The sequence below is a fragment of the Emydura macquarii genome, unplaced genomic scaffold, assembly GCF_026122565.2.
Source record: "Emydura macquarii macquarii isolate MOO-44397 ecotype Brisbane River unplaced genomic scaffold, CSIRO-AGI_Emac_v2 contig_2676, whole genome shotgun sequence".
Taxonomy (NCBI): Eukaryota; Metazoa; Chordata; order Testudines; family Chelidae; genus Emydura; species Emydura macquarii.
The window spans coordinates 8,627,994-8,772,172 of NW_027132813.1; the positions used below are offsets into that span (position 1 = coordinate 8,627,994).

General features: G+C 42.8%; 2 protein-coding genes across 8 annotated transcripts; one reads left to right on the forward strand and one right to left on the reverse strand.

Moving 5' to 3' along the window:
- The first annotated feature begins 2,426 nt into the window (after positions 1–2,426).
- LOC137164147 (carbohydrate sulfotransferase 9-like) lies at positions 2,427–3,221 on the forward strand. The gene has a single exon (XM_067564761.1). The coding sequence runs from the start codon at positions 2,427–2,429 to the stop codon at positions 3,219–3,221; it is 795 nt and encodes a 264-aa protein (XP_067420862.1).
- Positions 3,222–9,539: 6,318 nt separating this feature from the next.
- XDH (xanthine dehydrogenase) lies at positions 9,540–81,908 on the reverse strand. 7 transcript variants are annotated; one of them, XM_067564825.1, is made up of 37 exons: positions 81,790–81,908; positions 77,250–77,347; positions 68,809–68,866; positions 64,479–64,575; positions 62,796–62,904; positions 60,697–60,823; positions 59,700–59,761; positions 58,511–58,633; positions 57,689–57,775; positions 56,593–56,734; positions 55,656–55,748; positions 53,672–53,823; positions 52,214–52,307; positions 50,685–50,794; positions 45,373–45,557; positions 44,216–44,390; positions 43,405–43,494; positions 42,185–42,354; positions 37,934–38,057; positions 37,294–37,413; positions 34,451–34,547; positions 32,350–32,474; positions 30,700–30,833; positions 29,347–29,434; positions 27,444–27,530; positions 25,604–25,795; positions 24,926–25,071; positions 22,458–22,539; positions 21,678–21,773; positions 20,661–20,789; positions 19,521–19,595; positions 18,660–18,712; positions 17,201–17,315; positions 16,444–16,509; positions 13,991–14,179; positions 12,770–12,937; positions 9,540–11,028 (listed from the first exon to the last, which is right to left on the reverse strand). In XM_067564825.1, the coding sequence occupies exons 2-37, from the start codon at positions 77,301–77,303 to the stop codon at positions 10,978–10,980; spliced, it is 4,065 nt and encodes a 1,354-aa protein (XP_067420926.1). In that variant the 5' UTR covers positions 77,304–77,347; positions 81,790–81,908; the 3' UTR covers positions 9,540–10,977. The 7 variants fall into 7 exon arrangements, 6 of the variants coding, with proteins under 6 accessions (XP_067420926.1, XP_067420924.1, XP_067420927.1 ...); XM_067564823.1 differs by lacking the exon at positions 81,790–81,908 and adding an exon at positions 78,149–78,741; XM_067564826.1 differs by lacking the exon at positions 81,790–81,908 and adding an exon at positions 77,923–77,993.
- Between the last annotated feature and the right edge of the window lie 62,271 nt (positions 81,909–144,179).

Sequence of the window (144,179 nt, forward strand, 5' to 3'; positions counted from 1 at the left end):
TTCATGCTATTACTTGGTGTAGATAAGCCCTTAGACACAAGTAACAATTTCTGGTGTTTTTCCAGTGTTTATTGGATTAAACACCAATTTCTTTCTTTCTTTCTTTTTATAAATTGGGTGTGTTTGATTGATGCTTATCAGTTCAGACCTTCCCTGTCAGCCATCCGTATGAGTTACCTTTATCAATAGTGCGGAAAACATACCTAGCACTCCAAAGCTAGTGTGAGTTTTAAACTGACACAGTCCCCTTCATTTTAGAAATCAAATTAGAAAAAGTAAGGAGTGAAATTGAAATTTGCCAAATTAAAAGCCATCAACACCAGAAGGACTGGGCATTGGTGTTTTTATTTTTTTAAATGATCATGGTAAAATGTTCAATCGTGCCTAAGTGACTTAGGAGCTTAAGTCTTTTTTGAATAAAATGCAAAAAGTTTTTTCTTTAAAATGACAAACTCCTAAATCACTTTCAGAAACATCGTCTCTAGTCTTTAATTCATTGCTCATGATTTATCATTTCATGATTTAACATACCTTTGATAGCTTCTGAGTCCATAGAGTGTTCTGATGTTACCAATCATCAACTCAAAAGGAGGCTTTTAGGGGGGTATGTTCTTATTCACAAATCACTTTACCCTTCCTTTGACTTTTATAATGTTTCTTACTATTTTTGCTAGTTATTAAATGCATCTCAACTAAAACCTGGAATCCTTACTCAGGTAAAACTCCAGCTGAAGTCAATAAGCCAAATCCAGATTGTTACTCATGTTGACACTTAAGATTGGCCAAGAAATATTTTAAGCCTTGCTGAGGAGCAAGGCACGCATGATGCTTTGCAGTTAAGGTAAAGATGTCTAATGAAGAATGGAATTTTCCTCTTTGAGTGATGGTCCGTATTGTATTCCACTGAGGGTTATGCGCATGCGCCATGGGCCTAAAGCTTTTCAAAGTCGTAGTGTCTGTTGGTCCGCACATGTGCCCCTGCATTGCTTTGTGGTTTCGCCCAAGGCCACTGAAAGTTGTTTTAAGTTATATTTTTCCAATGTATTAACTGCTCTATTTGGACCCCCAGTGAAGGAGATAGACACAGGTGGGGTTCATTTAAACACAGCTATCTGCTGTGGTAACTTTATTGTCAACAAACGGGAAAAATGGAAGTAGGCTTCTGCTCTGAGTTTAGAGAGCCCAACCATTTAAAGGGGCAGGATATCACACTAACTGTGAAATGCATAACGGCATAAACACTAACTAACCATCTGGTGCTAAGACATTTGGAAAGTTGCCGTGGAGCAGAGAACTGGGGACATAGCTTAAGAGAAGGAGACATTTGCACGCAAAAGAGGAAAGAGATAAGTACCAGAATGATACACAAAAAGGGTAGTAAGGGTTCCGAACTCACAGGGAAAGTAAAAACATCAGTAATCTGGACGCAGACTGTATGAAACTACAGAGAAGGTCTTCCTTAGCTTTATTAACTGTTTGGTTCATAGAGCCAATCAAAGCTGACCTATCCATGGTCTGTTGTTATTAAACTAATCAGAACTGGAGAAAACACCTCTCAGTCAACATATAATCACAGTTAAAATTCCTACAAATTATTGGCTATTGATTATTAAAAAAATATTGAAAATTGATAACTCTCATTCACATCAGTGGGAGTCAGGTGCTCAAAAAAGATGGTCAGCACCTCTCAGGATTTGACCCAGTGGCAATTTTTCCTGAGGTTTCCTCAGGTTTTGATCTTTCGTGTTTATTAAACTAGGGGTTTGCTCCCTTCCATCCATCAATCCCTCTCCCTGTCCTGGACAGCAGTGGAATCATATTGCTGGATTTTTATTGCTCCACAGCCATTTCTGTGGTAAAAGAGTATGGTGGGGGCACATGGGCATGGATTCAAAGGATTCCAGTGAAGGAGAAACAAGCAGGACAGGGAGTTGAGTTGAGAGAGATTCTTTATTAAAAGAGGTAATGGACCCAAGCTTCAAAATTCAGATCCAGATCAGCATCCAAACCTCCTCAAAGTTCAGATCTGGAGTTCCATTCAAAATCAGCACACACATTTCTTCTATAAATGCAAAGGGAAGTCAGAAAACCATAAACTGATAGTTTTACTTTTCCAGTCATGCTCTAGTGTGACTCTTTCTCAATGGAACAGTCTCCTCTCTGACCTACACTGCTGGGCTCCTCCCCATTACCCACCCTGTTAGTTTATTTTGCATTCTTGCTGAGCTCAGACCTTCCATTGACACCCATGGAAGCTCCTTGCATGGAACAAGTGAAAATTACGCAACTAAGTTGCACACCATAACGGAGAATCCTGCAGTGCTGGGTTGAGTGGAGAATGTTGCCCTAGGTTTCCTTCTGTAGCTGGCTTGTGGGAATAACACCCCGTGTTCAAACGCTGTTTTGCAGATGATCTGAAAGCTGAGATGAAGGATGATTTACCTTTGACATTTGACACCCTCCTCTATGTTCAACAGCTCAGGAAAAAGACACTGAGATCCTTCTGCAACAAAACTGCTAAAGTCACCAAGCTTCCGTCCAACCAGCAACAAGCAGCCCAGGTGCTATCAAGGATTGTGGTGAGCACCAAGCTGGATTTCCTGTACTGCCAGGTACCAGCAATTGGGCTGGAAAGCTGGGAATGGCTTTTGGAGGTGCTAGAGGAGAAAGCAGATGTGACACTGCAGGTGCCAGTTCTCCATCCCCGGCAGCACGGTCCACAGAAGCAACTAAGTGAGTACAACCTGAGAGCAATGGAGGATATGCTGAGATCATATACCAAAGTGCTGTTTGTCAGAGACCCTTTCCAGAGACTCATCTCTGCTTACATGCAGGGACTGGCAGGTGGCCTAACTTTCAAAGAGTTCATTCAGAGAATTTTAAACACAGGACCCCAGAATGCCAGCGTGGAGTGGAAGCCACTGGTTAGCCTGTGCCGGCCATGTCTCATCCAGTATGACTACGTGATGATGTTTGGCTTCTTCAACAGGGAGGTGCTTCACCTAATGCACCGCATGGGGCTGCCCATGGATGTCCACTGGCTTAAGTTCACAGACTCTCAGATCCAGAGCACCTACAGCTGGCTATCAGAGCAGTTACTCAGCGAGCTGTCACTCAAAGAAAGGAGGCAGCTGGCCCACTTCTTTCGCTGGGACTTTGCTGCCTTCCGGTTTTCTAGCAGTTTGCTTTGGGATGTCCCCAGTACTCAAGGAAGCAGGTAATTACCCTGGCTAGGAGAACAATTACAGAGAGTAGCCATCCAATAATAGACCTCAAATATGTTAAGGGATGTTATAAAGAGGCTGGTGACCAGTTGTTCTCCATGTCCACTGAAGGTAGGACAAGAAAAAATGAGTTTACTGTTCATCAAAGGAAATTTAGGTTACATATTAGGAAAAGCTTTCTAACTATAAGGGTAGTGAAGCTCTGGACCAAGCATCCAAGGGAGGTCTTGGAATCCCCATCACTAGAGGTTTTTAAAAACAGGTTGGACAAACACTTGTCAGGGATGGGCTAGGTTTACTTGGTCCTGCCTCAGCACAGAGAGTTGGACTAGATGACCTCTCAAGGTCCCTTCCAGCCCTACGTTTCTGTGAGTCTATTATTCTAAATGCAAATGCTTCAGAATACGAACTAATCACCAGCTGAGGTCAGGAAAAACCCTCCCTCCATGGTAAAATACTGTACAATTGTGCAAGTGCACCATGTAGGGTCACACCTTCCAAAGATGAGTCAGAGACAGGATACTGAACTAGATTGAGAATTGCTCTGTGTTTAAATACTGTAATGATGGGGGCTCTAGAAATACAGAAGACAAATAAATAGGTGTGTGATCCTGGAGACCCTCTTTCATGAGAAAGCCCATTCAAGCCAAGACAGTTATGAGAAAACATAGCATTTCAAAGAGCAAGTTTGCTTAGAGACCATTGCAAATCACAGGGAATATCATCTCCATCAACATCATTCTTTCAGCAATCCTCTATGCCCCAATGCAGGCCTGAATACTCCCCCATTTCATTCTCCCAACTCTACCCACCTTTGGGTGGGAAATGTCTCCTATTACAGCCTTTAAATAGATGCGAACCGTATGCACATGCCCCAACAAGAGGGGAGCCTGCCAAATAAGCAAAAAAAACTCATTCTACAAGAGAAAAAATAGAGGCAGCATTTGAACTGTGAGACCCTCTATGGGACAAATGCTGACTATGTTTCCATTCCCTGCATATCCTAAAGAAGTCCCTGCACCAACCCTCACTTTACTACATCTACTCTACCATTACCAGTTTCCATTTGCATGAGCTGAGATCCCTGCTGAATTGGCCCACGGAGCTGCTTGTCCCAGAGAGACATGCTCCCTAAGTTGACACAGTGGCTGCTCTCCCTAGGAACTCTAGGAAGCATTATGCATCCTACAATGGGGCTGTGCTTAATGGGCAAAATCTGGCCCATAATAGAATGCCCACAGTAAGTCAGTGAGCTGTGTCTATAAGCTCTCACCATTTCACTGTGCTAGGTAACAAAGATGTTGTGTGGATGGACTACAATTATTGTCTTGCCTCAGATAACTTGACGTGACATGTTGAGATGAATAAAGCATCAGTGCTTACCTTAATAAATGCTTTCATAGCAACACTGCTAATGGGCTACTGTAAACTCCCTCTGTGTAACATGCATTTCTTGATTTAACATGAAAACCAATGGCTCTTAGGGAGAGCCTTTAAAGCAGTGCAACTTCGCTCCAACAGTTTATTTACTGTATGGTGCTGGAGATACACTTGCCATGGATATTTATGCTCATTAGTGGCTTTAAACAGAAGAACTTGTAACAAGTGTGTAGCTGCACATGTGAGATCATGATCATCAACTAAACCAGGGGTTCTCAAACTTTTTTCCCTGAGGTCCATCTGTGTAGTGGCAGTAGGCACTGCAACCCACTATTAACACTTCTTGAGGAAATTTTATTATTAATTTGAATTATTACATACATATAAACTATACCTCTGTAAACAAACAATGTACACATTTCCTTTTCATTTTAATGTAAACAATTGTAATGATAGACATCCCTAGCAATATGCACTCAAAGAAATGCTCCAATGTCTTTGAAACCAACCAGTTTTAGTAAAACCACACTTTAAAAAAATGTTGAGAGCAAAATGTGTTGTTCAGACAGGGAAAACACAATGCAGCAATGTACAAAACTGCGCAATAAGCAACACAATAATGTTAACAAAATTGTTAAAATAACATTATTTGTTGATTTTTTAAAAAAAATTATAGTTGTCCAACTTTGAATGCTATATTTTGTTTTCAATTTATTTTTTAGGGTAAAAATCTGAATTTCTTGTCTGTGTAAGTAAAGACCCAACACTATTCTCTACTAATTAGAAAACTGTAAATACAAATACAAAATAACGGTTATATTATAGCACACAGAGGCAAGAGGTACTCAGCCAATCCAGTAACGGAGAATCAAAACTTCAAGTATATGACATCATGATTTCTTACCACTTTCATTATTTTTTTGGCTGGCTCATTTTGTGTAGCTGTAGATGGTCTGGGACGTTCATTAAGTTCTCCACCAGTGCACCCTTCTTGTTTACAAAAAATAAATCAATCCATGTGAGGCTGAACTACTGTTTGCCATTTTTTACAGTTGTAAATGGTGGACTGTGTGTACGTTGCTAGGTTACTTTGCAGTGAAATGCACCTTTGTACTTGCAAGAATTAAACTTAACATATTGTGGCTTGGGGTTTTTAAAATAAATAAATATATTAAAAGTTTTTTCTATACTCTATCCAACATATACAGTTCAAAACGTTATATTTAAATAGCTTTTACCTAGATTACACAAGTCATGTGGAGTTACAGATTTACTAAGAGTTTGGCTAGAGAATGCAGGTGCATGTACCAGCGGACCCCCAGGATCTGTGTCACGGCCCCCTTTTGGGCCACAGCCCACAGTTTGACAACCCCTGAGCTAAACTACAGCAGTGTAACATGGGGAACTTTTTCTCCTTGTGAGGTACTGGGTGCCTTCAACTTCTTCTGAAGTCAATGGGATATTGTGTAATTTAATTAATAAATGTATGTTTACCACTGAGCTTTAGAAATGGAAGGTGTAATAGAAGCACAAAACAGTGAGGGCAGTGTTGTCTAATGAATAGGGCACAGACCTGGTACTTAGTAGACTTGATTTCTATTTTTAGCTCTGCTACAGACCCACTGGATGACTGTGCTTCAGTTTTCCATCTGTAAAATATGGATGATGATACTGACCATCTTCGTAGGGTGCTTTGAGATCTGGTGTTGAAAAGTGCTATATATGAGCTAGGTATTACTAAGATGTCATTACAAATCTAGAAAAATGTCCGTTATTAATGCACTAACATCTGGAAGAATATTTATAAATGTTTTTTATTTTGCAATAATGTCCAGTTAATGCAGAATTTCATACACATTAATGTGACAAAGCATGTATGCAGTGTTGTTGTAGCTGTGTCAGTCCCAGAATATTAAGGGGAGAAGATGGGTGAAGTAATATCTTTTATTGGACACTGAAGTTGGTCCAATTAAAAGAATGTTAGTCAAAACAATCAAAGATGACCTTAGCAGTTACTAGAAACTTCTCTCTCTCTCCAGCCTCCTCCTCCCCTCCCCCACCCCCAGGGGTCTGTTAATTAACACAGGACCTTATATCACAGAATCTAATATCACTCCCGTACAGACCATCACGCTACAGAGTTTGCCATTAGTGTGCATCATACTTTACAGTTCAGAAAGGTCCCTATTCTGAGGATGCAGTTTTGGATGGGAAACAATTAAGAGAGTCAGGATATGTTCCCAGACCTTCTTGCATAATATTAGATCATGCATCAATATTCAGTCTTATTGAAAATGATTGGGAAAGGTAACATTTTGGCATTTTATATGCAGACTCTTATTTTGCTGCAGCAATATTAGGTCTTATCTGATAATACACATGAATAGGTCTGAGCTTCCATCCAGCAGTGGGCTATAGTGCACAAGCACACTAGAAGAGTGGTTCTCAAATATTTGAGTACAATGGACCAATTTTTAAGGTTGGGAGGTCACATGGTAGGATCACCTTCCTTCCCTGTTTCCCACATCTTCTATGGGGAATCTGTAGTGCTTGATTTCATGGAAGAGTAATTCATGAAATGTTAAGATAGTATCTAAGAGACGAGATGAATATAAACTCACTTTAATGTGTTGGTTGTGTTCCCTGTCTTTCCCCTACCCTCACTCCCATTTGGTATCTTTGCTACTTTTTTCTCTTCCCTGAAAGTAGACCTATATGGTGATTTGTATCAACTCTCCTCTTTTTCCCCTTTAGACCCCTGTGGTACGGTGTGTTGGCCACCGGTGTTTATCAGTGTAGGCTGCGTGCGTTTATCCCTGTGCAGATGCTGTCCCAGCTCTGATCAGGAAACTGAGACGGCTTTCACAATCAAATGAATTGACATGACCACGGATTAGCTGAGCAACGAAGGCACCCAGGCCAGGTTTATTCCGTGCGGCACAATGAGGCGGCATTACAATGGCGACAGCCCAACGGCGGGACTTTCCATTATCCCATAGACCAGACAGCTTTGTTTCCTCTGACACCCTCTTTTATACTTTGTTACCTACAATTTTGTTCTGCCCCCTTTGACGTAGTAGTTGCCACCCTCTTGACGTAGTCTAATACCACCTTTTTCCGTTAATTGGCTGATTTGGGCCAAACAACTTCATTTATCACCTTTTAGTCATTTCTATTCATCAAAGTGTCATTTTAGGGAGTTAGTTTTCTTTAGTATCTTGGTGCCTTCTGCACCCGCTACAGAATTTGCATTTTAGTAATATTTTGGCAATACATATGCTTGCAGTATCAGCACTTTCCTGTGCCAATTTCAGTTAACTTGTTTTTTTCCACTTCTGTTTACTCATTTTTTTCCACTTAGGCCTTAGCCTGTTTTACAGGCCTTATGACAGGCCATGTGGTTTCATCCTCACTCCTGGGTGTTTGCTATCCTACTGGGTTGGGTATCATCCAAATTTTGTTCACGGTTGAATTTATACCAAATTAAACTCCCAAGAAGGAAAGACATGGAATGGCTCTGCAAGAGACAGATTGCTGGTTGTTGTTTTAATTGCTCTGGAAAGCTCAAAGAGCTCTCAATTGGAGAACAACTAACAGCAATCATCAGTGTTGAGGAGCAATGGATCATAAATTCTTTCCATTGTGACAGAAGCAGCTCGATGGACCTGCAGACTACAGTTTGAGAACTGCTCTGAGTAGCCAGTAGTGAGCATGGCAGATACACATTATTACCAAATATACATCACACTAATCCACATAAACAAATCATAAAAACTGTGTCAGACTCATGATAAATCCACTATTCCTTTTTATTGATCTCTGTCATGTACTGCATCCAAATCCAAAGGATGAAAGAAGGTGCAACAGTGGCCACTGGAATCAGCTGACACTGCTTCACTATTATTAGCATCACACTAGCACCCCAAGGCCCTAACCAGGATTAAGGCTGCATTCTGCCAAGCATTGTGGATGTACCCTAAGAAGATGCTCTCCCTGCTTCAAAGAGCATACAATCTAATGCATATTACATGGGTGTAGTATAACACACAGGGGTCTGAGTAACAGAGGTTATACCCATATGACAGAATATTGGTCAGCATCCAGTGGCTACTGCTAAATATTCCCTTTGTTTTCCTTTTCTGTTTAGTTCAAACACACCTGTGCCATCCTAGCCTAACCCCAGAACCAAGAGCAACCAGGAATCCCATGAAACTGTAGTGGCTCTTCTCATTCCGTTACCTGTAGTCATTACAGATGTTGCATTTTGTATTCATGCCTGGCTGGGAAAGGACTCCAGTGGCTGTCAGCACTGCAGAAAACTGGTATAAATATTTTCTGTCAATGAGAGGTTCTTAGATTTTGCCATTTTTGGAAGAAGAAAAGATTTCCATAGACCCCCCCAGAGTTTAAAACAGAAGAAGAAGAAAAAGAAAAGAGAAAACCTCACATTTTAATTAAGAAAACAGCCAAGGTAGTAAGCACAGCAGACACAAGATACTTATCTGACGTTTGCATGTGCAATTTCCCTTTATTTCAGACAGTCTATATGACAGCTGTGACATACCAGCGTACAAGCCAGACTAATGAGTGGCTGTGTCACCCTTGCCCTGCAACTTGGGGCTCCTTACGATGACTTGCTGAAGTAGCTCCCACTTGGGCTGCTCACAAACAGCTTTCCAGTATGCAAGCCACAGCCTGAGTATCTGTGTGCAACTGCTGCCTGGCAGCCATAGTGTCACCGGACTTGGTTATACTAAAGGGTAAGCCCAGACACCCGCAGTCTTAGATTTTCCCCCAGAACTGTATGTCCTGTACTGCCCAGCTCTTTCCTGGACAATGCAAGTTATATTTAGCCCATTATTTCTTTGAAAGGAATAATATGACAACTTATTATTTCAAATAGTTATTCAGACACTTAAATTTAAACACACTTGATTCGATAAAACAATAAAGCAGGTTTATTACCTATAAAGAGAGATTTTAAGTGAGTACAAGAAATGAGGCATAAAAGTCAGAAATGGTTACAAGAAAAATAAAGATAAAACACAACTGGTGCATCACTTAACTTAGTTTGTTTTCTCACCACATGCCTTCAGTAGTTTTACTGGCCAAACTTCTTAGGCCAGCACCCCTCTTCCCAAAATCCAATGTTTGCAGTGAATGCAATTACAGGGAGAGAGATAGGGGTGACTTGGAATGTTTGTCCTTTCTTTTTATAGTTTCAGTCCCCCTCTTGAAAAACATTTCTAGCTGGATACCATGAGACAAAAAAAATCTATGTGAAAGGATGTTCCTGCTGCTTTTTCCTCACCTATTTAAGCTTCCTTTGTTTCCATTACTGCTTACTCTGTTTACTGCTTAAATGCAAATTAAGTAGAGTACACATTCCTTTGTTTAGGACAGACCTGTTTACCAACCTCAGGCACCCACAATTCAAGAAGGTTGTCAATAAATTTGAGAGGGTTCAGAGAAGAGCCACGAGAATGATTAGCAAACATATGCTCAATGAGCTCAGTCTATTTAGTTTAACAAAGAGAAGTTAAGGGGTGACTTAATTAATAATGGGGTCTTCGATCTAGCAGAAAAAGGTAAAACACAATCCAATGTCTGGAAGTTGAAGCTAGACAAATTCAGACTAGAAATCAGATGTACATTTTTGGCAGAAAGGGTAATTAACCACTGGAACAATTTACCCAGGGTTGGGGTGGATTCTCCATCACTGACCATTTTTAAAACAAAATTGAATGTTTTGCTAAAAGCTCTGGTCTAGAAAATTTGGGGACGTTCTATGGCCTATGTTATGCAGGAAGTCAGACTAGATGATCACAATGGTTGTTTCTGGCCTGGGAATCCACTAATCAATCAGTGCAGCTATTTAAATGTCATAAAACAGTGGCCAAATCCAAACCAGATGTAAGTGAACACCACCTCATTTAAGTCAACGAAGTTACATCTTCTTACATCAACTCTAGTTAGCAACCTCAAAGTGTAAAAAGGGGGAAAAAAGCCATTTTGACCGGAGTTTTATAATCATATTTAAAAAAAAAAAAAAAAAAAGGAATGCCTTTACAAACTTGTTGAAAACATTTCTTTGATCCTTTCAGCAAACTTAAACGAACTTTGTAAGATTTTCAATTACACAGACAGCAAAGTCATCAATTTACTCTTCATTTACATTTTCATCCCAGCAGTAACCTGCCAGCAATATCCTTTTCTCAAAGAAATGATGATTCAAAAATTGGATTATAGAGCTTCATGAATCAATGAATGAGACAGATGAATACAGATTTGTTTTCTGCTACAGGGCTTCTTTCTTTTGGTCCCCTGAGGTAAAACCAGCTTCATGAGTGGACCTTGTTCCTAAATTTCCTTTTTATACCCTGACAGACCATGGTGTAAAGGTCCCTGGTTCAGCAGATGGACACTGTAAATAAATAAATAAATAATGTTATATTGACTGATGGTAGCAACAAATTGGAGGCATACACTGAATTCTTAGTGCCGCCAGACTGACCAAATCATTACCATTTGTCATAGGTGGACATTATACTGTTGACTGTCTAAGCTTAAAATCCCTATCTGTCAAAATGAGAGAACTGCAACAGTTCTGGTTCAGAGGCCAGATGACAAATATACTGCCCATAATCCTGATGTCTTTACACAGAGCTAGATGCCGCTCATCTCATTCACAAGACAAGTAGTAAGGCATGAGCAAGGCAAGAAAGTCTTTGCCCTTTACTACAGTAGAGTTTATATCTGAATAATGACCCCAATCCCACAACTGACTGCATGCAGACAGATGCCTGCACAGAGCCACATTAAAGTCAACAAGGCTGCACTGGGGTGCAAAGGTCCACCTGCACACACTTCTATTGACTGTAACCGGGCACTGCAAGGAAACAGGGTTAGCCCAGGCAGAGTCAGACGCAGGATCAGAATAGGCCCATAGATAATCAGATGACTGGAGAGGTCATAATATTCAGCGATGGCCATCAAAGCAGAAAGCACAAAGGCAGTCCTCAGCAACACTCCTCCATTCCAGTATGGAGTTCAGCAATGGCAATGGCAGACTTGCTAGTTGCATTCATGTTTGGGAGGCCTTCAGAAATAAGGGTGAGGAGCACCATGGAGATGCCAGTAAATAAATCATTCTATGCCTTTGCATCACAGTAAACTGGAGTCCCTGGGAGTTGCCCTGTTCGTATTGGTTAGTGGAGCCTGGGAGCAAGCTGAAGTTGAGACACTGTTTCAATTTATTCTAACCTGAACCTGTGTTTTATTAATTAGATTGGAGAGAGAGCTGTGCAGAGAACTGGCTTCTAAGTTTGTTAAAGCTCAAAACTGCAATGTATTACTCTGAGGAAACTTTCTCTCTGTTTAATAAAAACAGTGTATTCTTCTGAGAAGGAAATCCAAGTGGCTGCTTCGTGATTCTTCAGTACACGGTAAGAATTTACTCTCAACCATATAAATCAGATAAATAGAAGTAAGAGATTATGGGAGGCTTTCACTCTCTTTTCAGGTTCAGCACATGCAATATGGTCTAATTACAAGATTCGTCAATTAGAGCTGAGGGAGAGCTCTGTGTGTCTCGAAAGTTTATTTCTCTCACCAACAGATGTTGGTCCAATAAAGGGCATTAACCAACCCACCTTGTCTCTCAGGATAGGCTGGTCAGTTCACTTCCCGCTTAAAGCTAGGGTCAATTCTGGGCTCTCTTAGACTAACAGAATGAGGTAGGGGTTGGGCTTCCAGCACCGCATAGAAATGTGCAAATTAAGGAAATAACACCTGCTTTCATTGACAATCTTCTGTCCATACTAAGTTTTGCAATGTCTGTTCTCTGTCATGATATATTTTTATGGGGAGGGGTTTCCTGAATTATGTTGATAGTAACCCTTTAATGTACTGAAGTCACAATACCACATCGTATGGAGGCCCTTCTTGTAATGGAAGCTCTCTACAAACGGCTGATGTTTGGATTTGCATTTCTCTTTCAACAGCATCAAACTGTTAGACAAAATAGAAAACTGCAATCTACATTAAATGTCCTCATCTGATCATATGCTCTGCCCCACAATGACTAATATACAGCCTGGGGTGGAATGGTGGTGTTGAATTGGGTCATGGAACATTACAAGGCTGAGAGAGCCTAAATACTGTACCAATTTGGTGAAGGTGTCGACGCAGGCATTGCAGATCCTCTCCGGGGTGGCGGGGCTGTCTAATCTGAATGGCTCCGTCAGGCCAGATTCTGTCCTTGCAGCGAAGATGGCATCTTTAATGGCATAAAACACAGAAGCAGACAGGAACAGGGGAGGCTCACCCACAGCCTGGACAGATAGAACACAAAAGAATCAGACTGACTCCAAACAGATTCATCATAGTATTGATTGAGGGCCATTGGGGGTGGGGGCAGAAGCTATGAGACATCATCAGCTGTTCAGCTTACTCTTGATTTCATTCTTTTGTAGGGTCTTGACCTCCCTTCCTTCTAACAGCAAGAATCCATGATCATGATTAACATTAATATATAAAAAGAAGCCTTACTGATTTGCAAGCAAGATTCTCTGGAGCTGGGGGGTGGGGCAGGGGAAGGAGACGAGTGGAGAGACAGACAAGGCATAAACAAATATTTAGATAGTGTCGTTCTGAGTTCTCTGTGTGCCCTCTTGAACTGACAGTAAACTGGACACTCTTTGAACCTGTGGTAGGGTCATATGTCAAGCTGCATACTGCTCAGTCCCAACAATATGACCAGCTATGACAGAGACGATCTGCAAGGACAACAACTGAAGAACATTTACAATACATTACTAACTCCTTATGGTCAGGGACCCTGCAGCCCTGAAGAAAATATCGTGCTCTGCAACCAATGGGGAAAAAGCTAACGGTATTACAACAAATCTGTGCAAATAACACTTTTGTAAGTCTGTAGTTTCACAGGGGTTCCTATGCTGCACACCACAGCTGCTCAGAGCTTTCAGAGAAACAGCAGAAATAGAATTCAGAACACCTGCTCCAGAAGCACAGGCTATTTGAGCTAAAGAAGAATCTCCATTAGTGTTAGCAGTATAGAGTCTAGGACGCAGGTGAGCAGTTCAGATTCTCTCCAGTACAGGGCAGATGTGACAATGTATTAGCCATTTCATCATGTTAAATCTTTTAATACATTCATATTAACAACTACTGGTAGAAGGAATGCAAACAAACTGATTATAAGATGAAGAGCTAATAAATATGCTCTGATCGCTTCAAAACCACATAGAGTATATTATTAACCTCCTCATTACTGTAAATGTGGTTTCTTTGTACAACGCTGCTATCAAATACAGCTTCCATGGAAATAAGGATTAGTAGAAGGCATGTGAATGCCAGGAGGATACCTTGGATGAATAAATCGCTTTGCTGTTTGGACAGTCCCGGAGAAGAGAGACATGGAATTCTGTTGGGATGTCTCCAAATGCAGGGATCTTGTACATTCCAGGCCCTCGAGTATATAACTCTCCTTCAGGGGAATAGCGTAACTCCTCCATGGTAAAGAGCCCAAGGCCTTGGACAAATGCTCCCTCTATCTACAAAACCAACAAAGACTAGGAGGTCATATTCTTCTTTACACTCCTTCACACAAAAAATAATGATCATTCCAAATGCGACTGTCCTGGCCAGATTCCCACATGGATAATTACATTCTGTGTCTTTAAATTCCCCTTGCATTTTTATTTGGATATGTATTCTCTTTCTGTTCCTGTCCTATACTTGCTGTGGCTGTGTCTCACCGAAAAGTGGCTGCATTTCAGTGGTGGATGGAGCAATTCTGCTATATCTCAAATTGATATATATTAAAGTGATTTGGAATCCTTTGGAATAAAAAATACTATATGCAGTAAATGTAAGATACGTTTCTTATGCAGTAAATAAAAATCAAGGCCCATAAATGGCAAGCTAGTGATTTCTTCACAGACATTCTTATTGTACAGCTACATCAGAATTTAACCTTTTACTGTATCCAATGGTAATTCAAAGTTTTAGTGCAAGCAAAGACATCTTAGAAGCTGAAGGTGACAAAAGATTTCTTTGAAAACAAAATGATTTTATTTATTTTATGTATTTCAAAATAAAACCTTCTGGTACTGTACTCTGCTACACACTGAATATTCCTGCAGAGATACTTGTACATATCTGCCCATTTTTCTGGGTATCATGTGGTGGTTTGCACACAGTAGGTATCAGGAAGGGTTGAAGTTCCCTCGGACAGAGCTTAGACACCATAATGATGGGAGCTATAGAAAAAATTAAAGTAGATTGGGTCGATAGAGGGCAAATTTTTCACAAGCACCTAAATCTCATTGAAAGTCAATGGGACTTAATCTTCTAAATCCCTTAGGTGCTTTTGAAAAATTTGCCCAGAGAGACTAGAGAGATGAGATAGAATATTCCTAAATAAGCTCTGAATGCAAAAGGAGAATCATAATTTCACAATAACTCATTCTGAAGAAAAGGTTAGAAGAAGGGAGAACAAAAGAGCTGTTTGTAGATGCAATCGATGTCTTTTAGGGGCAAATCCCATTGTCTGTGCCAACCCTAAATACCAGTATCTGGATATTTGATGCAAGGGTCCTGCCCAAGGGCTGTAATAATTTCTACATGTCTTGTGCTCTCTTCTTCCCATAGGCTGCATATATTTGTGGATCTACCACAAATGTGGCATCTGTCCCCTGGCCTGTGCTACCTCCAAATCCTCCTTGTGTAGCAATACAGAAGGAGACCCTTTGGAATAGAACCCTTTCATAGGCTTCAGGTATCATAGAATCATAGAAGATTAGGGTTGGAAGGGACCTCAGGAGGTCATCTAGCCCAACCCCCTGCTCAAAGCAGGACCAGGGCCCAGTGTGACTGTGGAGACAGTAAGCAGGATTTTCTTCTTTGGGATTTTTGTTCCACAGACAGACTTCACTCTAAGTAGAGGTGTCACTCTAACTGGGACGGGAACCTGCACTTTGTGATACACTGGGATCACTTCAGACTTTCATCCTACTTCATTATAAATGGAGTTTCATTCTATCCCAGTCCACTCTTAGTGAGAGAATACCACTGCATTCAGTCATGCAGTGTGTTCAAACTTCCAGTCATTCAGCCTCCCAAATAAGGAAAAATCCTGAACTCATTACTACTAGTTACTGAAAAGTGTTACTGTGTGCTTGATACTGTACAGAAGATGGAGGAAAACACAGCCCCTGCCCAGGGATCTTACAAGCTAAACTATTAGTCTAGGTTTTAATACAGCACCCAGCACCATAGTATCTGTGCACCTTGAGCACTGATCCAGCAATCCTTACAGATGCAAGTACTCTTTACTCACACAAACACTCCTATTGACTTTGACTGGATGACACACTGGGGTAAAAGCTGCAGGATTGAGTCTTATGTTAGACGTAATACATTGCAAACACAAAACATACTAGATGAGTCTTAAAGCAGTGCAGATCTTCTCTCCCCCCAGCCCAATATATGAACTCTCTCTTAATTCATTCCTTACTTGGGCTGAGGTATAAAAAAAAAATCAGTGTGGTTATAACAGAAGGCCACATAGGAGTCTTAATTAAGAAACAAGAGGATATCTCCCACGCAACCCTGTGTCTATTCCTGCTCCAATTTTGGAGGTCAGTTATTTCTCATTAGCCAGCCCAATATGCTTCTCTGTTTAAACCTTCAGTGCTTTATTTGCAAAGATATGGTCTGTAGAGAGAAGAACACGAGAGGTTGTCTAGAAATGGACCACAGCACCATAATTTCCTGACCAAACAGAATGAGTTTAAATAGGTGATATCACGCTTACCTGTCCTATATCTATGGCTGGGTTCAGGCTAGTCCCAACATCCATTACTACATCTGTGCGAAGGTTCTGAAAGTTAACCAAAGTAAAGAATAAATAAGCACAAAGAATAACTAAAATTGGGTCACTGTGACTTTATACATTTTAGTTAATATATACAGTACTATTTAGCATTCCTGTTTTCACATATATACATATTATATATATAAGGCCCTCTCACTCCACATGGGACATATGGTAAATAAAGCTGATTGTTGTTTTTACATTTAATATTGATTCTTAAACCAAATTAATTCCTGGAGTAATTCAAATGAAGGCAATCACATTTTCTCAGAGATCTGTTTGACCCATTATGTATTAGTTCCAGGTTCCCAGTAATCAGTGCTTTGTAGCTGAACATAACAAATGCAATCAATGTCAGGTTCAGGCAAGCATTTTTTATTAAAAATCTCCCAGCCCTAGTTTTAAAGAGTCACTCAATTCTTTAATCTTTTACTGATGCTTTGTGCTTATAGTGCTGGCACCTTTTAATTAACAATCTCAAATGGTTTTGCAAGCCTCAGAGGTAGGTAATTATTATATTATACCAGCTTTACATATGGTTACACTGAGGAACAGAAAAGTTAAGAAATTTGTTCTGGGTCACAGTGAGTCAATGGCATAGCTGGAAACAGACTGACGCCTAGTCCTTGTTCTAACTACTAGATAAATCTTTCTTTGCCTAACTACAGAGGGTTTTTTTAATCATCTATCCACTCACCTTGTGGTCACCTGTCAGGCAGTCTATCTCAACCTCAGAGCAAGCAACACCATAAGAGAAGTAGTTGAAAGGCTTTCCTTCATTTTTCTCATAGTCATAATGAATGCCAGGAGTTCTTATCAGAAAGAAAACAAAACATTTCTCATTCCATGAACAGCCAAAATAAATAAGTTTTCACTGAATCATTTTGGTTTCCATAAGATTTAATTTTCTTATACTTCATCCTTTTTACCTTTGTGGGGACTAGAAATGCAGAGAATAAAAAAAAAAAAAAAAAGAGGAAATGCAAGGCTATCTTGCACTTCATAAACCTAGTTTTGGTGAACCTTTGTGAAGGATCTTTATCAATCATAACTATCTGTTGTTTCCCTGGAACATCAACATTTATAATGCTCATGTACAGTCCCAATTGCAAGAGTCAAAATACTTTATGTAAAGAATAAAATTGTGTATGTCTCAGAATTAGTTAAATTTTGTGCTAAAGTGAACTGGAGCCAGAGAATAAGATTGAGTGTGGAGCAATTCGTTTATTTACAAGTAGTTCACAGCAATTCCTGTGTTATGCAGCTCTGACAGTTTATGTAAACATCAAGGAAACCACTTGGCTCACAGACAAATGCATGTCAAAGATGCAGTGGGAATCGGCTCACATCATACATTTCAGTCCAATAGTATCTATTTTCAACATCAAGTTTAATGTTTTGTGATGAGCCCTATGTGTTTGCCTCTGACAGCAATGTTGATTGATGGAAGGAATGTTTAATTTTAGAGCTACACAAGAACCAGCATAACAGAGAAAAAGCATGTTTTTTTAAATATCAGAATGAATCTGAAAACAATGGGATCAATTCATACACTGGAGGCCAGAAGATGGCTTTATTTAATTGACTGTCTCTAGGACCTTTCTGAAATCAACCTTTTGAGGTTTTCCTAAGAGGCAAAGCTTGACCTCTTCTCTTTTGGGCTTGGAAAACCTAAAAGGCAGTGAAAATCAGCATTTTCTGATCTTAAGGGAAGTCAGGAAGCTGGGAGGCAGGTGCGGGTGCACACCACTGGGTCAGATTCACTTACATCTCTTTAAATCTGAACTGACTCCACGGAAGTCAACAGAGATATTCCAGGTTCACACTAGTGAAAATGGGATCTGAATGTGCTCCACACTTATCTCCGAGTTGTGCTCCACCAATGACCCATCTTCCCAAGAGCATGTTTGGGAGTAGAGGTGTGACTGATGGATGCGCTGTTACAAGCCTCCTTCAGCTTAAGTTGCCAGGTAGGTCAGGGTGTGCAGCTGCTGAGACGGCTACTGCAGCCTTCACCTGCCATAATAGCTGCAGAACAGCGTCATGGCCTGGGAGGAGAGTAATTATCCATCCAGGAATCCTCATGAAATGCTCCTGCACACAGACCGTACGACAAGGCTAGAATATTACTGCACTACTCCAGCTTTAATACTCACCTATAAAATCCTGTGGCTGACAGGCTAACACAGTCAACATAGGCTGCTTCCACCTGATAAAGTAAGCAGGCTTTAAAAAGTTATTCTTATTAAACTAATTCTTGCACAATAACCTTCTCAGAATGCATTCTGAGAAAGCATGTGGCCCATATACGCAATAGGGGATGACATTCACAGTAGAGCGGAGTGAATAAGTGATTTTTTGGGAGCCAAACATCTTGCAATTCAATTTCCTCATCTTTCTGCAAAGGTCTGCAACCATTCAGGAAAGGTAAAAATCTCCCCAAGCACAGGACACTTCAAGTTTGTTACCTGGCTGAGAGATTTCAGCTTGGGTAGTCCTGGACAATACAATGCAAGGTATGCCCAGTCGTTAGACGTTGGAATAAGGGAACTATTTGTCACCACAGAGGATGGTTGAAAAGTGTCATGGAAGTTTCTTACAGAGAAGTCAACTTTTTTTTTTTTTTTTTTTTAAAAACAGAACTACTTTGCTGTGAGCAGACATTTCATTCTCATAAGGACTGCAATCTGACCATTAAGATACATTGGAACCACTTGGGATTTTTGTGTAAACTTCATTAGAGATCAGACCTTGGTATGCCCAAGTTAGTTATAAGCAAGTTCCTGTGTGGGAAATCTTCATTGTAAAACCATAGATGTCACCCCTTTGGGGTTTACCCCTCTCAAATATCCTCTTCCTCCCAAGCTAAGTTGTTGCTATAGTCCCTATTCTAAAGCTCCTGGAGCCTGTCCTACAGGGTGAATAGATATGGAGGATTTGTCTACATGCTTGATTTACCAATGAAAGAATTTACTGTACAGACCACATCTAACCTGTACTAGGTATAAACAACTTACCCAGTCTTTCCAGGATCCTTTGGGCTTAGAACGTTTGAATGGCTCTAGCCTTTTTAAAATAGTCTGACACGCTTCCTTAAAAAAAAAAAAAAAAAAAAAAAAAAAAAAAAAAAGAAATCAAAATAAACAGCAACACTTTTAAAAGTAGTCCTTTGAAATGTCACAATCATTCACAATTATACTCTGCCTAAGTCAATATTATCCCTAGAACACTGACATATTAAGTGGACAAGGTTCAGTAACTGGGAGAGCTGATCATAAAGACGTAGTTTAACTGGGGAAAAAAAGAATCTAAAGCTGATTGGTCGTGCTTATCGTTAAGGGAGATCTCAGTGATGGTACAGAGCAGGGCCAGTTCTAGGGGTGGACAAGCAGAGTGGTCGCCTGGCTCACCAACTTGCAGGAGGCGCTGTACTGGTGTGGCCTGCCATTTTTGCTCTCTCTGATTGGCTGGCTGTGGTGATTTTGTTCTGTTTTTTGGCTCTGCCACTGGGAACAGGGGCACCAACATGTTTTCCATTTTGGCAGGCAAAATGGCTAGGGCCACTCCTGGTATAGGGTCTTCTCAGTTATGACACAAACTGTTGGAAGGACTCTAGTTTATAAAGAAAACTTTGCTATTTTAACCCCTTCTAGACCGCCTTAAAATATTTAGCAAGGTGAGTTTGTAACGGCATGGACATAAGTCACAATACCTTTGTGCAATTCGCTGTACCATGCAGCATGCCTGTAGTTTTGATGGCAATTCCAACTGTAGTCCCCAGCCCATCTGCATGTTATACTTAACAGTACACCATCCTTACGGTTAATGCCACAGACATTACTAGGAAGTTATTCATTTAAATGGATGCCTTGTTTTGTTCAATTTACTAATTTGTGAATTAGAAATTTTATGGTTGGCAATGGACTGAACGTGAAAGTCTCATAAAAACCTTGAAATAAATATGGTCATTCATTAGCTGCTGCATTCTAGTAATAGTGACCATCACAAGGAATTATGATGTATCGTGTGCCTATTATTTCCTTTTCAAGGACATTAGCTATCCCATATCTTTTAAAAGGAACATGTACACAGCCTGTTTTTCCATTCTGCAGCCCTAGCTTATCATTTAGAGGTCTGAGTTACTCAATTTGCCTTACAGAGACAGCCATCCCATTGAGGTCTGTGCTGACAGAAGCCGCTGTTGCAGAGGTATTTGGGACGGTGTTAGTGCTGGTCTCACTGATGTGAATGTAGGCGGTGGGGATTCCCAGAGTTCTGCTGGCAACCTGCAGAGCAACAAAAACTGACTCTAGAGAACATATTTGTGAGGCATGCCATTCCCTATCCACACTATCCATGCTGCAACCTTCTCTCCTCTCTTCTGAATCACAGGCTTTGTATATGCCACATAGCATCACAGAACAGGTTATGGGAAACCATGGTGAGAAAAAGGGATAAAAGAGCCCAGAAACTTGATGTGAAAGATTTCTAACATTTCTCTCTTTGAAGTGAAATAAAACCTTAACAATGTTCTACCAGTTCAATGGAGCCAAGATTTCATCCATAGAATTCTAGACACCCCATTAAGTTCTAAAATGTTTTAAATTATGGGTTTCAGGTTTGCCCATATCTAGCAAGCTCTTTTAAAAATAATTAAGCCAGACTCTGATCTTGTTTATCCCAATGTAAATCTAGAGTAACTCCATCAACATCAGTAGAATTCCTCCGTATTCACATTGCAGTTACATCAGCATCCAAATTTATTAAAATTTAACAAGTATGTCAAATACAAAAGAGAAAGAGAAATATTAGTTTAAATATAAGGTGGAAATTGCAGTTTAATAGGATCAGAAAAAAAAAAGATGTAGCTTCTTCTAGCAATAAAGAGTACAGCCTTATTCATACTGCAGAGTCTACACAACTACATTAAAAACTGAATATATTAGTTTAAATCAATGTGTATAGATAATACAGCTTATAATCTTCACTTCCCATTATAACACCATTTTAGAAATCTAGCATTGGTGCTGACGCAGTGAGGGTGATTATCAGGGTTTAGGGCCCTACACAAACCTATGAACCATTATAGCAGCTCCCTTACTGCCTGTTGGAAAGAATATTATGGAAGTGAGACTGGAGTTTGTTTTAAAAGAGGTGTCTAAACTCATCATTACCTGGATCATCTTGGTGTGAAGTCCCTGACCCATCTCCGTCCCACCATGTGTAAGCAGCACAGAACCATCTGTATATACATGTACCAGAGCCCCAGCCTACAATAGGGATTATTAAAAGGATAAAGGGTCACCATAAATGAGCTAGTAAATTACCTGGCAGATTTCAGTTTCAGGGCACACAAATAAAAGCAGACTTTGGGACTAGCCTAAAGAGGCAAATCTGGTGTACAAGTTATCAGAGACAAACTCAGGGGATCATGCTCCTCTTTGATATAACTCTCGGAGACCAACGATGTTCACACTCACAGTGAATTTGGCCCACAGTCATTGGTATAATTTGGTCCAAATAACAGAATCAAAACATCAGCCACAGTTTTCAGCTATGGAAGTTGGATGAGCCAGTCTGAACCTGCCATTATTTACTTGTGAAACAGAGGAGCAATCTATCATCCAAACCTGACAGCGTCACCCAGAGCCCAGCAAACCCAAGATATGTATGGACAATATTATTACTGAATTTCAACTTCACACTGCTATTATCCTTGAGGGGGTTGAAGGGTATGTACCCAAACAGAACGAAACTGTGTGTGGTGGGGTCTTCTGGACAAATGTAAACCGAGAACTGTGGTGCATAATGTCTGCATTGGTTTTGAAAGAGTCATGTAATTTCTCCACTGGGGACTTTCAGAGAAGGCCTAAACCATTCTGACACAGAAGGAGAACCTGGACTGGTGATCATAAAATCTAGTTAATCTCCTGCAAAGAATGATACTTGCGGACCTGATTCAAAAAGGAAAGAGTGAAGCTGATCCCAAACTTCGTAGGAATAATGGCTATCCCCCTCTTCCTCCAGCGATTCTGTCTGGGAGAACAAAGCATCATTAGTAATCCCCCAACTGTCTTCTGTCAGGCATTCATCCTAAATAGGACACTGGGCTTTCCTCCAATTCAATAAAGACAAGTACTACACTTAGGAAGGAAAAAATCAAATGCATAGCTACAAAATGGGAGGTAACTAGCTAGGCAATGGTACGGCTGAAAAAGCTTGGGGTTACAGTGGATCACAAATGTAATATGAGTCAACAATGTGATGCAATTGTGAAAAAGGCTATTATCATTTTGGGGTGTATTTATAGGAGTGTTGTACATAAGTCATGTGAAGTAATTGTCCTATTCTACTCAGCACTGGTGCGGCCTCATCTGGAGTATTATGTCCAATTTGGGGTACCACACTTTAAGAAAAATGTGGACAAATTGGAGAGAGACCAGAGGACAGCTAAAAAAATGATGAGATTTTTAAAAACATGACCTATGAGGAAAGGCTGAAAGAATTGGGCCTGTTTAGCTTAAAGAAGAGAAGGCTCGGGGGATGAGGGGGGACCTCATAACAGTCTTCAAATATGTAAAAGACTGTTATAAAGAGGACAGTGATCAATTGTTCTTCATGTCTACCAAGGATAGGACAAAAAGCGATCGACTTAATTTGCAGTGAGATTTAATTTAGATATTAGGAAAATCTTTCTAACTCTAAGGATAGTTAAGTATTGGAATAGGTTACAGAGGGAGGTTGTGAAATCCCCGTCATGGAAGGTTTTTAAGAATAGGTCAGACAAACATCTGTCAGAGATGCACTGTGTATACTTAATCCTGCCTCATGCTGGAGGATAGACTAGATGACCTCTCAAGGTCTGTTGTGACAATTGGTCTATAACTTTTGCCTGCTTAGAAATTTCCCATGGAAAGTAGGTCAAGTTATTTTCAATAAGGAATGTTATAAACAGGTGCAAAAGAACCAGACACAGACTAAATTAGTCCAAAAAAAAAAAAAAAAAAGCCACATTTATGTAATCTAAGGACTGTTGAAATTATGCTTGTTAAAACCAAAGATGTAGAGCCTCAAGTTAATGAACCAAAATTGGTGTGTCGGATAATAGGCTTAATTGGTGGACAAAATAATAAGGGGATGGGCTATTCCACTCATCACTCCCTTTTTGGATCCTTTAAAGAAGAGACTTTGAGGGAAAAGAAAATACAGAAAGAACAGATGGAGAGGAAAAACTGATGGAATGAGTTTCACCATCATGGCTGCCACCCCCACCATCTCCTTCATCATCCTAATCCTGAGAGATCTCCTGACCAGATCGAGCCACAGAGAGGTATCCAAATAACCTCTACTAGTGCTGTCTGAATCCCAAACACCACCTGGGATGAAATGGGATCAGACTTTAACCACAGCAGCAACAACAACTGCTCCAGCCCATCTCAACTAACTTCTCTTTTCCCCCAAAGGACAGATGTTACCATCTTTGATACCACCTAAGAGACTGTCAGACAAGGGGGATTTCCCTCTAAACACTCTCTCCAAGTGAAGGGAAAAGGAACAAGGGATGTTGTTAGAATGAAAGCCTTATTTAATACATTACATTTCAAATGCTTTAACTGTTTTTCCTTCTTTTCTGTCTCTTTAAAAATCTTTTAACAACCTTTTATTAAAGGTGTGTTTGCCACAGTACTAAGCAGGCTCATGCCTTTATATTCCAAACCGCTGACCTTGTTTGACACTGTTTAATGTTGAATAATGTTGGTTATGTTAACACCTTCAGCCCATTTATTCTATCTAACTTAATATAACAGGTATTTTCAGCCCTACATTTCTGTGATTCTAACAGATTTTTATATCTGGAATATAGATGATATATTACATAGATATATATTATATATTATATAGATATACCAAAGCTGAAATAAAGCACTTGACAGGAATACTGTTAAAAACAATCGTTAATAACCGTTAGGGATGTGTTTAGCATTTGGGTCCCAATAAGAGGAGGTCTGATTTGAAGCTTTTTCCCCCCTCAACTGTTCAAGGAAATGATTGTCTGCATTGATTAGCATTTGGTGGTGAATAAAAGCCAAATCAAAAAGGCAAAAAGTGTGAAATCCAGCAAAAATTGCTTTTATGTGCAGCTGAAATACTATGCAAAGTCTAGGTCTGATATACCCCTCTCTGTACCTTCTTATCCCTACAAAAATGTAACACATTAGGCCAAATTAATCCCTGGTGCAAGTCAGTGGGATGACCTTGACCCCCTATAGTATTAAGGGTCCTGCCCACAATGGGATTGAAGAAATTTCAAGAAAGAAAAGGGGAAAAAAGTCAAATCTTTACCACATCTTTGATTCTAAATCACCCAAGTTACTGACTGGATTTTAGTACCTGGTATCCCAGCAGAGAGTAAAACACCTACCTATTGAATTCATCTATGAGTGTCTTTCTTGCGTAATATTCTGAGCTCACTAGGCACTCTTCCCAGCATCTTTGCAAAGTGAATCCTTCAAGCTTTTGGTTAAAGTGGGTCAGGTCTCCTTCATTGTAAAGATTCAGCTTTCGCACCTTCCCAAAGAAAGAGACATTGATAGGATTTGTTAAGTGTAATTAAATCAGTGCTTTAGTCCAAGTCTTTTTAATCGAACAATATCAAGAACAAATTAGACTTTAATTCTTCCTCCTCCTCTTCTGGCTCCACTGAACAACATGTTGATAGTCCATGATCTGTTCATGAGAAAGCCTGACGACAAGAGTTTAGAATGGGATTTTCAAGAACGCCTAAGGGATTTAGGTACTCTAATGCCTTTCAGTGGGATTTGGTCACCTAATTGCCTTAGCTTTCTTTGAAAATCCCAGCCTTAAAGCTGATGTTACTGAATGAGACATAACTGAAATGACAAAGGAAACTCAGTGAGGCAGAAGATAATTCAAATTCCAATTTGGCATATTGACTTGAGTCAGCACAGAATTGGGACCCTGATTAGGACTGGCAAAGACAAAGGGAGAATTCCTGTGCTTAATATCTAGTAGTAGTTGTGTGTCAAATTCCCAAGGCTTAAATAATATGCTGCACTGTACTGTTTCAATTGATTTGTACCTGCTCTGCTGGCAGACCACACTTCAGGATAACATCACTCATCCAGCACTCAGCGATCATCATTCCCTGGGGACCTCCAAAGCCACGGAATGCTGTGTTGGAGGACAAGTTAGTCTTGCAAACTACACCCACGCCCTTGATGTTTGGGATGTTGTAGGAGTTATCCATATGGAACAAAGCTCTGTCCATAATCTGATGAACAACAGATACAAAACAGAAGGGGTAAATTCCATGTCAGATTTTACACTTCTTGTTAAAGCAGTGATGTGATACAACAAGGCAGCAAGGGCTAATTTACTGAAGGAGCGCTGCTTTGTGTGTGAGCCCCTCGGATGCAAATCACTCCAAAGGAGGGGAGTGAAGAGGCAGGATCATGGCATGGACTGCACTGGCATATGGAGTTGGCTAGCCCGAGAAGGAGGAGCTTGCTGCAGCTTCACAAAGGATAGTGCAGCGTGTCCTCACCCTGGGCTCCATGGAGCTCTAGGAAGCATTGCGACTCCTGAAGCACAGTCCTTCTTAAAGCTCCACCTAGGATGGTGCTGCCCCACATTGGTCCCTACTCTAGACTGCAGCTAAATGCCACAATCCAGCCCTTAAATAGGCACTGTTTGTAAGACTGACTGCTACTCTCACACCCATGGAGTAGTATTTTACTGCACAAGTAGCCCTACTGACTGGCCCTGTGAGAGTAAGGATGACTACATGAGTAAAGGTGGTCAATGGGACTATACACAGTAGTGTTTGCAGGATCAGATCCTTAGGCAAGGACCCTTCCCTTCCTTTCTATTTTATACAGCACCAAGCACATTGCCAGCACTAAGGTGAGGTTTTCAAAAGCATTCAGCATTGGCGTAATTCAGCTTCCACTCAAGTCCAAGGGACTTTTACCATTGATTGACTTAAATGGGGACAGAGTTAGGCCAATGCTGAGCACTTTAAAAGTCCCACCCTAATTTAATAGCAATAGTATCACAATGGGCAATGGGTTAAGTTCTGCACTCCCATGCAGCATGCCCACCCAGCTCAGGATGACTGCAGTGGAAGCAACACTGATGTAAACCAGGGCAAAACTGGGTCCTATATACGAAAGGTGTGTCGCTCTAAGAACCTGAACTCCAAAATTGTGTTTAAAAATGTCTAAAAGCAATTGTAGCTCTAAAATTCCATTCATGTACATTTTTACATTTAATACTCTCTAATGTGTCTAAACTAAGTGTATAGAATGAGTGAATAGTTTTTTGCGATACATTGTTTTACTGTAATTATTGAACAGATAAAATCAAGTCCAAATGTTAGGGAGTGGTTGCAGAGTGATTTGAAAATATCAAGCACCCTATGAGCACTAGGTATTACTATCAATATCAAATAAAGACATGCAACCGTCACTTATTTAATTTAATTCGTAATTATGACTTTAGGAACTACATTGCTATACTGATGATTTAGCGACCATATTGCACTGTGCAACACATGTACTGCCATAGCCTTTTGTGTTCATCTGTTTTCTAAAGTGAACTTTCCTCAACTTTCTTGCACAGTCTGAATTATTACAGTGGTAGTGAGGTTGTGTACCATGTGCCATGGCAAGCTCTGCTGGAGCTGGCTCAGACAGCAGTTGTTGGTACTGCAGAATGGGCCAAATTCTGCCTTCTGTTACAATGGAGAACAAAATGAATGAGTGTTGTTGGGGACAGCTGAAAGTTGAATGCAACTCTCTGAAATGAAAGGTGGTAGGCCTCAGTCTCTAACATGTAGAAACACCGAGACAAGCTTCTTTCCCAACATTTCTCTCAGATCAGTTTCTCTAGTTAGCAATTAGGACATTTTTCCTACTTACGGGTTGGGAAAGATCTGCAGAGTTGCCTCCATTGCTGTAATATGACACCTCCAAACTATTGACTTTCCCATTCTTCATGAAGCCGACCTGTCAAAAAACAGTTTCTTCAGGTTTATACTCTCTAGTTTCTACAACCTTTCCTACTGACATCTTGACAAGAAGATCTCACTCCTCAAGTAGAGAAGACAAAATGTCATAGAAACAACTTTGTTCCCCCCCAAAAATAAAATGAATGGATAGGTGGCAGCTTGGCAGCCCTGGTGGATGATGTCTTCTGCTTATTCACAGAACAAGTACAGCATGGGCAGTGCCAGTGGAGACTTCCCTCACAATGGGTCCCTGCAATAAGCCCCAACCTTCCCCCAGAAGGAACACCTCTTGAGTGAATGTAGTTCATTCACAGTGGCCAAACCCTTTTTTTTTTTTCCTTCAAAGAAAAATCAAATACAGTAGAACCTCAGAGTTATGAACACGTCAGGAATAGAGGTTGTTCATAACTCTGAAATGTCCGTACCTCTGAACAAAATGTTATGGCTGTTTTTTCAAAAGTTTACAACTGAACATTGACTTAATATAGCTTTGAAACTTTACTATTCAGAAGAAAAATGCTGATTTCCCTTTATTTTTTTAGTAGTTTACGTTTAACATGGTACTGTACTATATTTGCTTTTTTTTTTTTTTTTTTGTCTTTGCTGTTGCCTGATCATTTACTTCCAGTTCCAAATGAGGTGTGTGGTTGACTGGTCAGTTCGTAACTCTAGTGTTCATAACTCTGAGGTTCTACTGTATAAAGAGAAGCTTAATGAGGTTTTGAGAGGATATTAGGTAACAGAACTTCACACAGGGTAACAAATTCATGGCCATCTAAAGAATGTTACATTTGTCAATAAGCCACATGCTGTGGTTGCAGTGGAGACAGAACTTAGATACTTCTGCTCCAAAAGCTCAGGCTTTTCCTGATTAAGCTAAAGGAAAATCTCTGTTAGGTGTCAGCAGTGTAGGAAATATAACCCAGTTGAACCATGTAGTAGAAAGAGAGAGCCTGAGACATGGTATAACAGGCCTACTGTAAGCTTAAGGCCCAAACAGAGTCAAGTCCTGCTAATATAAAGCAGTTACTAAGAGTCAGCCAAATCATGCCCTCTTCCATTACAAAGCAGATGCCTACTTGCAGGTCCATTATTCAATACATGAATTTGTCAAGAATAGGGCTGGCATTGCAAAAACACAAGCACTCCTAAGCACTAAATATTCACATAAACACATCCCAGAAGGGTAATACCAGAACATCCCGATACAAGGTTATGGTGAAAACACACTCCTCGAAGATGATACAGGGACACATTGACCCCTCCTAAGGATAAGGTCAGGTTGACAGGGTGATGGACAGAGATGTTTTGAGCAAACCAATATATACAAGGTAAGGGGTGGTAACTAACCACGTCAGAGGGGCAATAAGTAACTTGTTTGTATAAAAGAGAGTCTCAGAGGGAATGTCTTTGCCCGGCCTAGGGGGCATTGGAAAGTCCCACCATTCACTGAGTTGTGTCCATTGTCATGGGTGTACATGTGTTAGTGTACCTGTAACCATTGAGCCAGAGCATTATTACCGTACTTCATCAGCAATAAACCTGTCCAGGTGCCTTCTACTGAAACTGAGTCTGCAGTATTATTGGGCAGTTCAATCAAAGCCTGCTGTGTCTGCTATCTGCACAGAGCTCAGACAGCAAGCTGAAAGAACACACACGCAGCCAACACCTGACAACAAGCCTCTCTGATTCTATCTAGTAGAGGTCCGTGACATACACATTGTAATTCATTAAAATACCTTACTACTCAATTATACTTGTTAAAGTGACATTATCAAGATAATACATGTATATTTTTCAAACTATCTGTGTACCTTATACTGTCCCAAAAAGGGATGTCTCCCACCAGTAATCAGCATGTCCTCATCTCGATCCAGCATGCATCGTACGGGGTGACCAGTCCTGTTAAAGGATACATTGATCAAGCTGAGATCATGTTGAGCCTGAAACTTGCTACCTTCTTGGCACAGAGACAGACTTCTTTCTTTTCATAAGATTTTTCATTATAACTAAGCTGCAGAGTGGCAATGGCTGCATGAACTAGGAAGTAAATCATCTGGATTATTCTCTTTCCTCTTAAGCAATTGGCATTATTACTGAGTAGGAGAGGCGAAGATCTTTCTTCTTACAGAGTGGGAGTTTACATTCTTGCAATGGTGCCTAGATACTAGGGCTTCTTAGAAGCATGGATACTAATAATTAAGTAATTCATCATTAGTTAACATCCTCTAGCTAGCTTAATTATGTAATAGTGTAAAGTAAAACACTAACTATATTTCTGTTTGACAGCCTGGCTTTAGTTGTTTAGTAATTTAAGTGAGTTTACATTTCATCCCTTAGAAGGAAGAGTTGTTCTTCCTTGCCTAATGAGCGTTTCTGCCTTTCCTCTGCTCTTCCTGAGGTTTCAGAGCAGAAATGTCCAGAGATCATAGAATAATAGAAAAAAACCTTGAATTTGGGGTTTATTTGTAATCCTGATGCAATTTTCACAAATGGCCACACTCTTTATGCCGGGGTGAACCAAAACCCCACATCCAAGCACCCCTGAATGTTGGGGTATTTGACATTCAGGTTCAATATTTTGTAGATTGGGTCCATTTCTAGGTACAATCAAAAAATCAGAGGGTACTCAGAAAGAGTAGACAGAGAGACAACAGTGGCAGGGCAGGGCTTGTACTAACATCAAGAATTAGGGTGGGGGACTAATTGTCATATCCCTGTTTGTACACAGTGTAGCTGAGGTGAGGTTTTGCTGGGTTTTGAAAGGGGCTGGGGAATCAGTGAAGTGAAGGAAGGGGACAGACAGTTTCAGATATGTGGCTTTATTTTCTTCAGGTTCCCTCAGTTAACGTTGAGGATGGCTGTCATTCTGCTGCTCTGCCCACCCTATTCACAATTATTAACAAGCCATTCAAGGTCCCCATCTGCTTGAAAGCAGTTTAAACTTCCCTTTCCAGCTGAAGAGCCCATTAGTGACCTACCCTAGAGATTCTCAAACCTGTTAAAAGCCTTTGGGATTAAGAAGCTGAGAAAGATTCTGGTCCAGCACCAGTCCTGATTCATAAGCACAACAACTTTCATCATCTTCTTAAAAAGGACAATGATATGTTACACTGGGCCTATGGGGTAAGTGACAAAGGAGGCTACCTCTCAGCAGCAAAACTTACTTGAATGCAGCCACAGCTACAGCTGTTGACAAAATAGTACTTCTGGACTCCTTGCCTCCAAACCCTCCTCCCATTCTCTTCACTCGAACTAAAATTCGATTTTCCGGGACCCCTAATGCACTGGCAACACATTTCTAAAGGAAAAAAGGAAACAGATTAGTCATTCAGGCAGCAGTGAGTAAATTGGGAGCTAGAAACAAAAACAGCCTCACTCTGAACCTTCTCTCTTCTATGTCTATAGCATCAACATAGGTGCTCAGACACTGTGGTCCTGGGCATCATACAAGGAGACAGATGGACAGATAGGTAAGAGAGAGCCTCCAGAAAAGCTTGTGCTTCATCTCCACCTGCAGCAAAGGCTACCTGACCCTGGTTCTGTGTCTTGTAATCAAGGAACTGGAACCTTAAGTTGCCTGCTTGCTAGGTTCCTTAACTATCAGCAGGGTATAAACTTAAGAAGGAACAGAGAAATTGTCATGCTCCTGGGGGGGCACGTGACGCCTGCCTTTGTGGAGGTTGTGGAGGGGCACCAGCCCTCCCCACATGGCCCTGCTCCCTCCCCCCAAGGACCCTCTCATGCTCCACCTCTGCCGTCCACATGCTGCCACAGGAGGAGTCAACCCATCCCATCCCCAGTGGCCACTTCTATTCTGCACATGGCAGAGTTGGCAGACTCAGCATGGAACGGATCCAGTGTCGCAGATATCGCCCTCCAGGGCCACAGGAAATGCAGCATGGGGCCCAGTGTGGGTGGGACCTGTGCTGCGCCCCAGAGAGCAAAGGGTACCTGCCCCCCCTGCCTGGTGGCATGCTGCCAAGCCAGCACTGGAGATCCAGATGGGCCCTGCTCCTGCTTGGCCTGCTCACCCCTCATGCCTCTTGGTGGATGGCATGAAGAGGTGTGAGGGGAGAAGCCTCAGGGGAGGGGGCTGAGTGGGAGCAGGGCCCGCCTGGACCTTCTGCACCAGCTGGGCTCTGCGCCAGCCCACAGGGAGGGCAGGTGCCCTTTGCTTTCCAGCGACACAGCCTGGGCCCCACCTGCACCAGGCCCCATGCTGTGTTCGAAGCGGTGCTGGGCCCACCCCGGGCTGGGTCTGCTGCACGCAGAAGAGGCCATCTAGGGTGCTGGACCGACTCCTCCCACAGTGGCATGTGGATGCTGGGGGCGGAGCAGAGTTGGGGCAGAGAGGCAGAGCAGCTTCCAGTGGTGGCTGGTTGGGGAGGCATAGCCTCCCCCAGCCTATTATACCCACTGCCTATGATCATGTTGGATCAGACCAGCAAGTCCACCTAGCCCAGTATCTTGTCTCTGACAGTGGCCAGCACTAGAAGCTTCAGAGGAAGGGGTAAGAATCCTGCAGTAGGCAGATATGGGATAATCTGCCCCCCCCCCACATAAAGACCAGGATGAGATCTAATAGTTAGAGATTGGCCCAAACTCTGAAGCATGAGGTTTAATATCCCTTCCAAAAGTTTTATTGCCATTGGTAACCTAAATGTAAAAGGCTTTATAGACTAGTCCCAGCTCTCTATTTTCACACAAGTAAAAGCTAGAATCTATTGCAGATGAACAGTTTATCCAAGTCTAACATGAATGATCTTCACTGCATCAAATTCACCATGGACAGCTAGGTCAATAAGAAAAGTTACCTGTGTATGTGTTGGACTCTGGGTGGACACAAAGAGTTCCATCTCTCCATCTTCACCTTTAGGCACGGCAATGGTGCAGTGAGTCTCCAGATAAAAGTGTTCCTGGCCTCCAATATACATTTCCCCTGTAAAACCAATGAAAAGGTGTTCAGAAACCTACAGGCCTATCATGGCTACAGGGCTGTTTGCTGCTCTGTTCCTTTTCTGGTCTCATTGCACCCCCTGAGGTGTTAAGCCTTAGGCCTTTATTTGTTTTGGGGTGGAATGTCACAAATCTCACATACTATTAGACCAGGATGTGGGTAGAACACCCTATTTATAACAGGTTCAGATGCTAATTACCCTGCAGGTCCAACCAGATACCTGTGTTTCTTCCCTTCCAGACCCAGTGATATGTGATGACCAAACAGCCTTCTTAAAACAAAGGTTTTTATTTAGCAGTAGGAACAAAGCATTAGAGAAACAGAATTTTAAAACAACAAACAAGTCTAAAGTCCTATTATCCTGGCTACCTAAGCAGACACCAGACTACAGGTTCCTGTGTCTGATCCTCCCTTCACTCTTTGGAGAATATCCTTTATAAATCCTGCCTGAGTTATTTGTTCTCCTGGGTTTGGCAGCCCTTGGATATTCCTGGTCAAACTAGTTCCTCTGGCTGAGTGGAGATTGAGGTAGACATTCCAGCTAACAGTTCTGGCTTTGTCCATAAACAGCTCTTAAGTTTTTGCTGATAGGTGGCTATTCTTCTTCTTCCTGCCTGTATTCCAGAGAAGCCCCCTTTTGAGTTAAATCAAGATATTCATACAGACCCCAATAACCAGGTGTGATGGAGTGTCCACCCCACACAAGACTTGAAGGAATTCAGGTGACCACGGAGACCAATTAACTCCATAGGCTGCACCTGGAGGAGGAGCTAGGAATCAGGGATTGATTAAATGAGGCTCAGCTGGACAGGAACAGGAGGAGCCAGTATAAAGCTCAGGAGCTGAGAACAGAATGGGGCTGCAGGGAAGTAGTCTCTCCCTGGGAGAAAGAAGGTGTGTTTAGGGCCTGATATAGGTAGCCTATAGTTACTCCTGGGAGTAGGGAGTTTGTGCTACCAAACCCAGATAAGGGGGAGAGCTAGAAAGATAGGAGATGCTTATGGGAAAGGCAGCATGGGATAGGATAGCACAGACCTTGGCTGCTGATGAGAGGGCTCCAAGCTGAACCTGGAGTAGAGGGTGGGCCCGGGTTTCCCTACCAGCCACGGGGGAAGGGGCATAGACCAGATGGTGGAAAGTGCACTACCTGGGACAGTTTGCCTTAGAAAACTTTGATACCCTGGAAGGGGAGGACCATGGTTACCTGGCTGGACAGCCAAGTCACAAACAAGAAGCTGCAGCTCCTGGAATCAGAAGGATAGCAGAGTGAAAGAAGGTGATGGGTGGAGAGGCTGCCAGAGGAGGGTGCAGCAGCTGGAAGGAGCTAATCTCCAGAGTTGCCAGGAAGAGGTGCCCTAGTTGTGAGTGCACTGGGTGACACCAGGCCATCATATAATATTAATAAATGGCTACAGACAGCTTCATATTTGTCTCAAGGTCTAAAGCCAAATACTACATTGGGAAAAACTTTCAAAGAGGCCTGTGTTCCATTTTCAAAAGCAATTTAAGCACTTAGAAGCCTACACACATTGATTTTCAAGGAGACACAGGCTTCTGAGGTTCTATCTCCATGGAGAAACAGACTGGAATAAACTGTTCTGGAATAGTGGACACACTATTCCAGAATAAAAGTCACTAAGAGGAGCAATTAATTAACCCATAATTAAGTGATTTTTATTCCAGGAGTGTTCACACAGTTGTTCCAGTCAATTTCTCCATGTAGACAAAGCCAATGTGTCTAAGTCACTTTGGAAAATTCATCATAGGCACTTTTGAAAGTTTTACGCACGCAGTTATTTTCAGTAAAAAGAAACCTTGTACCCAGTCCAGCAAACTTTATTCACCTGAGTAAATCTTACCCCTGTAATTGCTTCTCTTGATTTCAATGGTATCTCATGTGAGGTTTACAGGATAAGGAGTTTTATCTATCTGAAAATCAGAGATATCTTTGTGCTCACCTTCAATAACATGATCAGCTTCTTCAAATCCTTTCTGGACATTTCCTTTCTCAATCTTCCTTGAAGTCTCATAAAAAGATTGTTTCTCTATAGCTTCCTGGGAAAACATAGTTACACATTAAGGTTTCCTAGGAAGATAGTAGACCAAAATATTTCAACTATAGTGGTATCAGTACTTTTCTCTGGTCCAAGAGGATGTATGTGGGACAAAGCTGGCATGACCAGATGTCCCAATGTTATAGAGACAGTCTCGATATTCAGGGCTTTGTCTTATATAGACGCCTATTATTCCCCAACCTCATCCTGATTTTTTCACACTTGCTAAGTGGTCACCCTAGACAAAGCCAAGAAAACTGGCTTGAGACTAACTACATTTTTAATTGTAATGGCCTGTTAATATCTGAGGTAGGGCTGGTCAAAAATGTTCCATCTAAATTGTCAATTGACAGAAAATAGGGGTTTCAACACAAATATTGTGAAGTGTCTGCTTTCTGTGGAAAATTTTTTGGACCAGCTCCAATCTGGGTCCCTCCATGATCTGAAGATTTTATACCAAAGGCCACATCAATTATTTGACAGAGTCAGAAAATGAATAACTTTCAAATACAGTTTGTGAATTCACAAGATATACAAGAACTAAAACCCCCTCATACAATGCTCCAAAAACAAGAAGAGTTCCATTCAAGCTTTGTCAACAAAAGATATCTATAGTTTCTTCAACTCAGCATGAACAAATAAATGCCACTTTATATCTATACTGTCTGATAAACCCATTTCATGTTGCAAGTCACATGGATATGCAGTACCAGCCATTACAAAATTCACTAGAATCCCATGATAACTTTCACCAGGTTAGATCTTTAAATCCTTAGAATTCTTGTTAAAGTCTTGTAAGTATGGTGAGAAACCATTTGTTTTTCCTAGCCAGTGATGAATTTATGATTCGATATTGCCATTTGCTTTATGTTATCTTAAGGATAACTCTTTCAAAACATTAGAAACGCATGAAATACTTATACTCAGAGCTGTTCAGCTTTGGAAACTAGCTAATTGATTATTTTCATGGGGTTTATTCTCAGGGTGTCCAAGAGAAATGTCTAAAGTAAGTTTCAAGGGCCATTTCCTTAATTGGGTTAGCCTTAGAAAGGAGGCAAAATGTTCTGCAAAGTCTCACATAGAGGTTATGGAGTTAGAAGGCCCAATTTTCCTCTCACACCACTGTAAATAGGAATAACGCCAATGAAGTTGCACCTGTGTAAAGCAGGTGTGCAATCTGAATCAGACCCAAATGTACCAAATTCTCTGCTGGTGTACACCTGATGCAAACCCAATGACTTCACAGCGAGTGTGATATCTCACAGAACCTGGACCATTGCCTTTGTATTAGACAACATTGTATTTACTGGAGTATTCCTAGAATACTCAAGAAGCTGACTGAAGACATATATGAGCCATTAGTGATTATCTTGAAAAATTATGGAAGATGAGAGAGATCCCAGAGGACTGGAAAAGGGTACATATAGTGCCATCTATAAAGAGGGGAATAAGGCCAACCGGTGACAATTACAGATCAGTCAGTTTAACTTCAGTACCCAGAAAGATAATGCAGCAAACAATTAAGCAAGCAATTTGCAAACACCTTGAAGATAATAAGGTGATAAGTAACAATCAGCATGGATTTGTCAAGAACAAATCATGTCAAATCAGCCTAATAGCTTTCTTTGACAAGGTAACAAGCCTTGTGGATAGGGGGGAAACAGTAGATGTGGTATATCTTGACTTTAGTAAGGCTTTTGATTCTGTGTCTCATGACCTTTTCATAAAAAAAAATAGGGAAATACAACCTAGAAGGAGTTACTATAAGGTGGGTGTATAACTGGTTGGAAAATCATTCCCAGAGAAGTAGTAATCAGTGGTTCACTGTCAAGCTGGAAATGTTTATCAAGTGGAGTGCTGCAAAGATCAGTCCTGGGTCTGGTTCTGTTCAATATCTTCATCAGTGATTTAGATAATGGCATAGAGAGTACACTTAAAGAGTTTGCAACTGATACCATTCTGGGATGTATTATCAGGAGTCTTGTAAGCAACACACGAGAAGTAATTCTTCTGCTCTACTCCATGCTGATACGGCCTCAGCTGGAGTATTGGTTCCATTTCTGGTCACCACATTTCAGGAAAGATGTGGACAAATTGGAGAAAGTCCAGAAAAGAGCAACAAAAATGATTAAAGGACTAGGAAATACAATTTATGAGGGAAGACTGAAAAAATTGGGTTTGTTTAGTCTGGAGAAGAGACGATTGATGACATGAAACAGTTTTCAAGTACATAAAAGGTTGTTACAAGGAGAAGCGAGAAAAAATGTTCTCATTAACCTCTGAAGATAGGACAAGTAGCAGTAGGCTTAAATTGCAGTAAGGGAGGTTTAGGTTGACCATTAGAAAAAACTTCCTAACTGTCAGGGTAGTTATGCACTGGAATAAATTGCCCAGGGAGGCTGTGGAATCTCCAACATAGGAGGTTTTTAAGAGAAGGTTAGACAAACACTTGTCAGGGATGGTCTAGATAATACTTAGTCCTGCCCTGGGTGCAGAGGACTGGACTAGAAGACCTCCCTTCTAATCCTATGATTCTACTCCCAACCAATATAATATCAGAGATGTATTTTATTTTATTTAGGTTCATCTACCACACCCATCATGATAGAGCCATGTCACAAATGCTAAAAACATGAGTGACTAAATACGCAACAACCCAATTACCCATATTCAGGGAAACAGGACTAAAGCAGGCATTGTGGAATATTAGGGTGACTAACCATATGATCAAATCTGTGCCACCCTACCTGAATGGTGATAATAGGTGAGAGGTCTTCATATTTGATATTGATAGCTCTAGCAGCTCTTCGGGAATGTTCTTGTGTGTCTGCAACAACTCCACCAATGATGTGGCCAAAACAAGTGACCTATACATAAAAAGAGATTTAATACTCCCCATAATAAATCACTGAATTGATTTCTACTCTATTCTTTTTGTGCAACTTATTTTTTTTCGCGGAAATCAATTAAAACCAGCTTCAAGTATAGTGAGAAATATTCTGATTTTAGCTGTACTGGAGTAAATCCAGAATAATTTGTTGCCCCCAACCTGGAGCTTAAGATGCACCCAGACAGAGTAAAAATTAGTCCATGGAAGTCAGTAGGAGTTACTCATATCCTGTTGTATGAAAACCTGGCACAATCTATCCTTGGTAACTGGATTGGATGAGTTTATTGCAGCTGTCTGCACTTTAAGGAATAACATTCAGGGGCAGAAATCCTGGCCCCACCAAAGTTAATGTCAAAACTTCCACTGCCATCAAGGGAGTCAAGATTTCACTCCACATATTACAGAGAACTTCACCAGAAGTAAATAACTCCACAATCTACTGGCCCTTTATACACCATAGAGACAACCTTTACAAAAAAGGATAAGAAACTACATACCGTTTTATCAGCAAAAACAGTTTCATCATAACAAATCCCAGTGACGTTACTCCCAGGAATATCCTTAGCAGAGATGAAACACACAAAACCGGGGACACTCTGGGCTTCAGTTGTATCTATAGAACTAAAGAAGTGAATAAATCAAAGGGCAGATTATTTTTCGCATACATCTCACTTTAAACATGGAACATTAAAGATTCTACAGGGTCTGATTTTCTGCCCTGATTCTCTTGTCCTCTGTGCAGTCATTTACATGTGTGCAGGGTGGGTGTAGAACAATGCCAGATCAGAATGGTAACACTCTGTACTCCTTTTGCACAGGTGTAAATGGCTACATAAGGTACAGGACAGTGAAGAATCATGCCAACAGAATCTAGGGGACAGAATAGTCAAACACTTTGGGACTGGCTGGCTGTTGCAAATATTAAGAAATTAGTAGTACATAAAGGAATATATTAAGATCCTTTTACAATATGCTATTCTGAGAGATAAGTATCATTTACTACTACATGAATTGTTAACCATTTAGAGAATGCATACACAAAATATCGTAGTTAGATAAATAGATAGACAGAGAGAACTACTTGTAATAGGTTGGTTGGGGCAATTTTTCTGCTTGCCTGTACACCATTTATACTTGCCTGTAAGTGTGATTACAACTTAAAATCCTGTAAACAGTCTGACTAAATGGCAGTTTCAACAACTATTGTGTTGAATGACATTTAGCTAAATGTAATTTAGCTAAAACTTTTGTCTGTAGAATTTCATTTTTGCCTCTAGCCAGTCAAAGGTGCTTCCGTCATCAGTGAACTCAGTACACCAACATTTTCCAGGCTGCCAGACAAATGCATGCTAAAGGAGATGGGAATATCTATTATACTTATGGTTAATAGAGGAAATAACCATTAAATACCCATGCTGTGATTTTAATATATTGATTTCAAAGTGCTTTCTAAAAGTAGATATGCAGTATTATCTCTGTTTACTGTGGGGAACTGAAGCACAGAGACGTGGAGTGGCTTGCCTAAATTCACATAAGTAATCAATAGCAGAGGTAGGAACAGAATCCAGGTCTCTTGACTTCCAGTCTGATACCCAACCACTGGATTGATCATCTTCCCCAGACGCTACTGTAATATACAACTTTCAGATAAGACATAATTGTGAATTTCGACCTTCTGATCATTGTGTTTGTTAAAGATCCCATGGCACTTTTTTGCAAGAGATGGATTGTAATTTGATGTGATGGCCTATTACCCAAGTATACTCTGTCTACCTATATTCCCTCCCAGCTGCCATATCACACTCCAGTTATGACTATACAGCAACAGTGGCAGGATTGATCTCTGTGTATAGTTTGTAAAACCTGGGATTCCTTTGGGACAAAAGGTGCTACATAAATATAAAATAAGATCTATTTATCATCCACTGAGATGCAACAACAATATGACTTGTGGTCTGGAAGATAACATAAGGTTAGACCAATGGTCCACCTAACCCAGTATCCTGTCTTCCGCAAGTGGCCAATGTCAGGGGCTTCAGAGGGAATGAACAGAACAGGTAATTATCAAATGATCCATCCTCTATTGCCTATTCCCAGCTTCTGGCAAACAAAGGCTACAGACACTTCAGAGCATGGTTTTGCTTCCCTGCCCTTCCTGGCTAATAGCCACTGATGGACCTATCCTACATGAACTTATCTAGTTCTTTTTTTAACCCTGTTATACTCTTGGCCTTCACAACATCTTTGGCAAAGAGCTCCACAGATTGACTGTGTGTTGTGTGAAGGAATACTTCATTTTCTTTCTTTGAAACCTGCTGCCTTTTAATTTCATTTGGTGACCCCTAGTTCTTGTGTTATGAGAAGGAGTAAATAACACTTCCACACCAGTCATGATTTTATAGACCATATCCCTCATTAGTCATCTCTTTTCCAAGTCCCAGTTTTATTAATCTGTCCTTATATGGAAGATTTTCCATACCCCTAATCATTTTAGTTGCCTTTTCTGTACCTTTTCCAATTCTGATATATCTTTTTTGAGATGGGGCGACCAGATCTGCATGCAATATTGAAGACGTGGGCATACCAGGGATTTATAGAGAGGTAATACAATATTTTCTGTCTTATTATGTATCCTTTTCCTAATGATTCCCAACATTCCGTTAGCTTTTTTTATTGCTGCTGCACATTGAGCAGATGTTTTCAGAGAACTGTCCACAATGACTCCACAATCTCTTTCTTGAGTGGTAACAACCAACTTAGACCCCATCATTTTATACATATGGTTGGGATTATGTTTTCCAATGTGCATTACTTTGCATTTATCAACATTGAATTTCATCTGCCATTTTGTTGCCAACTCACTCAGTTTTGTGAGATCTCTTTGAAACTCTTTGCAGTCTGCTTTGGACTTAACTATCTTGAGTAGTTTTGTATCATCTGCAAATTTTGCCTCCTCACTATGTACCCTTTTTTCCAGACCATTTATGAATATGTAGAACAGTACTGATCCCAGTACAGAGCCCTGGGGGACATTACTATTTATCTCTCTCCATTCTGTAAACTGACCATTTGTTCCTACCGTTTGGTTCCTATCTTTTAACCAGTTACTGATCCAGGAGAAGACCTTCCCTCTTATCCCATGACCACTTACTTTGCTTAAGAGCCTTTGATGAGGGACCGTTCAAAGGCTTTCTGAAAATCTAGGTACACTGTATCCACTGGATCACCCTTGACTACCCCCTCAAAGAATTCTAATAGGTCAGTGAGGCATGATTTCTCTTTATAAAAGGGATGTTGACTCTTCAACAAATTGTGTTAATCTGTGTGTCTGATAATTCTCTTCTTTACTGTAGTTTCAACCAATTTGCCTGGTACAGAAGTTAGGTTTACCACCCTCTAATTGCCGGGATCGCCTTTGGCACTTTTTAAAAAAATTGGCATCACATTATCTATCCCTCAGTCATCTGGTACAGTATGCACAAGGGAAGTAGGCAAGGCACCCACCAGAAATTACTGTATACTGTAAGGCAACAATCCAGAATTGTTCTAGAGGGATAAATAAGATTGTCAGCTCCAGCTCTAAAGGCCACGTCTATGCTAAAATACAATTGTGTTTTGGAACCAGTTCATGATACTCTTTGACCAAGTTACAACATCAGTGGTTGAGTTATCACCACCTCGCAACTTCTTTCGCAAAAAGTGCGTCAACCGAGTTTGTGCAGCCATGACTGCCACACTGCCTGACTTGTATTAATGCATTCTGCGAAAAATCCAAGGAGCCACCCCATACTGCCTCAGGCAGGGCAAGAATACCCAAAGGAAACTCACACAGTAGTAAGTGGGGGTGTCCTGCCAGTAGAGAACAAGGAGAAAAAAGGACCACCCAACTCAGTTACACAGGCAAAGTTGGAGAGGATCCAGCCAACACTGAAAAATAAGTGTTCTTGTATAGAAGACATCATGTGCCAGGCTCAGACCACAGGCAAAAATGACACATGGTCAGTTGCCATGGTTACAACCTATGCATTAGCCATGCTGTGTGTGGACAAAACATGTCTGGAGCCAACTCTTTCTAATTAGTAAGGGATGTATATAATTTTGAAGTGTGTAAAGAGCTTTATTCCCATCATGAGAAACTCATTCATCCATTCAGTAATCATTACACTGAGGTCATGAGCCTGTCCAGAGCAGGTGCACAGTGTTAGTATTTAAATACAAGGTAAAAGAATGAAGAATGGCATGGGGCACAGAGGAACCCAATCCTGCATTACTAATGAATGCTGATGTGGAGCTACTAGTTGCTCCTGCCTAAAAGGTCAGCGTGTAGCTAACCATGTTCCAGCTGCACATGGAGGATGGCATTTAAGCCCACATATCCTCAGACAAACCCATTCTGTGCTCATCCCTCTCCCCATTTTTACCCTGCACTCTTGAGAATAAAAAAATGGAAGTGCAAAGGGCATGGGATTTCCTTCTGCTTAGTGCAGAGGACCTTGCCTAGTACTAAATTCACATCCATGCTGGAGCACAGCAATAACCTCACACTCACTGCTGTATGTCATGCGTGCATTAGCAGGAACGTTTTCTCTTTTTTAAAATAATATTTTCTTTAGGGCACAAGCAACTGCAACTTACAAAGCTCAACTAGTGATGCTCAATTAGCTAGAACTTCCTTGAAGAACCTCCTCCAGCCCAACAGGAATGCTGGGTACACAGTGCAAACTCCAGTGTACAGAAAGGGCACTTACATAATTTTGGCATGGGCTTTTTTGCTGGTGACCAGTGTTAAGTAGAGTTCATTTTCGTAGTGAGGTATGTCATCACAGTAGACAGCCTCTCCACATGCCTGTTTGGCTGCTGAAAGGTGCATCAGGGGCCGTCCCACCATATCTTCCACAGATTGTCCTGCAGGCACTTCCTATAACAAACACACACTATATATCTTTGCTTGTACCGTAGGATACCCAGATGTTGAGACTGGAGGGTTGGGGGAAGGTGTTTCATGTGACGGTGACGAGGGAAATAAGAAGTAGTTGAAGTGTGGAAGGGGGAAGTGAATGTGGGTGAGTGAGTATGAGAGTGGAACAGGATGATGCTGTAGTGCAGAAAGAGGTGGGGCAGGGGAATTCAGCTTAAAGACCACTCTAAGCTAAGGAGAAGAGAAGGGTTAGAAGAGTTCTTTGATGTGACTCAACAGCTTGAAGGGAAGGCTAGCATGGGAGAGTGCAAATTTAAAAGCATCTTCCCCACTCTCCGCTGAGCAGAACTGGCCATGTGTGGAGGGTTAATGTGAGCAGGCGGGGGTGTATGTGGATATGAAGTCAAAGGCAGAAGGGAGCAGCTCAAGAGCTTTGGGAAGCAGAAAAGCAGTTTTGAATTGAATTTGGAACTGGATGGCTAGCCAGTGAATTTGACAAGGACAGGGGAAGTAGGCGACTGAATGGAAAGAGCTTTCTGGCTTCAGCCTGCTGGGATTCATACACTCAGGACAGGTCTATTCTAGAAGTGCTACATCGGCGCAGCTGCACTGATGCAGCTGTGCCACAGTAGCGCATCTTGTGAAGACACTGTCTACCAACAGAAGAGCGCTCTCTCATCAGCATAATTACTCCACCTCCATGAAAGGCAGAAGCTATGTTGACGGGTGAGCATCTCAACCAACATAGCTCCGGTGTGGACAGCGCTTAGGTTGCTGTAACTTGTCACTCAGGGGAGTCTTTTTCACACCTCTGAGTGACACAAGTTAGATTGACTTAAGCAATAGTGTAGATCTGCCCTCAGACAATAAAGTTTCTGGGAAACTAAGGGAGAGAACTTTATAGTACTCAAGTAAGGAAGTGCTTAAAGCCTGAATAAAGATCTCAACCATGACAGAATCCAGGCAAGGATAAACACCCAGCAAATAGAATACAGTGAGTCTGGAGTCACAGAGGAGAGACGCCTGGACCGTGTGCATATCACTGCTTACTTGGAAAAGCTGTACGCTGGCAGCAGGATCTTTGTGAAACACTTCAGTGGCACTCACATATCTGGAGGACACCAGCTCATCAAGGTCATTCTGCCAAAGACATGTTAAAAAATGATGAACCCTTTATCTGTTTTCTGTTTCCCTTTTCTGTCTCCCCCAGACAGGCTCTGGCCTTCTGCTTTTTTTCCACCTAACTTTCAGCCCAGACAGTGCATTTTCACCTCTAGCATGGCTCACTCAATCTGCCTATGTAACCCATCAATTCAGTGGTGTGATGTGGCCCCCTTTAGAGGCTGATCCACATAAAGGAGTTAGAGTGCTGCCACTTTAGCTCAGACAGAGGCTTTTGCTCTTAGCACAGAAAGTCCAGGGTTCAATCCCAATAGGCTCATCCATCTTTGTGCAATGCAAGAGGCAACGTTGTCACAGGCCCCCGTGGACACCAATAGCCCTGACACCAGTGCATGGAGAAGGCAGAAATCTGAGAACCCCCTTGACTGACCAATGTGCCACAGAGCAAAACCCACTGTAGGAGAAGTGAGGTGGATGGGCCAGGGTTGAGCTAGTGGATCTGCTATGCAGATGCTCTGATCTCTACCCTTCACAGAAGGAGCATCACAGCCACAGCAGCTATTACAACACAGAGTGGCCTGGCAGAATGGATTCCTTCTGCATGCTCCCACAACACTCCCCAGCACAGCATTTGGCCCTATGTGCTGAGAATCTGTCCACTCTGTGTTCAGTTCCATTGTGTAGTCTTTTATTTAGCCCTCTGTATTCCAACCCCAGCTAAGAGGAGAGCAGCACTCACATTCCCATTGAATTTCATGTTTAATTTCTGAAGCACCAGCAGAAAAAATTTAAAGAAGAAACTGAGCGTGAGCGTAAGTCGGAAATCCACCATCCCTCCTGGGGCTGACGGGGGCAGTTTCATCTCCTCTGCCAACAAGCGGCAGGCTTCCTGCAGCAGATTGTCATTCCACTCTCTGCACAGGAACAAACAAACAAACAAACAAACAATAATATGGAGCACTTCCATAGCATTCTACATTGTCAAAACATTTGCCAGCTAACTAACTAATCCTTCCAACAGCTCAGCATGACATCCTCACAAATGACAACTCTCTGTCTCCTTACATTCCTTACCCCAAGAGAACTCCCATTGAAGAAAAATAGGAAAAAGTAAGAGATGATGCAACTATGCAGTGCTCTGCAACTGCATAACTGAAACCATTTCTCCATAGTATCTACTCTCCTTCTGCTCTCTAAAACACTTCCTTCGTAGCCACAGTAGCAATGATATAATCAATAGTATAATCAACAATAATTATGTTCCAACAGAATGCTTTTCCATCAAAAGATGCTGATTTGATAAAACTGAAAGGTTCCATGGGAATGTATCGATTTTATCAACATTTTCTATTGGGAATTATCAAAATGTTTCATTTCAACTTTGTTTTGATTATATATTATCTAAAAGTGACAAGGAAATATATTGGATTATTTCATTTCACTAAAAATTCTGAAATTTCTGCTTTTCATCTTGATTCAGGACTAAACAAAATTTTAAAATCTCAGAATTTCTAAGGAAAAGAATTCTGGTTTTGACCATCTCAATCAGCGTATTCAAACAAACAGTGGCAGCCCTAAAACATGGCCATGGCTTAATGAAATTGCATCAGTGACAGACTCCATGTTTCTTTGAGAGTGCTTTAAGTGTTGCAAGGAGTACTGGAAATCATGAGATCATGAAGGGATCTCGGTAAGGTCAGACAAGCACCCAGATCTATCAAGGGTTTTATCCAAACTTCTCACTCTTCTGTCTCTTGCTTTTCATTACCTCTTAGAGGTACAGTAAGTGAGGATTCAGAAAATGTGGCCACCTACTATAAAAATAACCCTTTAAAATGAACACTGTTGCAGTAAGAGGCCCGTCTATGCTAGAAGATCAGATTATGATTCTCCTACCTGTTGATGAGCTCCTGGCAAGTTTTTATTGCCAGTACAGTTGTGGGAGCCATTCCTCCATAGCTCAGCTTAATCTCTTGGACTCGGTTGCTATCTTCTTGAAAAAGGACTCTCATTCCACAGGTCACTATAGCAATGTCATCCTCCCGACGGGAAGCTTGCTTGAAGGCTGAGAAATACTCATGCTAAGAAAGGGGGAAAATTTTGTTCTCAACTTTGGTCACAAGGCCACAAGGGCAGCAGAATGTGGACAGCCTGCTAATCTATCCCTATGATGGAGAGCTGACTTTGCATTCTGAATGAGGAATCATCCTTCACACAAGACCATTTTTCACGATTCAGGGCTGGGTGATAGGCTACCTAAGAAATGACCAATCCACCCGGTGCTCTTATAAAGACATTCAATCTTCCTGGGAAAGTTTGAAAACTATTGGCGGATATTCTGTTGCTACCTGTCCTCTCTCTTCTCTAGATATGGAAAAGAAATGACTGACTATAGAATTTTCACACTAGACTGTATGAGTAACTGATTTTTTGGCTCACTGGCCAAACCAAAAAAATATTTTTAAAATTTTAAAAAAATGTTTGCCAAACCAAAATGTTGAAAAAAATTTGTTTTGTGTCAAACAAAATATTTCATTCAAAACTAAACATTTCATTTATGATTGAAGGCACATGACTTATGAGGAGACGCTGAGGGAAATGGTCTTATTTAGTCTGCAGAAAAGAAGAGTGAAGGGAATTTGATAGCAGCCTTCAACTACCTGAAGGTGGGGGGGGGGAGGTTCCAGGGAGGATGGAGCTAGGTTGTTCTTAGTGATGACAGATGACAGAACTAGGAGCAATGGTCTCAAGTTGCAGTGGAGGAGGTCTAGGTTGGATATTAGGAAAAACGTTTTCACTAGGAGGGTGGTGAAGCACTGGAATGAGTTACCTAGGGAGGTGGTGGAATCTCCATGCTTAGAGGTTTTTAAGGCCTGGCTTGACAATGCCCTGGCTGGGATGATTAAGTTGGGGCTGGTCCTTCTTTGAGCAGGGGGTTGGACACTAGATGACCTCCTGAATTCCCTTACAACGCTAAGCTTCTATGATTCTATTATTTTGGTTTTGAGATTTTTACCTTTTAAAAAAATTTAATAAATGAAAAGTCATTTCTATTTCAAACAATCAAACCATTTCAACAGAAAATGTCAAAATGAAATGCTTTGGGTTTTTTGCGATTTTTTTAACATTATTTTTTGACCAAAACAATTTGGCAAATTCGACATGAATTCACTAAATGTTTGGGTCACCAGCTCTGCAGTTTTCAGGGGAAAAAAAGTTTCAGATGAAATATTTCACCCAGCTCTATTTCCTTCTCTCAACAATTTCATCTTTTCCTCATGTTAATTAGACACAGATCAGATTTAAAAAAAAAAAAAAAAAAAACCTAGATCCAAATAACCCCAAATCTTTGAAATTTGAACTCAAAAACAGAACTAAATTTCACACCCGACTCCCAGCTCTAAAATGGGTCAGACTAAGAACATGGATCAAAACACCTTTAACTTGTTTCTATGCTTTGTTCTCCAGGGCTTTATCCAATGTAGTTTATGTCTCCAGCAATGAGGCTTCCACCGTTCCCTTTGCTTTTAAAAAAAAATCTCAGAAACTGTTCTCTTCAGCAAATCCCAGCACCTGGAATGGACTTCCTGTGTCTCTCCAACTCATTGGATCTTTGCCTCATTCCAAAATATTCCTCTTCTCTCTTGCTTCCATCTCTGAATTTCTGTCTATTCCTTATAACTAACTGCTCAAAGTTTTCACCATACAAGCCACATTTTCAGGTAGGCTCCATTAATGAACTTATAAAAACTGCAGGTGGATCAAGGTGTGCACTCAAAGGCTAACATGAATGTGTGTGAAGCATGCAATTACATATGCAATTTCTGAAATGCTGAGCTAAATGCAAATTAATAGAAACCTACTAAACGTTTGGGCCAGATCCATAGTTAAGGTATCAGTATAGTTCCAGAGGCACAAAGGAACCCAATCCTGCATTACCAGGACTGCTGATATGTGGCTACAAGTTACTCCTGCCTAAAACGTCAGCATGCAGCTAAACTTGTCCACACTGCACACGGAGGATGGCATTTGACCCATGGAATAAGGGAGCAGGTGGGCAAGGAGCTTGTGACTTTCTTCTGCCCAGTGCAGAGGACTTTGCCAAGCACTTGACTCACATCCATGTTGGAGCACAACAGCCTGACATTTCCTTCTGTGCACCATGAGTGGACTAGCAGGAACTTTGTCTTTTTCAGAATATTTTCTTTAGGGCACAAATTGCTGCAACATACAAAGTTCCCCAGTTCACCTGCAACTAATGATGATCAATGTGTACAAATAATGCCAGTTTCAACTAGCTGATGTGCAGCCCTTGGTTCATATTTGACCTAGTCTTTCCCTGTCATGCAAGGTATGAGAGACTCCCACTGAAATTACTAGTATCCTGCAGTAAGCAAAGAATCAGACACTTTATATCAGTCTTTTCAGTAGTTTGCTGTAAAGCGTGTTCAGTGATGGCATGTACGCAAGACACTGAACAGCAGAAAGTTCTGTGCAGTTAATTATCCCCCAGCAACAGCAGCCAGAAGTTATTCCTTTATTGTCTGTAATGAGTGCTGTCTCTCCAGGGCCGGGTTTTGTGCATTACTGAAGATGCACAGCTGAAGTGTTCCTTGAATGCATCTTTCCACACATAGCCCTAATTAGTGGGCAGCCTGCAGATAATATGAGAGCAGCATGTATTGGTGTCCTCCCTGCAAGAGCATCTCATTCTGCTACTTTGCTTGTTAAGCTAATTAACTATCGAAGAAGAGGAAATGCAGCCTCTGTCCTCACTTTGTATTTCAATGGAGCTTTGCAGTAATGAAATTACAATGAGAGATTGACACTCAGCAAATCTCCTGCAGATTCCATATCTGAGGCTGGCTTCACTGCCCAAAAGGTGCAGCTTTTACAGTCAGATAACTAACACAAGCTAAACAAGGCACCTGCAGTTTACACCATCCTCTAGCTAGGCAAGGTCAACCCTATGCCCCCCAACCCTTAGCTGACCTTTCCTACACTACCCTACTGTAAAACTATGGTGCCTTGTCTCCACTAGGATTTTACAGTGGGATAGCTAACAAGCATTAATCATCTTACAGTAAAAAAACATATCTTTTTGAGCAGTGAAGATAAAGGGAGAAGTGGTCAGCAGGAGTTACAAATCTAAATCAAATTACCCTCTTCTTTCCCCTCACCCACGTGTTGAATGGCAGCACCCCCAGATTGCACCACATTAAAAATGCCAACTCAATGGACAAAATGGTAACAGCCAGTGTTCACATTTTCAGGGATATCGCTGCCACATGGGCTTCTTCTCCCATCAGTCACCACAAAGGAGAGAGGCCAGTGGAGATATCCAACACCACAATTACAATTAGAGGACAATAATGTGAGAGATGAAGGAGCAGTTGGTTGTCACCCTTTGAACATTCTCCTGCAGGGTAAACCCATTTACATCATGAAGCTGTGATACCATGTGTGGGTACAGAGCTCATCATCAAGGTGAAAAGATCCCAAAGTGCAGGTATACAAAGTAGAGGGATCAACATTCACCATTGAAATGTCATCTCCATGGGATGGCAACACTGAACAACAGTACAAATTGCTGAACACAGGGCCTGAATCTCTATTTTGTTACACCAGCTTTACACTGGTGTGACACCAGTGAAATCAACAGAATTATACCAGTATAAAACTGATGTGGCACAATGGAATATCAGGTCTTTCAGATTGTGCTAAACCAGCCTTTCTTTAACTTGCTCTACTAATTTCCAGAAAATTGTGATTCCAGAACACCTTGACTGCCACTTAAAAAAGGGAAAATCCTCCTCCCAAAATTCATCCATTGAAGAACTTTAGTTTTGCTGAGCTGATCTCCATAAGCCAAAGACCCATCGAGAGCTCATAATCTGCAGAATTCAAAAGTTGCTTTGGTTTTTCAAGATCAGCTGGTGACCATCTAGCATGACATAAAGTGAGAAGAGATCATTGTGATCATATAGTCTCACCTCCTATATAACACAGACCATAGAACATCCCCAAAATAAAAGAATAGCTTTTACTAAAACATCCAGTATTGACTTAAAAATTGTCAGTGATGGAGAATCCACCACAATCCTTGGTAAATTGTTCCAATGGTTAATTACACAAGAACTGTATTTGAATCTGCAAGAATGTTAAACTAGCACATTTTGATAGATCTAAACTTACTTGAAAACAAACAAAAAAAAAGCCCCAAAACACTCTGGTGAAATGTTCTGTTGATCTGATTACTTCCAGTACTAGTTAAATGCCTGCATTTTGGCAGGCTCCTCTCTATTTTCACTTATGTACAGCTGTATATTTCTCCATAATGCCTGCTTCCCCATGTCAGCATTACTCATTATAGCTCACAACTTCACTGGTCAACTGATCAATGCTCTGGTACTTTACCTCTCAAGTTGTCATCTTGCTCCTTATCGAGATGGAACTGAAACACAAGACTCCTTCACAGTGCAAGTAGAATTGTTTTTCACAATTAACTCGCGGTGAAGAGTAAAAAAAAAACAGCTTTGATCCTTTAGTGGTGAACTGGCTGAGGATAACAAGTGCAGCATGGGATTTTCTCAGGGAAATATCTTTTGTTAGACTAGCCAAAACACTGGGAAGAAAAACCTTTCACATTCTCCCACCCACCTCCTAGAAAATCATTCAGAAGGAGTAGAGATGTTCATTAAACTTAAAGTTCATTTTAAAAACTTGTATTTTCAGATAGCTTCAGAAGAAAATATTCTCAACAGTTAAAAATATTCCATTCATTTCCATTGGCTTGTTTTTATCTTCTATCTTTTATCTTTATTACTTACATTTCTTGATAGCCTAAGAGGTTAAGTGGAGAAGATCTATAGTTTCTAGTGGACAGACACAAGAAGAGACTTAAATAATGTTTGGAGTCCCCCATCTAGTGGCTGGACTTACTGACTGGGCATCTTGCATATTACCATAGCCAAAACTGAAAACAGAACACTTGTGATTCAGAGGGCAGCAGCTGTTCTACTAGGCTGTTCTAAAAATGACCTTCCTTCTAGCTGACCCAGTAGGGGCTAATTAAGCACATCTCTGCTGGAAGTCAGTCTTCAAGGAAAGGTTAGTTTAGACGCATTAGGCACTTTTGGGTCCCCTATAGAATAACACCAGCTCAGCTTTACACAGCCATTAGACTATTGTTAATTCCAGCATCTCACCTTCCTAGTGTAAGGCATCTCAATGGAGAGCAATATCTCCTGAGGCTTTAGCACTGTCTTTCTGTAACCAGTAAAGAACTTTTCATCCATTCTTACAGTCCTTTTGCCCTCTGTATAACAAGGAGAGGAAAGAGAAAAACATGGTTGGGTGAGTATATCAGGCAATACTCTCCCATTTAATCCAAGTAAATAATTATCATCAGGCATGTAAAGAGGACCTTGCAGTTACATAAACTAAATTCGATCTGATAATCAGTTATTTTACTTCTTAATTTCTAACTCTTTTCAGTCAAATCCTGAAGTACTTCCGCAAATTCTATTCAGTCCTTATGCAGGCACAATTTCCACTGACTTCTGTGGGAGCTTTGCCTGCACTAGGACTGAGTTAAACAGGAAATAAATACTTTGGGGTGTGTCCCTTTGATTCTAATTCATTCCAAACATCCAAGTGAATCAGTTTCCAGCACCCCAATCTGGGCTGTGTGAATAAATGATTTTTCAGTTTGCTCGCCATTCCAAAACATTGGGAAAAAAATCATTTTGGGTTGACCCAAACACATCATTTTTCAAAATGTTCAGCAAGTCAATAAATAAATAAAACAAACAAACAATTTGGTTTCAATTTCAAACCTCTTTTACTTTTTAAATTAAACTGGAAGAAAACTGACTTTTTTAGAATTATTTTTTTCCTTAAAGAATGGAGGTTTTGGCTGAAAGAAATCGGCAAAACTGATGCAAATTCCCAGTGTTGTTTGCAGTGTAGTTGTAGCCGCATTGGTTCCATCATATCAGATCTGAAGAAGAGCTCTGTGTAGCTCAAAAGCTTGCCTCTCTCACCAACAGAAGTTGGTCCAAATAAAAGATATTGCCTCTCCCACCTTGTCTCACAAATATATTTTGGTGTTATTGAATCTTTATTCTTTTCCCAAAAACAGTTTTGGTTGAAAAATTTCATCCAGCACTAATCCCAATGTGCATTTTTCACCACTCACTGGAGCACATTACAAACCAGCACTTTTTCTTAATTCCCAAAACGATCCTATTTAAACAAACTCCTTTAATATCTTCAGAACAGCAAATACTATATAAGATTTTTATCATGTTTAAGTATGAAAAGTCAGGCACCATCCCTGATCTCAAAGACCCACAGGAATCATGGAACTATGGTGATAGAAACATGGACTTCACTCCCACAGTCACCATAATCCCTTTACTTCTTCCTCAGGAATGGACCTTTTCAGTTAATTTTCTGTGTGTGGGGGGAGGGATGGCGGGGGGCAAAGTAGTGGGGATTCCTTTGATCATCTGCCATAGCAAATGCAAAAGGGATTCTGTACTGAATCTGTTGAATATCGATAGCCCAGTTGTTCTCCCTGGCTCTTTAGTGCCCAGAAAGACTAAAACAGAGCCCCTAATGTTAACACAGTGGGTTTTTTCCCTATGTTCTGGCCTGGATTAAATAGGCATGGGAAAGAATTACTGATTACACTACATCCCTCAATGTCAGTTAGAACTTTGAATAAACTCACCATTTGACACCAAAGTCAATTTACTGCCACATGCCATAAACACAGGATTGAGGTCAGAAATTGGACTAGCAGTCATTATATTTCCCCCAAGAGCCTGGAATAAAGTAGACCAAATGCATGGATTAGAAGACAGCTGGAAGATATGGCTAGTGCAGCTTTGCTATCTAGCACTGATTCAAATGTAACTCTAGAGTTTGACTAGATTTAGGTTTCTTTTGATACCATGACAATTTTAGGGCCTTAATTCAATTCCAGTGCTGAACACTCAAGACCCACAGAGCTCGTATCAGTCCTAATCAACAGAGGCATTTGACCAAAATGGCTTTCAAGGATGGTCCTTAGCTGAACATAAAAGAAAGCCTCATGCGCTAATCATTCATGACAATGGTTCCAAAATTCAAATATTGGAACCATGATCAAGGGCTCAATCCTGCCAGGTGCTGAGTACCTCCTGAGAAATGCTGAATGGCTCAGTTCCCATTGGCTGCGGTGGGAATTGGGGGCACTCAGAATCTTTCAGCATGAAGTCCTATGTTAGATTTATCCGCCTGCTTTAAAAGTGATTCTTATTCAACAGCTCTCTGGACCCCAAAAAACATAGCCCTAGGTAACTTGCAAAGCATAGAGGAAGATCTAGTAAGATCAATAGATGCTCATGTTCTTGTTTAGCCCTAAAAGCAGGGCTTGAACTGGGGTTTGCGGAGGACAGGGAAGATGCCACATCTAAGCACATTGAGGCAATATTAGTTTACACACTCATCATTGACCATGTTAGTGTCACACTGAGATACTACAGGCTTTCCAACCCACTTTTGCCTGTCTCGCAGCTTCCTTACAGAGTCAAAACAATGTGAGCACAGTAGACTCAGACCAGCACAAAACCACTTCAGCTCTGCTTTTCAGCACCCAAAGAGCACCTGGACCCAGTGTAGTTTAGGTACCCTGTTGTAACATCACTCCAGATAAGCCCCTACTGAGGACTGCCTTCTGAAGTCGTAGTAGATTCTGTAGAAAACACAGTCTCTTTTCATACAGAAGGGGCAGTGTTCTGAGGCTTCCTGGTCATGCTTTTGCTTTAATGACCATTTGCAGTTTTGGATCCACAGTAAATGCTTCTTCGTTAAATCTGAACTCATTGCCAGGCTGCTCTAGAGTTTTCCCATTTGCCTGGGAATAGAAATGAGTGCAGCAGATTCCTTCTGTTTTTCCTTGGTGAGCTGCTAGTGTCGTATAATAACCTAAGATGGCACAAGACAAAATAGCGTACAGCCTCCATGGGCCTGCAGTAGAATTTTATGGGAAAAGAATCCACAAAAATGGGACACGGTGTCTTTCAGATGTAATAAGAGGAGCACGAGGCACATAATAATGGGAGGGTCAGTTATTCAGTCAATTCTTCATTTAAGTTTCTTGCCTCTCCCTCTAGCATTAGCTCACTAGCTTTTCCAAGTCACTTACTGCAACATTTTTGACCTGTGGGCCTGCAAACCACCGCAGCTGCTCTAATACAGCCTGGAACATTTCTGTTTTGTAGGAAGGCAGCTTAGCCACAGCTTTTTTCAGCATCACTTCTACAGAGCTCAGGGTGCAGGCAGCACCAAAGCAAATACCTACAAGGAAGAACAACAGAATTTTTATCAACAGCCAAGGCGTGTGTTTCCCAGGAAAAGGAATTGTGTTTTCCAGAGGAAGGTTCATGAGGCACAACATTTCTTCCATTAAAAATAATTTTTCTCATTCATTCACTAATACCTTTTTTCAAAAAATTTCGACCATTTCTCCTGGCCAAACATGTGCTAAACCATAAAGTCCACCAACAACAGGCACACACACAAGCTGCACACACCAATTACAAACCAACCACAACTATACAAACTACCACTCTTATGTCAGCACTTATTGGGCAACCAAGTGCATCTGGGAATTGCTAATGAGCTACAGAGCCTTTCACTTGAAGGTTGTCAGTTTGACGCACAGGCTGTTGCTATCTAACGGATGTCCCTATCTGAGACGCATCTGATTATTTATTTATATGAGTTGGTAGGCTCAACAAAGAGAGGAAGAACTGCACTGGACCATGGATATTGAACTATGTCTGTTACTCCTAGGGTATGTCTACACTGCAATGGAAGACTGTGCCCCAATCTGGGCTCAAACCTAACTCCCTTGTGACTACACTGCAGTAGTGCTAACCCAGGGCTTGGACCCAGCATCCCAGGAACCTGCAGGGCAGGAGGGTCCGTGCTCAAGTTATGTCGGGATCCAGGATCCAACCCCAATTGCTTTGCAGTGTAGATGCAGCCCCACTTGATTCAGGTCCTGGGAGTCAGCTGGAAGTATCCCACAATTCCATGGGACAGCTTCCTTAAGTCTCTTTACAATCAGCTATCCACTCTATTGGAAATGGAAGCCCCCCCCCCCCCCCTTTGCGAACAGCAGCAGCTCAGGTCAGCATTAACCCATTCTGTTCTAATCACCAATCTCCAAGCACGCTATTAGAGAGCCTTCTGGGTTTGCAATGGAGAGTGAACTGATCAAGCCTTTTGCAAAGCAAGCTGTTTCCTGGTACATGCAGGGCAGGCAGTGAAGTTGTCCCACAGTGCATCATGGTCCTAGGACTAGAGCGGCCACATTTCAGAGTGGGGGTGAAGAGAGGGGCACTAGGGACTCTGGGATATGGTTATTTTGACTTGGGTCTCCACCTTGCAGTGTGGATATTAGAGCCTTAGGTTCAAGAATGGGTTAGAAAAGTCTTAACATAGAGTTAATATACAATGTAAATGCTCAAGTCCAGGACTCCCTACCATGGGTCAGCTGACTCAAGTCCCACTAACCCTGGCTTACATTGCAGTGTAGACATGTCCCTAGAGGTTGAGGCACACTGGCTGGGCAGTGTGTATGGGAAGTTTGCCTTGCTTCTGCCATCCAGATAAACTCAGGACTTCATTCAAATGTGCTATCAATCCAATGTCTGAGAAGCATAATTTTTTAAAATGAAAAATTATGGTCACTTTCAAATTATTTGCTGATATGCAAATTTACCCATTAATTTGCATAAACGTCACACATGGAACTGTTATGAAATTTCTAATATTTTTTCCAGTAATAACCATTCCTGGCTCTTATCACTATCTGTTTGCATCTCTTTACAACGTCTGTGTGCTGTGGCATCTTTGTATTGAAATTCAACTCAGATCTGCCTTCCCCAGTAAAGGCAATCCAATTTGTTAATCTCAGAATGCTAATGAGCAGCTAATGCATGCTTCTCATGCAACTTGTCCTATCGATTTCGGTGCAACTCCTAGAATGAATAAACTGAGCAAATCTGGCCTCAGAAAAGGAGATGGGAATAAAAGAAGGGGGCCCTTCATCACAGTCCCTCCCTTGCACCTTCCCCAAAGACCACACTGGCTGCATAGCATTATGAATAATCTTTACCTACCTTCCTCTGTGTGCTGAACAAAGTTCATTTCAGGGATCCATGCTGGTGCTATTATCACTGGATACAGCATGTTCTTTAACCTCATTTCAATACCTCAAGGAAAAACAAGGCTCCTGAGTTAGATGCTTCTCAGTGAAAAGTAGCATTTCTGTGTAACACAGATCAGTTAGCTTCAGTATCTTATACTCATTATGTAATGGCTTAAAGAGTTTCTGAAGAAGGGCCAATGGTGGCATTTGTGTAATTACATTTTTGGGCTAGAACCCATGAGATTTGTCTCCAACTTTCAATACCCACCAACCTTTTTCCCCAAGAACGAGCTCCTGTACTGCATGTAGCCATTACTGACTCATTGCTATCACCATGTTTGGCTGAATAGCACTTGAAAAATAGGATTAAATATCAGCAGGGGAATTGTTTATGAACTCAAATTGGCTTTGCAAATCTCACTCTCCCTCCCCCTTCCACACAAAAAAGTAAGTGTGAGAGCTCTGCAAACCCTCAAATCCTATGAGGTATACCCAGCCCCCTGGAAAATGGCTGAAAGTTTCAGGACTGGATTCCCCTGAGCACAAGTACATTTCTGGTGTGTCTCTTCCCTTCCTGCAAAAAAATTGCAGTCTGTTTTGTATCCATGTGCAACTTCTTTCCAATAACCCATCAATAACTGGCACAAAGTTAGCACAAAATGTCCACAGATCTGAATGAGCACTTATTTAGCTTGCTACAACAAACAGGAAAAAAGATATTCATGAGACTGAGCTACGTGGAAAGAAGTAAAATCCTCCCTGACATACACTCCAGAAACCACTCCCAGAGATGTTTGACTCAGGCTGTTTTAAGGAAGTCCAAACTGGTTTTGCATCGCGCTTGGGAACACCCCTTCTGTGGATAACTTTAGCAACTTCTAAAACTGAGCCTCAGCTCTTCCTCTTACCAACTTCTGTGTTTCCTACCACAAGCTTGGCATTGGGATACTGGGCCTTGAGCACTATCAGCTCCGCAAGTGTTGTGGGCTGTATCCACATCACACGCTCGCCTTTGAAGCACAGCTGTTTCTGGTGTTTTTCTCTCTGAATCTGAGCAAATAAAATGGGACAGATTCAGATTGTGAAACGTTTCCCTCAGAATCCCTGCCTCTGCTATTTTTTTTCCAGTTCTCCTCATTGCTCACTGCTGTTTATTAGGAAGAGGAAACTGGAGACGATTCAGCCCAATGTCATTGCCGTAGTAACATGAGAACGGCTTACAAATGAAACAGAGGGAGTTGGTGTTGGCATGACCAAACTCAGTGTGATCCTCTTGAAGGAACCAGCAGTGCATTGGCTAATATTGGGTTGGGTCAAGAGGAGCTGCCAGCAGCCATGGAACTAATAACAGCTTTTTAAGCAGAGACAACCCGTGCCTGCCAATAGCGAGGAGGCAGAGTGAGGGCAGCCAGCCACTTTCTGCAGCTTTACTGAGCATGCTCAGTACAAGGCAAGCAGCAAATCTGGGGAGGCATGTGAACCTGCATGCTCCTCCCCCCACACATCACCTCTGGTTTTAAGGATGATTTGTTAAATGTACAGGAGGCTGAGAACACACCCACCCGGTGGACCAAACCATGGGCTATGATGGTGCAATCAGTGTGCAGTGCATCTGCTGGTAGAAAGTCTGCCCAGACAGGGATTGCAGGGGAACAAGCATCCATAATTGTTCCTTCACAGGGTGGGGGGGATGATTGGAGAGGAAGCCCGAGCAGCTCTGACAGTGAGTAGTGTGGAGCGGAAAGTGGCATGGCCAGGGCAGCTAGGGAATGCACTGATTCAGCTTGCCCTGTGTATCCCATGGAAAGCTTCTTCTGGAAGGGCTCTTATGTGAAAGACTGGAATGATGATGCCCGCTCTGGGTCAGCCAGTGTGTCTTGTTTTATTGGTGTCTGTCTTTTACGTTGTAAGCTCCTTGGGGCAAGAGCCATGAAGGTCACTCAAACCCTGTGGGAAAGAATCAGGCCAATGAGCTGCACTGCACTGCTGCATGAGTGCACCTACCAACAACTCTGGAGGGAAGATAGGTTCCTGTGTGGGATCCAAAGGCTGGAATTCAGCTGCGTTGAACAACATGGAGGACACCATTGCCTGTTAAACAAAATGATAGCTCTTTGTTAGCGTATTTCTTTTCTCAGAACAAGAGGACTCAGCTCTGTCTACATGTAACTGGTTCATTTTTCCTTTCTGATCCAATGTGTTTGATTATTTTGTTAAATGATAAACAGTACAACTAACATAGTGGAATGACACAGACAGATGAAACAATGGCCTAGATCTTGAGCTCCCCACTTTTATTTATCTGTCTTTAGTGGGAGTTTGCCTGAATAAACACACAGAGCTTTATTCTGATCTCACTTATACCAATGTTACACTGTTGTAATTGAATAGAATCAATGGTAGCTTTTGCCTGAGCAAGGATCAAATAAAAGCAAAGTGAGGCCTGGTCTACACCAGAAAATTAGGTCAGTTTAACTAAGTCAGTCAAGGTGTGAAAAATCCACACCCTAAGCAGTGTTGTTAAACTGTCCCCATGTTCTTCCATCAAACTAGCAACCATGTCTCGGGGAGATGGATTACCTATGCTGATGGGAGAACCTTTCCTGTTGACATAGGTAGTGTCTATACTGAAGTGCTACACCTGTACTGCTATAGCATTTTAAGTGTAGACAAGCCATCAGTCTCAGGTGCTTTGCCTGAATAAGATCAGAGTAAGGGATAAGGCTTTGGCACACACAAAATAAAACTTGAACTACAAAACAGTAACAACAAAGGATAGTGAAAAGAAAGAAGAGGAGAAATGATAAAGGTCTGGCAAGGCCTTACTTTATTGTCCTCTTTCTCGTTCATGCAGCAACGTGGGTCGTTGACTTTTCTCCCACAACAGCCTCTATCCTTTCCTATCACACAGCAGGCTGGGCCATTGATTCCTCTCGCATGACTCCAATCCTACATGGGCAAAACTTGTTTAGAGAAAAATCTGTTGATTTCAAGCAAGCTAAATAGGTTTGATCCACCAGCAAAAGAAATTGTTCCCCCATTTAGAATTTCTATCATAGAAACAGTGAAATAGGACATGGACAATGCCAAATAACTAGGTCTTTCCCTTTGTCTGATGGCCCCTTACAGTGTGTTCTATATCCAGTTTAATAACTCAAGTAGTGGAGCTTCCACCATCTCCTTTGGGAGATTGCTTCAGTGTCTAATGGGTTTCACAACTACCTATATTTTCCTCTTTAATTTCATCCATTATGCAGAATAATATACATGTACACCATTCTAAATCATTGCTTTATAGCTTGGCATTCACTACCCGTCTAAGGTACGTCCGTAACACTAATCACTGTAGTATCTAGCCGCTCCACTTCTTCATACATCCCCCAGAGGAGACTTTTTAAAAAAGGATCAGTAAAAACTGTATGGCTGTGCTCAGTGCCCCACCCAACTTGGGTAGCAGGTCTGGGAGGAAGGGGTATATTCAGCACTGACATCTCAGCTTAACTCCATTTTCATTTTAGTTTTGCAGTTCATCTGTCATTAAAGTAATTGCCAAATTGGGCTGTATAGCTGTATGTGCCTAGTCATGCATATGTCCCTGTTCATGCACCATAGTTAGGCACCTTTCTATATCATCACACACCCGGGTGATCTGGGAGCTGCTTTGTTTTGCAGGGATGCTATATTATTAAGAGCCTGGGCAAGAGAACTGCAAAAAGAGGCCTACTTACTAGTGACCTAACATGGGACCCCTGCACTGAGCACTCTAGTTAATAAAAGGAGCTAACCAGAGCAACTGCCATTAATGAGCAGCTCTTGTCATGTTTTCAATATGTAACACATGAATAACAGGTTCCAGGGCGGTGTTCAGGATTTGGTTGGGGAGATTGGGGGTGGGGAGGTTGGGTAAACGTATTTCCTTTTTCTCCTAGTTTAGCTGTGTATCTTATCAACAGTTGAACACGCCAGCCTGCTGAATGTCTTCCAGAAATTTGTAATGTTATCTGAGGCTACTTACTTTAGCAAAGGTCCTGTAACCCTCCAGAATGGGTCTGTATCCTGTACAGCGACACAAGTTTCCTGCATGGCCAGTGCAAAGCGGTAAAGGTTAAGAGTCATTCAATCAAGAATTTCTGTGCACAAATGGAAGGCTGATTTTGTGGTTTTGTTCCCCTCAATAACCAGCTCAGCATTAGGCAGAGCTTGTCAGGAAATGGGGGAAGGGAAATTTTGTGACTATTTCTGCACAAAATCCACCTCTCTCTTTTTTTATGGTGAAATTCAAAATTGCAATGAAAATTTTCACTGACACTTCAAATATTTCAAAAACTTCCACTATCTCTATTTAGCATTCAGCTGCTGTGACTGCACATGTCCAATCACTGGTTTTCTAATATCTGGAGCAACTCGGGCTCAGTGTGACCGGTGGCCATTGGGGTGCCAGTTCAACACAAGCCCAGTCCCAGCCCCAGCATTAATTACAACAGCCAAAAGACTGCTCTAACCTACAAAAGAGGAGAATTGGCATAATGGAGTTTTGCTCCTCCATGTCCGTAACCCACGGCACACCCCTTTGTCTGGAGCTGGTGGTTGGTCTCCAAGCTAGCTCTGTCATCTCCATGGGATCTATGCCAGCAAAGAGTCCCACCCCCATAATGGGATTTATTTACTTTGTAAGCTCTTTAGGGCAGAGATCACCTTTTTGTTCTATGTCTGTACAGCACCCAGCACAACGGGGCTCTGGCATACGACTGAGGCACCTATGCACTACTGTAATTAACAACAATGGGAATTCTCCACTGGCTATTTCTGGCCAGAATCTGTTCACTTCACACCCCCTGAGTAATGTAAAGTGAACAGCTCATTCTGGAGAATCTGGGACTTACTCTAATAGTAATTGGCCAGTTTTAAACAATCAAGTTAGGTGTACTCTGTCCCACTTGGGGAAGGAAATGTAGCCAAAATTAAAATCACAAGAATCATGCCTGCAGGGGTTGTTTTGGAATAAGCAATACCTTGCAAAGTCTCTTCGATCGCCTCCATTTCTGGTTCAGGTCTATTGCGAAGTAATGCATACATGGACATGACAATGCCAGGAGTGCAAAAGCCACACTGGGATCCATGGCTTTTAGCTATTCTCTCCTGAGATGAAAAAATTATGAAAACAAACAGCTCTTGTTAACAGCACTACGCTGAATTCCTGACGTCACTAGTCAATGTTTCCTCACATCACTGGGCAGATCCTCCCGAAGGAATTAGTCCATTCAGATGGATTTCAAACAAACAGACTCATGAGATGAACTCATCCTGCAAAATTGGGATCTGGATTTCAAATACCACCCCCTAAATCCTGGCCTACTGACATTGATTTGCCATACAATTCTTTAGGGCCAGGATTTCACCAGAGGAATATTTGAGACCCAAGGTTTTCCATTATAAGGGAATGGCTCCATATCCAGGTTCCATTATAAGATGGGGGCTAGTGGTCAAAATCAGATGTGCCTTTGGATTTCAAACCCTTTTCCCTCAAAGCTTACATGTTTGGATTTTGGGGGCTGGGGAGGTGGTATGGAAAGGAAGGCACTAGCTCTGTTCAGTTGGAGCCACCCAATTGCCCTCCATCTAACTTTAGATCTAAGTGTTCTCTCTTGTTGTTTACCATCCTGGAAAGAATCTATACAAACTGCTAGATATGTGCAGAGGGGAATTTAATTTCCATCTCAAGGGCAGTAAGGAAAAGAAGAAACAACTAGTGCCTCCACACATTATATTGCATTATCTGCAATGTATAATAGTAACACTTTGCATTTCTCTCATAACGTCCATAGCCCTTTGGAAACATTACTCAATTAATCATTAGCAATGCCCCATGTGAGGCAGGTAAATAGTATTATCCCAATGTCATAAGTAGGGAAACTGAGGCACACTGAGTTCCCAAGCAAGGTCACCCAAGAAGGCCAAGGCAGAGCCAATAATAGAATTTAGAATTCCTGGCTCCCAATCGGGGCCATACAGGAGGTTTGGGGGGCCCAGGACAAAATCTGAAACCAAAGCCCCCAACCCTTTCAAAAAAATTGCCATGGAGATGATAGAGTTTAAAGAAGAGGGGAGGGGATGGCTGATAAGAGAGGGTCCAGGCCTGTGGGGTTTCTACCCTTCCCATGAGGACAGGGGGCCTCTACCTGTGTGCAGCCAAGGAGCCACTCCTGGCCCTGCCTCTCCCTCAGCTCTAGGCCCATTGCCAGTGTAAGCGGTATTCCCAACCCGACCCTGCTCCCACCTGTGGGCTCTCAGCATGGTGCATTGCCTCATGTCTGGCACGAAGATGCTGACAGCAGCAACAATGGGATGGAGCCCAGCTGAGGCAGGCGAGTCACTCCCCACACTGTGGATGGCAGGCGCCAAACAGGAGTATCACTGCGACCCTATGCACCATGTCACAATGCCTCTCACTCAACTTTGCCCCAGTTGCCCCTGTGTCAGTTTGGGGGCCCTCTCAAATGGGGGACCTGGGGCAAACCGCCCTTTTTGTCCACTCCAGTTCTTGGGCAGCTCTGCTCCCATCCTGTGCTTCAGCCACAAGATCAGGCTTCTCCAATCCTGGTGTAGGGCTTGGATCACTATGATGTTCTGCCCCAAAGCAAGAGTACTAGTAATGTAGCCAGAATGACACCTAATATCATGTTTGCTTACAACAGCAAGCTACAATATGGAAATGTGAGTAGGTGCCATTCCCACTGCCAGCAAAGTCTACACACACTGTCTAAGGTGAAACTCACACCCCCTGGGCTATGGCTTTATTAACGTGGTAAGTAAGAACACCACAAGCTAAACCTCAGCCCAAGTATTCCTCCCAGCATATGCTGTTCCAAGGATTCCTCCAGTAGAAGCTCTCAGTCCCAGGCCTGTGGTCCCACTGTCCAAGGAACTATTACCACCTCCCTTATATCTAGGGTAGAGCTAACACGCCAGGAGTCCCCAAGGGGTCAGCAGAATGCAGCATCTCAACAGGTGTTAGAAGCCTGTGCTAACAGGGTCAGTCCACAAAGGAGGCCTGCCACCCTATTAAAAAAAGGTTACATTGGGTTAAAACTTAACAGCAGAGACAGCTCACCTGGACGGGATGCAATCTTGTCTTTGTGCTTCCGATGCCTTCAACAGTAGTTACTGCTAAATGATGCAATGCGCAGATGGGGAATAGACAAGCATTTACGGAGAAGTGGCTAGAATCATAAATTAAGGTCACTTCATTTGTAAAATCATTTGCCAGTGGTGCTCAACAAAGGAAACAAGGAATCATGAGGCTTGCCTGCTTTACGACCTCTAATATATACAGTTGCAATTCCAGGCAGTCTGTTTATGACAAGCAAATGAGCTAAAGAAAGGCAATGTTGTCTGTGACAAAACCCTGGAGTAATGACAGCTCCACTCAGGCAAAGCAGAGTCCTTGTAAGTCTGAAAGTCTCAGGGACATATTTAGGTCTTCTTCATTGGATGAGAAGGGCCAAGTGGAAATTTCCAAATGCATCTTTTGGTGCATAATGCACCTCTAAAAGGGACTCAGATGCCATGGTGATGGCTGTAGCATACAAAGCTAAATAAGACAGGATAGACTGGACATATTTATTAACAACCAGCCAAATCCTGCAGCCCAAACTCAAGCAAAACTCCCACTGATTACACCTGAGCAAGAACTGCAGGATTTGGTCCAGTAGTAACAGCACTAATCCTTCTCAAAGTACTTATAAACATTAAACTAATTAGTCCTCACAACATCTCTGTAGGCAGTTTAAATGAGTATATTGCAAATATGGAAACAGAGGCAGAGATGTTAAATGACTTGCCGAAGGCCATATATGAGAGCTGGGAATAATAATTTAGGAGTCCCTGGCTTTCAGCCCTGTGCTCAGACAGCTCAGACACACCTCCTTTAGGTGGTAAACAAAGTGAAAAATGTCTCTGCTTAAAGATGAAAACAAATGAGTAGCCAGAACTTTTCTCAGAATTAGCTCTCATGATTCCTGCAGCCTGGGTAGTCCTAATAAATAAATATTCTGACTGCTAGGGGATGATTGAAGGGATTTATTAATGACACTATACTTTTTCCTCTTTTGGTCACACTTTAAGAGTGACCAAGAAGTCATTTCCTTGTTATAGATGCTCAGCAATCCATGTTAAAATACCTATGGGCATTTTCACTACTATTTTCCATAGAAAGAATAATCACTGTTTAACTTCTTCTCGGTATGATTTCTTTGCTTAGCTCCGCAAACGATCAAGAACCGAGAATGACATAACTCCACGTGCCAAATAGAAAGATTTGTTTGCAGCTTAAATGGATATCTGCAGATACAGTGGATATCGACAGACAAACAGAAGCCAGATGATTCCAGAAATGTAACAGTAATAAAGATCCTTGCAAGGTAATTGTCATTTTATTCTTGCCAGGGCAAAAGTTGCATTACAAAAGGAGAATGCTACATTAGGATTATAAGGGTTACCATATCAGGAAAGACCATCTAAGATGACATCTGGTCTGTCACAGGAGCCTATAATTCACATGCTTCAAGGCAAGATGTAAAATTCCATAAGAATGTGCAATACTGTTGGTGGAAATAACTTCTTGTATCAGCTGAATTTATGTCCTGAAATAGGGATTGAGGCTTTGGCAGACACATAACATTATATAACAACATGTTTTAAATAATAAACAATGCTGCATCCCAAAGACAAAAACTTGGATTTGTTACTATTTTCACTACCATGTCAGTTTAGATGTTCAGCTTGCAAAGGATACATGATTTTATTCTGGAAGTTGTCAAACTTGGATATCATAACAGTGCAAGCACCACACCCACCTTCTCCACAGCCAAGTTTAGTTCCACATAGTCCCACTAAGAGAACAAGGATTAAGGAAAATACAGAAGCATAGCAATAGTCCGGCAAATATATAGCCCACAACTCTTTTACAGCCCAAGTTTTCAAAAAGGATCAGTCTAACCTCCAAAGGTTCTGGCTGAAAACAGAGTTCCTAATTTGGGGCATTTAGTGCACTGGATGAGGTACATCACAAGTTGTAATAGGCATGTATAGGACCCATGGATCTTGAAAGGTGTGTTATGGTGGGTGTTGATCATCATAGTAGTGGAAATATGTCTGTAGGTTTTGCATCTATTGTTCTGGCAGGGTCTAGTGCCACTTTGAGTTGGTGGGTCCTGGTCTGTAGGGAGCTTGCTTCTGATGATGAGCGTGACAAGGTTGGGGGGGCAGGGGGGTTTGAAGGCCAGAAGAGGGAATTCTGGAAAGATCTGTTTCAGGATGTGGTCCCCATCAAATATGGGTTACCACATATGGGTTCCAGTGTGAGGCAGTAAGTGACATCTAAGTTTGTGTGGTCATTGTGGGGGAGGAGGGATTCGGTACTAAAGCAGGTTCTACCAAGGTATATGTATGTTTATGTACCCACTTCTGAGATTTTGACACCAATACAAATATGTGGAACAAGTGAGCAAAAACGTAGATGCTGGCACACACAAACACAGATAACCTGAGGAAATTAAGTCAGCAAAAATATAGCTAGCCAATTTTAGTCATACAGATTTAAAGCCCAATTTTCAAAATTTGTTTCTGATGGTCAAATTCAGGAGTCTAGAAATAACATAACTAAAAAGAGTTGATGAAAACAGAAGTTCTCTCCTATGAGTGCAATAGGTATGGAGATTCATGGATAACAACAGGAATTAAAAGTCAGTTTATTACACATACAGAAAGATTAATATACATGAGTGACTACAGTGTCACACATACAAAAAAGTCCATTAGTGCCTGTGCAAAAATAAACGTGTTCTTATTTCCTGGGGCTGTATTATGTTTTCCATGGGAACCCCTCCTACAAAGGGTCCTAGGGCAAACATGGCCAAAGGAAGTCCCTGCTAGTTTAGTTCTAATGGAACCAGAGGAGGGAGGTGCTGGGAGCCACAGCCAGTGGAGAGGCACACAGGGACTCACCAGGTGCATGGGCTGCCCCAGGGCCTCATCCACAGGGGTGGAGAGAATCTCCTATACCTCACAATAAGATGATATGGGAGAAATCTACAAGAGAATCCTAGCTATGATTTTCTCCCTTCAGTCAGTTTTTGCTCAGTTTGAATTTCACCCTGAGGGTATATTGCGTCCCCCCAGGACACAGCAGTCTTAACGCAGGGCACAGTCCTATAAAGCATTTCTACACTGAAATCCCATTAACCTCAATAGGAGTTTCTTGCACAGAGAGAACTTGCAGCATCAAGCTCTTTGTTTTTAATCCATGAAAAATGCCCACTGAAGCCCAGAAACATATTAGGGCTTTCCATATCATCCACAAAATTATCTCATTTTACAAGAGGTATGTCAGAAGCCAAATTTTTGCAAATCTCTAGGATGAGAGGTGCTATGTCAAAATCAGATATTATTTATAATTATTTATCATTGTTTATGGTGAACTAGATCTGGCACTGAAGAGGGAAACTGATCTGATTTTCAAGGAGAAACCGTGTTTTGTTGGAGTAAATACATGGCTGTGCTGAGTCTTGCTCCTCCACTATTGAAGTCCATGGTACATTGACTTTAATGGGAGCAGGCTTGGGCCCTTTCATAATAATGTTATTAAGGTTCCCACTGGAATTTTCATGAAACTGCTTATCTCTGCAGAACTATGCATCTGCTAGTCCATGGGGCTGGATGCAATGCATCCAAGGGTGCTGAGGGAGTTGGCTGATGTGACTGCAGAGCCATTGGCCATTATCTTTGAAAACATGTAGCAATTGGGGGAGGTTCTGGACAATTGGAAAAGTGAAAATCTAGTGGCCATCTTCAAAAAAGGGAAGGAGGAGGAGCCGGGGAACTACAGACTTGTCAGCCTCACCTCAGTCCCCAGAAAAATTATGGAGCAGGTCCCCAAGGAATCCATTTTGAAGCACTTGGAAGAGAGGAAGGTAATCATGAACAGTCAACATGGATTCACCAAGGGCAAGTCATGCCTGACCAACCTGATTGCTTTCTATGATGAGATGACTGGCTCCGGGAATGTGGGGAAAGCAGTGGACGTGATATACCTTGACTTTAGCAAAGTTTTTGATATGGTCTCCCACAATATTCTTGCCAGCAAGTTACAGAAGTATGGGTTGGATGAATGGATGATAAGGTGCATAGAAAGCTGGCTAGAGCATCGGGCTCAATGGGTAGTGATCAACAGCTTGGTGTCTAGTTGGCAGCCAGTAACAAACGGAGTGCCCCAGGGGTCGGTCCTGGAACCAGTTTTGTTCAACATCTTCATTAATGATCTAGATGATGGGGTGGATTGCACCTTCAGCAAGTTTGCAGATGACACTAAGCTAGCGAGAGTGGTAGATACCCTGGAAGGTAGGGACAGGATACAGAGTGACCTAGGCAAATTGGAGGATTGGGCCAAAAGAAATCTGATGAGGTTCAGCAAGGAGAAGTCCAGAGTCCTACACTTAGGACAGAAGAATCCCTTGCACTGCTACAGACTGGGGACCAACTGGCTAGACAGCAGTTCTGCAGAAAATGACCTGGGGGTTACACTGGACAAGAATATGAGTCAACAGTATGCCCTTATTGCCAAGAAGGCTAATAGCATGTTGGGCTGCATTAGTAGGACCAGTGCCAGCAGATTGAAGGAAATGATTATTCCCCTCTATTTGGCACTGGTGAGGCCACATTTGGAGTATTGTGTCCAGTTGTGGGCCCCCCATACAAGAAAGATGTGGTCAAATTGGAGAGAGTCCAGTGGAGGGCAACAAAAATTATTAAGGGACTGAAGCACAAGACTTATGAGGAGAGGCTGAGGGAACTAGTCTTTTTTAGTCTACAGAAGAGAAGAGTGTGGAGGGATTTGATAGCAGCCTTCAACTACCTGAAAGGGGATTCCAGGGAGGATAGAACTAGGCTGTTCTCAGTGATGGCAGATGACAGAACAAGAAGCAATGGTCTCAAGTTGCAGTGGGGGAGGTCTAGGCTGGATATTAGGAAAAACGTTTCACTAGGAGGGTGGTGAAGCATTGGATGGTGTTACTTAGAGAGATGGTGGAATCTCCATGCTTAGAGGTTTTTAAGGCTCAGCTTGACAAAGCCCTAGCTGGGGTGATTTATTTGGGTTTGGTCCTGCTTTGAACAGGGGGTTGGACTAGATGACCTTCTGAGGTCTCTTCCATTCCTAATGTTCTGTGATTCTATGCTAAAGCAGAGTACAGCTGTTTCATGGAAATCCACCGAGGCAGAATCTAAGGATTTTCTCCACCAATGTCACAAACAGGATGGGCGTGAAAGCTCCCCAATGATCCAGAATTCATTGTGTAGACTTTCCATAAACTCTGGATATTTAAGTAAATAACAGAATCAGTAGCTTTCCAAAGGAATATAATCATCCAAAAACATTAAATTATTTGAATTAGACCTTAACAAGCTCAAACACATAGTACCAAATGGTGACTGTTCATGCACAGGAGAGCAAGGAGACAGAGAGGACACAGCAGATGTCTTCCCCCACTCCTTGTGCACCCAGGCTGCATCCAGACAGAATACTGCTGTTAGCTCTCCTCGAGCACAAGCAGGTTAATGCCCTACATCCAGAAATGAAAATGGCTAATGTGTTCCCTCCCCTAAACCCTGTGCACCTGCCAGAATGTGACAGCAAGCCTGGGGTAAATGCACACTATATCTTTGTAAAGGACATATGGTCTAAGTTCGGAATCTCTTTGTACTGATGGCTTTGATGTATTGAAACAGAAATGGAAACAGCCTTAATTTGTAAGAAAGAGGAAATTGCTACATAGCATATATATGAGCAGAAAGGAACTGTTCTCTCAATTTTATTTATTTTGGACAATTCTCCCTTCCTGTCATATTTTGAATCATTAGCAACTATCGGAGGCCGCCCTTCCGAGTGCTAGTTAGATTTGATGCTGCTTAATTTAGATGAGCTGTCCAAATAATACCAACCTGCATGCAGCTCTCCCCCCCTGGAAACACTGTCTGATTAGGGTTTGATAGATAGATAGCAACAACAAACAATGATGAAATGCCATAACCATTTGAAACCTTATACACTTCTTCCTGACATTGGATACACTTTCTGCGTAGATAGGTTAGTAAAGTTGTTTCTGGGTCCACATTTTTTTCCAACACCTGAAAGAGAAGTATTGTAAAACATATAATCAAGATTTATGTGTCTAATGAGACATACAGACTCTGAAGATGAACTTCAGTCCTGGTGCAACTCTGTTCAAATCAATGGTATTACACCACTGAACTTTGTTCCTTCTCCCACTGCCTATCACTTTTAAGATCTGTTTATATAGCACAAGAGAGATCAGGAAAGTAAAATGTCCTAAAAACAGGGTTAGCAGCAGACTTAGGAGGGACAAAGCACTGGGCATTTTGGAGTTTACCCCATTATCTCTCCTGCAGAAGCCCTGATCCAAATACCATGTTCTAATAACTTTGGATGTGTGTAATCAAACACTGTTAGTGATGTAAGAACCATAAGTATTTCAGAGGTTTGGTTCACATGAGCAAAGAAATGTTAAGTGACGCAAAGTTCAGGATTGTCTGAATCAGGATTTCGGTTCATACTCATCTCTAATAGTTAACTAATACTCACTTAAACCCAAATGCTGACCCTAGAAAGTTATTTATTAAGGTAACAAGCTGTTTAATTCTTGTTGGATCTGGGGATACAACCTAAGATTTTGACTTGTCATGAAATTTATCTGGCTTCTTTTTTAATGTTATATTAATAGTTGTTACATTAATAACCATCTTAAAACTGGAAATGGGAGGTTTTGGTGTGTAGGAATCTTAATCTGCACAGTGTGAGTCAACTCAGACTTGATTGTTAATAATCTATTTTATTAGATTTAAAACTAGGTTTTACTTGAACCTTCTTCCTGAGGTCAGAAATCAAAGTTCTTTATTGTTTTCTTCTGGCCTGTAGGGCTTGTTTTGCTCCTTCAGTATTAATAGAGCATCAAGACTCATTTCCAATAAAACTCTGTAATAGAATGTGATAATGTGTTCTTGACTCTTATAACGTAGAAGTCCTAAGTACAATAGATACAGATTAATTAAGATAACCTCTCCCAGTTTTGAAAGGCAAATTGAAGCAAAGTACAGTTTTGTAACTTTCTTCCTACAAGATAAGGAAGGACTTATCTATAGACCTCTGTACTTTCAGCTTTTTCCCATAAGGCCTACATTTCTAGAACTGGATGATTAAAGCACTCCTGCAAAACGTAACTGGGCAGCTGTTACATAGAATCATAGACTCATATCCAGCTTCTTATCCACTGTGTCCCCCAGGTCCTTTTCTGCAGAACTGCTGCCTAGCTTGTCTCGGTCCCCAGTCTGTAGCTGTGCATGGGATTCTTCCTTCCTAAGTGGAGGACTCTGCACTTCTCCTTGTTGAAACTCAACACATTTCTTTTGGCCCAATCCTCCAATTTTTCTAGGTCACTCTGTATCCTATCCCTACCTTCTAGGGTATCCACCACTCCCCCTAGCTTAGTGTCATCTGCAAACTTGCTGAAGGTGCAATCTACCCCATCCTCCAGATCATTAATGAAGATGTTGAAAAAAACTGGCCCCAGGACCGACCTCTGGAGCACTCTGCTTGTGACTGGATGCCAGCTAGACATGGAGTCATTGAACACTACCCATTGAGCCCGATGATCTAGCCAGCTCTCTATCCATTTTATAGTCCATTCATCCAACCTATACTTCTTTCACTTGCTGATAAGAATACTGTGGGAGACTGTATAAAAAACTTTGCTAAAGTCAAGTCCACCGCTTTCCCCACATAACAGACACCCAGCACGACACATACAGCTCCTATTTTTGTGGCCAAAAAACAGATAATTTGCCAGTCAAATGGACACTAGCACTCACCACTATTGAAATCTTTGCAAATATTATCTTTTCAAGTAACTGGCATTACAGAGGTGTTTGCAGCATTCCCCTGAAAGTATATTAAGGATGGGATTACCTTAAATATCTCGGTAATGGTGACTACTTTCAAGGACAAATTTGCAAAGATTTTAATGGCATCAGTGTGAAGGTGCATAGCAACCTGTTTTCTACACGTGATCGGGGAAAGAAAAGAAACATACTTGTGAAGTCATATTTTCGTTCACACGTTTCTGAGCCTTTCAGGTCATGTTGGGATCAAATTTAAATAATAAGATGCACAGAGCTGGTGCGTATTGTAACATATTTATTAAATATTTTAAAAATCCTACATTAGTGCAAAATTAAGTTATAATCACACAAAAGTCCAGAATTTCAGAGTTCAGATTCCCAGAGCAAATCAGGCCTCTTGGGACTATTTTTTCCACACAATGCTAGTTATAATAGCTGAATGTATATGCCAAGACATCTGACTCTGAATTTCCTGATTTTTCTGGGATTCTAATTCTAGACTCATCACTGTAACATTATGAAGGAAGGGGATGGCATCTCATTACCTTGATTTGTTTTTTTAAATAAGCATTTAATCAAAAATGCACCTATATTCCAGCACACCAGATATTCCAGTGTGCTCTGTTCCACAGTGCTACTAAGCAATTGCTGAAACTTAGAGGTGAAATTCATCCCCCACGTGTGTACACACACACACACACACACACACACACACCCAAGTAAACAGGCTGCTAGTCTTTGTGTGATAACTTGCTCTGGTGAGTAGGGGCATAGAATCCCCTCTCCCAACCTGGGCATACTGTGCATGGCTGCAGTGCATCCCCACCAGGACTGCTATTCTCGCCTCCCGCAGCTAATGGCTCCATTCCACCTACATGTGGAATGGAGGCTAAAGGAAACACATTATGTAGTCCCCTCTACAGCGGGTAGGTGATAAACAGGCATTCCTATGCAGCAGTATCAATAGGCAGGGCTACCACATTGTCTCCTGTGGACAAAAGACCTTCCACAGGCCCTCAGTAAGTGTACAAGTTTCACCCTAGAAATCTGTTCCAGGATAAATTGTACCTCCTAGTGTGCTTATTTCACTAATGAGAAAGGGAACTGCTTCTGTGCAGAATATCAATTTCAGATCATTCTGAGAATTACTATTATCAAATCACATTATTGTCAAGCACAGCAAAATCCTCTCGGTGGAATATGCAAATGCCCAGCCTGACCCTTTCAAGCAAAGCTCTTTTTGAGTTATCCAGGCATAAAAATAAGCCACTGGACTATTTTCATAATGACTGAAACATACTGGGTTTTTTCCTTCTTCAGTAAACCCAAAATGACCAAAGAGGTTTTCTTGAGACTTTCCTAAAAATATCCAATTCTGGACCAAGAATAAACTTGAGAAGTCTCACCATAAATTGCCAGTATTTGGGAAGTTGCAAATGACTGAAAATATGGGCTATTCAACAAAGCACTTAAGCAACGAAGCATAAATTCCATGAAAGTTAAATCTTTGCCATGTTGGGGCCCCAGAATGGAAGTGGCTTCTCAACATAGGATCAAACATGGAAGGTCCTGGGCACCCACACCGCACCTTCTGTTCAAGTCAACAGACCAGACTTACTTCTATCGTCGTAAATCAGCATGAACTCCAGTGTAGTTAATGGCATTGCACAAATATAAAACTAGTGTCAGTAAGCGTATCAGGCCCAAGGGAGCTATGGGTGCTCAGTAACACTCAGCATCAAAACCAGGGCTTGAATCAGATCACACACTGGTGTAAGTCAGGAATGACTTCATTGCATTCAATAGAATCTGATGGGTTAAAACTGCTGTGCGATCAGAACGAGGCCCCTCTTGTTGGCCCTGCCTTATAACAATGCTGTGAACACTGTTAATCTATAACTACATGAATGTATTACTGTTATTTTTGTCCTCTTCAGGTCCTCCCTCCAATAGTTTGTTAAGCTCATTTGTATCGTCCCTAATTGGATTTTCAACTCTTTGGATGGAGATGTCTATGTATGTGTTGCACAGTGTGTAGCCATTATAGGACCCCAATACTCATTCTGTCTGTCTGCTTAGGTACTTGACCCTTCTAATTGTACCTGAGTACTTCACACATACTCCTGTATAGTGCAAAATGAAATAATCCCATTGATTTCAATGGAAGTGGGATCAACCCCTTAAAATTACAGTTCCAATAAACAACAGAAAGGGAGTGCCACTAAGTTCTCTGCTGACTCAGTCCTTCTGCTGTGTTAGGTCTTTACACACCTACATAAGCAACCTCGTGATCAGCCCTTATTTCCAACCAGAGAATAAAGAATGATTTCTGCCAGAACACTCTACACAAAACCTCAGCTCCCCTCATACATTGGGTAGGCTCAGGTCCACATTCAGAGCCAAAGCTCATGGCTCAGCTCCACTCTTTGTAAGAGGTGCAAACCAGAATTCTGACTTCAAACATCCCTGAAATCTTGGGAAACTTTGGATCCAAATCCAGACTGGGAATCAAACTCACAACTCAGCCCCATTTCTAGTTGAGATAGGGTCAAATCCTGCCCTCATCCATAGCCAATTAACTCCACAGCACACAGCCTTGTTATGTGAACATTGGGATGGTAAGAATCCTGCCCGAGGGATGCAGAACAACAGCGCAGTCACTTCTGCAGCCTCTGAACCAGGAAAGGATACAGCATATTCTCTCTATGATGAAGAAAGGCCAGTGAATCCATGTACTGATTCTCTGGCCCAGTCCCAACTTCTGCCCTGATTTATCCCTGCCCCACTCCCAAACCCCAGACTTCTCCTGAGCAGAGCGCAAGAAAGCTCTGTAGTTCTGTGCTCACAATGCACAGTGGGTGCACACCTCTATGTGGCTTCCCATGACGCTAGTCTCTGGGCAGTAGTACTGCACTGGTCTCATTGTACCTATGGCTATAGAAAGAGGAGCAAAGTTTGCCCCATATTGAACATGGATATAGGTAAATTCTATTGAGAGTGCAGTAGGGTGGCCGTCTTGACCTGTTCCAATGCCTTGCAGGATGCAGAACGCAATCCTGGTTAGAGTAAAACCTCTACAGAGTGAAGGGATGCTGTGAAGAACTGAATTCACTGTTCAAACTCCTCCACTGTATGGAGGAATCACCACCCACCTCTGAAATACAGGGACTTCTTGGGTGATCATTGGTATCTGATCTGTGCAATGTATGTGTTTTTATTAGTGCAATACCAGTTGCTTAATTTTGATTGTAAAATGCATTCCAGTTTTTTAAATGGAGATGGGATGAATGTTTAACTTGAATTCAATTTGTTATTGCATACTTCAAAGCACAGTCATAATCATTCTTGAATACATATATGTACATTATATACATATGTCTTCAGCAGCCTTTTTCATATCTGCTTTGATTATTCAAACTGTTTCAAGTAATTACATAAAATTAGTGCATATCTTTACTTTTATGGTAAAGTAGCTTTCTAAGAAATGCTATAGAAGTGCAGTGAATTATTATCACAAATATGAAAATGATTTGAAAGCTCTGCTAATTATATATTTTGCTTTGTTACTGTGACTTATTCTTTTGCTTTGTGACTTTATTATCACTGACTAAGAGTAGTGGCATTAATTAAATATTTATATATATATATATAAAACATTTGCACCATCTGCCTCTCTTAAATGATTCACATTATTATTTGATTAATGCCACTACTCTTAGTCCATAGTAATAAAGTCACAAAGCAAAAGAATAAGCCAGAAAGTCACAGTAACTATTCCTTCTATTATAAGAACATAAGAATGGCCATATCGGGTCAGACCAATGGTGCCTCTAACCCAGTACCCTGTCTGCCAACAGTGGCCAGTGCCAGGCATTTCAGAGGGAATGAACAGAACAGGGCAATTATCAAGTGATCCATCCCGTTTCCTAGTCCCAGGTTCTGGCAGTCAGAGGTTTAGGGACATCCAGAGCATGGGTTTTCATCCCTGATCATCTTGTCCAATAGTCATTGCGAGACCTACCTTCTATGAACTTATCTAATACTTTTTAAAAATCAGTTATACTTCTGACTTTCACAACATCCCCTCACAACAAGTTCCACAGGTTAACTGTGCATTTGTAAAGTAGTACTTCCTTATGTTTGCTTTAAACCTGCTGCATATTAACTTCATCAGGTGACCCCTGGGTCTTGTATTATGTCAAGGGGTAAATAACACTTCCCTACTCATTCCTCCACAGCATTCATGATTTGATAGACCTCTATCACAGTCCCCTTAATCATCTGTTTTCTAAGATGAACAGTCCCAGTTTTCTTAATCTCTTCTCATATGGAATCTGTTCCATACTCCTAATCATTTTTGTTGCCCTTCTCTGTATCTCTTCCAATTCTAACATACCTTTGTTGAAATGGGGTGACCAGAACTACAGACAGTATTCAACATGTGAGCATACCATGGATTTATATAGTGTCATTTTGATATTTTCTGTCTTACTATATATCCCTTTTCTAATGGTTCCTAATATTCTATTAGCTTTTCTGACTGCTGCTGCCCACTGAGCAGATGTTTTCAGAGAACTATCCACAATGACCCCAAAATCTCTTTCTTGAGTGGTAACAGCTAATTTAGATCTCATCATTTTTGTATATATAATGGGGATTATGTTTTCCAATGTGCATTACTTTGCACTTATCATTGAATTTCAGCTACCATTTTGTTACCAATCATCCAGTTTTGTGAGATCCCTTTGTAACTCTTCACAGTCTGCTTTGGATTTAACTTATCTTGAATAGTTGTGTGTCATCTATAAACTTTGCCATCTCACTGTTTACCCCCTTTTTCAGATCATTTATGAATATGTTGAACAGCAACAGTCCCAGTACAGATCCTTGAAAGACCCTGCTATTTGCCCCCTTTCCATTGTGAAAACTGACTGTTTATTCCTACCCTGTGTTTCCTATCTTTTAACCAGTTACTGATCCAGGAGAGGACCTTCCCTCTTATCCTATGACTGCTTCCTTTGCTTAAGAGCCTTTGGTTTGGGACCTTGGCTTTCTGAAAGTCCAGTACACTATATTCACTGGATCACCCTTGTTCACATGCTTGCTGACATACTCAAAGAATTGTAATAGATTGATGAGGCATGATTTCCCTTTACAAAAGCCGTGTTGACTCTTCCAACAAATCGTGTTCATCTATGTGGCTGATAATTCTGTTCTTTACTATAGTTTCATCCATTTTGCATGGTACTGACCTGCAATTAACTGGATCATTTTTGGAGCCTTTCTTAAAAAACTGCAGTACATTAGCTAGCCTCCAGTTATCTGGTACAGAGGCTGATTTAGCCAATAGGTTACATATCACAGTTAGTATTTCTGCAATTTCATACTAAGGTACTTCAGAAGTCTTGGATGAATACCATTCTGGTGCTGGTGATTTACCACTGTTTAATTTATCAATTTGTTCCAAAACTTCCTCCACTGACACTCAGTCTGGGACAGTTCCCCAGATTTGCCACCTAAAAAGAATGGCTTAGGTGTGGGAATCTCTCTCATATCCGCTGCAGTGAAGACTGATGCAAAAAATTCATTTAGATTCTCTGCAACAGCCTTGTCTTCTGTGATTGCTGCTTTAACACCTTGACCGTGTTTAACACCTTGACACTGATTGTAGAGCAGGCTTCCTGCTCAATGTACTTAAAATGTTTTTTGCTGTTTGAAAAACAAACTAGCAAAAGACACAAAATCTAATTGTTTTTTTTGGCCAGCCTAATTATAAGTTTACATTTGACTTGCCAGAGTTTATGATTCTCTCTCTTTTCCTCAATAGGATTTGACTTCCAATTTTTAAAGGATATATTTTTGCCTCTAACCAGGTTTTTTGCGTCTCTGTTTAACCATCATGGCATTTTATTTGTCCTCTTACTGTTTTGGTTTGGTTTTTTATACAATTTGTTTGAGCCTCTGTTATATTGTTCCTTTTAATTTCCATTTAACTAGCATCTTCATTTTTGTGTAGTTCCCATTTTTGAAGTTAAAATGGTACTGTGGTGGGTTACTTTGGAATTTCCCCCCTACAAGGATGTTAAATTTAATTATCTTATGGTTGCTATTACCAAGCAGTTCAGCTATAATTTCCTCTTGGACCAGATCCTGTGCTCCACTTAGGGCTAAATCAAGAATTGTCTCTCCCCTTGTGGGTTCCAGGACCAACAGCTCTAAGAAGCAATCATTAATGGTGTATACAAATTTTATCTCTGCACCTCATCCTGAGGTGACATGTGCCCAAGTCAATATGGGGATAGTTGAAACCCCCATTATTATTGGGATTTCTGTTTTTGTAGCCTCTCTAATCTCCCTGAGCATTTCACAATCACAGTGACCATCCTCGTAAGATGGTCAGTAGAATATTCCTACTGCTATTCTCTTATTAATCAAGCCTGGACTTTCTATCCACTTTCTAGGTACATCCCTAACTTTAAAAGTTGCTGCTGCTGCTCTGTTAGAAAACCGCATTGGAAAAGAACATGATAAAATGAATGATCACCACACCCAGAATCCAAAAGCAAAGAGAACAAAAAGTTGGAATCTCCCTTACCTTTTTGCCATTCACAAAGAAAACCAGTTGATCCGCTGTCCTTTCCGAAGCCATCCTGTGCACTTTCCAAAATTCACTCTAGAGATCACAGAGCAGGCCTACATATCAGAAGAAAGTAAGCATTACTGGCATCAAAGCAAGCAATGATTCAGACTGAGGAATGTTTGACCTTATATCTACCGCAAATGATATAAGAATCGATCTGTAAACATGCCAACTGCATGTGGCTGGTGCTTCTACAGCACTAATGATAGAACAGAAGTTGAAAAGAACAAAGTAACCTGTCCCCTGTACGTAGCAATAGATTAACTTGAATAACTACTTAATTGCATTTCAGAAAGACACTGATATGCTCAATGCACCTCGAAATCTGGCTGTACCAGAGCTTCCAGGAATTCATAGCATTTTGCTTTTGTGCTCCAGGTAGTTTTTCCAACCATTTATTACTGCACTGAACCAAGAACACTTGTGATTTTTATACTTGTCCTTTCCAACAATGACAGCTTGAATGTCAGTAACTTTATAAGAGCAGTGAAGACTTCCCCTTTTAATTTTCATTTGATATATGTGGATCAGTGAGACTATTTCATCATTTTTCCCATGTCATCATTGGAGATTGTAACACTCGAATACTTTTCATATGAAAGGAAATAAACGTTTTTTTAAAACCCACACTCTTTGCATACTTGTAAAGGACTATATTAACTAGGTCCTTATACCCCAATCCAACAGAGCATGTAAGCACATGTGTGACTGTAAGCATGTAAGTAGCCACACAGAGAGCAATGGGGTCACATACTTAAAATCACGTATTTAAATGATTTGAGGGATCAAGGGCAAGGCCATAATGTTCTCATTGGGCTCCAAGTATTAGCCCTGCTAGTCTGTTGTATCCTTACCTTATCTTTTGCTGTCATGCCAGATCCACATAAGTAAACAGTCAATTCTCTGGGAACATATTTGTGTTCACCTTCCTTGCTTCTGTTTTTTCCCAGCTTCTCTGTTATGCAGCTTCACATTCTTCTTGGTTTTAATCCTGGTTTCTAAGTGGCTGTTCCAGAGCTTTCCACAAATCTCTGCACCAAGTCATAGCAAATTTGTGCTGCTGTGCATTTCTTTACCTAATGCATCATCATCTTAATTTCCAGAGCCGTGTCAATTTCCCTGTAGGTTCCAACACGTTCCAAAAATCGAAGAAGAGAAAAATAGTCCCACTGTAGCGTCTGCCTGATCTTTGCTCTGCTCTGCTTTCTGTAACTTTTCCTCCCTTCAGTTCCTTTCTTTATAGGCAGTCACTTCCAAGCACTGGTTTTAGAAGTATTAACTGCCTTTACCATATTTAAAATACTTGGTAAAGAGCCACTTTTAGCTCTGTTTTCCACAACTGCTCTGACAAGCTCAAATAATTTAAAAAGTGAAAGAGAAATCTAAACTATCAACCCAGAAGCAGCTTTCTTTTGAGTACTTTGGCAGGCTGTCAGTGCAGCCACCACTAGTGCATGCATTATTTTACTAGCACTTATTCTTTGTTTTATGCACTCTACTATCTGGGTTACACACTAGAAAAGCTGTGGACAATACGTAACAGTAATGGGTTCAGCATTAACTCCGCAGCAAACTGTTTATATGCCAGTGTAGCCAGAGATGACTCATGCCTGCGATAGTGGGGGGGCAGAGTGAGGGCAGCTGACAGCTTAAGTTCAGCAGTGTTACTGAGCATGCTCAGTCTGTGTGAGCATGCTCAGTACAAGCCAAGCAACAAAGGGAGGAGGATGCATGTGACCTTGCATGCCCCCGCCCCCCCCCACGTCTCCTCTGAGTGGAGCCCAGGGCAAACAGTATTCAGCCCCATTTCAAAGAACTTGGAAGGCTTCCTCCAGCAAGGGGAGCAACACTGGGGATGAACACTGCTTGTCCTGGTCTACATTTGCAGTTAAAGAATGTGCATCTGAATGGGTGCTGAAAGTGCTGTTGAGACCAGTTTCCTTGCATCCCTTATTCTGCTGCATGGAAGTGTTAGATGGGCCTCAATTATTCCCCCCCAAGACCATTCTTTTTCCAGGAATTGTTACCTCAGTCAATATCTGTGTGGACACCTACGTATACAATATCCTAATGTAACAAAGGATCAACCTCTAATTCAGCATATGCAATCTTAATGTTTTAAAATTGATTTGTAATATTTCAAGTAACAAGTATGAGTCATAACCATAGGAAATGTATCAAAGCAATCTTACAATTACTATAAACATATACAGTACTAATGATCAAGCATATTTTAGTTTCCTAATCCTTTTTTCCCCTAATGCAAGATGTCAGTTTTCTTTGAACATAGAAAGAACAATATGTTACTTAAGTAATTCCAGGCTCTGTATTGCATATTTTAGGGTCATGACCCATTGGTAAGGGTGCAACCAGCTTTCCATAATAAGGCTTATTTCTGATCTATATAGTTTATCCATCGATATAACTATGGATCCCATCACTGTAATATCTGTGCACCACTCAAATTTTAATGTATTTATCCTCTAATCACCCTGTTGATGCAGGGCAGTGCTGTTATCCCCATTTTACAGGTGGGTAACTCAGGTACAAAGGAAGGCACTTTCAAAAGCCCCTAAATGATTAAGGAGCACATGGAATCTATTCTCCTAAGTCTCTTATGTGTTTTGGAAAATCCCATCCAAGGACACTGTTATATGAATTTAGATGGAATAAATGGACGCAAAGAGTCAATGCTGTTATCATGATCCAGTCACTGTCCAACATTAAACAGTTTTAAACAAGGTTTGGGGTTTGGTATACAAAGATGTCAGCCTGCTTGGCACCATGGTGAATACCATTAGCTTTTTTTAAAGATAGAGAAAAGAAGGGGAAACAATTAAAGCATTTGAAATGCAAAGTATTAAATAAGGCTTTCATTTTAACAACTTTCCTTGTTCCCTTTCCCTTTAGCTGCAGAGAGTTTCTAAAAGGAAAAAAAACCTGTCTAACAGTCTCTTAGATAGTATTAAAGATGTAATAACTCATTTGTGGAGAAAAGAGAAAAATTAATTGACATGGGCTGGAGCTGTCGTCATCGTTGCGGTTACTGGGCCTCTCATTTTCTAGAAGACAAACATATACAAAAGGAAAAGAGAAAGAACAGCAAAGATAGAAAATGCAGCTTCTGTCTCTGCTGTTGACTCTCACTTGCAACCTGTCTGCTGGAAAAACACAGACACAGCATACAAACTTATCAGCTACTCTAAGATCTGGCGAACTTGTACCAGCATCAGGTTGTTTAGGGCATTGCTTTTAGCTGCCTCCTTCTGGTCACAGGCATATAGTAGTGTTGCAAAATATGCAATCTTGGCCAGCTAAGCAAGACTCTCATTAAACAAAAAGAAAAATGACAGAGACAAGATAAGCTAGGGAAGGGAAAGGACACGTTGGGGTATGGGGAAAAAGAGAAAGACTCACATCCGAGGCAGTGTTCAGGATTCAGACAGAGCTGGTGATGGCCTGGTCTGGTCAGGACATCTCCCAGGATCAAGATGATGAAGGCTTGGGGTCCCAGGAGACTGTGGCCATAATGGTGAAGCTCACTCCAGTAGCCAATTTTTCTCCTCAAGTCCCTAACTTTGAGGATCCCCAAAGGGAGTGATAAGCGGAATAGCCCATTCCTTCATTATTTTGTCCACCAATGACTCAATCTCTCAGGTGCCAGTTTTGGTTCATATGATTTTTCGTCCTTGACTCCTTTTGTTTACTAGTCATAGTCTTAACATAGTCCTTGAGTTATATCAGTAGGCCATTTTGTCTGTATTATACAGTCTCTCTCACTTTTGCAACTTTTTCCGTCAACATTTGTTGGTATAGGCTTTTGTGACATCCATGGACTCTCACTTACTTCTTACAGTTGAGCTCACAACTGTGATAATTGGGCCTACACATTTATCCGAATAGGCCGAGACCTTCAAAGTTGCAGTCAGTGGGAGTTAGGTGCCTAAATATCTTTGAGGATCTGGACCCCAATGACTTGCCAAAGGCCACACATGGATTCTGTGGCAAAACAAGGAACTGAATCAAGAATTCCTAGGTCCCATAGCAGTGCTCTAAGCACAAGTTCATCCCCCTCTAATTTTATCAACAACAAAAAGCATCCCTTCGGTATAAAAACTTTCATGTTTAATCTCAGGCTAGAAGAGAAGATTGAGTGTTAGAAGCAAATTAGTTAGTAGCCAAGATATTTTTGTAGAGCACTGAAAGTGCAACAAGTGTCTGACTGGTAAAAAGTGTCCTTTTGTCCAGTCATAACTCAGAAATGGGTTGGTTTTATGAGTTCACATTTTCCACTCGCTCACAACTTCTTACATCACTAGTGCATAGGGGAGTTTGAAATAAACTTAGTCTAAAACCAAAAAAAGTTATGGAAGATTTTTTGCAGTCTGACTGGTTAATCATGTGGATCTAGCAAGTGCAGTAAATTAATAATCCATTTCTTTAGATGATTACTATTACTGATTATATGTATAGTGCTGTTATAATGTGCACTCACCACCAGAATGTCAAGATGAGGAGTTCCAGGGACTCTTCCTCCCCAGCATTCCCTGGGTCCTAGTTCTGCAACAGTCTGCTGCCTCTGTGGTTTAGCCCTCCAGCCAGATCAGTTCTCAATCCAGACCTCTTCTGGGGTTAACAGAAAGCAAATTAAATCTCAACTCAAAATAGCCACTGGCCATTAAAGACCATAATATAAACACTAATCCTTCAGAGAGAACCAAGGCCAGGTAAGGGTTACTTGGGTTAGGACAGGGGGAACCTGCCTTCCCCATCCTGGCTTCACCCAGATCTGACCCTAATAGAAGCAGCCAGATCTTTTTATCCGGCCTGCTGGGCTCTGATTGGCCTTTGCCTGCTCCTGGCCCTTCTAGGTGCCAGAGAATCAACTTTTCTGGTTCTGCCTGCAGCTGATCATGGGAAGCCTCTCTAGGAATCCCCTGAGGTCTGACCTTGCTGCTGTTCCCTTCCAGCAAAATGCTTTCTTAGGATGGGGTATGCCAAGGCGGTGGGGCATCTGGCAGCAGGCTGCAAATGCCTGGTAGACCCCTGTGATGAGACCCCTGGAATACAACCTGGAACTATGAGATCTCTGTGATCTCTTAACTCTCCAGCCTGGACTCTCTCACAATGTTTTGCCAGTGATAAGCAGCAAACCCATCTGGGCGTTGTTATCACTCAGCCACCAGCATGCATAAGCACATCCAGCTAAGTCACATAAATATGCTTATGGACTATACACAGGGAAACACCAGCAGATCTCCCAAGCCTCCAGCCTTGCACCCCAGACATATACCATCTTGCACTGCTCAAGACCTTCTCCAGTTCCCCCTCCTCCCTCCCCCCCCCCCCCGGCAACTTCCCCCTCCCTTTATTCCCTTGCTATCAATAAATAAACAGTAATGAATTGTAAAGCAGTACTTTTTTTTATTAGTGATCCTTCACAGAGGGGGGAAGGTAGATAGGAAGATAATTGAACATTCTGCACGCATTGTATGGGACCCAAGAGGGGATACAGAGCCCATTTTGGCTGTTCACACATGAAAGAATCACGCATTCCCACTCCTTAAAGGGGCTGTCACCTCTTTTTGCTCCCCTCAACCTGCAAGGAATGCAGCATGTACTGCATCCTGCTCAACGTCCTCCTAGACCGCTTGGGGGTGGACACTAGGAAAGAGTACATTAGCTCAGAGTTTTGCAGGGGCTGCAGAAAGAGTCTGTCTTGCCGCTGAGCTTCCTGAAGCTCAACCAGACACTTCAACATATCTGACTGATCACGCATTATACGCAGCATCTCATCTTGTGTTGAACACTCATATTCCTGTGCTGCCTTCCTGTTGCCCATGTCCATGTCCAGCCTGTCAGATAATGAAATCCTCCACACTCTTAGCTCTGTGTCAGCAGCTGCGAGGCGTTCATTATCTCATTAAACAGATCATCCCTAGTTTGTTTTTTTCACCTTATCTGCGACAGGCACTCTGCAGGAGTATGAGACAGCGTGTTGAAGGCCACGTTGTCCACAGTAAGGAAAGCAAAGCACAAGGTACTCATCCCGTGGATGAAAAGCAATGTTACAATTTATAAATAACTCCTCAGCCTTCCCAAAGGAAGGTTAGAACCGCATACCATTGCCTAATGATTGCAGGGGTTGAAGAGCCGTTCCAGCCACGGTAAGTAAGGGGCTAGTGCATCTATGTTTGGGAAATCCCCGGTGCCCATGCTGCACAAGTCCATGCTCGCTAAAGCAGCATGGATGTCAGGCTTCCATTGATCAGGCTTTTAACAGGTGGTAGAAAGGGTGAGGGGTGGGTATGGATTAACTCTCTGGAGGAAAAAAATGTGAACCCGTTTGCGGATGACCAAGGCCCATAGCAACAATGTCCTACTTAGGGACTTTTGGTGTGCTGAACGAAGAAGCCATCCTTGGCTGTGGAATAACACGTTTTAAAAATTTCCTTGGGCGGGTACTGTAAATGTGTGCCATCTTCTCTCAGTAACCATGAGTGATATCAGCCTGCTGATGGTCACACAGGCGGAAAGGGAGGATTTGCTGGAAGCATCTGGCTACGAGCCTGGCCCTTATGCTGCTATGCTGCATTTCACGATGATGCCTGCACAATTAATAACAGAGTGGCAGGGGAAAATGTCCTATCGCGGTGGAAGAAATAAGGTTGCCCTCCCAAAAAACCTTCTGCAAAGGTTTGCAGAGTACCTACATGAAAGCTTCCTGGAGATATGCATGGAGGATTCTCAGAGCATCCCTGTGCACATAAATAATCTTTTCCAGGGTGAACCCAATGCTTAAGCACACCAAGTACGAGGAAGCACAGCCCCACCACCACACACAGCACTTTTTCCCACTGGTACAAGATTCTGGATTGGGGATATAACTAAAGATATGCAATTTGCAGTACATATTCACCAATTGTGCCTTCCCTGGTATCCCAGTCAGTCACGGTTTCCTGCGTCTAGGTGGGCTGCTCCTGTGTTGCAAATAGCTCCTGGCTTTCAGGGAGAAGGGTTACCCCACTCACCTTCCCCCTGTTCTCCTCATCCTCCTCCTCCTCTTCATCCACAGACTCGTCCTCATTAATCCTGGCCTCAGATTCCCCCGAGGTATCAACACTGCATGGTGGAATAGAATCTCTGCCGAGAATCGCATGCAGCTCCTTATAAAAGTGGCATGTTTTTGTTGATGAGCCAGAACGATTGTTCACTTCCCTGGTTTTCTGATAATCCTGCCTCAGCCATTTGATCTTAACGCGGCACTGCTGCATGTCCCTGCTGTGCCCCTTCTCCAACATGCCGCAAGATTTCTTCTTGTAGATATCCAAATTTCTTTTGCTTGCTCAGAGCTGAGTCAGAACAGACTCTTCGCCCCACAGGCTAATGAGATCCAAGACCTCAGGTCAACTCCAGGCTGGCACGCATTTGGGGTGTGCAGTCACCATGATCAGTTGTGCTGGCAAGCTCTCACCACACTGACCAAACAGGAAATGGGAATTCAAATTTTCCCAGGGCTTGAGGGGAGGAGCTATTCCTGTTTACTTGGCCACAGTGCAGCAGAGGGCGAATGTGCAGAGCGTTCACAACAGAGCATTATGGAATACCTCCCAGAGGCCAATGACATCGATTTATGTTGCACTCTGCCTATGCTAATGCTCATTCGACCCACAGAATTCTACTTCGGTTCTACGCCACTTGCGAGGTGGTTTTATTATGTCGAATTTTACCACGATTTAGGTCAGCGGATCTGACATGCCAGTGGAGATGCATACTCTATGTGGTCGATGGAAACCGCATTCCGTCAACCTACATTATCAGTGTAGACCAGGCCTAAGCAGTATTTGGATCAAGCAGTTTTTTTCACCTCACTGGATATTGCAGATAGGTTATAGTCCTTAATACACAGGATTTCCCTTTAAGCCTGGGACCAGTCTCCTCAGTTCAAGTCTGTGTCTTCCCAACATTCTTGTTGTCTTCAGCGTAGGCTGGGGAGGAGAAAGGTAAAAGCATGATGCCACTGTCCCCTATTTTATATCCTCAGTCCATGTGCCTGAAAAACACTAGCTCAGACATGTCCTGGAGAACTTTGCTGAGTCACAGAGTTGAGCAATCCTGATTGTATGGTGCTTGCTCACCTGTCGTTGAATTGTAAATCCCTTGTTTACAATTCCCCTGCTGGTCGGTGACTGGTGATGATCATTTAATGGCCACCCAAGTGTTGGTCACCTCCTTTGTTGTTATTACTGGAGAACTAGCAGCAGGTAACTCACAACATATTTCAATAACAACCACACAGCAAAATCTCAATTTCATATACCCTAACACTATACATATTTGGACAGAGCAAGGGTTTCAGCAGACCATGACTTTTCATATTATATCTTACATGGCATGCTTTGTGTAAGATATCACAACCATATATGAATTATGAATATGGGGGTTCTAGGGCACTACTTTAAGATACAGTGTGTCACAACCCGATCATAAGTGTCCTAAAAGTACAAAAATATAAGGTGACACAGTTCCTACCCTAAGGCATTTACCATCTAAACTGGGCAAATGCATGGAAGGATAACAACAGTTGACAAACAGATGGAGGAGGTAATGGAGGGAAAGGGTTATAACAAATAAAGGCGATGAAGGGGTTTTTTTTTGTTTGTTTGTTTTTTTTAAATGATGTCTTTGCAGCTTGTTCTGATTTTGCTGTTGTTGGAAATACGGCAGGTGAGTATGCGTGGATAGCTCTAAAGGGCAGATTGGCGATGGAAGACTCAGTTAAAGAAGTGGCTTCTGAGCAGAGATTTGAAGGGAAGTGATGTAGCTCAGTGCCCTGAAAGAAGGAAGCTGTGAAAAAAAAGGCATAAAGGCAGTAATGAGAGGGCAAGAGGAGGAGAAAAAGAGCATTTCCTAGAAGTAGTCAGACTTTGGATAGTCAAATCTCCTTGGGAAATTGGTTCCACAACTGGACACCCTTGATGGAGGATGCCTTCTTTTTAGGTCTTAATGCTTCCATATTAACCTAAGCTATGTCTAGAATGGTGACTGGGCATGATCCAAGCATGGTTGTACCACAGTCCTCCTACATCTAAGCCTCAGAAACATGAGTTTCAAGGTGTGTGCAGGGCAAGAATGCTAGCATGTCTGAAGGGTGTGGGTATGAACATGCCTCAGTCTATGGAACAGCTCCAGACCCACAACAGTATGTAATGTGTAAGGTGCATGTTCTGTGTCCCGAGTTCAATAGTCCTCCAGCCTTGTTCCTACACTGTTCTGGACTTTCTTCTTCCTGAACCTTTTGTGATCTATAAAGGTCCCTGTCCTTCCATTCTCACTGGTAGCAGTGGCTTAGCTATGGGTGGGCCATGACCCACCCACTTTGAAAGCATGCCCACCCAATTAGATTTTAAACAATTCATCCCTTGTTTTTATCAGCCTCTAAAATGCTTGTGACACGAAGCATGTGCCAACCCAAGTCAACCATAGGCTCTGCCAAAAAATGAGTTCTGGCTATGCTTCTGATTGGTAGCAGCAAGCTGCACTGACCATATCAAACAATTTTCCACTGTGCTCTTTTCACCAGTACAAATCAGGACCATTCTAAATCAAGAATTAGCCAGCATGTCACAAACTTGTCACTTTCCTTGGAGAAACAAAGGTTCCCCTTCTCCTGATTTGAAGCAGGTGAGGCTCATTAAACCCCACTAACATCCTAAACTCAATGTCCCTTCCTGGCTGCCTAGCAAATCCAATAAGCTTCAGAATTTCACATTGGGTTTGTGTTCGGGTGGCTATACCTTCACTGGTTTTGTACTGTAATGCCCCTGAAGTAATCAGGGAAGGTGTTGTGGTAGTCTCCCTTTTCTTATATTTAATTTTATATAACACTCAAGTGCATTCAGCTGGACTTGCATGCTGGAGGTTCATTAAGACTTACCAAGACTGGCTACTTTTATGGCAACCAATTTTTTTTTTTAACATATCCTTTTTTACTTGCTTAAAATTCTTATGTTCATCCTTTCATTCCCACCAACAGATAAACTGTGCTTCCCATGCATATTTTGCGTTATCATGCCTCCACAACTTGTAATGTTTCTCTGTTAACAGACTACGTTCCTAGACCTCTGCCCTTCTGCAACATTTGTTTCTGTAAATATAGTTAAAGTGCTCATTGATTCTTTTCTGCCTAACGCAGTATCCCCCTTTTTTTAAAACACCCACCACAACAATGCTAGCAACAAAACATACAATACAACACAATCTTCATTGCAACAGTAGATCCGTGGTATTCTGGGTTGCCCTTCAGCCAGCTACCTACCATTTGCAGCAGTGCTCCTTTCTCAGGGATGCAAAAGTTGTCTGAGAAACAAGGATAATGAAGCAATCGCATTCCTGAAATGCTGAGAAGTATCAATATTGTGGCCTTTAACAGCAAAGTTATATTACGGGATGGGGGTGCATTTCTTACCCATTTTCCAAGGAAAGAAAATACAATGCTGCTCTTGTGACTGCACCCATTCCACCTGGGGGACAGGAGCAGTAGCCCAGGAACAATAGTGGCAGACAGAGAAGGACATTGGAGGACACTGCAGAGGGGAAGGTCAAGGCCAAGGAGACGGGATCATAGCCATTAAAATATTAATATTCTTGGTGGAATCTGGTCTGTTCAGCTTTCATTCACAGTTCTTTTTCAAGAAAATGCTACATGTAGTAGTTTCAATAAATGTTAGTTTCCTGTACTTACGTGTGGACCCTTTATTTGTGCTGTGGTGACAGGGTACATTTTCCTCCACTTTGGTTTTGGGCCCCACCAATCGGTGCCTTGAGTCACATAACTCTCCAGGGCAGGGAATTGCAAGGTCCTCTCTGTCCCTGTGACAGGTTACCCTGGAGTGCTACCTGAACTGTGGGACTGCTGAGCCTTATGTCCCTCCAACCTGGGCTCCCTCTTACTCTGTGATGCTGTGTCAAGCTACAAAGCTTTGGCAGGCACTGCACCTACACAGACATCCACAGGCAGGGACACACCCAACTGAGTTACATGAATGCTTTTCCCAGCCACTCATGAACCATCAATAGGGAGGCTTCAGCTAATTCCCCCCAGCTCACCAGCCTTGCCCACAGGACTGTACCATCTTGCACTGGTCAGAAGCCTAGCCAGTGTAAGTTCATTACACCCCTCCCTCAGTATGGAGAGGACATGCACCAGCCTTTGTAAACTGAGCTGAATTTTTCCAAGCACTTCAACCAAAACACACTGTTTTAGGTACAATATAAAACAGTTTTATTAACCACAGAAGGATAGATTTTAAGTGATTCTAAGTAGCAGGCTTAGAGATCATAGCTGGTTACTTAAGAAACAAAAATAAATGTACAGTCTACGTTCTATAAACTAAACAGGCTTTGAATCAAGCAGTGTCTCACCCTGACAGATGGTACAACCAGGTTACAGATACACAGGCTGGGACTGCCTTCCAGCCTGGGCCCATCCTTCTCCTCTTCAAAGTTTTTGTCCTCCAGACATTTCTTCCAGGTGTTGTTTTGGTGAGGAGGGTGGGGGGGGGGTGGGGGGGGGGACAAATGATGTCACTTGCCCTCTTTTATAGCTTCTTCCAGCTTGCTGGAAAGATCTTTGCTTGTGAGGGGGTCCGGCCTCATTGGTCAAGCAGCCTCCATTGTGTATGTACTCTATCTGAGAAATCTCCATTGTATACAGTGCCTGAGACAATGAATTCTTTCTTTGATGGATGTTGGTAAGCCATTAACACTGTCTGGCTACTCCATTGTTATACCTGAAAGGCTGGGTGTGGGTGTTCCCAACCTCACAACATGTTTCAATAACACAAACATAGCAGAACTTCATAACTTCACATACAACGATAGCACCTACAATCCTACAGGATATTAATTTTCAACAGATCGAGACTTTCAAAATGATACCACACAAGGCATACTTTGGACAAAACATATCAATTATATGACAGTGGTGAATATGGGGGTTCCAGGGGTGTTGCTTTGAGGTACAAAGTTCCACACCCTCCCAGAACCCATCAGTCCAAACTTCTCTGTCCAGATAAATGTGAATATAAGTAAGGAAGAGACATGTTGAAAGTGCAGTGTGCACTGAAATAATACATAACTTTAGTAACTGGGGGGAAAAAGAAAGGGTGGATACACTTCCCTATTGGTTTGACAAAACAGAGAACAGGAAAAACAAAGTGAAATAACTGTCATCACCTATTGAACAGTGCCAAAACAGCCCCTCCTCCATCCTAACCCCTCCTCCCCCGCCCCTCCCCAAAACATGACCATTTGGAATCACAGGATTACTCACATTAACAGCCAGTAAGTGCCCTTATCCCCATACACAATAATAGTCACCAGAAACCATTTAACACTGAGTAATCCACTAAACTGTGGTCTGACTAACAGATGCAAAGATTAACACACAAGGAAAGAACAATAAGTACACTTTAACTGAGCAGACACCTTGCATAGAACAATCACAAACCAGAAGATGTCCATTCTTGCAGAGGTGCCCTGCCCCAATTATCTGTAATGAAACATTACTTAAATGACCAGCTAATGACTGTCCGCAGGAGGGGAACAGAACTGTGAATTCAGACACAAGTGAGTGGGTATGTTCCTTCTAGTGTTTTTATGGCAGCTGCACATGGTGTGGCACTTCATTTGGGGATCAGCAGAGGTCACCCCCTGCCTGCCCACTGTTCCACTGTTCCTGCCCACTGTTCCACTGATCCAGCACCAGTACGAATGTTCACTAGATCAGACTGTCTGCAAAAGCCTTTAGAAGCCTGTCCTGACCTGTGCACACTCTGTCCTGAAGCACGCATCTTTAATTTCACAAATGTTATGAAGGGCACAGCATAATAATGCGGATGGCATTGGCCACACTGGCATCCAACTGCGTGCATAGGCATCACCAATGAGCCTCCAGTCGTCCAAAGGCACACTCACTACCATCATCCAGCTGCTTCATTTGAAGTTGAATTCCTGTTTGTTGGGTCACTGACGTCAGGGGAGGGTTTCATTAGCTAGGGTGGGAGCAGGTTTGCAGAGTCCTCCTGAATAATGTCACCATACAGACACACAGATACCATACAGAACCATGTACTTTCTAGAAAATAAAGCCCCTTCCTCCCCCATCAAGTATAGTCCCAATCTCTCCAGCACACTGGTGTCACAAATCTTTCCTGTGTCCCAAGTTAATGTTCATAAATCTGCCTTTGTGGTCCACTAAGCCTTGAAGACACACTGGCTCCATTTGGTGGGCAAAATATGGGGATGTGGGGGCCATCAATGCCCCCCCCCCACAGTTTGGAAACCCCATTCTCTAGAACCCAGCTATAATTTCCAGAACTTTGATAATGGCAACCATGAGTTAGATAAGAGTGTTGATAGCTTCAAAAACCTGCACCACCACAACCCCGACAGTGGATTTCCCCATCCCAAAGCAGTTTGCAGCAGACCAGAGGCTGTCCAACATTGCCAGCTTCCAGAAGGCAATAGCTACTCACTTCTGCACACTTACGAATCTACAGAAGCAAGTGTTTTGCCACATTCGGGTTGAGGCCAGCTCCTCACAGAGCTCCATGAATATCTGCTTCCTCATTCTGAAGTTCTGCAGCCACTGGTCATCATCACAGGTTTCTCAGACAATATGATTCTGCCACACTGTGCTGGTTCTCCTGGTCCAGAAGCAGCGGTCTATCCATGCACACACAGTCACAACTCTAGCAGTCCCCTGCATCTCTGTGTCATGGGGCGACAGTGGATCAGTCACCATCCCAGTCACCTGTCTTTGGCTTGTGGAAAAGATACTTGTGCATTCACCCAAGATTCTCGCTGGTTGTGTACTGCAAAGCACACACATATGGCCTGCAAGAAGGAGCAGGAACAGAAACACATTGTTGGTCACTTGCTCCATGATGTCCACCAAGTTGGAGCAGGAGCTACCATTGTCAAATGTGTCAAGGTGTTTGCAGTACCACCAACACACTGCAAGGTGGATCCTAGAGTATCCCCTGGGATGAACAGAACTCTGGGAAACTATCCCGGAAAAGCTAACGCTAACCTCACATACCAAAAAAAGTCAGTGTGGACTGAGCTAATACCTGTGTCCAGCACAGCATATGTGGACACTCAGAGCGTATATGGGGTACATGGGGAAGCATACACAGAGCCCAGTACCAATGTCCAAATGCCAGCATAGACAGATCCACACTAGAGCTACTTCTCACCCTCTAGTGGATGGACCATGCATATAAATTTATGTAACTACTTCTACTTCCAAACTAGTGGATGTAAAGTAGAGACCAAGAGATCTTTTAGACCAAGAGCTCTTTGGTTCAATTTGTGAAGGTGACCCATCTAGGGATATAATTTCATTGGCACTTATTTTGTAAAATGTAAGCATCATGCCTTTCCTTCAAAGATTCTCCTTCAGAATGTAAGTTGAGTGGTGGGGCTGAAAATTTGCCATAGGGATTCTTCCTTGAAAAAAACCCAACACACACACTTTAACAAACTATGAAAAATAGACAATGTCAGAGGTCTCATTCTGTAACCGTATGGAGCTTTTATCTGTTAACAGTTTTCAATGCGCCTGTTCATTATCTCCCCTTTAATTTCTACCAAATATGTCACTTGTCCCAATATCTGCTGTATACACTTTTTCGCCACTTCATCTCCCCTCCCCCGAATTTTGTACCAACACTGTCTGGTACAAACTCACCAATTTTGCCATAGAAATGTCTGAACTTGTCCTTAATTTATTTCAGACCATTATGTGAAATGGGTTCCTCAGGTGACCCATAGGTGGCAAACATATTGTGAAGCATTTCAATTGTTTTTTTACAGAAAAGATGTTGTCATGTTCACCTCCTGTGGTCACCAAGATTAAGCAAAAATCACTACAAAGTACTTTTGCTTATATTTTTTTCTGCAAGGTCTATGTGCAGCCATTGCCCTCTTTGTAGCCCATTTGCATGGGAGACTTGGTGCTGTTTCCAGCATATTCTGATGGCTATTACAGGAGTCACAATGGCTACTTCCCATTTCTATATCTTTATATAAAGCTGGCCACCAAAAATAATCTTCCAGGTTCCCCCTTTCATTTTTGCTACCCCTTGGTGCTGCTTTTATGATATTAGCAGCCTTTTCTGTAAACTACTTGGTATTATCACTCAGTCCCCATTGCAGACAGCTATTGTCCACAGATAACTCCAATTTCCTGAAATAGTAAGGGCTAAGTTGCTCTTTGGTTATATGATTTGGCCACCCCAAAAGTGTATAGTGCATTATCTTAATTGAAATGGGGTGTTTTCTTGTTTCCAGAACGATTTCCTTAGCTGTAATGGGGAGGTCATCTAAGAAAGAGACTCTATACACAGCTTGTTCCTCTATATGTTTGCTGTGTAAAGAGGCAAAGAAGACAGGACATCTCCATTAGCATGTCTTTCTGATGGTGTATAATAATTGTTTGACTGGTAGGCAGCTGACATCAAAGTTAATCTCTGAAGCCTAGCTTCTGCTAACAGTGGAATGCCTACCTCCGGGCCCAGGATTTTTAGCAGTAGTTTATGATCAGTGATGAAGCTATTTTTTTTCAGACAGGTACTCACAGAAATTAATAATTTGAAAAATTATGCCTAAAGCCTCTTTTAGAAAACCTGTTGTTGTTGGTAGCCTATCACTGACAATGACGACAATATTGTCACAATTCTTATCTATAGCTACGCATAACTCTGAAGTCTGATCCCTGATGCACAGTGTCAGCTGCACTGAGGACATGGGAAGTCCATATCTGTGATATTCGATGATGCAGCTCTATGGCGCCTTTCATGTGCAGCCTGATGATGATGATCTTACCAGAGACCACCAGTGTTTCCTGTTCTGAGCCACATGCTCGAGTTCTTTGAGATTGATGCCAGCCCACTGAAGACTACTCTTCAAGTTATCTTTCAAGTGCGTATACAGATGACCCTTCTTTCTTTTGCCGTGCCTCAGCTCTCCATACAAGATCTGTTTTGGAAGACCATAGTCTTCCATTCTGATGGCATGTCCAGTCCAACTAAGTTGTTCTCTCAATAGCATTTGCTCAATGTTAGTTGTATTTGGTCTCTCCAGGACCTTAATATTGGTCACTCTGTCCTGACAGTGACTGCTCATTATTGAACAGAGGGAGTGCATGTGAAATTGCTCTAGCTGTTTGATGTGCCATCTTTAAAGAGTTCATGTCTCAGACCCATTCTGGAGAGATGCTAGAACTACTACACAGTAGATCTTCAATTTGGTGGAGAGACAAATGTTCTGTTGGTCGAGGACTTTTTTTCAGAGTCAGCCAAGGGCCTCGCTAGCTTTACGGATTCTGTAAGCAATTTCCTTATCCAGGGAACCTTCACTCAAGATGGTGCTGCCCAAATATTTGAACTGATCCACATTTTTCAGCTGTATGCCTTGTATGAAGATGACTGGTGCTGGGGCATTGGAATGAGGTGCTGGTTGAAAAAAGATTGTCTTAGTGAGACTGATGGTAAGACCAAAAAGCTGGGATGCTCCAGAAAATCTGTCAATGGATGTCTATGGGCCATCAAAAAGTGTCTCACAAAGAAATCTCTCCAGCATCTTGGTCTTAGCATTGAGCCTCCTAAGATCAAAGAGGATGCCACTGAGTTGGTAACAGATGTATATCCCCTGATCCAAGTCCTTTGTGGCATGGCTGAGGACACAGGCAAAATATGCAGCCTTGCTTCACTCCATTCGAGATGTCAAATGTGTCAGAAGAGTCACCATTGGATAGAACTTGCATGTCATGTGGTCATGGAACAGACTGATGATTCACATATGAACCTTCTTGGGCAGCCAGGTTTAAGTAGAATAGCCCATAGACCCTCTCTATTGATTGAATCTAAAGCTTTGGTCAAGTTGATGAATACTGTAAGAAGGTCCACGTTCTTTTCTAAATATTTTTCCTGGACATGCCTTACAACAAAAATCATGTCCATAGTACTACAACCTGGTCTGAAACCACATTACACTTAAGGCAGATTCTCCACAGATATGTTTGCAAGGCATCAGTTCAGTAGAATATGAGCTAGCATTTTCTCTGGTCTACAGAGGAGAGAAATGCCTCTGTAGTTTCCGCAGTCAGCTTTGCTGCCTTTGTTTTCGAAAAGTGATATAATAGTAGCATCTTTGAAGTCTTGTGGCATTTCTTCTTCTTCTCAAATGCTATTCAGGATGTCCTGAAACACCTCGATAGCCTTTGGGCCTGCAACTTTGTACAGTTCTGCTGGAATACCATTCTTTCCAGATTCTTTGCCAGAGTTCTATTGTTTGATGGCTTTCATGACCTCTTCAACTGATGGAGGGAGATCAACATCCTCTTTGATAGATTTCTCAGGTAATTGATCAAGGACACACCCATAGACTGTGGATGGTCTATTGAATAGACTATTAAGTGTTTAGCCCATCTTTTTATGATCTCCTCCTTGTCTCTAATGAGGGTTATGCCAGCTGCTGACTTCAAGGGAGCTATGCCAGATTTAGATGGTCCATAAACTGCTTTGAGAGTCAAAGAACATCTTTGCATTATTCAAATCCACATAATGCTGAACTTCTGCAGCTTTCTTGTCCCATCACTCGTCCTGCATTCTCCTCAGTTCAAACTGGGCCTTGCTCTGTAGGTACTTAAACCTATCTTTCCTTGAGATGGAAGTGAGATCATTCTACAATTCAACAACTGCTTTCTGCTCGTCACTTAGGAGTTTGGAAATGTCCCTGTTGTTCTCATCGAGCCAATCCTGATATACCCTTTACTTGGGCCCCAGCATTGATTTAGCTAGGTCAATAATCACATCTTTGAACTGGTTCCATTTTTCTGTTGAGTTGCCAGTAATTGGTGGACATGAAAAAAGCCTGTCATCAAGCGACTGCTGAAACTGCACCTGATAATCGATGTGCTTGATCTTTGCTATATTGAAGGCTGTTCTGTTGAGCTTTGGACACTTGCGCTGTGAGAGGACTATATGCAGGTTGAGCGCTGTTCTTACCAATCTGTGGTCTATCCAGCATTCCACCCCATGCATGGCTCTGGTAATTTTGATATTGCAGATGTCTCATTGGCAGGTGATAACATAGTCAATCAGGTGCCATTGTTTGGACCGTGGGTGTATCTATCTTGTTTTATATTTATCATTTTGCCTAAAGATGCTGTTGGTGATGAACAGACTATGTTCTGCACATTTACTCAAGAGGGGGAGAATATTGCTGTTTATCTTTCCCACTCTATGCTATCTATAACACCTCTCCAGATACTGCTGTCTCTACAAACTCTAGTGTTGAAGTCGCCTAGCAGGATAAGCTTGTCATATGCCAGGGTTGATTTGAGGATGGAGTCCAGATCTGAGTAGAACTACTTCTTGCTTTCCTCTATGGAGGTCAGCATAGGCACATAGGCACTAATGACAGTGACATGCCTTAAAGGTTTCAGGGGGAATTGAAGTTTCATGAGCCATTCGTTCAGGCCAGCAGGGAGGTCAGGAAGTTGTTTCAGGAGAGATGTTCTAATTGCAAATCCAACTCCATGGATCCTGTCTTCATCCTTTGCTTTTCCTTTCCAAAAGGAAGTGTAGTCACCTTCTAGCTCACCGATGGAACCTTCTCCACCCAGTCTAGTCTCACTCAGAGCTGCAATGTCAATATTGTAGTGGGCAAGTTCGCTGGAGACAAGAGCTGTTCTTCTCTCAGGTCTTTGTGCATCGCCTCCTTCCATAAGGGTGTGGACATTCCATACTCCTAGAATGAGCTTTTTCTTTTTCATTGTTTTTTGACCACTGTAGATGACCTGCCAGCCATGGTAATCTGGCCAGATATTATGGGACAGGCAATGTTTAGGGCACCTTTTCTACCCCCTTCCTTATAAAAGGTGAGCACTGCTATCCTAAACAGGGCTGCTCAGTCACCTAGGATGCTGCTGAACTTCTCCACTGCCCTGGGGATGGAGCTGAATGGCCACTAGGCCCAAGGCCGCTTAAACATGCAGGATTGTGGCTACAACTGCCAATAGTCAGCCCCACCTGTCACTTCGCCACGCACCCATCGCTGTAGGACTTGGATTAATGATATAATGTTAATGATGATCAGATGTAGATGTTAATGGGATAAGATTTGCGAGGAAACCTGGGCAGGAAATTTTTAAGTGAGAAAGTCATTGCACAGGGGCAGTCCCATTCTTTCAGCTGTGGAAGCCTGATTCCAGTGGAACAAAGAATCTTTAAGGCTAAGGACTTCCTAAGCTGCACTGGGTGACCAGGACATCTTCAGTGTCTTGTCATGTTCTCCGTGCCCTACAGCACACTGCTAAACCACCATCACGGCTGTTAAATCACAAATTGATTTCCTCCACACAGTCTGCCAGAACAGTCTTCACATGTTAGAGAAAGACAATTTCCCCAACTTGCCAAGGGTAAATAACCCCTCAGCTACCTTCACCTGGTTTAACACATTCATCAAAGTGGTTTACTGGTGTGTGGCCACTATTGCATACAAACAGCTCCTTGGAGCCACAAGTAAGAGCTGGTGTAGGTGGTGGTTCAGGTGGAGAACAAAGCAGATGATCTCCCTAAGGAGAATAACATATTCCTCCAAACAGAGATACTACCCTTCCCTAATACCCCCTATATACCATCAGAAAACTAACAACACAACAAGTAGCAGACAATTTTATCAGGCTTGCAAAAAATTCAGAGATACTTTCTCCTTCTATTTGGTTTCATAAATGAAACATATCAGTCTGCTAAAAATTTTGAGGTAGGCAAATAATGTTCACCAGATTTGTGTAGAAATTGTAAGTCTTTAAGCACTGTAAATAGCCTTTTGATTATCAGTGTCTTCTATATCAATTTCATAAAAATACTGCTCAAGTCTCTGAGTATATGTTACAAAATCTTCTTTTTCATTAAATTAGAAACTGTCCATATGGCCAAGTGCAGAGAAGTTAGATAAAAACATAAAAAAATATTTCTGGGAAGGATGCGGTGTAACACTAGCTCATGTCTTAAAATACCACACCAGAACGGAAACAGAAAGAAAGATAAAGCAGCTTCTCCCTAAGCTTTTCAGAACACACTCTTTGGCTTCTGAGCCACAGTCGATATATGCAATGAGACTATTTATTTTCCAGGGCTCACTGCTTCGATCTATTTCATCCACCATCTCTGAGATCATTTTGTCTCATTTCTAAAGTGAGTGTTTAAAGACATTTCACTGTTATTATGATGTAATTGCTATCACAGAAAGTTCATGAGAAGGCACTAGTTTCTTTTGATTCCTGCTTTGTCCTGACATATGCTTTCTGTCCCAGGAAGTTTTGTACTGTATTCCTTTCCAAGCTCCCTTCAACCTCCTATCTCTCTATCTTGCCTATCACTAGCCTCCCTGTCACTCAGGCCTTTTCTCCCTCCATAATGTTTCCAAGAACCAGTCTTTTCAAAACATTAAAACATTTTTCTGTCTATTCACAACATTAAACCAGATACCCATCAGCCCCAATCTTGACTACTGCAATCTCTGCTTCACTGAAACTCACACTGATCACACATAACTGTCAATTCACTGGCCACACCTTCCCCTAGCCTGTCTGTCCCAAAAAGGCTCCTTAGGTCTGTGTGAGTAACCCACATGAAGCACAGTTCTTCAGTTAACAGGGGAGTGATGGTCCACTGTGCAGGCTTGCCCTCCTGTGCAGCAACACCACACTGGTTTGGCTAACTACCTGGCCTCCTGCCTCCGTGGAGGTTTGGGTAGTTTTTATCCATTGCAGGATGAAATCCAGAAGGATTTAGCTTTGTGAAGGCTTGTCTATGTTTGAAACACTAGAGCAGCACAGCTTTAGTGCTTCAGTGTAAACACTACCTACGCCAACAGGAGGGGTTCTCCTATCAGTATAGGTAATCCGCCTCCCCATGAGGCAGTAGCTCAGTTGATGGAAGAATTATTCCATCGACCTAGTGCTGTCTACACCAGGTGTTAGGTTAATTTAACTATTTCATTCAGGGGTGTGGATATGTCACACCCCATAGTGATGTAGCTGGGTTGACCTAACTTCTGTGTATAGACCAGGCCTTAAATTTATGCTTCATGTGATATGGTGATCACATTCGATTTAGCATTCCAATAGAGACCAGATCCCCTCTCAAGAAAGTTGTCAATACTTAGAAGAGTGATAGAACATCTGTGCAGCAGTAGTTTATAATTAATTTACTGCCTTAAAAGCTGCCAATGCATCTCTGCAAGTTTTTCCCCAGTCCTGTGTGTCTAACTCTGGTCTAAAATAAATGGGAATCAGATATGGAGTATTTTGGCATCTACTTTAGACCACACATTTTATGCCAGGGCAGGAAAGCACATCCAGCCTCTTATGCTAACCAGCAAGGCTTCCACTGAATCCAACCAATATATTACTGTGCTGCCAGACTTCTTTACCACATTGATACCTATTCAGATATAGTTATAAAAACAGTATGTGTGATGCCTCATTTTTATGGTTCTATTCAAAGGATCCAGACATCACTCCATCTGCTACCGCAGAAAGCTTAAGTACCCTAGAAAGATGTCTTACTTATAAACATGACACACAAATATGGAGTTTTAATTTCCCTATTAAATTCTTGGAGCTTATAATGATATTGTACGAGATGCATACGAGAGGCAAAGACATCAGTTCCTGCCCTAGATGATTTTGCAATTTAAAATAAAATCCTCAGAAACAAAATGCACTGGGAGACTTAGAGGAGGGACTAGCTTCTATTGTATAAAATATTCATATATAAACTCATTTCTGATAAACTTATTTGCCTTCATTTTAGTAAGATTAATTTTTACACTAAGCAATCAATCTTAACAGACTTAGGTTTTTTACCTTAAAACCCCATATTCTGCGTGCAGTGTGAGCAGTTTTTGCTAGATTTTGTGTCTTTAGTTACTTTTTCTTTTCAGAGGAAGTATCTGTTCTCTGAATCTGTCTCTTCCATTGTCCCAAGAAGTAAGCCAAGGGCTCTTGCACTATTTTCAAGGGCTGTTTTCAAGTCTCTAATTTGATTGCTCTGCTATTTACATTTGCTGATAAATGTCTCTTAGTGACATTTCTAACAGTCTCCTCTTTGCTCATTATTTCATTCCCGCATTTAAATTAAAGGAACATTCTTGGTTAGTTCAGGCCCTACATTTAGATCTGAACTTTTTTCTTTTTTGACTTTTTCACTGTTGTCAGTGTAGGCTATGTGAGTGTGTCCCCGTGTAGGTGCTGTCCCAGCTCTGCCCAGATAACCAAAACAGCATTCACACTCTAATGAATCCACACGACCACAGAGTAGTTGAGCAACGAAGGCACCCGGGCCAGGTTTATTGCAGTTGAAGCACAATGAGAAGTAACCTATAGTAGTCTACCAGTACCTCTCAAATAAGAATGCTCCTTTACAATTGACTCAGCGCAACTTAACGGCGGGACTTTCCATTATCCCCTAGGCCAGACAACACTGTTCCCTCTGCCCTCCTCTTTTATATACAGTTACAGACAATTTTGTTGTGCTCCTTCAACATGCTCTTGATGTAATCTAATACCACCCCTCACCTTGCACTTCATGGTTTGGGCAAAACATCGCTATTTGTCATATTATAAGACATTTCTATCCATCAAAGTGTCATTTCTGGGGATCAGGTTGTCCTTCTTATCTCTTTGGTCCTAGTACCTTCTGTCTCGGATATATATTTTTAGATATTAGTAATGTTTGGATATTAGTAATATTTTGGAAATATATTGGTTTTGCAGCATCAGTTCTTCCTGCCAGTTTCAGTGAGGTCGTAAGTTCACAGCCTGAACTCCTGTTTCCATGGCTTTATAACCGACTTGACCAATCTTTCAGTTTAGGCCTTATGCCTTAGCCTGTTATACTAGGTTTCAGGCCTCATGCTCTAACTTTCTACTACATTCACTTGATAGAAATGTTTTCATTAGGTTTATAAAAAGAAAACAGCTCTTTTTCCATTAATACATAACAGTTTTTACCTATCTAGCTTTTTTCCATTCACAGATCTCAAAGTACTTTATAAAAGGGGAATGTGAGGGGCAGATGTTAAATGAACCTCCAAAGTCAATGATTCATGTAAATATAAGAATGGTGCCTAAGGGTGGGATTTTCACTAATCTCAGAGCTGGTCTAACTCTGCTTCCTCTGAAGTCAGTGGAAGTTTAACCATTGATTTCAGGGGGAGTGAAGTTAAGCCTACAGTGAGTGGTTTTGAAAAATTCCACCCAGATCTCTTGGTATCCTACAATGAAAATCTGACTTCACTAAAGTCAATCACAAAACTCCCATTGATTTTGCTGGGGCCAGGATTTCCACCCAAATCTTACATCCTGTTCATTGACCCACATAGCCTCCATTTTCTTACTGTGGTTGCAGCCTAAAAACTACATCTTTGTGCTAGGGCATCAAACCTTTCAAGTCAAACTGATTATTATTTTATTTTAATTTAAAAAAAAAAACAGGCTAGTCTTTTTTCCCTGACTAAGCTGAGTGATACAAAGAAAGTAAACAAACATCATAAATCATGAAGATGAATTTGAAAAAATCCAATGTATTTTTTTTTCTTGGACTAAAAGTATCCACAGAGGGGCTTATACTGAGCCATTATATAAATAACTATTCTGGAATAGCTATTTTGGTACATTTCCAAGAAAGCACAGACAAGCCCAAAGACTCATACCAGCACGCCCATGTATCCCATCTTCACTACATGTGGTGAAGAAGATTTGCAATTAGCACAGCTACTCCAATCAAAAGGAGCTACTCTGCCCAGAGATAAAAAAGTGTCATGGTTTGAGATACACCACAAATAAAGAGATTCTTTGAAATCCCACACAGAAATGTAAAGAGGTGTAAGAGACTCTCTCCATCAAAGCACTAGTGTAAATGTCCCCTGCTGCGGGTGGGTTGGTGGCCCTCCCTCGCCATCAATCTCCAAGGGAGGCCACACCTGTGCCCTGCAGGGAGTTCTAGCAAAAAGGGGGAAGTTAGCGTTTCTGGGTCTCTTCAGCCCTGCCAACTGTCAAACGGGGCAATCCAGTAGGTTGGGGGCTGAAACCGCCATCAGGGCCAGGCAGGCCAGGTAAGAGGCTTTGAGCCCTCCTTAGGCGAGCACACAGTTCACGGCCCAAGCCCTCAGGCAGGGTGAGGCAGGCAAAATGGAACAGTCTCTAGCCCTCAGCAGGGCGAGCAAACAGTTCAAAGCCCCAGCCCTTAGACCCCAGAACTCTTTGGCTTAGCTGATCAGCAGCAGGTCCGGGAGCTCCTCGGAGCCATCCATGGAAGGCAGCTCCTCCAGGTCTCAAGGGCCAGGTACCTCCTTGGATTCGCAGGATAAGATTGGCAACTTGGGTAGCTCCTCCAGGTCGCAAGGCCCAGGGGTCTCCTTTGGCTCACAGGGCTGAGGTAGCTCTAGCAGGTCCAGCAGGTCCTCAGGGCCCCAGCCAGTTGGCAGCTCTGGTAGCCTCTCCTCAGTATAACAGTCAAGCCCAGGTCCAGGGCCCAGCACCTTGGCCACCTTCCTCCCACTGAGCTGGAAGTCCTGCCCTTTATACTTCCTGTCCTGCCTTGCTGCTTCTGGTCAGGTGGGGGTGCATTTCTGGGTTCCATCCGTCCTTTGGCCCTTCCTCGTCATCAATCTGAGGGAGGCCACACTTCCCAGCACCTACACACCCCTCCCCGCTCAAGTCCAGCTCTTGGTTTTCAGGGCTGGGCTGGCCCGCTTCTGAGGCATAACAGCGCGTTGGCATTCACATGCTGCCAACCGGCCCGGTGCCGCACTATAAAGGCAAATGGTTGTAACACCAGATACCAGCGCATGAGCGGGGCATTTGTATCCCTCATTTGTTGTAGCCACTTTAGGGCCACGTGGTCAGTCACCACCATGAAGGAGCTTCCGAGGAGGTAGTAGCAAAGTGCTTCCACCGCCCACTTCATGGCCAGTTCCTCTTTTTTGGCTACCGAGTATTTCTGTTCCCCCAGGAATAACTTATGGCTGGTGTACAGCACTGGGTGTTCCTCCCCTTCAATTTCCTGGGATAAGACTGTGCCCAGTCCCACGGTTGAAGCGTCCATCTGGACGATGAATCCACGGTCGAAGTCAGAGCTGTACAGTACATGTTCCCAACAGAGCGCATCCTTCAAGGCTTGAAATGCCCTCTCGCACAGAGGGGTCCACCATACATGCACCGGCAGGGTTTTGGTTAACAAATTCGTCAGGGGGGTAGCAATGATGGCAAAGTCGGGAATAAACCACTTATAATATCCCATCAGCCCCAGGAATTGCCTGACTTGTCGTTTTGTCGTCAGGATGGGTTGTTCCTGAATGGCCTGTACTTTTCTGATGAGGGGGGTCACACCACTCCTTGTTCCAAGGGGTAGCTGAGATAGGTGGCTTCCTGCCAGCAAATGCAGCACTTCCTATGATTGGCTGTCAGGCCAGCTTCCCAAAGGGCTCTCAGTACAGCCATGACGTGGTTGAAGTGCTCCTCCCAGTGACAACTGTAGATGACCATGTCATCCAGGTATGCAGCTGCATAGTCAGCGTGGCTGCAGAAGCCGGTCCATCAGCTGCTGGAAGGTTGCGGGGGCCCTGTGTAGACCAAAGGGAATCTGAGTAAATTGGTAGAGCCCTTTGGGGGTGGCAGATGTCATCTTCTCCTCGGACCCTGGTTCCATTGGGATTTGCCAGTACCCCTTTGTTAAGTCTAGGGTCGAGATATACTGAGCCTCCCCGAGGCAATCAAGGAGCTCGTTGACCCGGGGTATGGGATAGGCGTCAAACCTGGATATCAGGCTGACCTTCCAAAAATCAGTATAGAATCTGTGGGACCCATCTGGTTTGAGGACCAGGACCACGGGGCTGCACTACTCACTCGTCGAGAGCTCATTCACTCCCAGGTCCAGCATCGTTTGGACCTCCTGGTCAATGGCCTCCTGCAGGTACCATAGGAGGGGGCGGGTGAACGTGCAGACCACGTCCCCGGGATTAGTCTGGATCCAATAGTGCATGAGGGTGGTCTGGCCTGGCATTGTGGTGAAGGTCTTGGGGAAGGCATCCAGAAGGTGTCAGGCCTGCTTCAGTTGTCCCTTAGTGAGGGTGTCTCTGAATAGGGGTTTTGGGGGGGTCATCGGGTCCGGAAGCCGCGGTCCTGGTTCTGGTGGGTATGGCACGATCATCAGTGCTTCCCATTTGAACCAAGGTTGCAGTAGGTTTATATGGTACGTCTGTCTGGTTTCCGGCGGTGGGGTTGGTGGATCTCATAGGTGATGGGGCCCATCTGCCAGATGACTTCAACCGTGGAGCACGCTCCGGCTTAGATGTCTTGGAGATTCTCCCAAGCGAGCACCCCGGCCAACCTGTCCCACAGGGTAAGGACGTACTGGAGCAGTCCTTGAGACTGGGACGGGATCTGCTCCCCTGTCTCCTTCACGAGGTCTAAGATACAACAAGGCTGATGCCCATAAAATAACTCAAAAAGAGAAAACTTAATCAAAGACTGAGGCACATCATGGATGGCCAGGAGCAGGGGCAGGATTAGTTGGTCCCAGTGGCGTAGCTCCTCAGGGGGAGAATTTACAGAGCATCCCCTTCAGAGTACGATTGAACCGCTCCATGAGGCCGTCTGTTTGGGGGCAGTATATGGACTTTTGAAGCTTCTTGATCCCCAAGATACTGCATACTTCCTGGAGCAGGCATGAGGTAAAATTTGTTCCCTGATTGGAGAGGATCTCCTGGGGTAGGCGTACTCTGGCAAAGATTTTCAGCAGCTCTGCAGCAACGGTTCAGACTGTGGCATTCTTCAGGGGGACAACCTTGGGAAAGAGGGTGGCATATCCAAAACCACCAGAATGTAGTGGAACCCAGCCATGTTTTTGGCGAGGGGTCCCACCAGGTCCATCACAGCCCTCTCGAAGGGGGTTCTGACCAGGGAGAGAGGCACTAGAGGGGCTGTTGGTATGCCTGGGGGTGCTGCCATTTAGCACTCTGGGCATGATGCACAATAGTCCTTCACCTCCTGGCGCACCCTTGGTCAGTAAAAGTGGGTCAAGACCCAGGCCAGGGTCTTCTCTAGAGCCAGGTGGCCGGTGGCAGGAATATAGTGAGCCAATTTCAGGATGGCTCGTTGGTGGGCTTGGGGTACCACCAACTGAGACTGGGGCTCCCGGGTCTGGGGATCCTGTTCTACGCCATACAAACTGTCAGCATGGAATTCAAAGTGGGGCCATTGATTGGGCCTGCCTGGGCCAGCAGCTACCCCATCCACGAATGTGAGTTGCTCGTATGCTCAGCTCAGAGTGGGGTCTTCCTGTGGGTCCCAACAGAAGTCCCCCAGGATGCTCTGGGATGGGCCATCTCTCTCTGACAGGCCCCATGTAGCGTCTTCAGTCCCTTCATGGTTGCTGGAGGGTGTTGGGGTTGCGTCAGACTCCTAGTTCTCCTGGTCAGGGAATTCACCCTGAGAGGCTACCTCAAGAAGGGCCAGCTGTCTGGGGAGCTCTCAATGGGCAATGGCCTGCAGGACTCGGGGGAACTCTGGCCAGTCCCCACCCAGGATAATCGGGTAGGCACAGGACAGGACAGGTGGCGTATTCCCTCACATCCCCCTGGACGCATCGGAGGTGGGCCCAGCTCCCAGCATACCAACATCTGTCCGCATCCCGAGTCAACTAGTGCCTGTACCTACTGGCCGGGCAGCCCCATGGGGATCATCACTTTGGAAGTCTGATGTCGCCGGACTCGCCCTTCTCCGGTGCACACCAGGCCGAACGAGCAGTTCATAGCTGGGCATTGTCTTTGTAGGTGGCCATATTGACCATAGGCAAAGCACGAGACGACCTGTTGGGCTGCTGGGGCTGGGCAGCAGGGCTGTCAGCTGCTGGATGCACTGACATTGCCGTTCCTGCTGCTGCGCCCCCATCCCCTGGATTAGTTGTTGCTGTTGGGTCCCCAGGGTCTGTACCAATTGCTGCTGCTGCTGAAGCTGGGCAGCTTGCTGCTATTGTTGGGTCTCAGTCCACTACTGCATCAGCTTCTCGGGGTCCATCTTGGCTTGCTGAGACATGGAATGGCCTTGGGGGCAGCCCCTCATCGTCAAGGGGCAATCGCTACCCACTTTCTCCACTACATGTAAACGTCCCCTGTTGCAGGTGGTGGGCCTCCCTCACCATCAGTCTCTGAGGGAGGCCACACCTCCCAGCTCCTGTGCCCTGTGGGGAATTCTGGCAAAAGAGGGAAGTTAGCATTTGTGGGTCTCTTCAGCCCCACCAACCATCAGGCGGGGCAATCCAGTAGGGTGGGGCCCAAACCCGCCATCGGGGCCGGGCAGGCCAAGTAGGAGGTTTTGAGCCCTCCTTAGGCGAGCACAACAGTTCACGGGCCCAAGGCCTCAGGCAGGGCAGGGCAGGCAAAAGGGAGCAGTCTTTAGCCCTCGACGGGGTGATCACCCCAAGTTTGGAGTTGGAAGGGGGAATGGGGATGCAGGCCCACTCGACTCCACTGCGGCCCAGCCCAGAGCTCTGGCAGTGACGGGACACCCCATCACTGAGTCAGCAGGGCACCAGCGAAAACACACTGACTCAGTTATAGGCCGTAACACAGCCAGATGGGTGTCTAGCTTCCCTGGGCCCTTTCCTTTCCCCCCGTCCCTAGAGTACATTATCCCCCAAGTCATCCTCAGTTTTCTCAGGGTACTCAGCCAGAGGGAGGTTCCAGAACCCTTCGGTGTCGTTGATCGGCAGCAGGTCTTGGAACTTCTCAGAGCCATTTACGGAGGGCAGCTCCTCCAGGTCACAAGGGCCAGGTACCTCCTTGGGTTTGCAGGGGTTGGCAACTCGGGTAGCTCCTCTGGGTCGCAAAGCCCAGGGGTCTCCTCTGGCTCGCAGGGGTCAGGTAGTTCTGGCAAGTCCAGCAGGTCCTCAGGGCCCCAGCCAGTTGGCAGCCTCTCATCAGGATAACAGTCAGGCCCAGGCCCAGGCCCCAGCACCAAGGAAGAGATGTCCTTCTCCCTCGGCTGCCTTCCTCCCACTGAGCTGGAAGGCGTGCCCTTTATGCTTGCTGTCCCGCCTCATTACTTCCAGTCAGGTGGGGGTGCACTTCCGGTTTCTGCCACCCCAGAGGGAGTTTGGCCCTCCCTAGCCATCAATCTCTGAGGGAGGCCACACCTCCCAGAGTGTACAACTAGTAAAAAATAACTAAAACCCCACAATTATCTGGGATGAGGAGTTATTTTAACATCACCTGCTTGGGCTTTCCCCCCTACCCCCCCCACAAAATCATATTTCATAGTTTATATGATCAGATTGATGTTCATGCCAGTGCCAAGTTTCTAACGTATGATAAGAAATCAGAGCTTCTCTGTTACAAAAGGCAAAATCCTCCCTCACTCCTTATCCACACTGACATCAGTGGGAGTTTGCATGCAGGGCCCAAGCATAATTTTTTTGGGCCCAGGACAAACTTGTAACACAGGCCTCCTACCACACACATACCCATGTGGGGTTGTAGCCTGGACTGGGCCCCCCAAGTAAAGTGTACCCTTCCCCCTCCCCCACCATGGGAGCCCTGTTTGCATACAAAAAGACAGCAGAGTATTCAGGGTCAATTAAAGCATAATCCTTGTGGTGATATGAAGGAAGCTGACTCTGCAGTGAATTAACAAGAAATTGAAACTGTCATTTGGGGAGGAGGAGCAAGCTGGGAAGGGGAAGATCAAAGAGTATATCAGTGGGAGAGGGAGACAAGGTACAAGAGTCTTTCCTGGGTAGAGATATTGCAAGAAAGGTCAAGGCACCAAGTGGGTGGTGAGTGGGATGAAGAATCTGGGCAGAGATACTTGTTTTTTCTCTTTGGAGTGTAGGTCAGGCAAGCCAAGGATGTACATAGCTGTGCACTCCTCTTTTCAACCTTGCTGCAGCTAATTGACAGAGTCCAGGAGTAATTGTGTAGCAGTACTCTCATTAATGCAGCATTGGCATCCTTCTGGCTCATCATTTGCTAACTTGCATTTATTCATAGAACACTCCTCACCTGAACTGTGCATGATCAAGTTCAGAGTCAGTAAATCGTCTACTAAAAGTGCAAAAGAGGGGGTAGAGAAAAGAATCTGGAGAAATCAGGCATTTTAGTGCTTCTGTCATGTAAACTTGTACATACTATATCGAGTGCATGTATAATACTTCTGTTTATACCTTAGGCTTCATAGTACTATCTAGTTGCTGAACATCTAACTGCACCACGTTTGCTTGTGGTAGTCATTACTGTGAACAACAGCCATGTTATAAAACTCTGAGAGATGCTTGTACATGCAGTACCTGCCAACACTTGAAAGCTAAAAGTAGGGACTGCTAAGGAGAAAAAGAAAGAAAACCAAAAAAACCAGACACACACCTTTTAACAAATACAGAAATTAATTGAAGTGGGAAATGGTCTGAAGGGACAAAGAGGGGAAAAGGATACACATATTTCCCTGAAAACATGGGGAGAGTTGCCAGGTATCGTGCATTCGGTCTCAGTCAGTTTGTTTGATTTATCTACATCTAATCTCCTTACCCAATTTGCATGCTGTGCTCAGGTAACAGTTTGACAACTTCTATTGCTCTTGTACTGTATCTGCGGTTTCACTAGCTGTCCTGATTTTGAAATCTATGTTGTGCAATCAGCAAGGCACTAATATTGTGCAAGCTGTTTATGCAACTGAGAAATGTTACACCCAAGGAATGTTAAAAAGGTTTTCAAAGTGTCCCAATGTATGTTTGTGTTCATTCACTTATTATTTTTATACATATTACAGACCACAGAGATATAGGAGTTTAGCTTATGCTAAATTTTATTTAAATATTTCCATTTCTTTAACTCTGTATTTTTAAAATATATCCACAGAGACACTTCTTCTACCTAAAAAAATCAGAAGCTTAATAACTGTAAGCCTCAAAAGAAAACAGGAGTCTTTGCCCAAAACCCTATTCATTCTATTGTAAAAACTAGCCAGGTTCTGAATTTTAGTTGATTTTGACCAGAAGTGACATCTACAGATTGTATACATCTGTCAACCACTGCCAGTTATAGCTCAGAGAATAATTCATAGCAAATAATTTACTCAAAAAAATCAGTTTTTTTCTGTTTGGAATCTGTCAAATGGATTACAATTTTCTTGAATTACTTTGTTGTTTGAAGTTATTCATCAGATCCTTTCAGTCAAAACCCGTGGTCTGTAGATAATTCATAAGCAGATTGTTACAAATGTTTGCTATTGAAACTGTTTTTGGCAGTTGTGATTGGTCTCAAAGGTCAGCTGGTATAGTGTTCCTCGACTGGAGGTGTCTAACCCTTATCGTCAGTTCCCACTATGACTTCTCCTCTCTCTTCCCTGGCTGTCAGCTGAATGCCAGTTCAAATTCAAAATTCCCACTAGTTTGAGCCCAATCAATATCAGAGACTGTTTCTCTTTCCGTAGCCAGGAACTCATGACCTATGCATGCCACAGGACAGTGGAGCTGCCTATCTGGTTATCTAGTTACCTACACTACACCCTCCAAGTTATCTAAGTACCTTTTGACTAGGAGAGTGAGACAGGAGAACAGGAGGCAGAGCTTTCTTAGTTGTTTGTCTTTGGAACGGTCTTCCACAAGAAATTATAATGATTCCTCCTTTCTGAGACAGTGAGTAGAGAACCATCATTTAATGGATTCATGTCATTCTCCAAGGGGCTCAGATACCATGATGCAGACCCTTAATATAAAACCCTAAATAAGTGGATTGCCATCACTGTGGTGTCTGTTTATGTTTATTTATTGTGACTTACATGGAGATATTTTATAAGCACCTACCTGCTACTCTTTAAAAATAACTGTACAGCAAAAACAAACCTATCAACAAAACCCAGAAAACAGGAGAAAAACTCTAACCATAAGACCACCATATAGGAAGGATTTCCCCATCCTATCTCCATAAACAATCACTCCCTTCAGTCACGCCAAAGGTCAACAATCTTTAGCTATTTTGGAGCAAAGGTGGATGCTTGTTCCAGAGCTGATGGTCCCGCACAGAGAATATTATACTGCTAGCTCCCCCTGTGTTAAAGCGAGGGAGATCCATTCATCCATGTTAGCCTGGAAATTACCTTGTTAGATCTTTAGTGTTCTTGACAGGTATTCAAAGACAGCTAAAAATTAGTTACACACCAGCCAGAACCTCCCTGGACTGCTGCTGTGGCAGTATGGTGCAGAGAAAGAGGCAGTGTTTCAAGCAGGCATTTCCCAAGCCACTTACAGAGTTACAGGGCAAAACTAACATTTGCAACCTACCTGGAAATCCAGAAGCAGCCAGGGTAAATCATGGAGAGTCAGGGTCATCACCCCTAGCATAGAAGTATAAAAGAGGGTCATAGGATTTCATTAGTTACAAAGCATATGGAACATTTTGCCCCTTTTCTCCAAGTTGTCCCCAGTCTTTCTGATCAAAGGGTCTGCCAACATCCTTTTCCTATCTCACCTGAAACATGGTTTTCCCTCAAAATATATATTAAATAGAGCTTCACTGAAACCCAAGAGGCTAAATTCAGACAGAAGCCGAAGTAAATCTAAGATAATATAATTTATACCTGCTCAGACTTTTCAGCACTTAAACGACAGCAGCCTAAAATATCTCACACCCACATATAATTTAAACTTCCTTATGAATCACCTCTGAAAATAGCCCTAGGTCTCACGTTGATCTACATTCTTTAATGGAAATGGCCTTCCCACTGCTTTCTCTTTTAAAAGATTCATGGATTAATGCTTTATTTTTCATATACTCTTCCAAATTCTCTTCCCCTAGAGCTCCATCAGTCTAACTGGTCACAGAATTTGACCCATTGGAGATGGATTGGATGGACTGAGCTATTAGATTTTTTCCCACAAGTCTTCAAGCATTTTATACATTTTCTTTTAATAAAGAATTAGCTTCATGTGAAAGCCTCGTCTGTCCCCGGCTCAAAATTTCCTAATATATTAAGATTAAAATCCTTATTATTTCCTATATGGGTCATGAGCAAAGGGGAAAAACACCACACTTCTACTTGATACTGCATTCCATGTCTATAATGGATCTCTGTAAACACATGAAGATTATATATATAGCTTGGTCTAAATATTTTATACTATGGGATAACTCTGGGCATGTGATGTATTTGAATGTTAACATTTTATCTTCACTGTCCTTTCCAGGCTCTGGAGCATTTTTGGTGCTCTCCTGCTTTAGCATCCCACTTTCCAAAAGCAACGTATTACTTCTTCAGGTAGTGGATTTCTCTCTGTTTTTGAGGATAACATAGCACAACACTGCATGAAAACCTCTGTGAAAGTGACAATACAAAAACTGCATCCAGTTCACTTTGCATGCTTTCTCCCTTTTTTTTTTTAAATATATATTTGTTTAACATCAGACTCAGTCCATCTTGACAAATCTGCTTTTTACCAACTGTATTTAAAGCATGTAATTGTAAAAAACCACAGATGTTCTCCATGGATTAAGCAGATATTAGATTTCATTAGTGTAAGCCGGTGGTACGGTCCACCCGGGGCGTCATGACCCTTCCTCGGGCCCAGGCTCTGAGGAAGGCCACAGCGCCTACCTTTAGGGGAATAAACAGTGCCCATTTACAAGTCTTTAGCACCGGCCCCCAGAGGGGCGGGCTTCCTTCCCAGTCTTCCTCCGACCCTCTCATAGGTCAGGGCTGATACGGGGTCTGTAGCCCCAACCTTCCAACAGGCGGGGTGGTCAAGCAGTCTGTTGCCCCCAGCCTTCCCACAGGCAGGGCTAGCAAAGCAGTCTGGTGCCCCCAGCCCTCAGGCAGGGTGGGGCAGGCAAACAGTTTACAGTCCCTGGCCCGCAAGCCAGGCAGGGCTGATGGGGGAGTCAATAGACCCCAGCCTTCCCACAGGCGGGGTTAGCAAAATAGTCTAGAGCCCTGGCCTTGCAGGCAGGCGGGGCCAACAGAGCTCGGTATCCTCTGCTAGCCAAACGCAGCAGATGTCAAGCACTCCCAGGGTGGCTAGGGAAGGGAGGAGGGGAACGCAGGCCCACCCAACTCCACTGTGTCCCAGCCCAGGGCCCTATCAGTGGCAAAGCCATTTGCAACTGAGTCAGTGGGGATCCAACCATAACATGCTGACTGGGTTTAGTCCCTGACTCAGCCACTTACTAGTCGGCTGCCCCTGGGCCACTTCCACCCTGTCCCCGGGTACCTGCAGGCAGTAGTCTCCCTCTGGGTCGCTGTGGTACACTGCGAGCAGCAGACCCACAAGTCTATCTGGGAGTTTACCTCTCCACCACCCATCCCTCCCCGCTGGAGAACTGGCAAGATTTGGTGGGCAAGGTGTCTGAACGGTTTCGGAGATGGACGGGACTGCTCTGGTGCCTCTCCCTTCGCGGGAGGGCACTGGTGCTCAACCAGCTAATCCTGTCCATGCTCTGGCGCCAGCTCAGGTCCCATCCCCGAGACTCCTGGCCCACCTCCAGTTATCAATACTGGAGTTCTTTTGACCAGGCCTGCACTGGGTCTCTGCAGGGATCCTGAGTCTCCCCCAGGAGGAAGGAGGGCAGGGCCTATGCTGCCTCCGCAGCCAGGTCCACACCTTCCACCTCCAGACCTTGCAGAGACTCCTTTATAGTGCAGGTAGTCTGGCGTGGAGCCACTTGGCGCATACCTTCCTCCACCGCCTTTGATATGATTGGCAGCTCCTTTATCTCCATCCAAGAGGTCTTCCGCGAGACCTCTCCAAGCTGCCAGTTTTCTACCAGGACCTCCTCCAGGCCGGCCTCCAGGCCTCTTGCGGCCACGGAGGGGGGGGATCTCCTCACGGAGCCCCTGCTACACAACCCCCAACTCGGTGTGCAGGTGGCAGAGGCCCCCTCGGTGTGTCGGAGGTTGATCCTGGCGGGAGTCACCAGGTTGTAGATCTCCTGGACTACGACCGGGGGGACTGGGTGGATCCCCACGCACTGGCTCGGTGCAAGGGACTCACCACCCTTCGAACCCCCTAGCGTGTACTCCAGGAGGTGAAGGCAGCCTTGCCCCCTGCTGCTCGGGCCTACCTTGAGCACGTCTTGTGAGAGGGCACCCCTCGCCCCCCCTCTGAGTCCCAGCCCTCCGGTGTTTTCCATTGGGCCCCGGCCCCGCGAGCCCCCCTGGCCTCCCTCTCCCCATGCACCGAGCCGGATGCACGACCTGCAGCTGGTCCTCTTTCAAACCGTGCCGAGGGACCATCTCTACACAGTCGTGCTGCACACCCTTCACTTCCTAGCCCTCGTGTCCCTCACTGACACCAAATGGTGGGACCTATTGCCACCTGTGGAGGGCAAGGACCCCTGGTGGGCCAGTCTGTACTCCACCCTGACCCCATGGCCCATGGAGGACATCAGTTGGTGGCTCCTTCATTGGGCTGTGAGCACGGGCATGTACTTGGCACGGTTCACCCCTCACCCTGACACCTGCTCCTATTGCTGCGTGAGGGAGACCCTGGTGCACATTTATCTCGAGTGCGCCAGGTTGCAGCCCCTTTTCCAGCTCCTCCAGAATCTCCTGCTGAGGTTTCGGCTGCACTTCTCACCACATCTGTTCATCTATGCATACCCCTTCCATGGCCCCACAAAGTCGCGGGACCTCCTCGTCAACCTCCTCCTTGCTCTGGCCAAAATGGCCACCTACAAGACCAGGGAGATGAGGTTGGCAGGGGGGGCGCTCTGCAACTGTGGAGCCTACTTCCGTTCCCTTGTGCACTCACGCATCTGGGCAGAGTTCCTCTGGGCAGCATCTGCTGGCTCCCTTGATACCTTCCAGGGGCAGTGGGTGCTGTCCGGAATTCTCTGCTCGGTGTCCCTTTCTGGTTCTCTTTGTTTAAACCTGTGACCCCCATGCCCCTTCCTGTTTTTTTTCATTAGTTGTCCCCTTTAATCAGTTGTATCCTGGGCTCAGTGCCTCCTCCCCTTAGGCTGCGGGAGGGGCCTTTAGCACTTCCCAGGTTACAAATAGTACGATTAGACCTTCAGATTACTGAAATGAACATGTATGGAAAAATCAAGCAGAGACTTGTTAATGAACTGTAAAGACCACACATGTAGAGTGCTTAAATCCAATGAACAAATCCATGTAATACCAGAAGCTGACCTTCATAATACTGCTGTCCTGAAAAATAGTCTCCTAAATGTTACTTCTCAGCTATAGCAGGTGTATAGACACATATCTTCCAGTTCAAGGTGGCAGAATAGTATGATTAGAAGATCTCTCTCACCAGATACAGAATAAGATCAGTTACCTCTAAAAACTCCTTTTTTAAGCTAACTGACAAAACTGGCTGTTTAATCATGACAGAACATAATAAAAGGTTCATTCTATGGACAATACATTGTATCTTTATAATACAGTGTTCTGTTGCGTGCACATCTGTAAAAAGGATATGGTATATACCATTTAAAAGTTTCTATTTACTGTAAAGTTTTCATTCCAAATCAAGTTAAAAAGGTCTGAGTTAAGAGAGTAATTTCAATTTTTCAGTTTGATTTGTATAATAAAAGGCATTGCATGAGGAATGTGGTAAATTCTCTGAACTCTTTATTTCCTTTGTTTGTAATGTTTGGTTAGATTGAAACTACCTATAGAAACCTTAACAGTAGCTAATTAGTGCTTGTACATCGCTTTGGACTTCTAGAGTGGTGCAAAAGGGCAAAGTATCATTATTATTTTTCATGTTATACCATGCATGCCTATAGCTCTCAGGATCTGCAGTCATTTTACAAACATTAATTATGATTTCCTCAACACTTTAGAAGATAGTTATACCCATTTTACAGATGAGAAAAAGTGAAGCGCCTGAAGTGACTCTTTGATCTTTTAGTGAGGCATCTCTGGGAATACACAAGAAATGGTGACTCCCCATCTTGTAACAAGAAGACTATGCTCATTCCTGATTCAGTTTGAGTGGTTATAGTGTACTGTCAAATACTCCAACCATTTCAGAATTTTTTTAAACTAACCTCTGGATTGAAATTCAGCAGCCAAAACCAATGCATTTTCACAATAGACCAACCTCCCATCATGAGAAGAATCAGGGCTCCTTCTTGAAATACTGGAGATCAGCTGCTGCGTAGTTCCAACACTGATTCCAGTTCTAAGGAAGATCCAGGATTTCTCCTGCTGATGATAGCTGTCTTTTGTGGCAAAGATGACAGTGGTAACTCTTCAACCCTCCTTTTGTCTACAAGTAATATTTTTCTCTTGCTGTTGATTTTGTTTTGCTTCAACACATTCTGCACCAGATGTTATTTTGGCTTGCCAAACTCTCTAGTTTGCATCTGCAGTTTCCCACATGTCAATATCCATATAACAATGAGCAATAACTCAGTGTCCTTCTTGAGTAGCCCAGTGAAACTGAGCTTTTATAGGTGTTAGTACAATGCTGATTGTTGCAACCTTTGCTGAATCATAATGTTTGTGATTTTATCTTGCCACTTGTCTGCATAATAGCTTGACCGTGCTGTTGATTAATTTTCTCCAGAAGTTTGATGTGCCGGTGGTAATATGCCCATGGTTTACAGCCTCACCATAGAATAAGGTGAAAAATCAAGACAACTTGTTCAAGTAGATTTGGCGCTTTTGTGTGATATTGTTCTGGTTCATTCTGCCATATTCCTTTTTAACTTGAGTAATTATTTCTTGGCCAGTATTTGGAAAATTCTTCCATAGTAAATAGATCCCATAACATCAATGAAACTGGCACTATGAATGTAATGTTAGATCCTATATTTACTTCTCTAAATCTTTGCTTTCATATCTCTTGAAGTTTTCTCCTTACAAATAGCAAAGATCATAGAATCATCATAGAATCATATCCAGAGGGGTAGCCATGTTAGTCTGTATATAGCAAAAACAACGAGAGTTCTGTGGCACTTTAAAGACTAACAGATTTAATTTTTGTAGGCATAAGCTTTCATGAGACTCAGCTCACTTTGTCACTTCGTCACTACCTCTGCATCTGACGAAGTGAGCTGAATCTCACGAAAGCTTATGCCTACAAAAATTAAATTTGTTAGTCTTTAAAGTGCCACAGAACTCTCGTTGTTTTTTCATAGAATCATAGAATATTAGAGTTGGAAGGGACCTCAGGAGGTCATCTAGTCCAACCCCCTGCTCAAAGCAGGACTAACCTCAGCTAAATCATCCCAGCCAGGGCTTTGTCAAGCCGCAGCTTAAAAACCTCTAAAGATGGAGATTCCACCACCTCCCTAGGTAACCCATTCCAGTGCTTCACCACCCTCCTAGTGAAAAGCTTTTTCCTAATATCCAACCTAGATCTCCCCCACATAACTCAAAAACCCTGAGGTCCTGTTTGCATTGATAATTTATCCCAATTATAGTCCCCAGAGTAGATGCACTAGTACAAATCACTAGTGGAGACAACCCAAGCCACCAGTTGCACCAGTAGAACTTATCTCTACTTAAAACAGGGGTAAACTCCACTGATGCAAAACTTAGTTTATAGTGAATTACTTTGCTTATGTTAGGAGTTTGCACACATCCAGATACACCTATGGCTTGCTGTAAGGCAAATCTTCTGTGCAGACCAGGTCTAATTTAGGGACTGCAAAAGCTTACTAGGAGACTTTCCATTTTTCTGCTAGTTCATGGGTGCTATCAAACCAGTCCTGGTGCCAAACCTGGCTCTCATTTACATCCGTGTGACTCCAATTGTTGCTATAACTCCAGCAATGTCCACTGCAGTTTGAGACATACACTATCCATTAGTCTTTTCCGTTATTCCTTGTTGGTAATAATCATAGCTACCAAAGATGGCACTAATATTTTTTATTGGACTAACTTCTGTTGGTGAAAGAGACAAGCTGTTCAGCATGCACAGAGCTCTCCTTTAGGTCTCGGAAGAGTATTCAGAGCATCTGTGGCAGAGTGTACCTGCCCCTCCCGCCAGAGGGAGAGTCCTCAGCTTCCTCAGGGCCAGAAAGGCCCCTTCCCATCACACACTGCACACTCCTTGTTAGGAGACAGGGGTTAAACGCCCAGCAGAGGCCCTGGAGTGGGGTGGAACAATAGAGGAAAGCCACTCACTTCCGGAGCCTGCCAGAAGGGATGCAGCCCTGCCATGCCCAGGGCTGCCTCAGGACTGCTGACTGCTCAGCACTGCTGTTTTGCTGAGCCCTGCCATGCCCTGAGGGCTTCAGGACAGCTTTATTGTCCCACAAGACTATTTGTTGATCCCTGTCATGTTCAGAGAGGCTTCAGGACTGCCTCCCGCTCAGCCCAGATGGGTTGCTGGATCCCACCACACCAGAGAAGCTCTCAAACAGAGGCAACGCCTGACACTGCAAGACCTGCAGGGGGATGGGAGTTGCACCAACAGCCCCCCCTTTCAGGGGAGCCCCAGGCACCATCTGTCACAGCATCACAGCTAAATACAAGCTGGAACAGATTGTTAAACATAAGGAGTTAACACATGTTGCATCTATATTTAATGCAGTGCTGATGTTCTCAACAAAAGCTTCTTCTAAGGGATTTAGTTATTGACACTTGAAAAAGCTACATGAAGCTTGATGCTGGTGTTTTTGGATATTTAAAGATAAGGTTGGTCACAGCAATAAGTCTAGCAGTTCACTCCAGATATGGCTTTAACTACTGAGGCATCTTGGAGTCTTTCTGCCTGATGAGACTCTAATCAATAAGGGCTATTGTTGACTCCATAGGTGGTATCATGACATTTTATGTGTTTAGGACAGTCTGAAGATGGTACTTATTATTATTATGACAGTTACTGATTAGCAGAAAGCATTGTCGATTATCTTACACATAACATTGTGTCCAGTCCTCTCTTGCATAGTCACTTCCAACTCAGGCACTGAAATAACCTAGAATGATGTGTTTGCCAACATTTGGATTAAGTCTGGGAGCTTTATTTAAGTCACTCAGACTGTTCCTTTGCCTTGTTGCCATTAGTTGTAGTGGTGAGTGACTGTAATGACTAATACCGATAACATGCCTTTCTCTTGGCATTCACAACAGTTCCAAGATGTTCACTTGTTCCCTTTGGCAAGCTGTGACTCTTAATGAGATCCTGTCATTTTACAAAGCCACCTGCAATAAATAATTATTAATAATGCTATCACTTTAATAAGGGTTTACATGAGAAAACGTTTCTACAAGTCTAGCTTCCTCCTGCATCAGAAGCATCAGAAAAAGGCTTATCCCACACAGCCTCCCATGAACTGAGCCCCTGCCACAAGCCTAATATCACTATTACAGATATATTTACAGTACGTGGTACCATGTTCTTTCTCCAGTAATCAGGTAAGAGGGAACATTTACTGATCTGAAGTATCCTGGAATTGCTTATCAGTTTATTGATCCTTATTTGTGTAGTCACAATCAAGATGATTTACCAGCTGTAGAATGTTGGCCTGGTTAAAGGAAGCAGAATTTGTGACATCTTGCCCAGCCTCTTCCCTACTTAGGTTGAGTGATGATATCCTAAAGAGAGCCACCAAACCTTCCAGGGTGTATCAAACACTGTTGCTACTTCCAATTCTAACAGTAATTGACTAATTTAAGATTTATCCATGACTGGAAATTTCCATATCACGAATCCCCTTGGCTAATGGAATATGAAAGTGCTAGGCTGGAATTGCCAAACTGGAGGTATTGGAAGGAGAGTGATGTAGCTTGGTGGCCTGGAAGAGAAGCTTTTTAAAAAAAAAAAAAAAAGCCACTAGTGGGAGAAGGAGGAGCAGCGAAAAAGAGTAGTTCATAAGTCATCGGACTTTGCAATAGTCTAATCTCCATGGGAAATTGATTTCATAGCTGGACACCTTTGATAAAGAACCTTCTTTCTGGATCTCGGTGTGCTCACAAAAACATAGTACAGATCTTTGTCCCCTTTCTAGTGTCTGAACCATGGATACAAGTTCATGAAATACCTACTGCTTTCATACTAGTGAATGTGAACTAGAGCGTCACTCCTTTAGATCCAGAGATCCCTGGTTCAGTTTGAGCAGATGACTCATCCCGGGCATTGCATTTGCCCTCATTTTTAAAATGTAAGTGTCATGCCTTTCCCTTGTAAAGATTCCCCTTCAGAATGTAAGATGAGTGATGGGCCTGAAAGTTTGTCGTAGGGCAGGTCTACACTACCGCTTAAGTCAGTCAAACTTGTGTCACTTAGGAATGTGAAAAAGACAACCCCGTGAACGATGCAAGTTACAACGACCTAAGCGCCGTCCACATCTGCGCTATGTCAGCGGGAGACACTCTCTTGCCACCATAGCTTTTGCCTCTCATAAAGCTGGAGTAATTTGCTAATGGGAGAGCGCTCTCCCATGAGCATACAGTGTCTTCCCCAGATGTGCTACAACAGCGCAGCTGCATCAGTTCAGCTGTGCCAGTGTAGCACTTCTAATGTAGACCTACCCATAGCTTACATTTCTTTCTGTTCCAAAGTCATGGTAGAAGTGGAAGGAAGTGCATGCACTCTGTTAACATGCTGACAATTTGTTAATTTTTTTTCAAAGGCACTTCTTGAAGTAAACTTTATTAATTTTACAATATGGGGGTTCTCACAATTAATAATTATTTATTATTAAATAGAATAATTAATTATTCTCTATACAAACCCAGCTCTGAAAGAAGTTCATGGTTACAACAAAATACAACAAAAGTGGATCCTCACTTAGGGTTTTCAGTGAATATTATATCATTATTATTGAATGAATGCCAGTGTTCTGAGCTGCAGTATTATGGTATGTTGTAATTATAGGTTTATTACAGTGTTTTGTGGATTATAAATTGCTGAAAATTATAATCTCCTCACCAGCATCTTCCAAACAGGAGAAGTTTAATTACCATCTTTATTCTAGCATCAGCAATAGGCTTCCCCTAACAGGTATAAACGTGGTATACAAGGTTAGCACATTATGCCTTTTGATGAAAGGTCTGGGTTATCACCACCAGCCTCCAGAACTTGGCAGAATGTCAAGGTCTCTGAATTCCTTCCTACTACTTCTATAATCTAGCTCCAGATTATGATGAGGTGGCAGTTTCAAACTTTTGTTCTCCTGAAAAACTTTCCTTTTGTCTTCAGCAAGATACCTTAGTTCATCCTCTTTGTCCGTCTGCCTCTTCAGCAGCAACTAATTTAGCACTATCTGTCTTCTTTACTGACTGCATATCTAGGCTACATTATGGATGGCCCAGCATGGATGCAGCAGAAGGGAGCAGGATACAAACAGTTTCCTCCATCTTGCATTCCCCTAGCCTGTCTGTTCCAAACAAATGTCCTTCATTTTTTATGGTAACCGCCCTGCCCCCCAAAGCACAATTGTCCACTTCACACTAGTTCTGCTAATTACATGGCCTTCTTCACATTTCTATGTCTTAATATTGCTAGGGAGGGCTGGAGGTATAAGAGCTAGAAATTACAGCACATCCTGGACTCTGATTTTAAAGCACAGACACTCCCTGAAATATTTCATTGACATATTCTGTTGTAGGGAGTGTCTGCCACAAGCTAGACTGGCCAAGATTAAAGAAACTATGGGAGCAGGATGCCTTAGCACATATCCTGGCATAAAAAGTGGGTGAGGCAACCCTCTTGAACTATTTAATTCCCTTTCGCTATAGATGCTTCTGAAATGCAGTTCAGGTGTTTATTGTATTCTATATCCTACTATATTACTGCTGCTGTTTTTATGTCTACAGCACTGGAGATGAGCCTGGCACTTTACAGAAAAATAGAACAGGATTTATTATCTGAAGTGGATTTTACACAGCAAGGTAGGACGGTAAATAAAGGGTGAGTGAGGATGTTTGAGAGGATGAGGGTTGCTACAGGGAAAGCTCATGGGAGGTGCTCATTGTTAATGTGGTTGCAACGTTGTCCCAATTCATACCAACTTGCTTTGGGGTGGAAGCCTAGTGAGGAAGAGAGGGGTCAGGAATTTACCCAGGAATAGAGCTGAGAGAATAATTGAAGGGGTTTTTTTGGTTCAGTGGCCGAACCAAAAAAACCTGGGGAAAAATATTGGTTCATTTTTTAACAGAAACTATATTTTTTCAGTTATTCCCTCAATGAAACAAAAGACCTAGAAAGTGTTGTTCAGGTTCAATGAACTAAACAGTTTCAAAGCAGAAGGTTGAAACAAAATGTTAATTTGAAAAGATGTTTCACAACAAAAACAAAATGAAGTGTTGGAACAGTTTGTTTTGAAAATGTCAAAACTAATTTGACTTTTTCCAAAAAGTTTCCTTTCATTTTTAATTCAGCCAAATTCAATCCAGATACACAAATAGTTTGGGTTGTTCTAAAACTCCATTTTTTCACCACCTTTATCTTTTGAGTGAAAAAATTTCACCCAGCTCTACTCACGAATAATTACAACATCCAGATACAGTCCAAGAATAGTACCAGCCAGAAACTAGGCCAGGACAGCATTAAACAATTCTTAAGGATTCTTAGGGATAATTAAGGAACTGTTAGGGAAATCACACATGCACCTAGTTAACCACAGCAACATCACCATGGCATACAAATAATGAACCTCAAGACACTTGACTAACATAACCCTAATTAAACCAATACACAATCCAAACTATCCCTCTAGCCTTGGTTCCTTGGCCACAGATGAAGGACATCTCCTTCTCTGTGCAAGACTGCAATAACTGTGTGTGGTGCAAGCTTGTAGATGGTTTCCATCAGGTCAACAACTTGCTTATTGGGGGTGTTCTTGGCCAGACTAGCAGAACAATCATAGAATCATAGAAGATTAGGGTTGGAAGGGACCACAGGAGATCATCTAGTCCAACCCCCTGCTCAAAGCAGAACCAACCCCAACTAAATCATCCCAGCCAGGGCTTTGTCAAGCTGCACATTAAAAACCTCTAAGGATGGAGATTCCACCACCTCCCTAGGTAACCCATTCCAGTGCTTCACCACCCTCCCAGTGAAAACATTTTTCCTAATATCCAACCTAGACCTTCCTCACTGCAACTTGAGACCATTGCTCCTAGTTCTGTCAACTGCTATCACTGAAAATAGCCTAGTTCCATCCTACCTGGAACCCCCTTTCAGGTAGTTTAAGGCTGCTATCAAATCCCCTCTCATTCTTTTCTTCTGCAGGCTAAACAAGCCTACTTCCCTGAGCCTCACCTCATAAGTCATGTGCTCCAGCTCTCTAATCATTTTTGTTGCCCTCCATTGGATTCTTTCCAATTTGTTTGCCTCCCTTCTGTAGAGGGGGGCCCAAAACTGGACACAATACTCCAAATGAGGCCTCATCAGTGCCAAATAGAGGAGAATAATCACTTTCCTTAATCTGCTGGCAGTGCTCCTACTAATGCAGCCCAAAATGCTGTTAGTCTTCTTGGCAATAAGGGCACAATATGGTATAGCTGCTCTTATGGCCGTCATCAGACTGACATCCCTTGCCTGCAGTTACCCAATCTCTGCTGGTTATGCTAGTTGACTGCCCTGTGCTATTCCTCCACCTCACTGACTGCCAGCTGACTCCACACCCATCCCGGCTGGGCCATTCACCATCAGGACAGATTAAGGCACTTTTACCTAACTATTCTGATCCACAGTCTTAAGCTAAATCCAACCTCATGCACTTGGTTCAGGCTTACCTGTGGTCAGGCTCCCAGGCCGCTCCTCAGTCTGCCTCCCAGTAGTCAACTCTGCCTGAGTTTGGGCCTACTGTATCCCTGTAGCAGATTCTTCCAACCTACAGCCAACACCATGTAGTCTTCATGCAGCCTTACTCTGCAGGTCCTTTTTCAAAGCTATCTGAGCCAGTCGATTGGCCCACAGCAAAGCAGAAGGCCCATAACCAATTATCTGTCCCCACTTAGACAGGTCTGTTCCTCATCTAGAGTGGCATTCCTACTGGCAGCGGAACTTAGAGGTGGGATTTTCCTATCAAGCCCCTAACCAATCACATCTCAGAGGGGTGGAGAGATCAGACGCCCATAACCAACCAGGGCTCTGGGGTAAGGGACAACCCCTTTACAGCATGCTTTAGACCCATACAGCAGGTCTCCACATTGTGCAGACATGGAGCTCGTTTCTGCAAGGTTCTCATTGCTATTGCCTTCACTGAGAGCGCTCAGCACCTTGTAAAAGGCACTCTGCAACCTGACGGATCTGGTCCGTTGTTACTTTAAAACAAACTAGATATTAATGTTTGCAAAGCACCCAGAGGGACTGCCGGGGTGGGTGACAGCAATGGAAGGGTGACAGAAAGATGTGAGTCTTGAGATTTGAAGGAAAACATGTGGTGTCTAGAATCAGGGAGGGTATTCCAGACATAAGCGATAGCATGGGGAAGGCTTGGAGCTGTTTGCAGGAGAAGGGGGGGGAAAAAAGGGTGGGGAGAGGGTTTCCTTACACTGGCCCCTTGTTCAATCTGGTTTTCCAGGCACTGCGGTACATAGACTGGTATGTTAACCACATGGATCAGTCTGTTCTATAGGTGAGGGACTGGTTTTTTCCAGAAAATCGCAAAGTTGCATCAAGTCCTGACTTGAAACATATTGAATGAAGAAGCATTCATCACAACTATTCACCTTCTACTGCTGGCTTAAAGCCCTAGAAATCCAAAGACCATGACAGGAAGCTGTTGCATTCTTACTGTAATTCCCTGTTTTAATGCCAGTTATTTTTGTATTATGTTCTGCATTTATATGCTCTCTGCCTGTTGTTCTGTGCATTGATTTTGTTGCCTTGTCTTCTGAAATGTGGAGGCCTCCTCCATATTCAGGACCCCATATCCTAGTGTTACCCGCAAAAATCTAGGACACCCCGCATATACCCTACCAAGGGCTCAAGGCGTGACCTGGTTAATTTAGGTACCCCCACCCTTTCCCTACCAAGGTCTTAGGGAGTAAGGCGCCTACCCTTATCCATGGGGCTCAGGGAAAAAGCCTGGTCAATTTAAGTACCCATCCGTACCCACGGGGCTCAGGGCTTTACAGATCTGCAGGATGTTTTCCCAGTGAAAGAGCCTTACACAACTGTGCTTTAAACATCTATTTATTAGCCACACACAGAGAATACATATGCCAAGCAAATCTGTTATGCTCAGCATGCCCAACATACAGACAAACTTCACCCAAGGGCCAGTCAGGATTCACTCATCTGGGGTTGCCGGTGATGCCTCTGCATGTCACAGTCATACAGAGAGGTAAGAGTGCTAGCAGCTCGATGTTGAATTGCAGTCCAAAAGGGGGGCATGGAGGAACATTTGAGGGGGGCATGTCCCAGGCCAGACCCCATGGGAGGGGTCCGGAGAGGGAGTGCCATCCAGTCTCACTTTGCCCCCACCTCTGCCCTTGCCTCGGCCTCTAACTCCCAGTCAAGTCTCAGACCCACCCACAGCCAACCATGGCCCTGCTCCCGGCCCCAGACCTGCCCTAAGCCATGGCCACAGGCTCAGCCTTTACCGCTCAACTCAGAAGCAGCTCCCCACCCAACCGCAGCACTGCACCCAACCCAGCTTAAGCCCCTGACCCCAACCGCGGCCCAGCTGCAGTTCCACTTCCAGACCTGCCCCCACCCTCGCCCCTGGTTCCCGGCCCAGATCACAGCCCCGCTCCCAGCTGCACCTTTAGCTGGGAGGGGGTGTGACAGGGGACAAGGGGGGTGCAACATAAAAGTTTTCTAGGTCACTCTGTATCCTGTCCCTACCTTCCAGGGTATCTACCACTCCCCCCAGCTTAGTGTCATTTGCAAACTTGCTGAGGGTGCAATCTACCCCATCCTCCAGATCATTAATGAAGATGTTGAACAAAACAGCCCCAACACCGACTCCTGGGGACTCCGCTTGTGACTGGCTGCCAGCTAGACATGGAGCCATTGATCACTACCCGTTGATTCTGATGATCTAACCAACTCTTTATCTATTTTATAGTCCATTCATCCAACCTACACTTCTTTAACTTGCTGATAAGAATACTGTGAGAGACTGTATCAAAAGCTTTGCTAAAGTCAAGGTATATCACGTCTACCACTTTCCCCACATCCACAGAGCCAGTCACCTCTTCACAGAAGGCAATCAGGTTGGTCAGGCATGACTTGCTCTTGGTGAATCCATGTTGACGATTCCTGATCACCTTCCTTTCTTCCAAATGCCTTAAAATGGATTCCTTGAGGACCTGCTCCATGATTTTTCCAGGGATTGAGGTGAGCGTGACCAGTCTGTAGTTCCCTGGATCCTCTTTCTTCCCTTTCTTGAAGATGGGCACTATATTTGCCTTTTTCCAATCATCAGGGACCTCCCCCAATTTCCACAAGCTTTCAAAGATAATAGCCAATGGCTCTGAAATCACATTAGCCATCTTGGAGTCGTGAACAGTTCTCTGAAAACATCCACACTCAATGTGCAGTGGCAGTCAAAAAAGCTAATAGAATGTTGGGAATCATTAGGAAAGGAATAGATAATAAGACACAAAATAACATATTGCCAATTTATAAATCCATGGTAGGCCCACATCTTGAATACTGTGCAGATTTGGTCGTCCCATCTCAAAAAAATTGTATTGGAATTGGAAAGGTACAGAAAAGGGCATCAAAAGCTATTAGGGGTATGGAAAAACTTCCATATGAGGAAAGATTAATAAGACTAGGACTTTTCAACTTGGAAAAGAGACAACTAAGGGGGGATATGATATAATGGTCTATTATATCATGACTGGTTTGGAGAAAGTAAATAAGAAAGTGTTATTTCCTCCTTCTCATAACACAAGAACTAGGGGTCACCAAAAGAAATTAATAGGCAACAGGTTTAAAATGAACAAAAGGAAGTATTTCTTCACCCAACACACAGTCAACCTGTGGAGCTCCTTGCTAGAGAATGTTGTAAAGGTCAAGACTATAACAGGGTTCAAAAAGAACTAGGTAAGTTTGTGAAGGATAGGCTGAATTATTGGAATTTTCAAGAAGTCACAGAGGTCTCGTAAAATCACGGAATCCGTGACAGATTCATAGCCTTAATCATAGGACATAGGTCTGGATTTTGTTATTGCTGTTAATTTGCTGACTTCCTTGAAAAAGTTTGTCACAAGCTTGCCATGTCAGTTTGACAATTTTGAGGAACAAGCAAAAAAATTGGGAAGTTATATTGCTGAGTCCTACAATAAAGAATACAAAAATACTGTAAAGGAAAAGTTTTCAGATAGAAAGCTTTTATGTTGCCCTCAGGAAACTAAGGAACTAAAAAGTGAATGTTAGCAGAACTATCCACAAGGTCAGCTTCCTTATGTCTTGATCAAGTACAAAGTGAAAAGGAAATGAAAACATGCCCTCCGGCATTGCTTGACACTCATCTAAATGTTCTAGAACCTGAGCTTTTTACTGCAATGTATCAATTGTCAACATTTATAAAAAAATATAAGGTTAGTAGTGATTGGACGTCTAACATAATGAATTCCAGTGAAAATGAGGACGTCTTTTAGGCTAAAATAGGGAAAGAACAAGTTTAAAATTACTTAGGCAAGTTAGATGTCTTCAAGTCACCAGGGCCTGATGAAATACATCTTAGAATACTCAAAAGGCTGACAGATTAAATATCTGAGCCATTAGTGATTATCTTCAAAAAGTCATGGAAGATAGGAGAAATTCCAGAGGACTGGAAAAGGGCAAATATAGTGTCAATCTATAAAAAGGGAAATAAAGACAACCTGGGGAATTACAGATCAGTCAGTTTAACTTCAGTGCCTGGAAAAATAATGGAGCAAATAATTAAGCAAGCAATTTGCAAACACGTAGAAGGTAATAAGGTGATAAGTAACAGTCAGCATAGATTTATCAAGAACAAATCATATCAAACCAATCTGATAGCTTTCTTTGACAGGATAACAAGCCTTGTGGATGGGGGGAAGCGGTAGATGTGGTACATCTTGATTTTAGTAAGGCTTCTGATACTGTCTCACATGACCTTCTCATAAACAACCTAGGGAAATACAACCTAGATGGAGCTACTATAATAAGGTGGGTGCATAATTGATTGGAAAGCCATTCCCAGAGAGTAGTTATAAGTGGTTCGCAGTCAAGCTGGAAGGGCATATCAAGTGGGGTTCCACAGGGATCAGTTCTGGGTCCAGTTCTGTTCAATATCTTTATCAATAATTTAAAAAGGTTGCGGATGATACCAAGCTGGGAGAGGTTACAAGTGGTTTTGGAGGACAGGATTAAAATTCAAAATGATCTGGACAAACTGGAGAAATGATCTGAAGTAAACAGGATAAAATTCAGTAAGGACAAATGCAAAGTACTCCACTTGGGAAGGAACAATCAGTTACACACATACAAAATGGGAAATGACTGCCTAGGAAAGAGTACAGCAGAAAGGGATCTGGGGGTCATAGAGGATCACAAGCTAAACATGAGTCAATAGTGTAACAGTGTTGCAAAGAAAAGCAAACATCATTCTGGGATGTATTAGCAGGAGTGTTGTAAACAAGGCATGAGAAATAATTCTTCAGCACTATTCAGTGCTGATTAGGCCTCAACTGGTGTATTGTGTCCAGTTCTGGGATCACATTTCAGGAAAGATGTGGACAAATTGGAGAAAGTCCAGAAAAGAGCAACAAAAATGACTAAAGGTCTAGAAAACATGGCCTATGAGGGAAGAATGAAAAAATTGGCTTTGTTTTATCTGGAAAAGAGAAGACTGAGAAGGGACATGAGAGCAGTTTTCAACATAAAAGGTAGTTACAAAGAGAAGGGAGAAAAATTATTCTCCTTAACCTCTGAGGATAGGACAAGAAGCAATGGGTTTAAATTGCAGCAAGGATGGTTTAGATTGGACATGAGGAAAAACTTCCTAATTGTCAGGGTAGTTAAACACTGGAATATATTGCCTATGGAGGTTGTGGAATCTCCATCATTGGAGATTTTTAAAAGCGGGTTAGACAAACACCTGTCAGAGATGATCTAGATCAGTGGTTCTTAACCTTTCCAAACTACTGTACCCCTGAAACCTGAGTCCCACCCCCACGGGGCTGAGGCATGTAACTTAGTTTCATGGCGCCCCTGTGGCTCCAGGCAATTGCCTTTCTTGCCACCCCCAATACCAGCGACCCCTCTAAAACTGTCACAAGTCCCAGGTTGAGAAACACTGATCTAGATAATGCTTGATCCTGCCATAAGTGCAGGGGACTGGACTAGATGACCTCACGAGGTCCCTTCCAGTCCTACAATTCTATGATTCTATGACTGTAACATGCAGGATAACAGTGCTATAGGAATCATAAAATTTATACATGACAGAGATTGAAGTAACATCTTCCCAAATATTTTCATGGTGTTGAGATTGTATTTGACTGTACTCATTGACAGCTGTGAAGCAGAACAATTGTTCTCTAAGCTTGCCTTAATAAAAAAATAGACTTTGGCCAGCTATGGTAGAAATGACGTTTAATGCTTTTTCCTATCATGTCAGCTGAATGGGATTTAACTGGACTTCACATACTGTCATTTGAGAATACAACAGAAAAATATGCCGATTTACTAACACAGCATTTCATTTGACTTTATGTTTTATGTTAATCCAGGAAGTATATAACCTGTTTATTGTCTTTGATTTTCTTTTTGTGTTCATTCAGTGATATATATGACTTATTGATTGTCATAAGCTGGGTACTCTTTAGCTTTCATTAATATTATGTTTGTGAAAAGGGAGCCTCCAAAAAACATTAGCCCTGGGCCTCTGATCTTGTAAATCCAGACCACAACTCCTCTTTGATAATTCTGTTGGATACGAACCCTATGTTGCCTAAGGCACTGACCCAACTGAGATGACAGGGTTCTTCAATCATCATATACAAAAGAAAGCAATAAACATACAGTATTAACGTATTCTGATCCCTTTCTCCCAACAGGGTCTAGATAACTAATATATAATCGTTCTCAACTGCACTAGTATAAATCCAGAATAGCTTCACTGAAGTCAGTGGATTTGCCCCAGGTTTATACTGGTGTATTAGAGAACAGAATTTGTCTCAGTATCTCTTTCTAGCATTAACTGGTATGAATCATACATAAAATCAAAGTGCAGCAAGGAAAATTTGAATTTTAAGCCTCAGTAAAGCTGCAGTTCTCCTAAAACCCACAAGATGGCAAGAACTGCTCAAGAAATCATCTTAAATCAACTCTGAGTGCTTGGATGCTTTTGCAGTTCTCTTCTGGCAAATGATTGCTCCATGAGTTAAACAAAGCCACATTTTTTAATAAAAGAGAAGAGCCCTGGCAAAGGCATATCAGTAATTGCTCATGGGTTTCTCTAGGGCAATGGGATATTATGCCAGTGATTCAGAAGCAGTGACAAAAGATTTGAGGGAATGTTTTATATGGAAACAATCTTCAGCATTTGCTTTCTGGTAAGGAAAAAGGACAAAAAGCGGCCATAGGAAACAGTTCTTGGCTTACACATCAATTTTATTTTTTAATATCCCAGCTTGCAGACACACTGCCTGGAGCATTCCTTACATTGCTCACAGCACGCAGACATGAGAAATCCAGGAGAATGCAGGCAGCTTGTCAAGGCAGGGAGATTTTACGCCCTTTAGTTTACAGCCTACTTATCCTGGCACCACCCAGCTCTTTCTACGAGGACCTGGCTTCCACAAGCTTGTCTATTAGATCACATTCTACCAAGGATAGTAGTTTTAAACTATGGATTATGTATTGTTGAATGTTAATTAATTGTCAGTTATTAATGTAAGTTAGATGATGGCCCTGTGAACGGACCTGGTATTTCACAAAACAAAGATGAAGACAATCTTTTTTAAAAATTGAAAACAGACTGAAACAATGCATTGAGCAACAGTTCAGATGCAGTAGGCACTTCAGGCTAACTTGCTGTGACCAATTTAAGAAGGATTTGCATAAGAAGGAGAGGGAGGCTATTTTGTGGATTAGAGAGAGAAACATTTCAAATGAATTTAGTGCTGGTGAATGGTGTTAGATCAGCTGTCTCAAAGATTTCTTTGCTGATACACAGAATCCATTTAGCACAGGCAGTAGCAAGGCAATCCTTCCCAACTCTGCCTGCCAGCATGTTTCAGCTGGGACCCAAGATGACCACTTGTATGAGGAGACATTTCAGGCTCTCTGGTCCATTCAGTTCTTGGCGTCTCTGTTAATAGAGCCATATAGAGGTGCTAGTTAGTAATGTGATGTGGACAATAGTCCATTAGGAACTACACTGAGGCCCACCAGTTCTTCTTAGATGGGCCACCAAACAGCTCTCAGACAGCAGTAACTGTTCACTATCAGGTTTGCCTGGATGTGAATCTATGAATTTAAAAAACAAAAGGTCTGCAGCACATTATTAATCCCCTAAGCCATCCAGTCTCTCTTTTCATGCCTTCTTATACTTTTTTTTTTTTTAATAATAGTGCTAAAGCCTTTGTCAGACATTCTGCACTATTTCATTTTTGCTTACATAGATCTCAGGGTTGGGGTTTTTTCCTCCTTAGCTATAAATGTTCAAAAATGTATTGGATTGTTTTTCTACGTTGCCCTTGGAATGTACACACTTTAAATTCATCCCTATACTATGTGGTTTTATTTCTGGCTGTTATTGACTGGTATTTATGTTCTCTTTGGGTTTGTTGGAGATAATTCTGTTACATTAACTGTTCTGGATTCATACATAATGGAGAGTTTTCTATTTGCCTGGGATTTTTTTTTTTTTGCCCCCTGGTGGCCAGACACTGAATTCAGCATCTCCACTTAATCTCTCATCCAGTTCCCTGTACCAATGTGTGTGCCCTACACGTTGCCCCACGAAAGATGTTAACTGGGACGCCCATGCTCCAGAAGTGATGCTTCGCTCCAAAAGGGGAATTTACTTCCAGCTACACCAGGAATAGTCTATCTAATCTTCTCTATCTCTTTATAGCTGGTGAGGGCCAGGATGGACAATATATATTGGGTAAGCCCCCTGCCAGCCAGGATGCCCACCGTTTCTTCTCTCACTACTGCCTGCCCTGAGCACTTCCCATATATATCAGCACACAGTGGAACACAGGTTTTGTGGCTGCCTCTATCACAGCCGGCAAAGAGGAAGAGCAGAAGCATGTTTTCCCATTTCCCTGCAATCTTGTCCTTCCCTGTTACACAGATCTCATCTGCACAGAAAGAAGGACTAGGACACAGTCATATAGCTGGAGCCCTGTCAGAGGGTCTGAAACAAATCACTCCAGCTTGACTAACAGAGCATCATCTTATGTGTTTTCTTGTACGACAGCAGCTCTTGGATAGAGTCTTAGCCAAAGGATAACTAGAGCCTTAGACACATCTGACTTTATTATAAAGATGGTCTTCAACCTCAAAAGTCAGATTGGGTTTTGAATATCTCAGATTTCAGCCATGTTTATAGCGGGACTATTTTATACAAAAACTGAATCTAAGCTCGAATTTCTGAGGTGAACAACTTTTTATAAAGATAGAGACGCCTTGAAATTATGTGACTACAGATATGGTTTCAGATTTCCAACAATCCACGTGACTTCAGGGAATGTTTGGATCCATGAGTTTTGAGCAAGTCCATTTTTAATCACACTAATAATATTTTATTAATATGAGTAATGATAGCAATTATCATTCATTATGCTGAGAGCTAAAAATAATCTATGGTCCTTGACTCAATGAGCTGAGATTCAACTTCTACAAATGCTTACACTCATGCTTTACTCACACGAGTAATGTTAATCCCTTGCAAAAGTGAAAAAAGGATGGAAGCCTTAGTTTTTAACTTGGACAAAAAACAGAAGATGGGTAACCATTCAGGTCTGGAAAGCACTAGGGACATCCTGAATGAAGAGGTAATCAGCAGAAGGGTACTGAAGAAGTGGGCTTGAAGGAGGGACCAGCAGGAGGATAGGGGAGGATAGGTAGTGGAAATCCACTTCAAGCTTGAGGCAGAATGAAAGCTATTGCACAGCCGAGAGCCAGGATTAGAAATGAAGGGTGCTCTACAGGGAGAGGTTTGACATGGGACTTCAAAGCCGGGGGGAGCGGGAGTTCTGTTCTTACTAATTTATAATCTGGGCTCGGTGTGGGTCACTTGGCAAACTTTCCATTCTGTTTGTTTTATTCCTCTGTATTTTTGAATTATATACCAGTAAAAGGACAGTTTTCAAAAGTAAATCTATCTCATGTTATGGAGGTTTCATACATGCAAAGGCTTCCTCCCTCCTGATGTATTTCCTGAAAGCTGCTCCTGGCTATGTTGACACTAATCTACTTCAGTGATAGTGTTTCATGAAGCACCAAGTATACGCTTGGCAGACGGACTGTTTGTGCATCTGGTTGTAATAAAGAGTGAGGCTCCAGCTGATGGAGCGGCTCTGCATACTGAACCACCAGGCGCTGGCTGGTCAGTTTTTTTCCCTGCAGTTTGAGTTCAAATCTCAGCAGCAAGTTGGAAGCTGACTGAGAGACTCGTTCTGTATTCAAGAGAGCCAGACCACAGAGGGGGAGAAAGGGGTGCTAGGAGATGATTGAAGGTTGGTTCATTGGTAGGTGGCTCTCAAAGGAATTAAGTGACCTCCTGAAGGAGGGGGAACCACCCACAGAATGGAGTTTGAGAGTGTCCCCACAAAGGGTGGGACAGATAGGACAAGAGAGAAAGAACCGAATTCCCAAGCAGTGTGGGAGAAAAGAAAGAGGGACCCCCATAAGAGGGAGAGAAGAGTGAGAAAGATACCCATAGGAACATGGGCATGGGGAACAAATGGACACAGTAATCCAAGGGTGAGAGCTCAATTTGGATTATGTATTAAATATTAGGTGGAATTCACCCTGGTTAAAGGGCCAGTACAGGTCACTGGACCACTTAAGACTTTATCTTAAGATCCGGCTGTGGAAAAGGGCCATAAAGCTGCCTTCAGTGGACAGGGAAGGCATCCCCCATGGAGATGGAAATTCCTGGCTAATGTAGAGCTGATGTAGCACAAGCTCCACAGCCATTAGGGGCATGTCAGAGGTGTGCTAGGGAGGTGGCCAGAATACACTGCACTCCAGCAGTCCATCTCCAGCTGACAGAACAGATCCTAAGGGACAGTATCAGGTGGGGGAAGTCAGAGCATTAGAAGAATTGCTCTAACTTCCCCTGGAGACCAAGACAGCCCAGGACAACCTCCAGGAGTGAGAAAGCACAGAGATGGCATACGTCACCTTTTCTCCTCCCTCAGATCCTGTACTAAACACAGCTTATCAGACCCAATTATTGTTCCATTGACACATTGTCTGCATTGGGTTTGCACTGAAGTGAGGGCAGAGAACTGAATCTTAATTAACACTCACAGAACCCAGCTTACTTTCCTGAAGGTGTATTGGCTCTTCAGGGTCACAGATGTAAAACATAGTAAAAATCTTCATTTAAACATTATTTTAGCAGATATGACTCTCTGCACATATGCAGGGAAGAGATGCGTTGGGTAGAAAAATGCCATTTTTATATTGCTGTTCTTCAATGTTGAGCCAAATAGATCAGATTGAGCCTAAACTCTTTAGTTACACCATGTAATATTTACAACAGTTACAAGTCTGTGGACAAATCTTCTTGATCAACCACAGCACAAGGTGGCAGTATATCAACACAAATAGGATATTAAACCACTTTGCCATATGTCTCCCTGCTGTCCCACACATACTCCATTTTAGAGTCACATTTGCCTCACTACACCTCCACAAGTCAAAGGTTACTTCTCATTTAATACGTTAATCATTTACACTGGGGTGCTAGATTAGCACACACAGATTATAGTAAAGTTGTCTATTATGCAGAAATGTAACCCATACTAATTTAAACCTCTTGGCACTATTCAATGTTTTTCTCTAAGACTCGGTCCCATATTTGGACTTTGTCTAGCTGACAGGAATGCAGTCTTTATTTAAAGTGATAGTCAGTTAGTTTAATACCAACATGTAGGATTTTAAAAACAAATGGGAAAAAAGTAGGTTAATATCCTCTGTTTACTTCCTCATAACTTTAAAACATTCTCTTTTGGGATGAAATTTTCCATGTTTGGTCTTTGTCCAAATGTGATTTTTTTTTTTTACTCTTTTAGCCAGTTGCATTCAGTCAACTTTTAATTACATGAGGATGAAAAGTAGACATATCTTCCTATTTTTAGGACTGAGAGCTATGTTTTTTCACAGAACTATCTGAAGGCTGAAAGTTGGAGGTGTAAAACTGGCACCTTCTTCCCCCACATACTTGCTACCTGTTCAGAGTTTTGTCTGCTTATTAATTGACAAAAATCAGTTTATACTCATGTTATTCCTGTTAGCCCTGCACAGTCAACACAGCTATAAGAAAGTGAACGGGATACTGTTCTGCCTCAAACAGAGTTATCAGCTATGGCTGGGATTTTCAAGAGCTCTTAAAGGAGACAAGCACTTAACTCCCATTGACATGCAATGAACATTGAGTGGTTAACTCCTTCAGGCACTTTTAAAAATCCCACCCTAAATTCCAGCCACTTATTAGTGATGCATAAGCCAGAAAAACCCAGTTTGACTGTAAGGTTGTAAGTAGAGGTCCTGGCACAGATAGTTAATTAAAACTGAGCAGATTAGATCTGGAAATAATTTTGAGACCAATGAGGAATACCAAGATACCATTCTGACAATTATTTTTCAGAGCAAAATCCCCACCTTAAACTGTGACTTTTTGAAAATGCAGTTTGGAGCATGAGCAGAGCCACTATTAACTCTGATGAGCGTTTTGCTGGTATAATGACAAAACTCTTCTGTCAAGTATGGAACATGATAGGGAGACTGACAGCTCCCTATGAAGGTCTGTAGATAGAAGAGTGCACAAGGGGCCAGATTCACAAAGAAACTTACATGTTGTGATGCTCACCATTGTAACATTTAACTTTTAGGCACCTAGAAACTCACTGAGATTCACAAAGCCTGACCTATGCTCTCAGGTTTCCTACACAATAAGCGTAGGGAAATAAGTGCCTAAGAATGGGATTCATGACAACCAGCTTGCTAGGAAGCACCTGCCTAAGCTAGCCAATGGGAGATGCCAAGAGAGGAGTGCTTGCTAACCCCTCAGGGAATTTGGTGCCTCTCTCTGCTTGGGATTCACATCTATGAACCCTCTTGGAGTTAGGCACTGAAGGACTTTCTTGCAAGAAGCCAGGTGAGGGACTAGGAAAGACAACTCCCTGAAAAATTTTAGCCCAGTAGTTTGGGTACTCACCTGGGATTCAGGAGACCCTCCCCTCACCACAACTAGAAGGGATTTGAACAGGGAGCTGAAATGTCTCAGATGAAGCCCTGACACTTGAGCTATGGAATATCCTGATGTGAAGCCCCCTCAATCTCTCCTGTTGAAACTGTTCACTTTGGATTAAAAAAGTAGAGTCACTAAACCAGCAAGAGAAAGACATCAAGCATGAGAACGACTCCATAACCTGATTGTTAGAGCCTTCATCCAGGATGTAGGAGACCCAGGATCCAGTCCCCCTACTCCAATAACTGTTTGTTTATCTAAGTGGAATTCCTCAAACAGGAGAGATGGAGGAAGCTTCACATCAATATATCCCCTATCCCAGTGGCTAGGGCACCTCAGTAGAGAGGTGGCACATCCTTGTTAAAATCACTTCTCATCAGGCAGAGAAGGGATTTGAAACAGATCTCCCACATCTCAAGTGAGTACCCTAAAACCACTGGACTAGAAGTTATCAGGGAGCTCCTGGCCCATTTTGTGTGGAGTTAGGCATGCTCAGGCAAGTTAGGTGGAGGATCAACTATTTTCCCCTGGTTTGTGAATGGCACTGGAGCTTTGATGTTCGGATACCTAGAGTAAGGCAGCAGTGCACATGCCCACAGGCAGACACATAGATGCCTATGAACTGTTATTGCAAAAATGTAAGCACTGAGTGAGTTTAGGCACCTACAGAGTTAAGCGGCAGCCAAGCAGAGATTTTGTGAATACCAGGGGATCCTAAATCTGGGCCATAGGCATCTAAAGTGGCAGGCCCCTCAATCTCATTCTGAATTAGCCCACAAAGACTCCCTGCCCCTTGGAAAGCAAACACACGGAAGGATTCATTGTTGGCACATCCCCTCATGACTGGATGTGGCATAACACCTTTTCTCCCCTCTACAGCCACCTGACAACAGTTGTTCTGGCCCTGAGGTGGTCTCTCTTCTCAACTTGAGCTTCCAGGCAGGTTCACCTTTTAGTCTCATCCCTTCCACAGTAACAGGAAGTCCAACAGAAAATCCAATATCCTGGCATCTGGTCCTCAGCCCATTGGTCCTCACACTTTTCTTTCAGGGTTTTAAATCATCCATCTCCCCTAGTGTCAGGGGTTTCATGTCATCTTCATGTCATCAGTGGCTGGTAGAGGAACCCAGGGCCATTCCTCAACATTGGGTTCCAGTGCAGAAACCCAAAGACAAGCACCCAGAGTCTACTCTATCAGACACTTTGCTGCTGCCTCTTCCTATCATTAGCCTTTCTTCAGGCCTTTTCCCCAGCTCCCTTCTGGGATCTTTGTAATGAGCAACACCTCCTATGGCTTCTCCCACAAAGTCCAGTTCCTATCTTTGTGCCAGGGCCAGCCAGAGGAGCTTCACCAGTCCTGTGGATTCCAGGTATCTTCGCTCCCTGACTCCTGTAGGTTTCCCTCTTCACCCTTCAGGAGCCTTCCTGTTCCCCACCAATTTCTTTACAACCCAGAGAGCAACTGCAAAGTTCTTCAATCTCTTCCTGAAGCTCTTTTCTGCTCCAGACTGCATCGCTTCATAGCACCATTTGATCTTCTCTAGCTGGGCTTCATCTTTAATTAGACTTGACCTGCCCTCCATGTGCAACCAGGGGAGAGCCTGAGAGACCAATTAACATAGTAACCCTTTCACCACCTACAGGGGGTAGACACCCCATCAGAAGCTGTCGAAATTGTAGTCCCCACACTTGGGGGACCACAGAGTCTGCTTCCTTGTGGCTTTTGACATTTATTTGTATACATCCAATAAGGCTATTTCTGGACTTTTCAATGCAAGTGAGCATGGCAGACTCTGGATCTTGGGTGTAAAGAAGTTTTATCAAAATCTAATACCAACAGCAATGTTTTTGAGCACTAATTTTGAAAAAAATCCAATGGAAACATTTTTGTTATTAACCAATAATCATTCCCCTGCACTATTTGCAACCCAAATATTGCAGTGTTCAATTAGGCCATGAAAGGGAAAATCGATTATTATCAAATGAAACCAATTAGTCTATTCTTCCTGTCTGACCTGAAAAAAACAGCAAAGAGTAAATAAACTTTGGGGCAAATCTTGAAGTCCTTAGATTTTTACTTAGAGACTGATCCTGCTGAATGCTAATTGATTTCGATAGGGTTGGTCCTGCTTTGAGCAGGGGGTTGGACTAGATGACCTCCTGAGGTCCTTTCCAACCCTAATCTTTTATGATTCTATGATTCTAATACTTACCCCATACAGACCCATTGATTTTATTAACATAATTTATGGGAGCAAGGTGCTATTCAGCATGACCAAGGCAATCAGAATCTGGCCCAGAGTCCATACTCAGGCTAAATTCTCATTGATTTTCAATCGGACTTTTCCTGAGAAAGGAGCAATTAAAAGCAAAGAAAGGATTTGACCCAAGGATTATGTGAATAGCTATTGAGGAGACTGGAATGTAGAGAAAGAATGAAGATTCAGAGATAGAACTGAATGGACAAAGGATAAAGTAAAAAGAAAGGGGAAAAGGGACTCCATCCAATCAATATAGGCAGAACTTATACTGTTCCATTGTTCCATGACACAAGCACCAATGAGATGCCGATCAATGGGACCCTCAGCAAAAATATATACACAACAATTTAGACCATCACAATGGATTATGTGTATGTGTAAAAGTGAGTGGTTTTGTCTGACGAGGAAAAGACACAAAACTGGAGATAATGAAGACAACAGGCCAGGATTATTAGACAGAGTCTGGCCTTTTCTTATGCCTCAAACTTCCTAAATTCTCCTATGGAAAGGCTCGTAAAGTGTTTGACCATAAAAATTCCAGACTTTCTGGATCTCAGATATGTCACCACAGAGGAGTATTCATGTAAGACATACTAATCTTGGAGGGGAGCCAAATGTAATATATCGGCTTTCCTTCCCAGAAAACCATGCATCGTGTTTTTGGAATGGGTTTAAGCTTTTAAAACCTGTTATCCAACATGCAGTACATATCAGGTAAAAAGCTTTCAAGCACATAGTAAAATGCATCTGAATTTGTTGGAATTTTATCTGTCTGGTTTTCAAAAGTTAATTGGTTTATGATGCTGTCTTATTTCATGAAAGAAGAAACAAGGACATTCTTTTTAAAAATGAAGTTCTTCCAAGGATTCTGTCAGGTTAAAAATCACGGATCAGATTGCCAGCTGGCATAAGTGAGGCAGTGTCTATTTAAGTTAGTTATTTGGGGCTTACTGCTAACGCCTTAGATTATTACAAATGTAAGAATTTTTGTAACCAATTTACCTTTTACCATTTATGCTGTTTTTTATTTTTTTGCATTTTACTCCTCTTGGACAGAGAGGACAAAACAGTTTCAGTTTCTAATCAATTTTCTCCATTGTGGTCTCCTGGCATCCCTACTTCCTTCCCTCTTCTGTCCAAACTCTCGTACCAACTACTTCATTTCCCCTTTTTGAATTCCGTCACTGACTACCTTTCTTTTTCCACATGAAGTTCAAGTTCCTCATCCTTTTTTTGAAGGCCTTCCTCCACTTCAACTATTGCTATTAATTATATTTTGTAGTAGAGTAGGCCCTAGAGGCCAGAACCAGGATGAGAGCCCCACTGCATTACACTGTAACACGTAAGTGAGTGAGGCAATATCTTTTATTGAATCAACTTTTGTCAGTGAAAGAGACAAGCTTTCGCACTTACTTTGTCTCTCTGATAACTTGAGACCAACACGGCTACAACACTGCAAAGTGTAACATGGTTACAGTAAACAGCTAATACAAATAAAAGATGGAAAAAGGAAGCAATATCATTCCCACAAGCAGTGCATTCCTCTCACATTTGGGGAGGTTGGCTCCATCCCCAATTGGCCTCCTTCCCCCAAGGCCTCACCTAAACTCAGCTCCAGGCCCAGCCCCTGCTTGGCCCCTTCCCCCACGTCCCTCCCCACACTCACTGCTCTTGGCCCCCTGCTCAGCCTCCTCCCCAGAACTCTCTCCGCCCACCGCTTGCTCTCTGGGTCCCCCGCCCACACTGCTGGCAGGCTGGGGGGCTCAGGGAAAGAGGCAGAGTGGGGGTGGGAAGAGAAGCAGTGTGGGTGGGGCCAGGTGATAGAGGTCGAGTGGGAGCTTCTGGTCATGGTGGCTGTTTGGGGAGGCTTAGCCTCCCCAAGTCTCTTACACCTGCCGCCCATGATCATTCCCATTTTACAGAAGGGAAAGCCAACAAATGCCCATTGAAACTGAGTGACTTGCCCAAAGGCACATGGTAGGACCAGAAACTGAACCCAGATCTCCCGAGTCCTAGGCCAGAGCTTTAACTACAAGATCTTCTGTCCTCCCAAGAACTTTGCCTCCAGTTCCTCCTATGCCCTTAACTCATTCCCTTCAGTTCTACTCTATGAAACTTCACTTTTTTGCAAAAAATGAGCTCATCAACTAACTAGGTGTGTGCTCTTTCCCAATTGATATTTTGCAATGTATCTGTTAAATCCAAAAAATTATATTAAAAGAATATCCAGGTTGCAAAATCAAGCACTCAAAAGTTAGGAAATGCAAGAGTTGAGATTTCCAAGGCAAGCTTAATTTGGCTTCCATGACAAAATTTTTAATTACATTACATACATTTTTTTCCACAAGACCTGTGCCTCAGTGAGTGAAAGGGTAGTTATTCAATATATACTTTTTTATTCTTATCATTTAATACAAGGTGTCATGTTATTTATTGCATGCCATCCAAACCCTGCCCTGAATACAGTATTATTAATTTCCTCATTGGCTTTTTTATGAGGCAGTCATCATATTTTCTTAGTTCTTTACAAAGATTTAATACATTTAACTCCACCCTGCAAGGTAAAGTTGTGTTATTGCTTCCTTTTTACACATTGGGAACTGAGGCACAGAGATTAAAGCCAGAAATGTCAAGTAGTTTTGGGTGCCCAATTTGAGAAGCCTAGGGCATGATTTTTCAGAATACTTAGTATTTTACAGCACTTCATACATTCAGAGCACAGTACCCATGGACTTCATTTGTAGCTGCAAGTGCTCAGGACATCTGCAAATCAGACCCCAAGTTTCTCAGACTCAGTAGCCAGAAAATGAGGAACTCAAAGTGGCCACCTATGAAAACTTTTATATACATGATTTGTCCATCACAACATAGTAACTTGCATTGTTTATGCTGCATGAGTTAAACTAAGCTCTTTATGCCTTGATGCTTGTCTTTCATGTACCTGAAAATATCTGTGTCCTTTACATCTAAACTTCATATATGTCAAGATGCTATTATGTGTGGATTGACAACACCAAAGGGAAATGTTTAAAGTGACACTATCGAGTTAAAAATCCCTTTAAAAAAAACAAACTTATTTATCTATATTATACAGGCACCTTAGATTATTAAAATAAAAACCCTAATTTGATTTTTACCATAGCTGTTATTTGCTTATTTTTCATATTTATTCTCATCTTGGTCAGTAATAAACTAGTTAGCTTTTCTGCCCTGTCCATCCTCTTCTGTCATTTCACACTATGCTTACCAGCATCTGCCTTGCAAAATGACACAGACACAACAAGGACATATGGCCAGATATGATCATTAAGGGCCTGATCCAAAGTCCACTGAAGTCAATAGAAAGCCACCCGTTGACTTCAATGGATTTTCTATCAAATCCTAACAGTTACCAATAGAGATCTCCATCACTGAATTAGAGAAAGACTTGTTGAAGGAGAACAAAAGAAAGCTGTCCTCAGGAAATTAAATTGCCTGTGTACACCCAAGTTCTCACAATGTTAAAGGTGGACTTGTTTGCCTAAATTGTATGTGACATCTTACATGAGCATCTTTGAACTGTTAAGTTCAGATGGGCTGCAGCTGGTGCCGATTGTTTGGTAGCCATGACTCACTGACTGACATCATGCTTCATTGTCCTTTCTTCCTCCGCAGCTTCCCATGTGGCCTATCTAGAACAATGATTCTGGATAAGCTGGGAGAAATCCCTTGATTCCTGAGCAGTGCAGAACCTGGCACTTCTTGACTGAAGACCTTAAGATGCAAACACGAGTGCCTGTGCTCCTGGATTGCTGAGCCCTTCAAGACCAAGACTGAGGGCTGAGTGTGAATGTATGAAGTAGTGTGTGATATTGGACAAGCTTCAGGATAATTAAGAGTTCATAGGCAAAGTATTTAGGAATGCATCTGCACCAAGCTCAGGAAAAAGATTGCCTGCACAGTATAAAACGTAGGGGTGCGCATGGAGATTACAGGGTATTATAAACAGAAGAGGAAAAGAATGGCATGGAGATATCCAAAAGGGAAGGAAAACCACAGTGAGACATTATCAAACAAGTACTCATTTCTTCAAAATCTTGAAGATGACAAAATATAGTGAATAATGAAGAGGATCATCATAAATTGGTGTGTGTAAGTGTACGTGACAGTCCCTCCTGGCTGTCAGTCTCTGCGGATGGCTATGCCTCCTCGCTGTCACACCCATAGAATGGCCATCTATGAAGGGGGAAAATTAGCAGTCCTAGAAACTCAGGCCCCTTTGCACTGGGTCAAGCAGTACCAAGTCTATGGGCCCTAAGCCCTCAGGCAGGGTGGCGTACCAAACAGTCTAAGGGAGCTCTGGCCTGCAATCAGAGCAGAGCAGTAAAGGGCCAGTGAGCTCCAAGCCCTCAGGCAGGGCACCAAAAGGTATAAGGGGCTCTGGCCTTGTGGCAAGGCAGAGCCAGCAATCAGGCCTCCTGGCCTAAGGTGAGGAGACTGTCACCCCAGGAGTGGGGTTGGCAGCAGGAGGTAATGGGACCTGGGCCCACCCTATTCCACCAGGTCCCAGTCCAGGGCCCTAACAGTGGCAGAGTATTCCGCCCCTGGGTCAGCAGGGATCCACCCAAAACATGCTGACCTAGATTCAGGGCAAGACCCGACGAGACTGTAGTCTAGTTCCCCTGGGTTACTTCCTACATCCCTTGGCTTGGTACCGCCGTTCCGTGGGGTTCTCCCTTACCCAGCAGCCCCGGCAGCTCCTCAGCATCTTGATTGGTCATCAGCTCTGGCAGGTCTTCAGTACAGTGCATCACTGGATGTTGGTGTCTTTCATTTGTTGGAGCCATTTAAGGGGTGTGTGGTCCATCACTACTACTTCCAAGGAGGTAGTAATGGAGGGCCACTAGTGCCCATTTGACAGCTAGGGCTTCTTTCTTGATGATTGAGTAGTTACACTCTCTCAGGAATAGCTTTTGGCTGATGTATAGGACTGGGTGTTCCTTGCCATTGACGTCCTGCGAGAGGACAGCCCTCAACCTCACTGCTGAAGCATCAGTTTGGACAAGAAAGCTGCATGAATGTCCGGACTATAAAGCACCAGCTCTTGGCACAGTCAGTCTTTCAGTTCCCAAAAGGCACCTCACAATCAGGTGTCCTCCGTACCTGCAGTAGCTGGTCCTTAGTGAGCAGCCCAGTCAAAGGGGCAGGAATGGTTGCAAAGTCAAGGATGACATGCTGATAGTATTCCACCAGTCCCAGAAATTGCCAGACTTGCTTCTTAGTGGTTGAGGCTGGTTGATCCTGGATCGCCTGGATTTTTCCAATCAGGGGGAGCAGCTTGCCTTGCCCCGGGTTTGGAGTTTCCTGCCACCCAATCCAGCAGTTCCTGGGTTTTGTGGTGAGTCCAACCTCTCGGAGAGTTCACAAGATAGCCACTTGATTTAGGTGGTCTTCCCAGAGATGATTGTATATACTACGTCATCCAGATAGTCTGCCATGTACTGCAGCTGGGCCAGTTGGTCACTGTGGTCTGGTCCTCCAGGCTTGGCTGCCCTCTTGTCAGGACTCTTCCCCTCGAAAGCCATATGGTGGGGGGGGGCTCATGGAAGCTGACAGTTCACAAGACCCCAGGGAACTCTGGCCAATCTCGACTGTGGATGACAGGGTAGGGCAGGTCGGGGCAATACCTACAGAAAGCATATTTGTCACACCAGCCACCATTAGCACCACTTGGGCCATGGGGTAGGTTTTTGTTTCCCTGTGAATGCAGCAGAGGCGAACTTGACTCTGGGTCGGGTCGGGAATTGGGATCAGCTACCAAAGAACCATAGTTTGTCCCAACCTGAGGTGAACTAAGGCCTGTAGACACCATTGGCCGAGCCTCGCTGAGATCATCACCTTGGCAGCAAGGTGCTGATGGGCACAAGCCTTTCTAGTGCACACTTGGCCATAGGAAAATCCATCATGGGACATTGATGTTGAAGATGCCCAAACTGGCCGCAAGCATAACAGGGTCCAAGTTCGGTGGGGCCGGGCCAGATCTCAACATTTCGTGAGAGCTCCAGAGAGGTCCTGCCTCATGGGCCTCTGTCCACCATAGCAGCCGAGGGGAAGTCCATGAGATATGGGGGTGGTTCTTGATCGAGGGCCGAGGTTGTGGCCATCATCATGAGGTGAGATTAGCTTCAGGGTTGTCAGAGGACTAGGGGGCCATGCAGTGCAGCCAGAGTTTCAGACCGATGTGGCAAATCCAGGCAGCGCCAGGCTTTCTGCCACCAGGAAATCTTCTATCAGCCGCACTGCTCCACTCAAAGTGGTGAAGTGGTGTCTCATGACCCAGGTCTGGCCTTGCCATGGGAGGATGATGAGGAACTGCTCAATGGCCACTTGCTCCATGACGTCGGTGGCAGAGTGGCAGTCCGGCTGCAGCCACCACCAGCACATGTCTTTCAGTTCCTGTGTGACGATTCAGGGTTAGGCCCCCAACGAATAAGTCTTCCCCCCAAAGTGGTGTTCAAATATCTCAGGGGTAATGTCCAGCATGTCCAAAATGGCTGCCTTTACTACCCGGTAATCACGAGCCCCTTCATCTGGGAGGGCGCAATAGATAGCTTGGGCTGCCCCCGTCAGGTAGGGAGCCTAGAGGGTGGCCCATTGAGTCGGGTCCCATGTGGTGGCTGACACAACATGCTCAAACATAATCAAGAACGGATCGGGGTCATCCTCCAGCCCCATCTTCATGAAGCAGAATGACAACATGGGACCTGGCTATGGGATCGTGCCTCTGAAGGCAGTGCCAGACAGGGTGGAGAAGAGGGGGGACAACTATTAGACATACTGCCACGCTTGCTGCTGGGCCCCAATACCAGAATGAGCTGTTGCTGCTGTGCCTCCAGTTTCTGCATTAGCTGTTGCTGGAGCTGGCTGGCTTGCTGCTGCTGCTGGTTTTCAGTCCACCATTTCACCAACTTATCCCACTCCATGGTGATGCTCAGCTGATGGCGGGCTAAGAGCCAACACGGTCCACTTCTGCATCAGGGGGCAAAGGTTGCCTGCATTCTCCACCCCATGTAAGTGTGTGTGGCAGTCATTCTTGACTGTCAATCTCCAAGGGTGGAAATGCCTCCTTGCTGCCACACCCATAGAATGACAATCTGTCAAGGGGGGAATTAGCTGTCCTAGAAACTCAGGTCCCTTTGCACTGGGCAGAGCATTAAAGAGTCAGTGAGCCCCAAGCACTCAGGCA

Coding starts and splice junctions, on each gene's coding strand:
- XDH (XM_067564825.1), bottom strand. CDS start 77,303: ATGGCTTCGGAAAGGACAGCGGATCAACTGGTTTTCTTTGTGAATGGC. Junction 45,558..50,684: donor AGATGCCTTACACTAGGAAG/GTGAGATGCTGG, acceptor CCCCTTTCTTAG/CATGAGTATTTCTCAGCCTT. Junction 16,510..17,200: donor GCCTGACAGGTGACCACAAG/GTGAGTGGATAG, acceptor GTTAACTTTCAG/AACCTTCGCACAGATGTAGT.
- LOC137164147 (XM_067564761.1), top strand. CDS start 2,427: ATGAAGGATGATTTACCTTTGACATTTGACACCCTCCTCTATGTTCAA.